The sequence below is a fragment of the Ascaphus truei genome, chromosome 3 (assembly GCF_040206685.1).
Source record: "Ascaphus truei isolate aAscTru1 chromosome 3, aAscTru1.hap1, whole genome shotgun sequence".
In the NCBI taxonomy this organism is placed as follows: domain Eukaryota; kingdom Metazoa; phylum Chordata; class Amphibia; order Anura; family Ascaphidae; genus Ascaphus; species Ascaphus truei.
The window spans coordinates 178715912-178860090 of NC_134485.1; positions in this window are offsets into that span (position 1 = coordinate 178715912).

Sequence of the window (144179 nt, forward strand, 5' to 3'; positions counted from 1 at the left end):
TGTCCCGCTGCTCCGTTGTCCCGCGCGCCCCTCTGATGTCCCACTGCTCCATTTCTTGTGTGTGTGTGTGTGTGACTGACTGACTGTGTGTGTGTGTGTGTGTGTGTGTGTGTGTGTGTGTGTGTGTGTGTGTGTGTGTGTGTGTGTGTGTGTGTGTGTGTGACTGAGTGTGTGTGTGTGTATGACTGACTGTATGTGTGTCTGACTGACTGACTGACTGACTGTGTGTGTGTGTGTGTGTGTGTGTGTGTGTGTGTGTGTTTGTGTGTGTGTATGACTGACTGTGTGTGTGTCTGACTGACTTACTGACTGAGTGTGTGTGTGTGTGTTTGTGTGACTGACTGAGTGTGTGTGGGTGTGGGTGTGTATGTGTGTGTGACTGACTGTGTGTGTGACTGTGTGTGTGTGTGTGTGTGTGTGTGTGTGTGTGTGTGTGTGTGTGTGTGTGTGTGTGTGTGTGTGTGTGTGTGTGTGTGTGTGTGTGTGTGTGTGTGTGTGTGTGTGTGTGTGTGTGTGTGTGTGTGTGACTGAGTGTGTGTGTATGACTGACTGTGTGTGTGTCTGACTGACTGACTGACTGACTGACTGTGTGTGTGTGTGTGTGTGTGTGTGTGTGTGTGTGTGTGTGTGTGTGTGTGTGTGTGTGTGTGTGTGTGTGTGTGTGTGTGTGTGTGTGTGTGACTGACTGTGTGTGTGACTCTGTGACTGAGTGTGTCTGACTGAGCGTGTGTGTGTGTGTGTGTGTGTGTGTGTGTGTGTGTGTGTGTGTGTGTGTGTGTTGTGTGTGTGTGTGTGTGTGTGTGTGTGTGTGTGTGTGTGTGTGTGTGTGTGTGTGTGTGTGTGTGTGTGTGTGTGTGTGTGTGTGTGTGTGTGTGACTGAGTGTGTGTGTGTGTATGACTGACTGTATGTGTGTCTGACTGACTGACTGACTGACTGTGTGTGTGTGTGTGTGTGTGTGTGTGTGTTTGTGTGTGTGTATGACTGACTGTGTGTGTGTCTGACTGACTTACTGACTGAGTGTGTGTGTGTGTGTGTGTTTGTGTGACTGACTGAGTGTGTGTGGGTGTGGGTGTGTATGTGTGTGTGACTGACTGTGTGTGTGACTGTGTGTGTGTGTGTGTGTGTGTGTGTGTGTGTGTGTGTGTGTGTGTGTGTGTGTGTGTGTGTGTGTGTGTGTGTGTGTGTGTGTGTGTGTGTGTGTGACTGAGTGTGTGTGTATGACTGACTGTGTGTGTGTCTGACTGACTGACTGACTGACTGACTGTGTGTGTGTGTGTGTGTGTGTGTGTGTGTGTGTGTGTGTGTGTGTGTGTGTGTGTGTGTGTGTGTGACTGACTGTGTGTGTGACTCTGTGACTGAGTGTGTCTGACTGAGCGTGTGTGTGTGTGTGTGTGTGTGTGTGTGTGTGTGTGTGTGTGTGTGTTTGTGTGTGTGTGTGTGTGTGTGTGTGTGTGTGTGTGTGTGTGTGTGTGTGTGTGTGTGTGTGTGTGTGTGTGTGTGTGTGTGTGTGTGTGTGTGTGTGTGTGTGCGACTCTGTGACTGAGTGTGTGTGTGTGTGTGACTCTGTGACTGAGTGTGTGACTCTGTGACTGAGTGTGTGTGTGCCTCTGTGACTGAGTGTGTGTGTGACTCTGTGACTGAGTGTGTGTGTGACTCTGTGTGTGTGTCTCTGTGACTGAGTGTGTGAGTGACTCTGTGTGTGTGACTCTGTGACTGAGTGTGTGTGTGACTCTGTGTGTGTGACTCTGTGACTGAGTGTGTGAGTGACTCTGTGTGTGTGACTCTGTGACTCTGTGACTGAGTGTGTGACTCTGTGACTCTGTGACTGAGTGTGTGTGTGACTCTGTGACTGAGTGTGTGTGTGACTCTGTGACGGAGTGTGTGTGTGACTCTGTGACTGAGTGTGTGTGTGACTCTGTGACTGAGTGTGTGTGTAACTCTGTGACTGAGTGTGTGTGTACAGACACCCACCCACAGCCACCTGCCCACCCACCTTCACCGTATCCCATACTCCCACATGCCCCTCAAATGTCCCCCACATGCCTCTGAATCCCCCCCTCGTGCCTCTGATGTCCCGCTGTTCCGTTGTCCCGCGCGCCCCTCCGATGTCCCGCTGCTCCGTTGTCCCTCGCGCCCCTCCGATGTCCCGCTGTCCCGTGCGCCCCTCCGATGTCCCACTGTTCCGTTGTCCCGCGCGCCCCTCCGATGTTCCGCTGTTCCGTTGTCCCGCGCGCCCCTCCGATGTCCCGCTGCTCCGCTGTCCCGCTGCTCCGTTGTCCCGCGCGCCCCTCCGATGTCTCGCTGCTCCGTTGTCCCGCGCGCCCCTCCGATGTCCCGCTGTTCCGTTGTCCCGCGCGCCCCTCCGATGTCCCGCTGTTCCGTTGTCCCGCGCGCCCCTCTGATGTACCGCTGCTCCGTTGTCCCGCGCGCCCCTCTGATGTCCCACTGTTCCTTTGAAACTGGACTTCGGTTTCAAAAAAAACCCTTGCAACCTCATAAATGGTAGGAGTATCGGCTAGAAGCTCTATACTGGTTCTGGGGAACCAGGCATTTAACTGGGGAGCACTTTGTTACTGGGGGGACCCCGGTACCATTCTGGGGATACCTTATACACCTATGCCCTGCTTACCTTTCTGGTCTGTGCTGGAGCAGGGAGTCCTAGCGGTGAGTCGTGGAAGCATTTTCAAGGGGAGATTTTGCCAGAGCAATGTGTCTCAATGTATCCGAGAATCCATCCTGATTCCCGGGTAAATTATTGGGGTATCCTGCAACTCTGGAACCCTGCTCCCTAGATACATGCTGACAACAATTTCTCCGTAAACCCCCCCTTGAAACTCATAGCCTAGCAATCTTTTTGCTTGCACCCCTGGAAAGGTAAAACACACATAAATTCTTTATTGTTGCACAATTACATACCTTGCATTTACAATAAACAGGTTCAAGAGCTGAGAGGTAACCAAATATGGCTCAGATGTAAACAGCCGGGCATAATACCTTTATTGATGGCCTGGTTACCCCCTCACTATCCCAGTTACCTCTTTTACCTATGTTTTTATGGGTTAAATATCACAGTCTCCTGGTTGCAAGATCAGCGCAAACCTAGTACAACCCTTTCCATAAATTTGAATCAGGTGCCCTGATGTTGTAGTTGAGAAAAGGGAGATGTACAGATGTAGCAAACCTTACCGCACAGCGCCAAGCCACGGGACCTTGACTTTGATGGCCCCGGTGACAGAAAATTATTGCTATGGGGGGATCTGATCGGGAACCATGAACCCCCCCACCCGCACCCTCAAGACAATAAGTCAGCAACATCCTCATCATAGTCTTCCGACTGCAAAACTACAGAAAAAATTGCACCATACTGTATGTATAAAGAATACAAAATCTATTGCTTTCTATGGGAGTTAAAGTTAAAAAATAAAATAAAAGGGAAATTGATGTATTAGTGATAGAAATTACTCTCCACTTTTATGCAACGAGCTTTAAAAGAAGAAATACCTCTTACTGTTTTTTTTCTTGTCTTTTTCTCTTTCATATAGCAGTTGTGTCAACAATGGATACATTTTTAATACATGCAAGAGGAGGAATCAAAAGAAAGCAAGCAGAGCAAGAAGGAGAAAACTCATCCATGAATGAACCAACAAGCCAGTGAGAAAATGAGAAAATGTGTTTCAAATGGGTTTTCAATAGCACACTGGTTGATGGCAAAGACAAACCCCAATGTGTCATCTGTCTGATATTGTTTGCTGCAGAAAGTATGATACCAAAAACAAAATGAAATGAAAATACATTTGGAAACAAAACATGTCAATTGATTGAACAAGTCTCAAGATATTTTGAGTGAAAATTGTCTGAGCTTCTAAAAGAAAAAACATTTGATTGTGAACTTAACTTCTTTGCCAAAAAAGCACTGCTTCCATCCTATAAAGTTGCATAAATAATTGTGCAAAAAAAAAAAAGCCACATGACATCAGAGCAGTGGACATTGTCCAGACTGTGATTGGTGAAGATTCAGTAGAACAGCTACAAAGCATCTCAGTGTCAAACAATGGCACCTGTAGCAGAATATCGAGGTCAACGTTTACATATATTAACAGTCACAATATTTGCATTGCAGTTGGGTGAAGCTGCTAATTCAGTAAATGATTGCCAATGTAATTGTTTATGTTCACTATTTATGGGAAAGTCAGTTTTCTGAAAACGTGCTATTTTGTCAAACAATAATTATCGACCATTGTATCCAGCTTTTTATTATGGTTGATTATTATCTCAAGGAACACACGCTTTCTTGTAATAACTGTGTTGGGCTTTGTTCAGATGGAGCTCCTGCGATGACTGTACAGTACGAGGGACTGCAAGCCTTAGCAAGGAAAGGTTCCCGAAAAGTGGTTTGTTTTCATATACGATCAAACAAGAAGCATTTGAATCCAAAGAATGTAATTTTGAACTTCATAAAGGGCTGCACAATACTATACAAATGTTGAATTTTGGGAAGAACACCCATGTAAGATAACTATTTACTTAATTTTGTTACGATTTGGGTGCTTATGATGTTGGAAAGGGAGAACACAGGGAAGGAAGGAAGGAAGGGAAGGAAAGGAAAAGGAGGGATAATCATGGACACATGATACATAAAGCTTGGCCCCCTGCGGATGCACTTACTAGAATTCCCTCCTACTCTCTGTACGTTCTCCCTACCTACCAATTAGATTGTAAGCTCCTCGGAGCAGGGACTCCTCTTCCTTAATGTTACTTTTATGTCTGAAGCACTTATTCCCATGATCTGTTATTTATATTATTTGTTATTTATATTATATGTATCACTACTGTGAAGCGCTATGTACATTTATGGCGCTATATAAATAAAGACATACAAAAAAAGAAAAACTAGATAAAATGTGTGAGGTGTCTAAAAGGTAGGAAGGAAGTGAAGTGACTAGAGGTTGAAGAAAGTGATTAACGTATTGTGATAAGTGCTCCCCCAGTGAACCAATACTAGAAATAATTTGTCTACCTGGGGGGGTGGGGGTGGAGAAGGGACTTGTGAACTTTAGGGAGGTGATGGAATATGGGTAGAACCGGATGAGTACTATGTAGATATTCATTTTTTTGTACAGAGAGTACTTGAAGGATCCTGCCAAACTCTAATAGTTCATATAATTCCAGGAATTGGAATTGGACATGGTTCTTCATTATTTGATATTATGTTGTGGACATTGGGTCTCATGGATACAGTCTGTAGATCACCATGGTTAGGTATGGGTATTGAACTGTCTTTGTGCTTGAAAAATCTTTTGAGAGTTATCTTCCTAGTGAACCGGTGAAGATCCACTATAGTGGAGAATAAATCAAAATTTCTATCCGGTGCAAATGTAAGTCCCAAATTCAACACACTCAGTTCAGATTGTGACAGTGTGTATTTAGAGATATTTAGAATGTTTGTGTCTTCTAATCTTCTAATTTCAATGCCTCATCTTTTTTGCAGGGGCCACCCACCAGCTTATTCCTGGATCTTCTTCTCCGTCGGTGTCGTATTTTGACTGCTGGCGTCCAGATGTATTCATGGCATATGTCTGTGTTCTCCCTGGTAGAAGAATTTCTTCATTGGAAGATGCTCCGGATTCAGTACCTGAGAAGAACACACTTGGAGGGATATGTTCAGAGTCTGAAATATCTGATTCTATATTTTTTCCTGTGTGTGCATCTGTGCATGACACTAGATATAGAATTCATACATAGTATTATTTAAGGTATTATACCATTGCAGACTATTGTACTATGATAATGATACCATAGTCTGCATATCAAACTATTTCATTATATTTGTATATATATGTGACTAACGAGTTTAAGTCCAATGTGTTGAAATTTGCATAATTTTCCAATTAGGTGCAACACATTAGTCAATTAGTAGAAGGGAGGTATAAATAACACCCTCCCTTCATGCTTGTTACACTCCTTGAGAAAGGGCAAACTTGCCTGAAACGCGTGGGAGGAGGTCTTCTAGTCATGTCTTGTTAGTATCTGCTTTATGTAGTTTAATACATTGATTTTACCATCCTACCTGGTGAGTCTGCTGGCATCGATCTTCTATCTTCTTGTCTACATCCGAATCATGGCCGCGCAAGTGAAGTACGTCCTTCACCCCTGGAGGGGAAAGTGCAGTCGTGAGCAGAGGGGACGGACCATCGTGAGTATCCACTCCATCCGTTAGCTGTCGCATCTGCAGCCGCTCGCCATAGATTGAGAACGGGACTGCACACAGCCGCAACCCCATACATCCATTAGACTTTTTTCCTTGCCCTACTTATCAACCATATACAGGCTAATAGCCATAAGGTGTTTATCCTGGAGTCGCCAGTCAGTTCTTCTTGGTCTGCATATCCACACCGCCTGGACTTGGATTTACATCTGGATACTTATATCATCTATCTTCACAGACTCACCAGTGTTCCAGCAGGTAATATTAACCCTGGATTTTATTTCATCGATGTGATACTTTTAAGTGTTTCTTTTTTGACTCCTTGTTCTTCTACACTGTTGCTGGACTCAATACTCAATTGACATCACATTATACTTTGAAAATTATTCAGTATGGATATACCTACAGTGTCTCCACAAGATTTAAATTCTCATTTTGCCTTTAATTGTTTTAATTTGGCAGCTAGCACCAAAAAAGCTGAGTCTTTTTTTGATCAGGACTGTAATATTCTATGTGAGGATATACAAGATCTTAAAGCGCAATTTTTTCGTTTAGAAAAATGTATATCGCATGATTTAAAATTATGGTGGGACATTGTTACACTGGAGAATTTTGGAGGTCTCCGAATGACAAAAGCTCCATCATTTGGATTTGAAACACACGAATTTGAGAAACAATGGAACCTAATTTTGGACCAGTGTTCCTTTAAATTAATTGAATTAATTATTCAACACAAATCCAAAAAGAAAATCACTTCACACAAGCATGTTATAGATCTACAATCTCAATTGCAGGCTTTCACCCATATAGACCGGTTCAAAGATATGGACAAATTACTATCACAGAGAATTAAAAATCTAGAAAAAAGTATAATGCTGGCCAAACAAACCAAATATGAAAGGGACAAAATTGATTATCAGAAAAAAACAAATTTATCTTTGGCAGAAACCACATACGAGCAAAACAACCTTTAAGAAAAATCCACAGAATATGAATCACAATAGTAATAAGAAAATTACTTCTAAACCCAAATCAATACTCAGGAAAAATTCAAAATCAGATGCACACACAGGAAAAAATATAGAATCAGATATTTCAGACTCTGAACATATCCCTCCAAGTGTGTCCTTCTCAGGTACTGAATCCGGAGCATCTTCCAATGAAGAAATTCTTCTACCACGGAGAACACAGACATATGCCATGAATACATCTGGACGCCAGCAGTCAAAAAACGACACAGACGGAGAAGAAGATCCAGGAATAAGCTGGTGGGTGGCCCCTGCAAAAAAGATGAGGCACTGAAATTAGAAGACACAAACATTCTAAATATCTCTAAATACACACTGTCACAATCTGAACTGAGTGTGTTGAATTTGGGACTTACATTTGCACCGGATAGAAATTTTGATATATTCTCCACTATAGTGGATCTTCACCGGTTCACTAGGAAGTTAACTCTCAAAAGTTTTTTCAAGCACAAAGACAGTTCAATACCTATACCTAACCATGGTGATCTACAGACAGTATCCATGAGACCCAATGTCCACAACGTAATATCAAATAATGAAGAACCATGTCCAATTCCAATTTTTGATATTAAGAAGCAGTTCACATTTCATGATAATTGTCATATACAGGACTTGCTAGAGCTGTTGAATGATCAACCAGAGACTGGATATGATTCACAAAACTTTCTGGGTAGCCAATCGTCAGGTTTCAAAAACAAATCTAAGTTTCATCCCATGTATTTCACAGGTCATGCAATCAATGTGTTTCAATCAGCCGTGGAACGGGATCTACTACTGCTCTCCCAAGGTATTACCACAACCAAAAATGTTGTTCATAGTTCAAACAATCTGAACTTCACACAAATCCAAGCTATTCAATCTTTAAAAGAAAATAATCTTATTGTGGTTAAGAATGCCGATAAAGGGGGAGCAGTGGTGGTCCTAGACTATGCTTACTATGTAGAAGAGGCCTTACGCCAACTCCATGATGACAAATCCTATACCAAGTTACATACAGTATGGATCCAACTCAGGGTTTCCTATTGGAATTATATGAACTATTAGAGTTTGGCAGGATCCTTCAAGTACTCTCTGTACAAGAATATGAATATCTACATAGTACTCACCCGGTTCTACCCATATTCCATCACCTCCCTAAAGTTCACAAGTCCCTTCTCCACCGCACAGGTAGACCCATTGTTTCTAGTATTGGTTCACTGGGGGAGCACTTTTCACAATACGTTAATCACTTTCTTCAACCTCTAGTCACTTCACTTCCTTCCTACCTTTTAGACACCTCACACGTTTTATCTAGTTTTTCTGATTTTACTTGGTCACCATCACATCTTTGGGTCACGTTAGATGTGTCTTCGCTTTACACTATTATTTCACATGAACATGGTCTACCTGCTGCACGACACTTTTTGGAATCTGATGCCACACTTGCTCCAGCTCAGATCACCTTTTTGCTGAATGCCATCAGATTCCTCCTCACTCACAATTATTTTATGTTGGATGGGGGTTTCTATCTCCAAACATGTGGGACCGCCATGGGATCATCATTTGCGCCTTCCTATGCCAATCTCTTCATGGGGTGGTGGGAAAATACCCATGTGTTTGGAGATAGGAACCCCTATCGACATCATATTATCACATATCACCGTTATATAGATTATCTCATTATAGTTTGGTCTGACACAGTCTCACAACTGTATGCCTTCTTCACTTATCTCAACACCAACACTTATAATCTGTCATTCACATATCACTTTCACCATCACCGCATACAATTCTTGGACTTGTGTCTGTATGTAGGTATGGATAGTCGAGTATATACCAACATATACCGGAAGCCCAACTCTAGGAATACACTTTTGCATGCATCTAGTTGCCATAGCCCAAATCTACTTAAAGGATTACCCTATGGACAGTTCCTTCATTTACGTAGGAACTGTTCTACGATGGAACACTTTGACAATAGTTCCTATGATCTCATTAAAAGATTTTTAGATAGAGGCTATGACCCACTATCAGTGCAATGGGCATATACTAAGGCCAGAAATAAACCTAGGGATGATCTTATCAATACTGATCTCTCCAGCTTTGCTCATACAAAACAGAACAATACATTTAAACAGAATGACATAAATCAATGTGAACCACCATTCTTTATCACTCATATAGCCGTCAAGCTATGAACATCAAATCAATAATTAGGAAACACTGGGCCATTCTCAATACAGATGTTCTCTTAAAGGACATGGTATCTATGGACCCAACATTTGTCTTTCAAAAAGCACACACACTGGGCAGCCTAGTTTCACCAAGTATGATCTCAGACAAGAACAAATACAACAAAAACATGCTATTCCCAGATCTAATAGGGTGTTTTAAATGCGGGAAATGTAAAATATGTCAATATGTCCAAAAATGTAAAAGTTTCACTAACACTGAACAAACTAAAGAATACAGAATCCTTTCATTTGTGACGTGTAACACGGATCATGTAATATACATGATCACCTGCGGATGCAATAAACGATATGTGGGTCTAACAACCCGCTTATTTAAAATAAGGATGTTAGAACATATTAGACATATTAATAATTTGGACATTACACGTCCCATGTCTAATCACTTTATGGAATGCCAGTCAGGTAGTCTCAGAAATGTAAAATGTGTAATTCTTGAACATATTAGACCCCACAAACGAGGTGGAGATCGATCCAGGGCTCTTTACCAACGTGAAACGTTCTAGATCTTCACCATCGACACATAAATACCTAAAGGCCTCAATACAGAATGGGACCTGAAGGTTTTTCTGTGATCTTACACTAGGGTTACTAATGGGTATTACTGTATTCCATGTTCCTTCCTTACAACCCTCACACACTTCCCCCCCTCCCCCACACCCCTCCCTTACCACTCCAACCACCACCTCCCCTGCCCCCCCCTCCCCTGTGCTCCCTTCCTTCCCTGTGTTCTTTCTTTCCAACATCATAAGCATTATACAATATATTAATGGAATTATATATTCATTATACTTCTACTGTTGTATCTGTATTTGTCATTTATGTGGAGCATTTGTAAGGTGATATCCTGTATAGAGAGATATTTATTTATATATACATATATATATATATATATATATATATATATATATATATATATATATATATATATATATGTACATAATGTATGCCTTGCCCTAATCAAGTGGTTTTGATTGGTTAGCATTATATACTTACTTAATAATCAACAATGATGTTTCCACATGTATTTTTCTATGTAATTTGTGGACACTACATATGTAGAATTCATACATATTATGATTTAAGGTATTATACCATTGCAGACTATTGTACTATGATAATTATACCATAGTCTGCATATCAAACTATTTTATTATATTTGTATATATATATGTGACTAACGAGTTTGAGTCCAATGTGTTGAAATTTGCATAATTTTCCAATTAGGTGCAACACATTAGTCAATTAGTAGAAGGGAGGTATAAATAACACCCTCCCTTCATGCTTGTTACACTCCTTGAGAAAGGGCAAACTTGCCTGAAACGCGTGGGAGGAGGTCTTCTAGTCATGTCTTGTTAGTATCTGCTTTATGTAGTTTAATACTGCTGCGGCACAGTTTATTCGAGCATTTGCCCGTTCTGTGCCGCAGCAGTAGCCTGGCGCGCGCCCGAGTGTGACGGGCGCGCGCCGAAGCAGCGGAAGAGCGCCCTCCGATCGGGGCGCTCTCCCTCCCGCTGCCGGGTCCGCCGGGTCCCCCGGAACCCCCTGCCGCTGTCCCGCGATCGCGGGACACCAGGGCTCCCTCGGGGAGCCCCTGGACGCGCGTGCAGGGGGCGCACGCTCCCGAAGACGCGTGACCGCGCGTCTATGACGCGCGGCACGCCGAGGGGCGGCCACTAGCAAGCCGGGAAATCTCCCGGCTTGCGGATCTTGCCGCAGTGCAATTAAATGTGTCGCCAGTGTACATTGATTTTACCATCCTACCTGGTGAGTCTGCTGGCATCGATCTTCTATCTTCTTGTCTACATCCGAATCGTGGCTGCGCAAGTGAAGTACGTCCTTCACCCCTGGAGGGGAAAGTGCAGTCGTGAGCAGAGGGGACGGACCATCGTGAGTATCCACTCCATCCGTTAGCTGTCGCATCTGCAGCCGCTCGCCATAGATTGAGAACGGGACTGCACACAGCCGCAACCCCATACATCCATTAGACTTTTTTCCTTGCCCTACTTATCAACCATATACAGGCTAATAGCCATAAGGTGTTTATCCTGGAGTCGCCAGTCAGTTCTTCTTGGTCTGCATATCCACACCGCCTGGACTTGGATTTACACCTGGATACTTATATCATCTATCTTCACAGACTCACCAGTGTTCCAGCAGGTAATATTAACCCTGGATTTTATTTCATCGATGTGATACTTTTAAGTGTTTCTTTTTTGACTCCTTGTTCTTCTACACTGTTGCTGGACTCAATACTCAATTGACATCACATTATACTTTGAAAATTATTCAGTATGGATATACCTACAGTGTCTCCACAAGATTTAAATTCTCATTTTGCCTTTAATTGTTTTAATTTGGCAGCTAGCACCAAAAAAGCTGAGTCTTTTTTTGATCAGGACTGTAATATTCTATGTGAGGATATACAAGATCTTAAAGCGCAATTTTTTCGTTTAGAAAAATGTATATCGCATGATTTAAAATTATGGTGGGACATTGTTACACTGGAGAATTTTGGAGGTCTCCGAATGACAAAAGCTCCATCATTTGGATTTGAAACACACGAATTTGAGAAACAATGGAACCTAATTTTGGACCAGTGTTCCTTTAAATTAATTGAATTAATTATTCAACACAAATCCAAAAAGAAAATCACTTCACACAAGCATGTTATAGATCTACAATCTCAATTGCAGGCTTTCACCCATATAGACCGGTTCAAAGATATGGACAAATTACTATCACAGAGAATTAAAAATCTAGAAAAAAGTATAATGCTGGCCAAACAAACCAAATATGAAAGGGACAAAATTGATTATCAGAAAAAAACAAATTTATCTTTGGCAGAAACCACATACGAGCAAAACAACCTTTAAGAAAAATCCACAGAATATGAATCACAATAGTAATAAGAAAATTACTTCTAAACCCAAATCAATACTCAGGAAAAATTCAAAATCAGATGCACACACAGGAAAAAATATAGAATCAGATATTTCAGACTCTGAACATATCCCTCCAAGTGTGTCCTTCTCAGGTACTGAATCCGGAGCATCTTCCAATGAAGAAATTCTTCTACCACGGAGAACACAGACATATGCCATGAATACATCTGGACGCCAGCAGTCAAAAAACGACACAGACGGAGAAGAAGATCCAGGAATAAGCTGGTGGGTGGCCCCTGCAAAAAAGATGAGGCACTGAAATTAGAAGACACAAACATTCTAAATATCTCTAAATACACACTGTCACAATCTGAACTGAGTGTGTTGAATTTGGGACTTACATTTGCACCGGATAGAAATTTTGATTTATTCTCCACTATAGTGGATCTTCACCGGTTCACTAGGAAGTTAACTCTCAAAAGTTTTTTCAAGCACAAAGACAGTTCAATACCTATACCTAACCATGGTGATCTACAGACAGTATCCATGAGACCCAATGTCCACAACGTAATATCAAATAATGAAGAACCATGTCCAATTCCAATTTTTGATATTAAGAAGCAGTTCACATTTCGTGATAATTGTCATATACAGGACTTGCTAGAGCTGTTGAATGATCAACCAGAGACTGGATATGATTCACAAAACTTTCTGGGTAGCCAATCGTCAGGTTTCAAAAACAAATCTAAGTTTCATCCCATGTATTTCACAGGTCATGCAATCAATGTGTTTCAATCAGCCGTGGAACGGGATCTACTACTGCTCTCCCAAGGTATTACCACAACCAAAAATGTTGTTCATAGTTCAAACAATCTGAACTTCACACAAAGACAAGCTATTCAATCTTTAAAAGAAAATAATCTTATTGTGGTTAAGAATGCCGATAAAGGGGGAGCAGTGGTGGTCCTAGACTATGCTTACTATGTAGAAGAGGCCTTACGCCAACTCCATGATGACAAATCCTATACCAAGTTACATACAGTATGGATCCAACTCAGGGTTTCCTATTGGAATTATATGAACTATTAGAGTTTGGCAGGATCCTTCAAGTACTCTCTGTACAAGAATATGAATATCTACATAGTACTCACCCGGTTCTACCCATATTCCATCACCTCCCTAAAGTTCACAAGTCCCTTCTCCACCGCACAGGTAGACCCATTGTTTCTAGTATTGGTTCACTGGGGGAGCACTTTTCACAATACGTTAATCACTTTCTTCAACCTCTAGTCACTTCACTTCCTTCCTACCTTTTAGACACCTCACACGTTTTATCTAGTTTTTCTGATTTTACTTGGTCACCATCACATCTTTGGGTCACGTTAGATGTGTCTTCGCTTTACACTATTATTTCACATGAACATGGTCTACCTGCTGCACGACACTTTTTGGAATCTGATGCCACACTTGCTCCAGCTCAAATCACCTTTTTGCTGAATGCCATCAGATTCCTCCTCACTCACAATTATTTTATGTTGGATGGGGGTTTCTATCTCCAAACATGTGGGACCGCCATGGGATCATCATTTGCGCCTTCCTATGCCAATCTCTTCATGGGGTGGTGGGAAAATACCCATGTGTTTGGAGATAGGAACCCCTATCGACATCACATTATCACATATCACCGTTATATAGATTATCTCATTATAGTTTGGTCTGACACAGTCTCACAACTGTATGCCTTCTTCACTTATCTCAACACCAACACTTATAATCTGTCATTCACATATCACTTTCACCATCACCGCATACAATTCTTGGACTTGTGTCTGTATGTAGGTATGGATAGTCGAGTATATACCAACATATACCGGAAGCCCAACTCTAGGAATACACTTTTGCACGCATCTAGTTGCCATAGCCCAAATCTACTTAAAGGATTACCCTATGGACAGTTCCTTCATTTACGTAGGAACTGTTCTACGATGGAACACTTTGACAATAGTTCCTATGATCTCATTAAAAGATTTTTAGATAGAGGCTATGACCCACTATCAGTGCAATGGGCATATACTAAGGCCAGAAATAAACCTAGGGATGATCTTATCAATACTGATCTCTCCAGCTTTGCTCATACAAAACAGAACAATACATTTAAACAGAATGACATAAATCAATGTGAACCACCATTCTTTATCACTCATATAGCCGTCAAGCTATGAACATCAAATCAATAATTAGGAAACACTGGGCCATTCTCAATACAGATGTTCTCTTAAAGGACATGGTATCTATGGACCCAACATTTGTCTTTCAAAAAGCACACACACTGGGCAGCCTAGTTTCACCAAGTATGATCTCAGACAAGAACAAATACAACAAAAACATGCTATTCCCAGATCTAATAGGGTGTTTTAAATGCGGGAAATGTAAAATATGTCAATATGTCCAAAAATGTAAAAGTTTCACTAACACTGAACAAACTAAAGAATACAGAATCCTTTCATTTGTGACGTGTAACACGGATCATGTAATATACATGATCACCTGCGGATGCAATAAACGATATGTGGGTCTAACAACCCGCTTATTTAAAATAAGGATGTTAGAACATATTAGACATATTAATAATTTGGACATTACACGTCCCATGTCTAATCACTTTATGGAATGCCAGTCAGGTAGTCTCAGAAATGTAAAATGTGTAATTCTTGAACATATTAGACCCCACAAACGAGGTGGAGATCGATCCAGGGCTCTTTACCAACGTGAAACGTTCTAGATCTTCACCATCGACACATAAATACCTAAAGGCCTCAATACAGAATGGGACCTGAAGGTTTTTCTGTGATCTTACACTAGGGTTACTAATGGGTATTACTGTATTCCATGTTCCTTCCTTACAACCCTCACACACTCCCCCCCCCTCCCACACACCCCTCCCTTACCACTCCAACCACCACCTCCCCTGCCCCCCCCTCCCCTGTGCTCCCTTCCTTCCCTGTGTTCTTTCTTTCCAACATCATAAGCATTATACAATATATTAATGGAATTATATATTCATTATACTTCTACTGTTGTATCTGTATTTGTCATTTATGTGGAGCATTTGTAAGGTGATATCCTGTATAGAGAGATATTTATATATATATACATATATATATATATATATATATATATATATATATATATATATATATATATGTACATAATGTATGCCTTGCCCTAATCAAGTGGTTTTGATTGGTTAGCATTATATACTTACTTAATAATCAACAATGATGTTTCCACATGTATTTTTCTATGTAATTTGTGGACACTACATATGTAGAATTCATACATATTATGATTTAAGGTATTATACCATTGCAGACTATTGTACTATGATAATTATACCATAGTCTGCATATCAAACTATTTTATTATATTTGTATATATATATGTGACTAACGAGTTTGAGTCCAATGTGTTGAAATTTGCATAATTTTCCAATTAGGTGCAACACATTAGTCAATTAGTAGAAGGGAGGTATAAATAACACCCTCCCTTCATGCTTGTTACACTCCTTGAGAAAGGGCAAACTTGCCTGAAACGCGTGGGAGGAGGTCTTCTAGTCATGTCTTGTTAGTATCTGCTTTATGTAGTTTAATACATTGATTTTACCATCCTACCTGGTGAGTCTGCTGGCATCGATCTTCTATCTTCTTGTCTACATCCGAATCGTGGCTGCGCAAGTGAAGTACGTCCTTCACCCCTGGAGGGGAAAGTGCAGTCGTGAGCAGAGGGGACGGACCATCGTGAGTATCCACTCCATCCGTTAGCTGTCGCATCTGCAGCCGCTCGCCATAGATTGAGAACGGGACTGCACACAGCCGCAACCCCATACATCCATTAGACTTTTTTCCTTGCCCTACTTATCAACCATATACAGGCTAATAGCCATAAGGTGTTTATCCTGGAGTCGCCAGTCAGTTCTTCTTGGTCTGCATATCCACACCGCCTGGACTTGGATTTACACCTGGATACTTATATCATCTATCTTCACAGACTCACCAGTGTTCCAGCAGGTAATATTAACCCTGGATTTTATTTCATCGATGTGATACTTTTAAGTGTTTCTTTTTTGACTCCTTGTTCTTCTACACTGTTGCTGGACTCAATACTCAATTGACATCACATTATACTTTGAAAATTATTCAGTATGGATATACCTACAGTGTCTCCACAAGATTTAAATTCTCATTTTGCCTTTAATTGTTTTAATTTGGCAGCTAGCACCAAAAAAGCTGAGTCTTTTTTTGATCAGGACTGTAATATTCTATGTGAGGATATACAAGATCTTAAAGCGCAATTTTTTCGTTTAGAAAAATGTATATCGCATGATTTAAAATTATGGTGGGACATTGTTACACTGGAGAATTTTGGAGGTCTCCGAATGACAAAAGCTCCATCATTTGGATTTGAAACACACGAATTTGAGAAACAATGGAACCTAATTTTGGACCAGTGTTCCTTTAAATTAATTGAATTAATTATTCAACACAAATCCAAAAAGAAAATCACTTCACACAAGCATGTTATAGATCTACAATCTCAATTGCAGGCTTTCACCCATATAGACCGGTTCAAAGATATGGACAAATTACTATCACAGAGAATTAAAAATCTAGAAAAAAGTATAATGCTGGCCAAACAAACCAAATATGAAAGGGACAAAATTGATTATCAGAAAAAAACAAATTTATCTTTGGCAGAAACCACATACGAGCAAAACAACCTTTAAGAAAAATCCACAGAATATGAATCACAATAGTAATAAGAAAATTACTTCTAAACCCAAATCAATACTCAGGAAAAATTCAAAATCAGATGCACACACAGGAAAAAATATAGAATCAGATATTTCAGACTCTGAACATATCCCTCCAAGTGTGTCCTTCTCAGGTACTGAATCCGGAGCATCTTCCAATGAAGAAATTCTTCTACCACGGAGAACACAGACATATGCCATGAATACATCTGGACGCCAGCAGTCAAAAAACGACACAGACGGAGAAGAAGATCCAGGAATAAGCTGGTGGGTGGCCCCTGCAAAAAAGATGAGGCACTGAAATTAGAAGACACAAACATTCTAAATATCTCTAAATACACACTGTCACAATCTGAACTGAGTGTGTTGAATTTGGGACTTACATTTGCACCGGATAGAAATTTTGATTTATTCTCCACTATAGTGGATCTTCACCGGTTCACTAGGAAGTTAACTCTCAAAAGTTTTTTCAAGCACAAAGACAGTTCAATACCTATACCTAACCATGGTGATCTACAGACAGTATCCATGAGACCCAATGTCCACAACGTAATATCAAATAATGAAGAACCATGTCCAATTCCAATTTTTGATATTAAGAAGCAGTTCACATTTCGTGATAATTGTCATATACAGGACTTGCTAGAGCTGTTGAATGATCAACCAGAGACTGGATATGATTCACAAAACTTTCTGGGTAGCCAATCGTCAGGTTTCAAAAACAAATCTAAGTTTCATCCCATGTATTTCACAGGTCATGCAATCAATGTGTTTCAATCAGCCGTGGAACGGGATCTACTACTGCTCTCCCAAGGTATTACCACAACCAAAAATGTTGTTCATAGTTCAAACAATCTGAACTTCACACAAAGACAAGCTATTCAATCTTTAAAAGAAAATAATCTTATTGTGGTTAAGAATGCCGATAAAGGGGGAGCAGTGGTGGTCCTAGACTATGCTTACTATGTAGAAGAGGCCTTACGCCAACTCCATGATGACAAATCCTATACCAAGTTACATACAGTATGGATCCAACTCAGGGTTTCCTATTGGAATTATATGAACTATTAGAGTTTGGCAGGATCCTTCAAGTACTCTCTGTACAAGAATATGAATATCTACATAGTACTCACCCGGTTCTACCCATATTCCATCACCTCCCTAAAGTTCACAAGTCCCTTCTCCACCGCACAGGTAGACCCATTGTTTCTAGTATTGGTTCACTGGGGGAGCACTTTTCACAATACGTTAATCACTTTCTTCAACCTCTAGTCACTTCACTTCCTTCCTACCTTTTAGGCACCTCACACGTTTTATCTAGTTTTTCTGATTTTACTTGGTCACCATCACATCTTTGGGTCACGTTAGATGTGTCTTCGCTTTACACTATTATTTCACATGAACATGGTCTACCTGCTGCACGACACTTTTTGGAATCTGATGCCACACTTGCTCCAGCTCAAATCACCTTTTTGCTGAATGCCATCAGATTCCTCCTCACTCACAATTATTTTATGTTGGATGGGGGTTTCTATCTCCAAACATGTGGGACCGCCATGGGATCATCATTTGCGCCTTCCTATGCCAATCTCTTCATGGGGTGGTGGGAAAATACCCATGTGTTTGGAGATAGGAACCCCTATCGACATCACATTATCACATATCACCGTTATATAGATTATCTCATTATAGTTTGGTCTGACACAGTCTCACAACTGTATGCCTTCTTCACTTATCTCAACACCAACACTTATAATCTGTCCTTCACATATCACTTTCACCATCACCGCATACAATTCTTGGACTTGTGTCTGTATGTAGGTATGGATAGTCGAGTATATACCAACATATACCGGAAGCCCAACTCTAGGAATACACTTTTGCACGCATCTAGTTGCCATAGCCCAAATCTACTTAAAGGATTACCCTATGGACAGTTCCTTCATTTACGTAGGAACTGTTCTACGATGGAACACTTTGACAATAGTTCCTATGATCTCATTAAAAGATTTTTAGATAGAGGCTATGACCCACTATCAGTGCAATGGGCATATACTAAGGCCAGAAATAAACCTAGGGATGATCTTATCAATACTAATCTCTCCAGCTTTGCTCATACAAAACAGAACAATACATTTAAACAGAATGACATAAATCAATGTGAACCACCATTCTTTATCACTCATATAGCCGTCAAGCTATGAACATCAAATCAATAATTAGGAAACACTGGGCCATTCTCAATACAGATGTTCTCTTAAAGGACATGGTATCTATGGACCCAACATTTGTCTTTCAAAAAGCACACACACTGGGCAGCCTAGTTTCACCAAGTATGATCTCAGACAAGAACAAATACAACAAAAACATGCTATTCCCAGATCTAATAGGGTGTTTTAAATGCGGGAAATGTAAAATATGTCAATATGTCCAAAAATGTAAAAGTTTCACTAACACTGAACAAACTAAAGAATACAGAATCCTTTCATTTGTGACGTGTAACACGGATCATGTAATATACATGATCACCTGCGGATGCAATAAACGATATGTGGGTCTAACAACCCGCTTATTTAAAATAAGGATGTTAGAACATATTAGACATATTAATAATTTGGACATTACACGTCCCATGTCTAATCACTTTATGGAATGCCAGTCAGGTAGTCTCAGAAATGTAAAATGTGTAATTCTTGAACATATTAGACCCCACAAATGAGGTGGAGATCGATCCAGGGCTCTTTACCAACGTGAAACGTTCTAGATCTTCACCATCGACACATAAATACCTAAAGGCCTCAATACAGAATGGGACCTGAAGGTTTTTCTGTGATCTTACACTAGGGTTACTTATGGGTATTACTGTATTCCATGTTCCTTCCTTACAACCCTCACACACTCCCCCCCCCCTCCCACACACCCCTCCCTTACCACTCCAACCACCACCTCCCCTGCCCCCCCCTCCCCTGTGCTCCCTTCCTTCCCTGTGTTCTTTCTTTCCAACATCATAAGCATTATACAATATATTAATGGAATTATATATTCATTATACTTCTACTGTTGTATCTGTATTTGTCATTTATGTGGAGCATTTGTAAGGTGATATCCTGTATAGAGAGATATTTATATATATATACATATATATATATATATATATATATATATATATATATATATATATATATATATATATATATATATATATATGTACATAATGTATGCCTTGCCCTAATCAAGTGGTTTTGATTGGTTAGCATTATATACTTACTTAATAATCAACAATGATGTTTCCACATGTATTTTTCTATGTAATTTGTGGACACTACATATGTAGAATTCATACATATTATGATTTAAGGTATTATACCATTGCAGACTATTGTACTATGATAATTATACCATAGTCTGCATATCAAACTATTTTATTATATTTGTATATATATATATGTGACTAACGAGTTTGAGTCCAATGTGTTGAAATTTGCATAATTTTCCAATTAGGTGCAACACATTAGTCAATTAGTAGAAGGGAGGTATAAATAACACCCTCCCTTCATGCTTGTTACACTCCTTGAGAAAGGGCAAACTTGCCTGAAACGCGTGGGAGGAGGTCTTCTAGTCATGTCTTGTTAGTATCTGCTTTATGTAGTTTAATACATTGATTTTACCATCCTACCTGGTGAGTCTGCTGGCATCGATCTTCTATCTTCTTGTCTACATCCGAATCGTGGCTGCGCAAGTGAAGTACGTCCTTCACCCCTGGAGGGGAAAGTGCAGTCGTGAGCAGAGGGGACGGACCATCGTGAGTATCCACTCCATCCGTTAGCTGTCGCATCTGCAGCCGCTCGCCATAGATTGAGAACGGGACTGCACACAGCCGCAACCCCATACATCCATTAGACTTTTTTCCTTGCCCTACTTATCAACCATATACAGGCTAATAGCCATAAGGTGTTTATCCTGGAGTCGCCAGTCAGTTCTTCTTGGTCTGCATATCCACACCGCCTGGACTTGGATTTACACCTGGATACTTATATCATCTATCTTCACAGACTCACCAGTGTTCCAGCAGGTAATATTAACCCTGGATTTTATTTCATCGATGTGATACTTTTAAGTGTTTCTTTTTTGACTCCTTGTTCTTCTACACTGTTGCTGGACTCAATACTCAATTGACATCACATTATACTTTGAAAATTATTCAGTATGGATATACCTACAGTGTCTCCACAAGATTTAAATTCTCATTTTGCCTTTAATTGTTTTAATTTGGCAGCTAGCACCAAAAAAGCTGAGTCTTTTTTTGATCAGGACTGTAATATTCTATGTGAGGATATACAAGATCTTAAAGCGCAATTTTTTCGTTTAGAAAAATGTATATCGCATGATTTAAAATTATGGTGGGACATTGTTACACTGGAGAATTTTGGAGGTCTCCGAATGACAAAAGCTCCATCATTTGGATTTGAAACACACGAATTTGAGAAACAATGGAACCTAATTTTGGACCAGTGTTCCTTTAAATTAATTGAATTAATTATTCAACACAAATCCAAAAAGAAAATCACTTCACACAAGCATGTTATAGATCTACAATCTCAATTGCAGGCTTTCACCCATATAGACCGGTTCAAAGATATGGACAAATTACTATCACAGAGAATTAAAAATCTAGAAAAAAGTATAATGCTGGCCAAACAAACCAAATATGAAAGGGACAAAATTGATTATCAGAAAAAAACAAATTTATCTTTGGCAGAAACCACATACGAGCAAAACAACCTTTAAGAAAAATCCACAGAATATGAATCACAATAGTAATAAGAAAATTACTTCTAAACCCAAATCAATACTCAGGAAAAATTCAAAATCAGATGCACACACAGGAAAAAATATAGAATCAGATATTTCAGACTCTGAACATATCCCTCCAAGTGTGTCCTTCTCAGGTACTGAATCCGGAGCATCTTCCAATGAAGAAATTCTTCTACCACGGAGAACACAGACATATGCCATGAATACATCTGGACGCCAGCAGTCAAAAAACGACACAGACGGAGAAGAAGATCCAGGAATAAGCTGGTGGGTGGCCCCTGCAAAAAAGATGAGGCACTGAAATTAGAAGACACAAACATTCTAAATATCTCTAAATACACACTGTCACAATCTGAACTGAGTGTGTTGAATTTGGGACTTACATTTGCACCGGATAGAAATTTTGATTTATTCTCCACTATAGTGGATCTTCACCGGTTCACTAGGAAGTTAACTCTCAAAAGTTTTTTCAAGCACAAAGACAGTTCAATACCTATACCTAACCATGGTGATCTACAGACAGTATCCATGAGACCCAATGTCCACAACGTAATATCAAATAATGAAGAACCATGTCCAATTCCAATTTTTGATATTAAGAAGCAGTTCACATTTCGTGATAATTGTCATATACAGGACTTGCTAGAGCTGTTGAATGATCAACCAGAGACTGGATATGATTCACAAAACTTTCTGGGTAGCCAATCGTCAGGTTTCAAAAACAAATCTAAGTTTCATCCCATGTATTTCACAGGTCATGCAATCAATGTGTTTCAATCAGCCGTGGAACGGGATCTACTACTGCTCTCCCAAGGTATTACCACAACCAAAAATGTTGTTCATAGTTCAAACAATCTGAACTTCACACAAAGACAAGCTATTCAATCTTTAAAAGAAAATAATCTTATTGTGGTTAAGAATGCCGATAAAGGGGGAGCAGTGGTGGTCCTAGACTATGCTTACTATGTAGAAGAGGCCTTACGCCAACTCCATGATGACAAATCCTATACCAAGTTACATACAGTATGGATCCAACTCAGGGTTTCCTATTGGAATTATATGAACTATTAGAGTTTGGCAGGATCCTTCAAGTACTCTCTGTACAAGAATATGAATATCTACATAGTACTCACCCGGTTCTACCCATATTCCATCACCTCCCTAAAGTTCACAAGTCCCTTCTCCACCGCACAGGTAGACCCATTGTTTCTAGTATTGGTTCACTGGGGGAGCACTTTTCACAATACGTTAATCACTTTCTTCAACCTCTAGTCACTTCACTTCCTTCCTACCTTTTAGACACCTCACACGTTTTATCTAGTTTTTCTGATTTTACTTGGTCACCATCACATCTTTGGGTCACGTTAGATGTGTCTTCGCTTTACACTATTATTTCACATGAACATGGTCTACCTGCTGCACGACACTTTTTGGAATCTGATGCCACACTTGCTCCAGCTTAAATCACCTTTTTGCTGAATGCCATCAGATTCCTCCTCACTCACAATTATTTTATGTTGGATGGGGGTTTCTATCTCCAAACATGTGGGACCGCCATGGGATCATCATTTGCGCCTTCCTATGCCAATCTCTTCATGGGGTGGTGGGAAAATACCCATGTGTTTGGAGATAGGAACCCCTATCGACATCACATTATCACATATCACCGTTATATAGATTATCTCATTATAGTTTGGTCTGACACAGTCTCACAACTGTATGCCTTCTTCACTTATCTCAACACCAACACTTATAATCTGTCATTCACATATCACTTTCACCATCACCGCATACAATTCTTGGACTTGTGTCTGTATGTAGGTATGGATAGTCGAGTATATACCAACATATACCGGAAGCCCAACTCTAGGAATACACTTTTGCACGCATCTAGTTGCCATAGCCCAAATCTACTTAAAGGATTACCCTATGGACAGTTCCTTCATTTACGTAGGAACTGTTCTACGATGGAACACTTTGACAATAGTTCCTATGATCTCATTAAAAGATTTTTAGATAGAGGCTATGACCCACTATCAGTGCAATGGGCATATACTAAGGCCAGAAATAAACCTAGGGATGATCTTATCAATACTGATCTCTCCAGCTTTGCTCATACAAAACAGAACAATACATTTAAACAGAATGACATAAATCAATGTGAACCACCATTCTTTATCACTCATATAGCCGTCAAGCTATGAACATCAAATCAATAATTAGGAAACACTGGGCCATTCTCAATACAGATGTTCTCTTAAAGGACATGGTATCTATGGACCCAACATTTGTCTTTCAAAAAGCACACACACTGGGCAGCCTAGTTTCACCAAGTATGATCTCAGACAAGAACAAATACAACAAAAACATGCTATTCCCAGATCTAATAGGGTGTTTTAAATGCGGGAAATGTAAAATATGTCAATATGTCCAAAAATGTAAAAGTTTCACTAACACTGAACAAACTAAAGAATACAGAATCCTTTCATTTGTGACGTGTAACACGGATCATGTAATATACATGATCACCTGCGGATGCAATAAACGATATGTGGGTCTAACAACCCGCTTATTTAAAATAAGGATGTTAGAACATATTAGACATATTAATAATTTGGACATTACACGTCCCATGTCTAATCACTTTATGGAATGCCAGTCAGGTAGTCTCAGAAATGTAAAATGTGTAATTCTTGAACATATTAGACCCCACAAACGAGGTGGAGATCGATCCAGGGCTCTTTACCAACGTGAAACGTTCTAGATCTTCACCATCGACACATAAATACCTAAAGGCCTCAATACAGAATGGGACCTGAAGGTTTTTCTGTGATCTTACACTAGGGTTACTAATGGGTATTACTGTATTCCATGTTCCTTCCTTACAACCCTCACACACTCCCCCCCCCTCCCACACACCCCTCCCTTACCACTCCAACCACCACCTCCCCTGCCCCCCCCTCCCCTGTGCTCCCTTCCTTCCCTGTGTTCTTTCTTTCCAACATCATAAGCATTATACAATATATTAATGGAATTATATATTCATTATACTTCTACTGTTGTATCTGTATTTGTCATTTATGTGGAGCATTTGTAAGGTGATATCCTGTATAGAGAGATATTTATATATATATACATATATATATATATATATATATATATATATATATATATATATATATATATATATATATATATGTACATAATGTATGCCTTGCCCTAATCAAGTGGTTTTGATTGGTTAGCATTATATACTTACTTAATAATCAACAATGATGTTTCCACATGTATTTTTCTATGTAATTTGTGGACACTACATATGTAGAATTCATACATATTATGATTTAAGGTATTATACCATTGCAGACTATTGTACTATGATAATTATACCATAGTCTGCATATCAAACTATTTTATTATATTTGTATATATATATGTGACTAACGAGTTTGAGTCCAATGTGTTGAAATTTGCATAATTTTCCAATTAGGTGCAACACATTAGTCAATTAGTAGAAGGGAGGTATAAATAACACCCTCCCTTCATGCTTGTTACACTCCTTGAGAAAGGGCAAACTTGCCTGAAACGCGTGGGAGGAGGTCTTCTAGTCATGTCTTGTTAGTATCTGCTTTATGTAGTTTAATACATTGATTTTACCATCCTACCTGGTGAGTCTGCTGGCATCGATCTTCTATCTTCTTGTCTACATCCGAATCGTGGCTGCGCAAGTGAAGTACGTCCTTCACCCCTGGAGGGGAAAGTGCAGTCGTGAGCAGAGGGGACGGACCATCGTGAGTATCCACTCCATCCGTTAGCTGTCGCATCTGCAGCCGCTCGCCATAGATTGAGAACGGGACTGCACACAGCCGCAACCCCATACATCCATTAGACTTTTTTCCTTGCCCTACTTATCAACCATATACAGGCTAATAGCCATAAGGTGTTTATCCTGGAGTCGCCAGTCAGTTCTTCTTGGTCTGCATATCCACACCGCCTGGACTTGGATTTACACCTGGATACTTATATCATCTATCTTCACAGACTCACCAGTGTTCCAGCAGGTAATATTAACCCTGGATTTTATTTCATCGATGTGATACTTTTAAGTGTTTCTTTTTTGACTCCTTGTTCTTCTACACTGTTGCTGGACTCAATACTCAATTGACATCACATTATACTTTGAAAATTATTCAGTATGGATATACCTACAGTGTCTCCACAAGATTTAAATTCTCATTTTGCCTTTAATTGTTTTAATTTGGCAGCTAGCACCAAAAAAGCTGAGTCTTTTTTTGATCAGGACTGTAATATTCTATGTGAGGATATACAAGATCTTAAAGCGCAATTTTTTCGTTTAGAAAAATGTATATCGCATGATTTAAAATTATGGTGGGACATTGTTACACTGGAGAATTTTGGAGGTCTCCGAATGACAAAAGCTCCATCATTTGGATTTGAAACACACGAATTTGAGAAACAATGGAACCTAATTTTGGACCAGTGTTCCTTTAAATTAATTGAATTAATTATTCAACACAAATCCAAAAAGAAAATCACTTCACACAAGCATGTTATAGATCTACAATCTCAATTGCAGGCTTTCACCCATATAGACCGGTTCAAAGATATGGACAAATTACTATCACAGAGAATTAAAAATCTAGAAAAAAGTATAATGCTGGCTAAACAAACCAAATATGAAAGGGACAAAATTGATTATCAGAAAAAAACAAATTTATCTTTGGCAGAAACCACATACGAGCAAAACAACCTTTAAGAAAAATCCACAGAATATGAATCACAATAGTAATAAGAAAATTACTTCTAAACCCAAATCAATACTCAGGAAAAATTCAAAATCAGATGCACACACAGGAAAAAATATAGAATCAGATATTTCAGACTCTGAACATATCCCTCCAAGTGTGTCCTTCTCAGGTACTGAATCCGGAGCATCTTCCAATGAAGAAATTCTTCTACCACGGAGAACACAGACATATGCCATGAATACATCTGGACGCCAGCAGTCAAAAAACGACACAGACGGAGAAGAAGATCCAGGAATAAGCTGGTGGGTGGCCCCTGCAAAAAAGATGAGGCACTGAAATTAGAAGACACAAACATTCTAAATATCTCTAAATACACACTGTCACAATCTGAACTGAGTGTGTTGAATTTGGGACTTACATTTGCACCGGATAGAAATTTTGATTTATTCTCCACTATAGTGGATCTTCACCGGTTCACTAGGAAGTTAACTCTCAAAAGTTTTTTCAAGCACAAAGACAGTTCAATACCTATACCTAACCATGGTGATCTACAGACAGTATCCATGAGACCCAATGTCCACAACGTAATATCAAATAATGAAGAACCATGTCCAATTCCAATTTTTGATATTAAGAAGCAGTTCACATTTCGTGATAATTGTCATATACAGGACTTGCTAGAGCTGTTGAATGATCAACCAGAGACTGGATATGATTCACAAAACTTTCTGGGTAGCCAATCGTCAGGTTTCAAAAACAAATCTAAGTTTCATCCCATGTATTTCACAGGTCATGCAATCAATGTGTTTCAATCAGCCGTGGAACGGGATCTACTACTGCTCTCCCAAGGTATTACCACAACCAAAAATGTTGTTCATAGTTCAAACAATCTGAACTTCACACAAAGACAAGCTATTCAATCTTTAAAAGAAAATAATCTTATTGTGGTTAAGAATGCCGATAAAGGGGGAGCAGTGGTGGTCCTAGACTATGCTTACTATGTAGAAGAGGCCTTACGCCAACTCCATGATGACAAATCCTATACCAAGTTACATACAGTATGGATCCAACTCAGGGTTTCCTATTGGAATTATATGAACTATTAGAGTTTGGCAGGATCCTTCAAGTACTCTCTGTACAAGAATATGAATATCTACATAGTACTCACCCGGTTCTACCCATATTCCATCACCTCCCTAAAGTTCACAAGTCCCTTCTCCACCGCACAGGTAGACCCATTGTTTCTAGTATTGGTTCACTGGGGGAGCACTTTTCACAATACGTTAATCACTTTCTTCAACCTCTAGTCACTTCACTTCCTTCCTACCTTTTAGACACCTCACACGTTTTATCTAGTTTTTCTGATTTTACTTGGTCACCATCACATCTTTGGGTCACGTTAGATGTGTCTTCGCTTTACACTATTATTTCACATGAACATGGTCTACCTGCTGCACGACACTTTTTGGAATCTGATGCCACACTTGCTCCAGCTCAAATCACCTTTTTGCTGAATGCCATCAGATTCCTCCTCACTCACAATTATTTTATGTTGGATGGGGGTTTCTATCTCCAAACATGTGGGACCGCCATGGGATCATCATTTGCGCCTTCCTATGCCAATCTCTTCATGGGGTGGTGGGAAAATACCCATGTGTTTGGAGATAGGAACCCCTATCGACATCACATTATCACATATCACCGTTATATAGATTATCTCATTATAGTTTGGTCTGACACACTCTCACAACTGTATGCCTTCTTCACTTATCTCAACACCAACACTTATAATCTGTCCTTCACATATCACTTTCACCATCACCGCATACAATTCTTGGACTTGTGTCTGTATGTAGGTATGGATAGTCGAGTATATACCAACATATACCGGAAGCCCAACTCTAGGAATACACTTTTGCACGCATCTAGTTGCCATAGCCCAAATCTACTTAAAGGATTACCCTATGGACAGTTCCTTCATTTACGTAGGAACTGTTCTACGATGGAACACTTTGACAATAGTTCCTATGATCTCATTAAAAGATTTTTAGATAGAGGCTATGACCCACTATCAGTGCAATGGGCATATACTAAGGCCAGAAATAAACCTAGGGATGATCTTATCAATACTGATCTCTCCAGCTTTGCTCATACAAAACAGAACAATACATTTAAACAGAATGACATAAATCAATGTGAACCACCATTCTTTATCACTCATATAGCCGTCAAGCTATGAACATCAAATCAATAATTAGGAAACACTGGGCCATTCTCAATACAGATGTTCTCTTAAAGGACATGGTATCTATGGACCCAACATTTGTCTTTCAAAAAGCACACACACTGGGCAGCCTAGTTTCACCAAGTATGATCTCAGACAAGAACAAATACAACAAAAACATGCTATTCCCAGATCTAATAGGGTGTTTTAAATGCGGGAAATGTAAAATATGTCAATATGTCCAAAAATGTAAAAGTTTCACTAACACTGAACAAACTAAAGAATACAGAATCCTTTCATTTGTGACGTGTAACACGGATCATGTAATATACATGATCACCTGCGGATGCAATAAACGATATGTGGGTCTAACAACCCGCTTATTTAAAATAAGGATGTTAGAACATATTAGACATATTAATAATTTGGACATTACACGTCCCATGTCTAATCACTTTATGGAATGCCAGTCAGGTAGTCTCAGAAATGTAAAATGTGTAATTCTTGAACATATTAGACCCCACAAATGAGGTGGAGATCGATCCAGGGCTCTTTACCAACGTGAAACGTTCTAGATCTTCACCATCGACACATAAATACCTAAAGGCCTCAATACAGAATGGGACCTGAAGGTTTTTCTGTGATCTTACACTAGGGTTACTTATGGGTATTACTGTATTCCATGTTCCTTCCTTACAACCCTCACACACTCCCCCCCCCCTCCCACACACCCCTCCCTTACCACTCCAACCACCACCTCCCCTGCCCCCCCCCTCCCCTGTGCTCCCTTCCTTCCCTGTGTTCTTTCTTTCCAACATCATAAGCATTATACAATATATTAATGGAATTATATATTCATTATACTTCTACTGTTGTATCTGTATTTGTCATTTATGTGGAGCATTTGTAAGGTGATATCCTGTATAGAGAGATATTTATATATATATACATATATATATATATATATATATATATATATATATATATATATATATATATATATATATGTACATAATGTATGCCTTGCCCTAATCAAGTGGTTTTGATTGGTTAGCATTATATACTTACTTAATAATCAACAATGATGTTTCCACATGTATTTTTCTATGTAATTTGTGGACACTACATATGTAGAATTCATACATATTATGATTTAAGGTATTATACCATTGCAGACTATTGTACTATGATAATTATACCATAGTCTGCATATCAAACTATTTTATTATATTTGTATATATATATGTGACTAACGAGTTTGAGTCCAATGTGTTGAAATTTGCATAATTTTCCAATTAGGTGCAACACATTAGTCAATTAGTAGAAGGGAGGTATAAATAACACCCTCCCTTCATGCTTGTTACACTCCTTGAGAAAGGGCAAACTTGCCTGAAACGCGTGGGAGGAGGTCTTCTAGTCATGTCTTGTTAGTATCTGCTTTATGTAGTTTAATACATTGATTTTACCATCCTACCTGGTGAGTCTGCTGGCATCGATCTTCTATCTTCTTGTCTACATCCGAATCGTGGCTGCGCAAGTGAAGTACGTCCTTCACCCCTGGAGGGGAAAGTGCAGTCGTGAGCAGAGGGGACGGACCATCGTGAGTATCCACTCCATCCGTTAGCTGTCGCATCTGCAGCCGCTCGCCATAGATTGAGAACGGGACTGCACACAGCCGCAACCCCATACATCCATTAGACTTTTTTCCTTGCCCTACTTATCAACCATATACAGGCTAATAGCCATAAGGTGTTTATCCTGGAGTCGCCAGTCAGTTCTTCTTGGTCTGCATATCCACACCGCCTGGACTTGGATTTACACCTGGATACTTATATCATCTATCTTCACAGACTCACCAGTGTTCCAGCAGGTAATATTAACCCTGGATTTTATTTCATCGATGTGATACTTTTAAGTGTTTCTTTTTTGACTCCTTGTTCTTCTACACTGTTGCTGGACTCAATACTCAATTGACATCACATTATACTTTGAAAATTATTCAGTATGGATATACCTACAGTGTCTCCACAAGATTTAAATTCTCATTTTGCCTTTAATTGTTTTAATTTGGCAGCTAGCACCAAAAAAGCTGAGTCTTTTTTTGATCAGGACTGTAATATTCTATGTGAGGATATACAAGATCTTAAAGCGCAATTTTTTCGTTTAGAAAAATGTATATCGCATGATTTAAAATTATGGTGGGACATTGTTACACTGGAGAATTTTGGAGGTCTCCGAATGACAAAAGCTCCATCATTTGGATTTGAAACACACGAATTTGAGAAACAATGGAACCTAATTTTGGACCAGTGTTCCTTTAAATTAATTGAATTAATTATTCAACACAAATCCAAAAAGAAAATCACTTCACACAAGCATGTTATAGATCTACAATCTCAATTGCAGGCTTTCACCCATATAGACCGGTTCAAAGATATGGACAAATTACTATCACAGAGAATTAAAAATCTAGAAAAAAGTATAATGCTGGCCAAACAAACCAAATATGAAAGGGACAAAATTGATTATCAGAAAAAAACAAATTTATCTTTGGCAGAAACCACATACGAGCAAAACAACCTTTAAGAAAAATCCACAGAATATGAATCACAATAGTAATAAGAAAATTACTTCTAAACCCAAATCAATACTCAGGAAAAATTCAAAATCAGATGCACACACAGGAAAAAATATAGAATCAGATATTTCAGACTCTGAACATATCCCTCCAAGTGTGTCCTTCTCAGGTACTGAATCCGGAGCATCTTCCAATGAAGAAATTCTTCTACCACGGAGAACACAGACATATGCCATGAATACATCTGGACGCCAGCAGTCAAAAAACGACACAGACGGAGAAGAAGATCCAGGAATAAGCTGGTGGGTGGCCCCTGCAAAAAAGATGAGGCACTGAAATTAGAAGACACAAACATTCTAAATATCTCTAAATACACACTGTCACAATCTGAACTGAGTGTGTTGAATTTGGGACTTACATTTGCACCGGATAGAAATTTTGATTTATTCTCCACTATAGTGGATCTTCACCGGTTCACTAGGAAGTTAACTCTCAAAAGTTTTTTCAAGCACAAAGACAGTTCAATACCTATACCTAACCATGGTGATCTACAGACAGTATCCATGAGACCCAATGTCCACAACGTAATATCAAATAATGAAGAACCATGTCCAATTCCAATTTTTGATATTAAGAAGCAGTTCACATTTCGTGATAATTGTCATATACAGGACTTGCTAGAGCTGTTGAATGATCAACCAGAGACTGGATATGATTCACAAAACTTTCTGGGTAGCCAATCGTCAGGTTTCAAAAACAAATCTAAGTTTCATCCCATGTATTTCACAGGTCATGCAATCAATGTGTTTCAATCAGCCGTGGAACGGGATCTACTACTGCTCTCCCAAGGTATTACCACAACCAAAAATGTTGTTCATAGTTCAAACAATCTGAACTTCACACAAAGACAAGCTATTCAATCTTTAAAAGAAAATAATCTTATTGTGGTTAAGAATGCCGATAAAGGGGGAGCAGTGGTGGTCCTAGACTATGCTTACTATGTAGAAGAGGCCTTACGCCAACTCCATGATGACAAATCCTATACCAAGTTACATACAGTATGGATCCAACTCAGGGTTTCCTATTGGAATTATATGAACTATTAGAGTTTGGCAGGATCCTTCAAGTACTCTCTGTACAAGAATATGAATATCTACATAGTACTCACCCGGTTCTACCCATATTCCATCACCTCCCTAAAGTTCACAAGTCCCTTCTCCACCGCACAGGTAGACCCATTGTTTCTAGTATTGGTTCACTGGGGGAGCACTTTTCACAATACGTTAATCACTTTCTTCAACCTCTAGTCACTTCACTTCCTTCCTACCTTTTAGACACCTCACACGTTTTATCTAGTTTTTCTGATTTTACTTGGTCACCATCACATCTTTGGGTCACGTTAGATGTGTCTTCGCTTTACACTATTATTTCACATGAACATGGTCTACCTGCTGCACGACACTCTTTGGAATCTGATGCCACACTTGCTCCAGCTTAAATCACCTTTTTGCTGAATGCCATCAGATTCCTCCTCACTCACAATTATTTTATGTTGGATGGGGGTTTCTATCTCCAAACATGTGGGACCGCCATGGGATCATCATTTGCGCCTTCCTATGCCAATCTCTTCATGGGGTGGTGGGAAAATACCCATGTGTTTGGAGATAGGAACCCCTATCGACATCACATTATCACATATCACCGTTATATAGATTATCTCATTATAGTTTGGTCTGACACAGTCTCACAACTGTATGCCTTCTTCACTTATCTCAACACCAACACTTATAATCTGTCATTCACATATCACTTTCACCATCACCGCATACAATTCTTGGACTTGTGTCTGTATGTAGGTATGGATAGTCGAGTATATACCAACATATACCGGAAGCCCAACTCTAGGAATACACTTTTGCACGCATCTAGTTGCCATAGCCCAAATCTACTTAAAGGATTACCCTATGGACAGTTCCTTCATTTACGTAGGAACTGTTCTACGATGGAACACTTTGACAATAGTTCCTATGATCTCATTAAAAGATTTTTAGATAGAGGCTATGACCCACTATCAGTGCAATGGGCATATACTAAGGCCAGAAATAAACCTAGGGATGATCTTATCAATACTGATCTCTCCAGCTTTGCTCATACAAAACAGAACAATACATTTAAACAGAATGACATAAATCAATGTGAACCACCATTCTTTATCACTCATATAGCCGTCAAGCTATGAACATCAAATCAATAATTAGGAAACACTGGGCCATTCTCAATACAGATGTTCTCTTAAAGGACATGGTATCTATGGACCCAACATTTGTCTTTCAAAAAGCACACACACTGGGCAGCCTAGTTTCACCAAGTATGATCTCAGACAAGAACAAATACAACAAAAACATGCTATTCCCAGATCTAATAGGGTGTTTTAAATGCGGGAAATGTAAAATATGTCAATATGTCCAAAAATGTAAAAGTTTCACTAACACTGAACAAACTAAAGAATACAGAATCCTTTCATTTGTGACGTGTAACACGGATCATGTAATATACATGATCACCTGCGGATGCAATAAACGATATGTGGGTCTAACAACCCGCTTATTTAAAATAAGGATGTTAGAACATATTAGACATATTAATAATTTGGACATTACACGTCCCATGTCTAATCACTTTATGGAATGCCAGTCAGGTAGTCTCAGAAATGTAAAATGTGTAATTCTTGAACATATTAGACCCCACAAATGAGGTGGAGATCGATCCAGGGCTCTTTACCAACGTGAAACGTTCTAGATCTTCACCATCGACACATAAATACCTAAAGGCCTCAATACAGAATGGGACCTGAAGGTTTTTCTGTGATCTTACACTAGGGTTACTAATGGGTATTACTGTATTCCATGTTCCTTCCTTACAACCCTCACACACTCCCCCCCCCTCCCACACACCCCTCCCTTACCACTCCAACCACCACCTCCCCTGCCCCCCCCTCCCCTGTGCTCCCTTCCTTCCCTGTGTTCTTTCTTTCCAACATCATAAGCATTATACAATATATTAATGGAATTATATATTCATTATACTTCTACTGTTGTATCTGTATTTGTCATTTATGTGGAGCATTTGTAAGGTGATATCCTGTATAGAGAGATATTTATATATATATACATATATATATATATATATATATATATATATATATATATATATATGTACATAATGTATGCCTTGCCCTAATCAAGTGGTTTTGATTGGTTAGCATTATATACTTACTTAATAATCAACAATGATGTTTCCACATGTATTTTTCTATGTAATTTGTGGACACTACATATGTAGAATTCATACATATTATGATTTAAGGTATTATACCATTGCAGACTATTGTACTATGATAATTATACCATAGTCTGCATATCAAACTATTTTATTATATTTGTATATATATATGTGACTAACGAGTTTGAGTCCAATGTGTTGAAATTTGCATAATTTTCCAATTAGGTGCAACACATTAGTCAATTAGTAGAAGGGAGGTATAAATAACACCCTCCCTTCATGCTTGTTACACTCCTTGAGAAAGGGCAAACTTGCCTGAAACGCGTGGGAGGAGGTCTTCTAGTCATGTCTTGTTAGTATCTGCTTTATGTAGTTTAATACATTGATTTTACCATCCTACCTGGTGAGTCTGCTGGCATCGATCTTCTATCTTCTTGTCTACATCCGAATCGTGGCTGCGCAAGTGAAGTACGTCCTTCACCCCTGGAGGGGAAAGTGCAGTCGTGAGCAGAGGGGACGGACCATCGTGAGTATCCACTCCATCCGTTAGCTGTCGCATCTGCAGCCGCTCGCCATAGATTGAGAACGGGACTGCACACAGCCGCAACCCCATACATCCATTAGACTTTTTTCCTTGCCCTACTTATCAACCATATACAGGCTAATAGCCATAAGGTGTTTATCCTGGAGTCGCCAGTCAGTTCTTCTTGGTCTGCATATCCACACCGCCTGGACTTGGATTTACACCTGGATACTTATATCATCTATCTTCACAGACTCACCAGTGTTCCAGCAGGTAATATTAACCCTGGATTTTATTTCATCGATGTGATACTTTTAAGTGTTTCTTTTTTGACTCCTTGTTCTTCTACACTGTTGCTGGACTCAATACTCAATTGACATCACATTATACTTTGAAAATTATTCAGTATGGATATACCTACAGTGTCTCCACAAGATTTAAATTCTCATTTTGCCTTTAATTGTTTTAATTTGGCAGCTAGCACCAAAAAAGCTGAGTCTTTTTTTGATCAGGACTGTAATATTCTATGTGAGGATATACAAGATCTTAAAGCGCAATTTTTTCGTTTAGAAAAATGTATATCGCATGATTTAAAATTATGGTGGGACATTGTTACACTGGAGAATTTTGGAGGTCTCCGAATGACAAAAGCTCCATCATTTGGATTTGAAACACACGAATTTGAGAAACAATGGAACCTAATTTTGGACCAGTGTTCCTTTAAATTAATTGAATTAATTATTCAACACAAATCCAAAAAGAAAATCACTTCACACAAGCATGTTATAGATCTACAATCTCAATTGCAGGCTTTCACCCATATAGACCGGTTCAAAGATATGGACAAATTACTATCACAGAGAATTAAAAATCTAGAAAAAAGTATAATGCTGGCTAAACAAACCAAATATGAAAGGGACAAAATTGATTATCAGAAAAAAACAAATTTATCTTTGGCAGAAACCACATACGAGCAAAACAACCTTTAAGAAAAATCCACAGAATATGAATCACAATAGTAATAAGAAAATTACTTCTAAACCCAAATCAATACTCAGGAAAAATTCAAAATCAGATGCACACACAGGAAAAAATATAGAATCAGATATTTCAGACTCTGAACATATCCCTCCAAGTGTGTCCTTCTCAGGTACTGAATCCGGAGCATCTTCCAATGAAGAAATTCTTCTACCACGGAGAACACAGACATATGCCATGAATACATCTGGACGCCAGCAGTCAAAAAACGACACAGACGGAGAAGAAGATCCAGGAATAAGCTGGTGGGTGGCCCCTGCAAAAAAGATGAGGCACTGAAATTAGAAGACACAAACATTCTAAATATCTCTAAATACACACTGTCACAATCTGAACTGAGTGTGTTGAATTTGGGACTTACATTTGCACCGGATAGAAATTTTGATTTATTCTCCACTATAGTGGATCTTCACCGGTTCACTAGGAAGTTAACTCTCAAAAGTTTTTTCAAGCACAAAGACAGTTCAATACCTATACCTAACCATGGTGATCTACAGACAGTATCCATGAGACCCAATGTCCACAACGTAATATCAAATAATGAAGAACCATGTCCAATTCCAATTTTTGATATTAAGAAGCAGTTCACATTTCGTGATAATTGTCATATACAGGACTTGCTAGAGCTGTTGAATGATCAACCAGAGACTGGATATGATTCACAAAACTTTCTGGGTAGCCAATCGTCAGGTTTCAAAAACAAATCTAAGTTTCATCCCATGTATTTCACAGGTCATGCAATCAATGTGTTTCAATCAGCCGTGGAACGGGATCTACTACTGCTCTCCCAAGGTATTACCACAACCAAAAATGTTGTTCATAGTTCAAACAATCTGAACTTCACACAAAGACAAGCTATTCAATCTTTAAAAGAAAATAATCTTATTGTGGTTAAGAATGCCGATAAAGGGGGAGCAGTGGTGGTCCTAGACTATGCTTACTATGTAGAAGAGGCCTTACGCCAACTCCATGATGACAAATCCTATACCAAGTTACATACAGTATGGATCCAACTCAGGGTTTCCTATTGGAATTATATGAACTATTAGAGTTTGGCAGGATCCTTCAAGTACTCTCTGTACAAGAATATGAATATCTACATAGTACTCACCCGGTTCTACCCATATTCCATCACCTCCCTAAAGTTCACAAGTCCCTTCTCCACCGCACAGGTAGACCCATTGTTTCTAGTATTGGTTCACTGGGGGAGCACTTTTCACAATACGTTAATCACTTTCTTCAACCTCTAGTCACTTCACTTCCTTCCTACCTTTTAGACACCTCACACGTTTTATCTAGTTTTTCTGATTTTACTTGGTCACCATCACATCTTTGGGTCACGTTAGATGTGTCTTCGCTTTACACTATTATTTCACATGAACATGGTCTACCTGCTGCACGACACTTTTTGGAATCTGATGCCACACTTGCTCCAGCTCAAATCACCTTTTTGCTGAATGCCATCAGATTCCTCCTCACTCACAATTATTTTATGTTGGATGGGGGTTTCTATCTCCAAACATGTGGGACCGCCATGGGATCATCATTTGCGCCTTCCTATGCCAATCTCTTCATGGGGTGGTGGGAAAATACCCATGTGTTTGGAGATAGGAACCCCTATCGACATCACATTATCACATATCACCGTTATATAGATTATCTCATTATAGTTTGGTCTGACACACTCTCACAACTGTATGCCTTCTTCACTTATCTCAACACCAACACTTATAATCTGTCCTTCACATATCACTTTCACCATCACCGCATACAATTCTTGGACTTGTGTCTGTATGTAGGTATGGATAGTCGAGTATATACCAACATATACCGGAAGCCCAACTCTAGGAATACACTTTTGCACGCATCTAGTTGCCATAGCCCAAATCTACTTAAAGGATTACCCTATGGACAGTTCCTTCATTTACGTAGGAACTGTTCTACAATGGAACACTTTGACAATAGTTCCTATGATCTCATTAAAAGATTTTTAGATAGAGGCTATGACCCACTATCAGTGCAATGGGCATATACTAAGGCCAGAAATAAACCTAGGGATGATCTTATCAATACTGATCTCTCCAGCTTTTCTCATACAAAACAGAACAATACATTTAAACAGAATGACATAAATCAATGTGAACCACCATTCTTTATCACTCATATAGCCGTCAAGCTATGAACATCAAATCAATAATTAGGAAACACTGGGCCATTCTCAATACAGATGTTCTCTTAAAGGACATGGTATCTATGGACCCAACATTTGTCTTTCAAAAAGCACACACACTGGGCAGCCTAGTTTCACCAAGTATGATCTCAGACAAGAACAAATACAACAAAAACATGCTATTCCCAGATCTAATAGGGTGTTTTAAATGCGGGAAATGTAAAATATGTCAATATGTCCAAAAATGTAAAAGTTTCACTAACACTGAACAAACTAAAGAATACAGAATCCTTTCATTTGTGACGTGTAACACGGATCATGTAATATACATGATCACCTGCGGATGCAATAAACGATATGTGGGTCTAACAACCCGCTTATTTAAAATAAGGATGTTAGAACATATTAGACATATTAATAATTTGGACATTACACGTCCCATGTCTAATCACTTTATGGAATGCCAGTCAGGTAGTCTCAGAAATGTAAAATGTGTAATTCTTGAACATATTAGACCCCACAAACGAGGTGGAGATCGATCCAGGGCTCTTTACCAACGTGAAACGTTCTAGATCTTCACCATCGACACATAAATACCTAAAGGCCTCAATACAGAATGGGACCTGAAGGTTTTTCTGTGATCTTACACTAGGGTTACTAATGGGTATTACTGTATTCCATGTTCCTTCCTTACAACCCTCACACACTCCCCCCCCCTCCCACACACCCCTCCCTTACCACTCCAACCACCACCTCCCCTGCCCCCCCCCTCCCCTGTGCTCCCTTCCTTCCCTGTGTTCTTTCTTTCCAACATCATAAGCATTATACAATATATTAATGGAATTATATATTCATTATACTTCTACTGTTGTATCTGTATTTGTCATTTATGTGGAGCATTTGTAAGGTGATATCCTGTATAGAGAGAGATTTATATATATATATATATATATATATATATATATATATATATATATATATATATATATATATATATATATATATATGTACATAATGTATGCCTTGCCCTAATCAAGTGGTTTTGATTGGTTAGCATTATATACTTACTTAATAATCAACAATGATGTTTCCACATGTATTTTTCTATGTAATTTGTGGACACTACATATGTAGAATTCATACATATTATGATTTAAGGTATTATACCATTGCAGACTATTGTACTATGATAATTATACCATAGTCTGCATATCAAACTATTTTATTATATTTGTATATATATATGTGACTAACGAGTTTGAGTCCAATGTGTTGAAATTTGCATAATTTTCCAATTAGGTGCAACACATTAGTCAATTAGTAGAAGGGAGGTATAAATAACACCCTCCCTTCATGCTTGTTACACTCCTTGAGAAAGGGCAAACTTGCCTGAAACGCGTGGGAGGAGGTCTTCTAGTCATGTCTTGTTAGTATCTGCTTTATGTAGTTTAATACATTGATTTTACCATCCTACCTGGTGAGTCTGCTGGCATCGATCTTCTATCTTCTTGTCTACATCCGAATCGTGGCTGCGCAAGTGAAGTACGTCCTTCACCCCTGGAGGGGAAAGTGCAGTCGTGAGCAGAGGGGACGGACCATCGTGAGTATCCACTCCATCCGTTAGCTGTCGCATCTGCAGCCGCTCGCCATAGATTGAGAACGGGACTGCACACAGCCGCAACCCCATACATCCATTAGACTTTTTTCCTTGCCCTACTTATCAACCATATACAGGCTAATAGCCATAAGGTGTTTATCCTGGAGTCGCCAGTCAGTTCTTCTTGGTCTGCATATCCACACCGCCTGGACTTGGATTTACACCTGGATACTTATATCATCTATCTTCACAGACTCACCAGTGTTCCAGCAGGTAATATTAACCCTGGATTTTATTTCATCGATGTGATACTTTTAAGTGTTTCTTTTTTGACTCCTTGTTCTTCTACACTGTTGCTGGACTCAATACTCAATTGACATCACATTATACTTTGAAAATTATTCAGTATGGATATACCTACAGTGTCTCCACAAGATTTAAATTCTCATTTTGCCTTTAATTGTTTTAATTTGGCAGCTAGCACCAAAAAAGCTGAGTCTTTTTTTGATCAGGACTGTAATATTCTATGTGAGGATATACAAGATCTTAAAGCGCAATTTTTTCGTTTAGAAAAATGTATATCGCATGATTTAAAATTATGGTGGGACATTGTTACACTGGAGAATTTTGGAGGTCTCCGAATGACAAAAGCTCCATCATTTGGATTTGAAACACACGAATTTGAGAAACAATGGAACCTAATTTTGGACCAGTGTTCCTTTAAATTAATTGAATTAATTATTCAACACAAATCCAAAAAGAAAATCACTTCACACAAGCATGTTATAGATCTACAATCTCAATTGCAGGCTTTCACCCATATAGACCGGTTCAAAGATATGGACAAATTACTATCACAGAGAATTAAAAATCTAGAAAAAAGTATAATGCTGGCCAAACAAACCAAATATGAAAGGGACAAAATTGATTATCAGAAAAAAACAAATTTATCTTTGGCAGAAACCACATACGAGCAAAACAACCTTTAAGAAAAATCCACAGAATATGAATCACAATAGTAATAAGAAAATTACTTCTAAACCCAAATCAATACTCAGGAAAAATTCAAAATCAGATGCACACACAGGAAAAAATATAGAATCAGATATTTCAGACTCTGAACATATCCCTCCAAGTGTGTCCTTCTCAGGTACTGAATCCGGAGCATCTTCCAATGAAGAAATTCTTCTACCACGGAGAACACAGACATATGCCATGAATACATCTGGACGCCAGCAGTCAAAAAACGACACAGACGGAGAAGAAGATCCAGGAATAAGCTGGTGGGTGGCCCCTGCAAAAAAGATGAGGCACTGAAATTAGAAGACACAAACATTCTAAATATCTCTAAATACACACTGTCACAATCTGAACTGAGTGTGTTGAATTTGGGACTTACATTTGCACCGGATAGAAATTTTGATTTATTCTCCACTATAGTGGATCTTTACCGGTTCACTAGGAAGTTAACTCTCAAAAGTTTTTTCAAGCACAAAGACAGTTCAATACCTATACCTAACCATGGTGATCTACAGACAGTATCCATGAGACCCAATGTCCACAACGTAATATCAAATAATGAAGAACCATGTCCAATTCCAATTTTTGATATTAAGAAGCAGTTCACATTTCGTGATAATTGTCATATACAGGACTTGCTAGAGCTGTTGAATGATCAACCAGAGACTGGATATGATTCACAAAACTTTCTGGGTAGCCAATCGTCAGGTTTCAAAAACAAATCTAAGTTTCATCCCATGTATTTCACAGGTCATGCAATCAATGTGTTTCAATCAGCCGTGGAACGGGATCTACTACTGCTCTCCCAAGGTATTACCACAACCAAAAATGTTGTTCATAGTTCAAACAATCTGAACTTCACACAAAGACAAGCTATTCAATCTTTAAAAGAAAATAATCTTATTGTGGTTAAGAATGCCGATAAAGGGGGAGCAGTGGTGGTCCTAGACTATGCTTACTATGTAGAAGAGGCCTTACGCCAACTCCATGATGACAAATCCTATACCAAGTTACATACAGTATGGATCCAACTCAGGGTTTCCTATTGGAATTATATGAACTATTAGAGTTTGGCAGGATCCTTCAAGTACTCTCTGTACAAGAATATGAATATCTACATAGTACTCACCCGGTTCTACCCATATTCCATCACCTCCCTAAAGTTCACAAGTCCCTTCTCCACCGCACAGGTAGACCCATTGTTTCTAGTATTGGTTCACTGGGGGAGCACTTTTCACAATACGTTAATCACTTTCTTCAACCTCTAGTCACTTCACTTCCTTCCTACCTTTTAGACACCTCACACGTTTTATCTAGTTTTTCTGATTTTACTTGGTCACCATCACATCTTTGGGTCACGTTAGATGTGTCTTCGCTTTACACTATTATTTCACATGAACATGGTCTACCTGCTGCACGACACTTTTTGGAATCTGATGCCACACTTGCTCCAGCTCAGATCACCTTTTTGCTGAATGCCAACAGATTCCTCCTCACTCACAATTATTTTATGTTGGATGGGGGTTTCTATCTCCAAACATGTGTGACCGCCATGGGATCATCATTTGCGCCTTCCTATGCCAATCTCTTCATGGGGTGGTGGGAAAATACCCATGTGTTTGGAGATAGGAACCCCTATCGACATCACATTATCACATATCACCGTTATATAGATTATCTCATTATAGTTTGGTCTGACACAGTCTCACAACTGTATGCCTTCTTCACTTATCTCAACACCAACACTTATAATCTGTCATTCACATATCACTTTCACCATCACCGCATACAATTCTTGGACTTGTGTCTGTATGTAGGTATGGATAGTCGAGTATATACCAACATATACCGGAAGCCCAACTCTAGGAATACACTTTTGCACGCATCTAGTTGCCATAGCCCAAATCTACTTAAAGGATTACCCTATGGACAGTTCCTTCATTTACGTAGGAACTGTTCTACGATGGAACACTTTGACAATAGTTCCTATGATCTCATTAAAAGATTTTTAGATAGAGGCTATGACCCACTATCAATGCAATGGGCATATACTAAGGCCAGAAATAAACCTAGGGATGATCTTATCAATACTGATCTCTCCAGCTTTGCTCATACAAAACAGAACAATACATTTAAACAGAATGACATAAATCAATGTGAACCACCATTCTTTATCACTCATATAGCCGTCAAGCTATGAACATCAAATCAATAATTAGGAAACACTGGGCCATTCTCAATACAGATGTTCTCTTAAAGGACATGGTATCTATGGACCCAACATTTGTCTTTCAAAAAGCACACACACTGGGCAGCCTAGTTTCACCAAGTATGATCTCAGACAAGAACAAATACAACAAAAACATGCTATTCCCAGATCTAATAGGGTGTTTTAAATGCGGGAAATGTAAAATATGTCAATATGTCCAAAAATGTAAAAGTTTCACTAACACTGAACAAACTAAAGAATACAGAATCCTTTCATTTGTGACGTGTAACACGGATCATGTAATATACATGATCACCTGCGGATGCAATAAACGATATGTGGGTCTAACAACCCGCTTATTTAAAATAAGGATGTTAGAACATATTAGACATATTAATAATTTGGACATTACACGTCCCATGTCTAATCACTTTATGGAATGCCAGTCAGGTAGTCTCAGAAATGTAAAATGTGTAATTCTTGAACATATTAGACCCCACAAATGAGGTGGAGATCGATCCAGGGCTCTTTACCAACGTGAAACGTTCTAGATCTTCACCATCGACACATAAATACCTAAAGGCCTCAATACAGAATGGGACCTGAAGGTTTTTCTGTGATCTTACACTAGGGTTACTAATGGGTATTACTGTATTCCATGTTCCTTCCTTACAACCCTCACACACTCCCCCCCCCCTCCCACACACCCCTCCCTTACCACTCCAACCACCACCTCCCCTGCCCCCCCCTCCCCTGTGCTCCCTTCCTTCCCTGTGTTCTTTCTTTCCAACATCATAAGCATTATACAATATATTAATGGAATTATATATTCATTATACTTCTACTGTTGTATCTGTATTTGTCATTTATGTGGAGCATTTGTAAGGTGATATCCTGTATAGAGAGATATTTATATATATATACATATATATATATATATATATATATATATATATATATATATATATATATGTACATAATGTATGCCTTGCCCTAATCAAGTGGTTTTGATTGGTTAGCATTATATACTTACTTAATAATCAACAATGATGTTTCCACATGTATTTTTCTATGTAATTTGTGGACACTACATATGTAGAATTCATACATATTATGATTTAAGGTATTATACCATTGCAGACTATTGTACTATGATAATTATACCATAGTCTGCATATCAAACTATTTTATTATATTTGTATATATATATGTGACTAACGAGTTTGAGTCCAATGTGTTGAAATTTGCATAATTTTCCAATTAGGTGCAACACATTAGTCAATTAGTAGAAGGGAGGTATAAATAACACCCTCCCTTCATGCTTGTTACACTCCTTGAGAAAGGGCAAACTTGCCTGAAACGCGTGGGAGGAGGTCTTCTAGTCATGTCTTGTTAGTATCTGCTTTATGTAGTTTAATACATTGATTTTACCATCCTACCTGGTGAGTCTGCTGGCATCGATCTTCTATCTTCTTGTCTACATCCGAATCGTGGCTGCGCAAGTGAAGTACGTCCTTCACCCCTGGAGGGGAAAGTGCAGTCGTGAGCAGAGGGGACGGACCATCGTGAGTATCCACTCCATCCGTTAGCTGTCGCATCTGCAGCCGCTCGCCATAGATTGAGAACGGGACTGCACACAGCCGCAACCCCATACATCCATTAGACTTTTTTCCTTGCCCTACTTATCAACCATATACAGGCTAATAGCCATAAGGTGTTTATCCTGGAGTCGCCAGTCAGTTCTTCTTGGTCTGCATATCCACACCGCCTGGACTTGGATTTACACCTGGATACTTATATCATCTATCTTCACAGACTCACCAGTGTTCCAGCAGGTAATATTAACCCTGGATTTTATTTCATCGATGTGATACTTTTAAGTGTTTCTTTTTTGACTCCTTGTTCTTCTACACTGTTGCTGGACTCAATACTCAATTGACATCACATTATACTTTGAAAATTATTCAGTATGGATATACCTACAGTGTCTCCACAAGATTTAAATTCTCATTTTGCCTTTAATTGTTTTAATTTGGCAGCTAGCACCAAAAAAGCTGAGTCTTTTTTTGATCAGGACTGTAATATTCTATGTGAGGATATACAAGATCTTAAAGCGCAATTTTTTCGTTTAGAAAAATGTATATCGCATGATTTAAAATTATGGTGGGACATTGTTACACTGGAGAATTTTGGAGGTCTCCGAATGACAAAAGCTCCATCATTTGGATTTGAAACACACGAATTTGAGAAACAATGGAACCTAATTTTGGACCAGTGTTCCTTTAAATTAATTGAATTAATTATTCAACACAAATCCAAAAAGAAAATCACTTCACACAAGCATGTTATAGATCTACAATCTCAATTGCAGGCTTTCACCCATATAGACCGGTTCAAAGATATGGACAAATTACTATCACAGAGAATTAAAAATCTAGAAAAAAGTATAATGCTGGCCAAACAAACCAAATATGAAAGGGACAAAATTGATTATCAGAAAAAAACAAATTTATCTTTGGCAGAAACCACATACGAGCAAAACAACCTTTAAGAAAAATCCACAGAATATGAATCACAATAGTAATAAGAAAATTACTTCTAAACCCAAATCAATACTCAGGAAAAATTCAAAATCAGATGCACACACAGGAAAAAATATAGAATCAGATATTTCAGACTCTGAACATATCCCTCCAAGTGTGTCCTTCTCAGGTACTGAATCCGGAGCATCTTCCAATGAAGAAATTCTTCTACCACGGAGAACACAGACATATGCCATGAATACATCTGGACGCCAGCAGTCAAAAAACGACACAGACGGAGAAGAAGATCCAGGAATAAGCTGGTGGGTGGCCCCTGCAAAAAAGATGAGGCACTGAAATTAGAAGACACAAACATTCTAAATATCTCTAAATACACACTGTCACAATCTGAACTGAGTGTGTTGAATTTGGGACTTACATTTGCACCGGATAGAAATTTTGATTTATTCTCCACTATAGTGGATCTTCACCGGTTCACTAGGAAGTTAACTCTCAAAAGTTTTTTCAAGCACAAAGACAGTTCAATACCTATACCTAACCATGGTGATCTACAGACAGTATCCATGAGACCCAATGTCCACAACGTAATATCAAATAATGAAGAACCATGTCCAATTCCAATTTTTGATATTAAGAAGCAGTTCACATTTCGTGATAATTGTCATATACAGGACTTGCTAGAGCTGTTGAATGATCAACCAGAGACTGGATATGATTCACAAAACTTTCTGGGTAGCCAATCGTCAGGTTTCAAAAACAAATCTAAGTTTCATCCCATGTATTTCACAGGTCATGCAATCAATGTGTTTCAATCAGCCGTGGAACGGGATCTACTACTGCTCTCCCAAGGTATTACCACAACCAAAAATGTTGTTCATAGTTCAAACAATCTGAACTTCACACAAAGACAAGCTATTCAATCTTTAAAAGAAAATAATCTTATTGTGGTTAAGAATGCCGATAAAGGGGGAGCAGTGGTGGTCCTAGACTATGCTTACTATGTAGAAGAGGCCTTACGCCAACTCCATGATGACAAATCCTATACCAAGTTACATACAGTATGGATCCAACTCAGGGTTTCCTATTGGAATTATATGAACTATTAGAGTTTGGCAGGATCCTTCAAGTACTCTCTGTACAAGAATATGAATATCTACATAGTACTCACCCGGTTCTACCCATATTCCATCACCTCCCTAAAGTTCACAAGTCCCTTCTCCACCGCACAGGTAGACCCATTGTTTCTAGTATTGGTTCACTGGGGGAGCACTTTTCACAATACGTTAATCACTTTCTTCAACCTCTAGTCACTTCACTTCCTTCCTACCTTTTAGACACCTCACACGTTTTATCTAGTTTTTCTGATTTTACTTGGTCACCATCACATCTTTGGGTCACGTTAGATGTGTCTTCGCTTTACACTATTATTTCACATGAACATGGTCTACCTGCTGCACGACACTTTTTGGAATCTGATGCCACACTTGCTCCAGCTCAGATCACCTTTTTGCTGAATGCCAACAGATTCCTCCTCACTCACAATTATTTTATGTTGGATGGGGGTTTCTATCTCCAAACATGTGTGACCGCCATGGGATCATCATTTGCGCCTTCCTATGCCAATCTCTTCATGGGGTGGTGGGAAAATACCCATGTGTTTGGAGATAGGAACCCCTATCGACATCACATTATCACATATCACCGTTATATAGATTATCTCATTATAGTTTGGTCTGACACAGTCTCACAACTGTATGCCTTCTTCACTTATCTCAACACCAACACTTATAATCTGTCATTCACATATCACTTTCACCATCACCGCATACAATTCTTGGACTTGTGTCTGTATGTAGGTATGGATAGTCGAGTATATACCAACATATACCGGAAGCCCAACTCTAGGAATACACTTTTGCACGCATCTAGTTGCCATAGCCCAAATCTACTTAAAGGATTACCCTATGGACAGTTCCTTCATTTACGTAGGAACTGTTCTACGATGGAACACTTTGACAATAGTTCCTATGATCTCATTAAAAGATTTTTAGATAGAGGCTATGACCCACTATCAGTGCAATGGGCATATACTAAGGCCAGAAATAAACCTAGGGATGATCTTATCAATACTGATCTCTCCAGCTTTGCTCATACAAAACAGAACAATACATTTAAACAGAATGACATAAATCAATGTGAACCACCATTCTTTATCACTCATATAGCCGTCAAGCTATGAACATCAAATCAATAATTAGGAAACACTGGGCCATTCTCAATACAGATGTTCTCTTAAAGGACATGGTATCTATGGACCCAACATTTGTCTTTCAAAAAGCACACACACTGGGCAGCCTAGTTTCACCAAGTATGATCTCAGACAAGAACAAATACAACAAAAACATGCTATTCCCAGATCTAATAGGGTGTTTTAAATGCGGGAAATGTAAAATATGTCAATATGTCCAAAAATGTAAAAGTTTCACTAACACTGAACAAACTAAAGAATACAGAATCCTTTCATTTGTGACGTGTAACACGGATCATGTAATATACATGATCACCTGCGGATGCAATAAACGATATGTGGGTCTAACAACCCGCTTATTTAAAATAAGGATGTTAGAACATATTAGACATATTAATAATTTGGACATTACACGTCCCATGTCTAATCACTTTATGGAATGCCAGTCAGGTAGTCTCAGAAATGTAAAATGTGTAATTCTTGAACATATTAGACCCCACAAACGAGGTGGAGATCGATCCAGGGCTCTTTACCAACGTGAAACGTTCTAGATCTTCACCATCGACACATAAATACCTAAAGGCCTCAATACAGAATGGGACCTGAAGGTTTTTCTGTGATCTTACACTAGGGTTACTAATGGGTATTACTGTATTCCATGTTCCTTCCTTACAACCCTCACACACTCCCCCCCCCTCCCACACACCCCTCCCTTACCACTCCAACCACCACCTCCCCTGCCCCCCCCCTCCCCTGTGCTCCCTTCCTTCCCTGTGTTCTTTCTTTCCAACATCATAAGCATTATACAATATATTAATGGAATTATATATTCATTATACTTCTACTGTTGTATCTGTATTTGTCATTTATGTGGAGCATTTGTAAGGTGATATCCTGTATAGAGAGATATTTATATATATATACATATATATATATATATATATATATATATATATATATATATATATATATATATATATGTACATAATGTATGCCTTGCCCTAATCAAGTGGTTTTGATTGGTTAGCATTATATACTTACTTAATAATCAACAATGATGTTTCCACATGTATTTTTCTATGTAATTTGTGGACACTACATATGTAGAATTCATACATATTATGATTTAAGGTATTATACCATTGCAGACTATTGTACTATGATAATTATACCATAGTCTGCATATCAAACTATTTTATTATATTTGTATATATATATGTGACTAACGAGTTTGAGTCCAATGTGTTGAAATTTGCATAATTTTCCAATTAGGTGCAACACATTAGTCAATTAGTAGAAGGGAGGTATAAATAACACCCTCCCTTCATGCTTGTTACACTCCTTGAGAAAGGGCAAACTTGCCTGAAACGCGTGGGAGGAGGTCTTCTAGTCATGTCTTGTTAGTATCTGCTTTATGTAGTTTAATACATTGATTTTACCATCCTACCTGGTGAGTCTGCTGGCATCGATCTTCTATCTTCTTGTTTACATCCGAATCGTGGCTGCGCAAGTGAAGTACGTCCTTCACCCCTGGAGGGGAAAGTGCAGTCGTGAGCAGAGGGGACGGACCATCGTGAGTATCCACTCCATCCGTTAGCTGTCGCATCTGCAGCCGCTCGCCATAGATTGAGAACGGGACTGCACACAGCCGCAACCCCATACATCCATTAGACTTTTTTCCTTGCCCTACTTATCAACCATATACAGGCTAATAGCCATAAGGTGTTTATCCTGGAGTCGCCAGTCAGTTCTTCTTGGTCTGCATATCCACACCGCCTGGACTTGGATTTACACCTGGATACTTATATCATCTATCTTCACAGACTCACCAGTGTTCCAGCAGGTAATATTAACCCTGGATTTTATTTCATCGATGTGATACTTTTAAGTGTTTCTTTTTTGACTCCTTGTTCTTCTACACTGTTGCTGGACTCAATACTCAATTGACATCACATTATACTTTGAAAATTATTCAGTATGGATATACCTACAGTGTCTCCACAAGATTTAAATTCTCATTTTGCCTTTAATTGTTTTAATTTGGCAGCTAGCACCAAAAAAGCTGAGTCTTTTTTTGATCAGGACTGTAATATTCTATGTGAGGATATACAAGATCTTAAAGCGCAATTTTTTCGTTTAGAAAAATGTATATCGCATGATTTAAAATTATGGTGGGACATTGTTACACTGGAGAATTTTGGAGGTCTCCGAATGACAAAAGCTCCATCATTTGGATTTGAAACACACGAATTTGAGAAACAATGGAACCTAATTTTGGACCAGTGTTCCTTTAAATTAATTGAATTAATTATTCAACACAAATCCAAAAAGAAAATCACTTCACACAAGCATGTTATAGATCTACAATCTCAATTGCAGGCTTTCACCCATATAGACCGGTTCAAAGATATGGACAAATTACTATCACAGAGAATTAAAAATCTAGAAAAAAGTATAATGCTGGCCAAACAAACCAAATATGAAAGGGACAAAATTGATTATCAGAAAAAAACAAATTTATCTTTGGCAGAAACCACATACGAGCAAAACAACCTTTAAGAAAAATCCACAGAATATGAATCACAATAGTAATAAGAAAATTACTTCTAAACCCAAATCAATACTCAGGAAAAATTCAAAATCAGATGCACACACAGGAAAAAATATAGAATCAGATATTTCAGACTCTGAACATATCCCTCCAAGTGTGTCCTTCTCAGGTACTGAATCCGGAGCATCTTCCAATGAAGAAATTCTTCTACCACGGAGAACACAGACATATGCCATGAATACATCTGGACGCCAGCAGTCAAAAAACGACACAGACGGAGAAGAAGATCCAGGAATAAGCTGGTGGGTGGCCCCTGCAAAAAAGATGAGGCACTGAAATTAGAAGACACAAACATTCTAAATATCTCTAAATACACACTGTCACAATCTGAACTGAGTGTGTTGAATTTGGGACTTACATTTGCACCGGATAGAAATTTTGATTTATTCTCCACTATAGTGGATCTTTACCGGTTCACTAGGAAGTTAACTCTCAAAAGTTTTTTCAAGCACAAAGACAGTTCAATACCTATACCTAACCATGGTGATCTACAGACAGTATCCATGAGACCCAATGTCCACAACGTAATATCAAATAATGAAGAACCATGTCCAATTCCAATTTTTGATATTAAGAAGCAGTTCACATTTCGTGATAATTGTCATATACAGGACTTGCTAGAGCTGTTGAATGATCAACCAGAGACTGGATATGATTCACAAAACTTTCTGGGTAGCCAATCGTCAGGTTTCAAAAACAAATCTAAGTTTCATCCCATGTATTTCACAGGTCATGCAATCAATGTGTTTCAATCAGCCGTGGAACGGGATCTACTACTGCTCTCCCAAGGTATTACCACAACCAAAAATGTTGTTCATAGTTCAAACAATCTGAACTTCACACAAAGACAAGCTATTCAATCTTTAAAAGAAAATAATCTTATTGTGGTTAAGAATGCCGATAAAGGGGGAGCAGTGGTGGTCCTAGACTATGCTTACTATGTAGAAGAGGCCTTACGCCAACTCCATGATGACAAATCCTATACCAAGTTACATACAGTATGGATCCAACTCAGGGTTTCCTATTGGAATTATATGAACTATTAGAGTTTGGCAGGATCCTTCAAGTACTCTCTGTACAAGAATATGAATATCTACATAGTACTCACCCGGTTCTACCCATATTCCATCACCTCCCTAAAGTTCACAAGTCCCTTCTCCACCGCACAGGTAGACCCATTGTTTCTAGTATTGGTTCACTGGGGGAGCACTTTTCACAATACGTTAATCACTTTCTTCAACCTCTAGTCACTTCACTTCCTTCCTACCTTTTAGACACCTCACACGTTTTATCTAGTTTTTCTGATTTTACTTGGTCACCATCACATCTTTGGGTCACGTTAGATGTGTCTTCGCTTTACACTATTATTTCACATGAACATGGTCTACCTGCTGCACGACACTTTTTGGAATCTGATGCCACACTTGCTCCAGCTCAGATCACCTTTTTGCTGAATGCCATCAGATTCCTCCTCACTCACAATTATTTTATGTTGGATGGGGGTTTCTATCTCCAAACATGTGGGACCGCCATGGGATCATCATTTGCGCCTTCCTATGCCAATCTCTTCATGGGGTGGTGGGAAAATACCCATGTGTTTGGAGATAGGAACCCCTATCGACATCACATTATCACATATCACCGTTATATAGATTATCTCATTATAGTTTGGTCTGACACAGTCTCACAACTGTATGCCTTCTTCACTTATCTCAACACCAACACTTATAATCTGTCATTCACATATCACTTTCACCATCACCGCATACAATTCTTGGACTTGTGTCTGTATGTAGGTATGGATAGTCGAGTATATACCAACATATACCGGAAGCCCAACTCTAGGAATACACTTTTGCACGCATCTAGTTGCCATAGCCCAAATCTACTTAAAGGATTACCCTATGGACAGTTCCTTCATTTACGTAGGAACTGTTCTACGATGGAACACTTTGACAATAGTTCCTATGATCTCATTGAAAGATTTTTAGATAGAGGCTATGACCCACTATCAGTGCAATGGGCATATACTAAGGCCAGAAATAAACCTAGGGATGATCTTATCAATACTGATCTCTCCAGCTTTGCTCATACAAAACAGAACAATACATTTAAACAGAATGACATAAATCAATGTGAACCACCATTCGTTATCACTCATATAGCCGTCAAGCTATGAACATCAAATCAATAATTAGGAAACACTGGGCCATTCTCAATACAGATGTTCTCTTAAAGGACATGGTATCTATGGACCCAACATTTGTCTTTCAAAAAGCACACACACTGGGCAGCCTAGTTTCACCAAGTATGATCTCAGACAAGAACAAATACAACAAAAACATGCTATTCCCAGATCTAATAGGGTGTTTTAAATGCGGGAAATGTAAAATATGTCAATATGTCCAAAAATGTAAAAGTTTCACTAACACTGAACAAACTAAAGAATACAGAATCCTTTCATTTGTGACGTGTAACACGGATCATGTAATATACATGATCACCTGCGGATGCAATAAACGATATGTGGGTCTAACAACCCGCTTATTTAAAATAAGGATGTTAGAACATATTAGACATATTAATAATTTGGACATTACACGTCCCATGTCTAATCACTTTATGGAATGCCAGTCAGGTAGTCTCAGAAATGTAAAATGTGTAATTCTTGAACATATTAGACCCCACAAACGAGGTGGAGATCGATCCAGGGCTCTTTACCAACGTGAAACGTTCTAGATCTTCACCATCGACACATAAATACCTAAAGGCCTCAATACAGAATGGGACCTGAAGGTTTTTCTGTGATCTTACACTAGGGTTACTAATGGGTATTACTGTATTCCATGTTCCTTCCTTACAACCCTCACACACTCCCCCCCCCCTCCCACACACCCCTCCCTTACCACTCCAACCACCACCTCCCCTGCCCCCCCCCTCCCCTGTGCTCCCTTCCTTCCCTGTGTTCTTTCTTTCCAACATCATAAGCATTATACAATATATTAATGGAATTATATATTCATTATACTTCTACTGTTGTATCTGTATTTGTCATTTATGTGGAGCATTTGTAAGGTGATATCCTGTATAGAGAGATATTTATATATATATACATATATATATATATATATATATATATATATATATATATATGTACATAATGTATGCCTTGCCCTAATCAAGTGGTTTTGATTGGTTAGCATTATATACTTACTTAATAATCAACAATGATGTTTCCACATGTATTTTTCTATGTAATTTGTGGACACTACATATGTAGAATTCATACATATTATGATTTAAGGTATTATACCATTGCAGACTATTGTACTATGATAATTATACCATAGTCTGCATATCAAACTATTTTATTATATTTGTATATATATATGTGACTAACGAGTTTGAGTCCAATGTGTTGAAATTTGCATAATTTTCCAATTAGGTGCAACACATTAGTCAATTAGTAGAAGGGAGGTATAAATAACACCCTCCCTTCATGCTTGTTACACTCCTTGAGAAAGGGCAAACTTGCCTGAAACGCGTGGGAGGAGGTCTTCTAGTCATGTCTTGTTAGTATCTGCTTTATGTAGTTTAATACATTGATTTTACCATCCTACCTGGTGAGTCTGCTGGCATCGATCTTCTATCTTCTTGTCTACATCCGAATCGTGGCTGCGCAAGTGAAGTACGTCCTTCACCCCTGGAGGGGAAAGTGCAGTCGTGAGCAGAGGGGACGGACCATCGTGAGTATCCACTCCATCCGTTAGCTGTCGCATCTGCAGCCGCTCGCCATAGATTGAGAACGGGACTGCACACAGCCGCAACCCCATACATCCATTAGACTTTTTTCCTTGCCCTACTTATCAACCATATACAGGCTAATAGCCATAAGGTGTTTATCCTGGAGTCGCCAGTCAGTTCTTCTTGGTCTGCATATCCACACCGCCTGGACTTGGATTTACACCTGGATACTTATATCATCTATCTTCACAGACTCACCAGTGTTCCAGCAGGTAATATTAACCCTGGATTTTATTTCATCGATGTGATACTTTTAAGTGTTTCTTTTTTGACTCCTTGTTCTTCTACACTGTTGCTGGACTCAATACTCAATTGACATCACATTATACTTTGAAAATTATTCAGTATGGATATACCTACAGTGTCTCCACAAGATTTAAATTCTCATTTTGCCTTTAATTGTTTTAATTTGGCAGCTAGCACCAAAAAAGCTGAGTCTTTTTTTGATCAGGACTGTAATATTCTATGTGAGGATATACAAGATCTTAAAGCGCAATTTTTTCGTTTAGAAAAATGTATATCGCATGATTTAAAATTATGGTGGGACATTGTTACACTGGAGAATTTTGGAGGTCTCCGAATGACAAAAGCTCCATCATTTGGATTTGAAACACACGAATTTGAGAAACAATGGAACCTAATTTTGGACCAGTGTTCCTTTAAATTAATTGAATTAATTATTCAACACAAATCCAAAAAGAAAATCACTTCACACAAGCATGTTATAGATCTACAATCTCAATTGCAGGCTTTCACCCATATAGACCGGTTCAAAGATATGGACAAATTACTATCACAGAGAATTAAAAATCTAGAAAAAAGTATAATGCTGGCCAAACAAACCAAATATGAAAGGGACAAAATTGATTATCAGAAAAAAACAAATTTATCTTTGGCAGAAACCACATACGAGCAAAACAACCTTTAAGAAAAATCCACAGAATATGAATCACAATAGTAATAAGAAAATTACTTCTAAACCCAAATCAATACTCAGGAAAAATTCAAAATCAGATGCACACACAGGAAAAAATATAGAATCAGATATTTCAGACTCTGAACATATCCCTCCAAGTGTGTCCTTCTCAGGTACTGAATCCGGAGCATCTTCCAATGAAGAAATTCTTCTACCACGGAGAACACAGACATATGCCATGAATACATCTGGACGCCAGCAGTCAAAAAACGACACAGACGGAGAAGAAGATCCAGGAATAAGCTGGTGGGTGGCCCCTGCAAAAAAGATGAGGCACTGAAATTAGAAGACACAAACATTCTAAATATCTCTAAATACACACTGTCACAATCTGAACTGAGTGTGTTGAATTTGGGACTTACATTTGCACCGGATAGAAATTTTGATTTATTCTCCACTATAGTGGATCTTTACCGGTTCACTAGGAAGTTAACTCTCAAAAGTTTTTTCAAGCACAAAGACAGTTCAATACCTATACCTAACCATGGTGATCTACAGACAGTATCCATGAGACCCAATGTCCACAACGTAATATCAAATAATGAAGAACCATGTCCAATTCCAATTTTTGATATTAAGAAGCAGTTCACATTTCGTGATAATTGTCATATACAGGACTTGCTAGAGCTGTTGAATGATCAACCAGAGACTGGATATGATTCACAAAACTTTCTGGGTAGCCAATCGTCAGGTTTCAAAAACAAATCTAAGTTTCATCCCATGTATTTCACAGGTCATGCAATCAATGTGTTTCAATCAGCCGTGGAACGGGATCTACTACTGCTCTCCCAAGGTATTACCACAACCAAAAATGTTGTTCATAGTTCAAACAATCTGAACTTCACACAAAGACAAGCTATTCAATCTTTAAAAGAAAATAATCTTATTGTGGTTAAGAATGCCGATAAAGGGGGAGCAGTGGTGGTCCTAGACTATGCTTACTATGTAGAAGAGGCCTTACGCCAACTCCATGATGACAAATCCTATACCAAGTTACATACAGTATGGATCCAACTCAGGGTTTCCTATTGGAATTATATGAACTATTAGAGTTTGGCAGGATCCTTCAAGTACTCTCTGTACAAGAATATGAATATCTACATAGTACTCACCCGGTTCTACCCATATTCCATCACCTCCCTAAAGTTCACAAGTCCCTTCTCCACCGCACAGGTAGACCCATTGTTTCTAGTATTGGTTCACTGGGGGAGCACTTTTCACAATACGTTAATCACTTTCTTCAACCTCTAGTCACTTCACTTCCTTCCTACCTTTTAGACACCTCACACGTTTTATCTAGTTTTTCTGATTTTACTTGGTCACCATCACATCTTTGGGTCACGTTAGATGTGTCTTCGCTTTACACTATTATTTCACATGAACATGGTCTACCTGCTGCACGACACTTTTTGGAATCTGATGCCACACTTGCTCCAGCTCAGATCACCTTTTTGCTGAATGCCAACAGATTCCTCCTCACTCACAATTATTTTATGTTGGATGGGGGTTTCTATCTCCAAACATGTGTGACCGCCATGGGATCATCATTTGCGCCTTCCTATGCCAATCTCTTCATGGGGTGGTGGGAAAATACCCATGTGTTTGGAGATAGGAACCCCTATCGACATCACATTATCACATATCACCGTTATATAGATTATCTCATTATAGTTTGGTCTGACACAGTCTCACAACTGTATGCCTTCTTCACTTATCTCAACACCAACACTTATAATCTGTCATTCACATATCACTTTCACCATCACCGCATACAATTCTTGGACTTGTGTCTGTATGTAGGTATGGATAGTCGAGTATATACCAACATATACCGGAAGCCCAACTCTAGGAATACACTTTTGCACGCATCTAGTTGCCATAGCCCAAATCTACTTAAAGGATTACCCTATGGACAGTTCCTTCATTTACGTAGGAACTGTTCTACGATGGAACACTTTGACAATAGTTCCTATGATCTCATTAAAAGATTTTTAGATAGAGGCTATGACCCACTATCAGTGCAATGGGCATATACTAAGGCCAGAAATAAACCTAGGGATGATCTTATCAATACTGATCTCTCCAGCTTTGCTCATACAAAACAGAACAATACATTTAAACAGAATGACATAAATCAATGTGAACCACCATTCTTTATCACTCATATAGCCGTCAAGCTATGAACATCAAATCAATAATTAGGAAACACTGGGCCATTCTCAATACAGATGTTCTCTTAAAGGACATGGTATCTATGGACCCAACATTTGTCTTTCAAAAAGCACACACACTGGGCAGCCTAGTTTCACCAAGTATGATCTCAGACAAGAACAAATACAACAAAAACATGCTATTCCCAGATCTAATAGGGTGTTTTAAATGCGGGAAATGTAAAATATGTCAATATGTCCAAAAATGTAAAAGTTTCACTAACACTGAACAAACTAAAGAATACAGAATCCTTTCATTTGTGACGTGTAACACGGATCATGTAATATACATGATCACCTGCGGATGCAATAAACGATATGTGGGTCTAACAACCCGCTTATTTAAAATAAGGATGTTAGAACATATTAGACATATTAATAATTTGGACATTACACGTCCCATGTCTAATCACTTTATGGAATGCCAGTCAGGTAGTCTCAGAAATGTAAAATGTGTAATTCTTGAACATATTAGACCCCACAAATGAGGTGGAGATCGATCCAGGGCTCTTTACCAACGTGAAACGTTCTAGATCTTCACCATCGACACATAAATACCTAAAGGCCTCAATACAGAATGGGACCTGAAGGTTTTTCTGTGATCTTACACTAGGGTTACTAATGGGTATTACTGTATTCCATGTTCCTTCCTTACAACCCTCACACACTCCCCCCCCCCTCCCACACACCCCTCCCTTACCACTCCAACCACCACCTCCCCTGCCCCCCCCTCCCCTGTGCTCCCTTCCTTCCCTGTGTTCTTTCTTTCCAACATCATAAGCATTATACAATATATTAATGGAATTATATATTCATTATACTTCTACTGTTGTATCTGTATTTGTCATTTATGTGGAGCATTTGTAAGGTGATATCCTGTATAGAGAGATATTTATATATATATACATATATATATATATATATATATATATATATATATATATATATATATATGTACATAATGTATGCCTTGCCCTAATCAAGTGGTTTTGATTGGTTAGCATTATATACTTACTTAATAATCAACAATGATGTTTCCACATGTATTTTTCTATGTAATTTGTGGACACTACATATGTAGAATTCATACATATTATGATTTAAGGTATTATACCATTGCAGACTATTGTACTATGATAATTATACCATAGTCTGCATATCAAACTATTTTATTATATTTGTATATATATATGTGACTAACGAGTTTGAGTCCAATGTGTTGAAATTTGCATAATTTTCCAATTAGGTGCAACACATTAGTCAATTAGTAGAAGGGAGGTATAAATAACACCCTCCCTTCATGCTTGTTACACTCCTTGAGAAAGGGCAAACTTGCCTGAAACGCGTGGGAGGAGGTCTTCTAGTCATGTCTTGTTAGTATCTGCTTTATGTAGTTTAATACATTGATTTTACCATCCTACCTGGTGAGTCTGCTGGCATCGATCTTCTATCTTCTTGTCTACATCCGAATCGTGGCTGCGCAAGTGAAGTACGTCCTTCACCCCTGGAGGGGAAAGTGCAGTCGTGAGCAGAGGGGACGGACCATCGTGAGTATCCACTCCATCCGTTAGCTGTCGCATCTGCAGCCGCTCGCCATAGATTGAGAACGGGACTGCACACAGCCGCAACCCCATACATCCATTAGACTTTTTTCCTTGCCCTACTTATCAACCATATACAGGCTAATAGCCATAAGGTGTTTATCCTGGAGTCGCCAGTCAGTTCTTCTTGGTCTGCATATCCACACCGCCTGGACTTGGATTTACACCTGGATACTTATATCATCTATCTTCACAGACTCACCAGTGTTCCAGCAGGTAATATTAACCCTGGATTTTATTTCATCGATGTGATACTTTTAAGTGTTTCTTTTTTGACTCCTTGTTCTTCTACACTGTTGCTGGACTCAATACTCAATTGACATCACATTATACTTTGAAAATTATTCAGTATGGATATACCTACAGTGTCTCCACAAGATTTAAATTCTCATTTTGCCTTTAATTGTTTTAATTTGGCAGCTAGCACCAAAAAAGCTGAGTCTTTTTTTGATCAGGACTGTAATATTCTATGTGAGGATATACAAGATCTTAAAGCGCAATTTTTTCGTTTAGAAAAATGTATATCGCATGATTTAAAATTATGGTGGGACATTGTTACACTGGAGAATTTTGGAGGTCTCCGAATGACAAAAGCTCCATCATTTGGATTTGAAACACACGAATTTGAGAAACAATGGAACCTAATTTTGGACCAGTGTTCCTTTAAATTAATTGAATTAATTATTCAACACAAATCCAAAAAGAAAATCACTTCACACAAGCATGTTATAGATCTACAATCTCAATTGCAGGCTTTCACCCATATAGACCGGTTCAAAGATATGGACAAATTACTATCACAGAGAATTAAAAATCTAGAAAAAAGTATAATGCTGGCCAAACAAACCAAATATGAAAGGGACAAAATTGATTATCAGAAAAAAACAAATTTATCTTTGGCAGAAACCACATACGAGCAAAACAACCTTTAAGAAAAATCCACAGAATATGAATCACAATAGTAATAAGAAAATTACTTCTAAACCCAAATCAATACTCAGGAAAAATTCAAAATCAGATGCACACACAGGAAAAAATATAGAATCAGATATTTCAGACTCTGAACATATCCCTCCAAGTGTGTCCTTCTCAGGTACTGAATCCGGAGCATCTTCCAATGAAGAAATTCTTCTACCACGGAGAACACAGACATATGCCATGAATACATCTGGACGCCAGCAGTCAAAAAACGACACAGACGGAGAAGAAGATCCAGGAATAAGCTGGTGGGTGGCCCCTGCAAAAAAGATGAGGCACTGAAATTAGAAGACACAAACATTCTAAATATCTCTAAATACACACTGTCACAATCTGAACTGAGTGTGTTGAATTTGGGACTTACATTTGCACCGGATAGAAATTTTGATTTATTCTCCACTATAGTGGATCTTTACCGGTTCACTAGGAAGTTAACTCTCAAAAGTTTTTTCAAGCACAAAGACAGTTCAATACCTATACCTAACCATGGTGATCTACAGACAGTATCCATGAGACCCAATGTCCACAACGTAATATCAAATAATGAAGAACCATGTCCAATTCCAATTTTTGATATTAAGAAGCAGTTCACATTTCGTGATAATTGTCATATACAGGACTTGCTAGAGCTGTTGAATGATCAACCAGAGACTGGATATGATTCACAAAACTTTCTGGGTAGCCAATCGTCAGGTTTCAAAAACAAATCTAAGTTTCATCCCATGTATTTCACAGGTCATGCAATCAATGTGTTTCAATCAGCCGTGGAACGGGATCTACTACTGCTCTCCCAAGGTATTACCACAACCAAAAATGTTGTTCATAGTTCAAACAATCTGAACTTCACACAAAGACAAGCTATTCAATCTTTAAAAGAAAATAATCTTATTGTGGTTAAGAATGCCGATAAAGGGGGAGCAGTGGTGGTCCTAGACTATGCTTACTATGTAGAAGAGGCCTTACGCCAACTCCATGATGACAAATCCTATACCAAGTTACATACAGTATGGATCCAACTCAGGGTTTCCTATTGGAATTATATGAACTATTAGAGTTTGGCAGGATCCTTCAAGTACTCTCTGTACAAGAATATGAATATCTACATAGTACTCACCCGGTTCTACCCATATTCCATCACCTCCCTAAAGTTCACAAGTCCCTTCTCCACCGCACAGGTAGACCCATTGTTTCTAGTATTGGTTCACTGGGGGAGCACTTTTCACAATACGTTAATCACTTTCTTCAACCTCTAGTCACTTCACTTCCTTCCTACCTTTTAGACACCTCACACGTTTTATCTAGTTTTTCTGATTTTACTTGGTCACCATCACATCTTTGGGTCACGTTAGATGTGTCTTCGCTTTACACTATTATTTCACATGAACATGGTCTACCTGCTGCACGACACTTTTTGGAATCTGATGCCACACTTGCTCCAGCTCAGATCACCTTTTTGCTGAATGCCAACAGATTCCTCCTCACTCACAATTATTTTATGTTGGATGGGGGTTTCTATCTCCAAACATGTGGGACCGCCATGGGATCATCATTTGCGCCTTCCTATGCCAATCTCTTCATGGGGTGGTGGGAAAATACCCATGTGTTTGGAGATAGGAACCCCTATCGACATCACATTATCACATATCACCGTTATATAGATTATCTCATTATAGTTTGGTCTGACACAGTCTCACAACTGTATGCCTTCTTCACTTATCTCAACACCAACACTTATAATCTGTCATTCACATATCACTTTCACCATCACCGCATACAATTCTTGGACTTGTGTCTGTATGTAGGTATGGATAGTCGAGTATATACCAACATATACCGGAAGCCCAACTCTAGGAATACACTTTTGCACGCATCTAGTTGCCATAGCCCAAATCTACTTAAAGGATTACCCTATGGACAGTTCCTTCATTTACGTAGGAACTGTTCTACGATGGAACACTTTGACAATAGTTCCTATGATCTCATTAAAAGATTTTTAGATAGAGGCTATGACCCACTATCAGTGCAATGGGCATATACTAAGGCCAGAAATAAACCTAGGGATGATCTTATCAATACTGATCTCTCCAGCTTTGCTCATACAAAACAGAACAATACATTTAAACAGAATGACATAAATCAATGTGAACCACCATTCTTTATCACTCATATAGCCGTCAAGCTATGAACATCAAATCAATAATTAGGAAACACTGGGCCATTCTCAATACAGATGTTCTCTTAAAGGACATGGTATCTATGGACCCAACATTTGTCTTTCAAAAAGCACACACACTGGGCAGCCTAGTTTCACCAAGTATGATCTCAGACAAGAACAAATACAACAAAAACATGCTATTCCCAGATCTAATAGGGTGTTTTAAATGCGGGAAATGTAAAATATGTCAATATGTCCAAAAATGTAAAAGTTTCACTAACACTGAACAAACTAAAGAATACAGAATCCTTTCATTTGTGACGTGTAACACGGATCATGTAATATACATGATCACCTGCGGATGCAATAAACGATATGTGGGTCTAACAACCCGCTTATTTAAAATAAGGATGTTAGAACATATTAGACATATTAATAATTTGGACATTACACGTCCCATGTCTAATCACTTTATGGAATGCCAGTCAGGTAGTCTCAGAAATGTAAAATGTGTAATTCTTGAACATATTAGACCCCACAAATGAGGTGGAGATCGATCCAGGGCTCTTTACCAACGTGAAACGTTCTAGATCTTCACCATCGACACATAAATACCTAAAGGCCTCAATACAGAATGGGACCTGAAGGTTTTTCTGTGATCTTACACTAGGGTTACTAATGGGTATTACTGTATTCCATGTTCCTTCCTTACAACCCTCACACACTCCCCCCCCCCTCCCACACACCCCTCCCTTACCACTCCAACCACCACCTCCCCTGCCCCCCCCTCCCCTGTGCTCCCTTCCTTCCCTGTGTTCTTTCTTTCCAACATCATAAGCATTATACAATATATTAATGGAATTATATATTCATTATACTTCTACTGTTGTATCTGTATTTGTCATTTATGTGGAGCATTTGTAAGGTGATATCCTGTATAGAGAGATATTTATATATATATACATATATATATATATATATATATATATATATATATATATATATATATATATGTACATAATGTATGCCTTGCCCTAATCAAGTGGTTTTGATTGGTTAGCATTATATACTTACTTAATAATCAACAATGATGTTTCCACATGTATTTTTCTATGTAATTTGTGGACACTACATATGTAGAATTCATACATATTATGATTTAAGGTATTATACCATTGCAGACTATTGTACTATGATAATTATACCATAGTCTGCATATCAAACTATTTTATTATATTTGTATATATATATGTGACTAACGAGTTTGAGTCCAATGTGTTGAAATTTGCATAATTTTCCAATTAGGTGCAACACATTAGTCAATTAGTAGAAGGGAGGTATAAATAACACCCTCCCTTCATGCTTGTTACACTCCTTGAGAAAGGGCAAACTTGCCTGAAACGCGTGGGAGGAGGTCTTCTAGTCATGTCTTGTTAGTATCTGCTTTATGTAGTTTAATACATTGATTTTACCATCCTACCTGGTGAGTCTGCTGGCATCGATCTTCTATCTTCTTGTCTACATCCGAATCGTGGCTGCGCAAGTGAAGTACGTCCTTCACCCCTGGAGGGGAAAGTGCAGTCGTGAGCAGAGGGGACGGACCATCGTGAGTATCCACTCCATCCGTTAGCTGTCGCATCTGCAGCCGCTCGCCATAGATTGAGAACGGGACTGCACACAGCCGCAACCCCATACATCCATTAGACTTTTTTCCTTGCCCTACTTATCAACCATATACAGGCTAATAGCCATAAGGTGTTTATCCTGGAGTCGCCAGTCAGTTCTTCTTGGTCTGCATATCCACACCGCCTGGACTTGGATTTACACCTGGATACTTATATCATCTATCTTCACAGACTCACCAGTGTTCCAGCAGGTAATATTAACCCTGGATTTTATTTCATCGATGTGATACTTTTAAGTGTTTCTTTTTTGACTCCTTGTTCTTCTACACTGTTGCTGGACTCAATACTCAATTGACATCACATTATACTTTGAAAATTATTCAGTATGGATATACCTACAGTGTCTCCACAAGATTTAAATTCTCATTTTGCCTTTAATTGTTTTAATTTGGCAGCTAGCACCAAAAAAGCTGAGTCTTTTTTTGATCAGGACTGTAATATTCTATGTGAGGATATACAAGATCTTAAAGCGCAATTTTTTCGTTTAGAAAAATGTATATCGCATGATTTAAAATTATGGTGGGACATTGTTACACTGGAGAATTTTGGAGGTCTCCGAATGACAAAAGCTCCATCATTTGGATTTGAAACACACGAATTTGAGAAACAATGGAACCTAATTTTGGACCAGTGTTCCTTTAAATTAATTGAATTAATTATTCAACACAAATCCAAAAAGAAAATCACTTCACACAAGCATGTTATAGATCTACAATCTCAATTGCAGGCTTTCACCCATATAGACCGGTTCAAAGATATGGACAAATTACTATCACAGAGAATTAAAAATCTAGAAAAAAGTATAATGCTGGCCAAACAAACCAAATATGAAAGGGACAAAATTGATTATCAGAAAAAAACAAATTTATCTTTGGCAGAAACCACATACGAGCAAAACAACCTTTAAGAAAAATCCACAGAATATGAATCACAATAGTAATAAGAAAATTACTTCTAAACCCAAATCAATACTCAGGAAAAATTCAAAATCAGATGCACACACAGGAAAAAATATAGAATCAGATATTTCAGACTCTGAACATATCCCTCCAAGTGTGTCCTTCTCAGGTACTGAATCCGGAGCATCTTCCAATGAAGAAATTCTTCTACCACGGAGAACACAGACATATGCCATGAATACATCTGGACGCCAGCAGTCAAAAAACGACACAGACGGAGAAGAAGATCCAGGAATAAGCTGGTGGGTGGCCCCTGCAAAAAAGATGAGGCACTGAAATTAGAAGACACAAACATTCTAAATATCTCTAAATACACACTGTCACAATCTGAACTGAGTGTGTTGAATTTGGGACTTACATTTGCACCGGATAGAAATTTTGATTTATTCTCCACTATAGTGGATCTTCACCGGTTCACTAGGAAGTTAACTCTCAAAAGTTTTTTCAAGCACAAAGACAGTTCAATACCTATACCTAACCATGGTGATCTACAGACAGTATCCATGAGACCCAATGTCCACAACGTAATATCAAATAATGAAGAACCATGTCCAATTCCAATTTTTGATATTAAGAAGCAGTTCACATTTCGTGATAATTGTCATATACAGGACTTGCTAGAGCTGTTGAATGATCAACCAGAGACTGGATATGATTCACAAAACTTTCTGGGTAGCCAATCGTCAGGTTTCAAAAACAAATCTAAGTTTCATCCCATGTATTTCACAGGTCATGCAATCAATGTGTTTCAATCAGCCGTGGAACGGGATCTACTACTGCTCTCCCAAGGTATTACCACAACCAAAAATGTTGTTCATAGTTCAAACAATCTGAACTTCACACAAAGACAAGCTATTCAATCTTTAAAAGAAAATAATCTTATTGTGGTTAAGAATGCCGATAAAGGGGGAGCAGTGGTGGTCCTAGACTATGCTTACTATGTAGAAGAGGCCTTACGCCAACTCCATGATGACAAATCCTATACCAAGTTACATACAGTATGGATCCAACTCAGGGTTTCCTATTGGAATTATATGAACTATTAGAGTTTGGCAGGATCCTTCAAGTACTCTCTGTACAAGAATATGAATATCTACATAGTACTCACCCGGTTCTACCCATATTCCATCACCTCCCTAAAGTTCACAAGTCCCTTCTCCACCGCACAGGTAGACCCATTGTTTCTAGTATTGGTTCACTGGGGGAGCACTTTTCACAATACGTTAATCACTTTCTTCAACCTCTAGTCACTTCACTTCCTTCCTACCTTTTAGACACCTCACACGTTTTATCTAGTTTTTCTGATTTTACTTGGTCACCATCACATCTTTGGGTCACGTTAGATGTGTCTTCGCTTTACACTATTATTTCACATGAACATGGTCTACCTGCTGCACGACACTTTTTGGAATCTGATGCCACACTTGCTCCAGCTTAAATCACCTTTTTGCTGAATGCCATCAGATTCCTCCTCACTCACAATTATTTTATGTTGGATGGGGGTTTCTATCTCCAAACATGTGGGACCGCCATGGGATCATCATTTGCGCCTTCCTATGCCAATCTCTTCATGGGGTGGTGGGAAAATACCCATGTGTTTGGAGATAGGAACCCCTATCGACATCACATTATCACATATCACCGTTATATAGATTATCTCATTATAGTTTGGTCTGACACAGTCTCACAACTGTATGCCTTCTTCACTTATCTCAACACCAACACTTATAATCTGTCATTCACATATCACTTTCACCATCACCGCATACAATTCTTGGACTTGTGTCTGTATGTAGGTATGGATAGTCGAGTATATACCAACATATACCGGAAGCCCAACTCTAGGAATACACTTTTGCACGCATCTAGTTGCCATAGCCCAAATCTACTTAAAGGATTACCCTATGGACAGTTCCTTCATTTACGTAGGAACTGTTCTACGATGGAACACTTTGACAATAGTTCCTATGATCTCATTAAAAGATTTTTAGATAGAGGCTATGACCCACTATCAGTGCAATGGGCATATACTAAGGCCAGAAATAAACCTAGGGATGATCTTATCAATACTGATCTCTCCAGCTTTGCTCATACAAAACAGAACAATACATTTAAACAGAATGACATAAATCAATGTGAACCACCATTCTTTATCACTCATATAGCCGTCAAGCTATGAACATCAAATCAATAATTAGGAAACACTGGGCCATTCTCAATACAGATGTTCTCTTAAAGGACATGGTATCTATGGACCCAACATTTGTCTTTCAAAAAGCACACACACTGGGCAGCCTAGTTTCACCAAGTATGATCTCAGACAAGAACAAATACAACAAAAACATGCTATTCCCAGATCTAATAGGGTGTTTTAAATGCGGGAAATGTAAAATATGTCAATATGTCCAAAAATGTAAAAGTTTCACTAACACTGAACAAACTAAAGAATACAGAATCCTTTCATTTGTGACGTGTAACACGGATCATGTAATATACATGATCACCTGCGGATGCAATAAACGATATGTGGGTCTAACAACCCGCTTATTTAAAATAAGGATGTTAGAACATATTAGACATATTAATAATTTGGACATTACACGTCCCATGTCTAATCACTTTATGGAATGCCAGTCAGGTAGTCTCAGAAATGTAAAATGTGTAATTCTTGAACATATTAGACCCCACAAACGAGGTGGAGATCGATCCAGGGCTCTTTACCAACGTGAAACGTTCTAGATCTTCACCATCGACACATAAATACCTAAAGGCCTCAATACAGAATGGGACCTGAAGGTTTTTCTGTGATCTTACACTAGGGTTACTAATGGGTATTACTGTATTCCATGTTCCTTCCTTACAACCCTCACACACTCCCCCCCCCTCCCACACACCCCTCCCTTACCACTCCAACCACCACCTCCCCTGCCCCCCCCTCCCCTGTGCTCCCTTCCTTCCCTGTGTTCTTTCTTTCCAACATCATAAGCATTATACAATATATTAATGGAATTATATATTCATTATACTTCTACTGTTGTATCTGTATTTGTCATTTATGTGGAGCATTTGTAAGGTGATATCCTGTATAGAGAGATATTTATATATATATACATATATATATATATATATATATATATATATATATATATATATATATATATATATATATATATATATGTACATAATGTATGCCTTGCCCTAATCAAGTGGTTTTGATTGGTTAGCATTATATACTTACTTAATAATCAACAATGATGTTTCCACATGTATTTTTCTATGTAATTTGTGGACACTACATATGTAGAATTCATACATATTATGATTTAAGGTATTATACCATTGCAGACTATTGTACTATGATAATTATACCATAGTCTGCATATCAAACTATTTTATTATATTTGTATATATATATATGTGACTAACGAGTTTGAGTCCAATGTGTTGAAATTTGCATAATTTTCCAATTAGGTGCAACACATTAGTCAATTAGTAGAAGGGAGGTATAAATAACACCCTCCCTTCATGCTTGTTACACTCCTTGAGAAAGGGCAAACTTGCCTGAAACGCGTGGGAGGAGGTCTTCTAGTCATCTCTTGTTAGTATCTGCTTTATGTAGTTTAATACATTGATTTTACCATCCTACCTGGTGAGTCTGCTGGCATCGATCTTCTATCTTCTTGTCTACATCCGAATCGTGGCTGCGCAAGTGAAGTACGTCCTTCACCCCTGGAGGGGAAAGTGCAGTCGTGAGCAGAGGGGACGGACCATCGTGAGTATCCACTCCATCCGTTAGCTGTCGCATCTGCAGCCGCTCGCCATAGATTGAGAACGGGACTGCACACAGCCGCAACCCCATACATCCATTAGACTTTTTTCCTTGCCCTACTTATCAACCATATACAGGCTAATAGCCATAAGGTGTTTATCCTGGAGTCGCCAGTCAGTTCTTCTTGGTCTGCATATCCACACCGCCTGGACTTGGATTTACACCTGGATACTTATATCATCTATCTTCACAGACTCACCAGTGTTCCAGCAGGTAATATTAACCCTGGATTTTATTTCATCGATGTGATACTTTTAAGTGTTTCTTTTTTGACTCCTTGTTCTTCTACACTGTTGCTGGACTCAATACTCAATTGACATCACATTATACTTTGAAAATTATTCAGTATGGATATACCTACAGTGTCTCCACAAGATTTAAATTCTCATTTTGCCTTTAATTGTTTTAATTTGGCAGCTAGCACCAAAAAAGCTGAGTCTTTTTTTGATCAGGACTGTAATATTCTATGTGAGGATATACAAGATCTTAAAGCGCAATTTTTTCGTTTAGAAAAATGTATATCGCATGATTTAAAATTATGGTGGGACATTGTTACACTGGAGAATTTTGGAGGTCTCCGAATGACAAAAGCTCCATCATTTGGATTTGAAACACACGAATTTGAGAAACAATGGAACCTAATTTTGGACCAGTGTTCCTTTAAATTAATTGAATTAATTATTCAACACAAATCCAAAAAGAAAATCACTTCACACAAGCATGTTATAGATCTACAATCTCAATTGCAGGCTTTCACCCATATAGACCGGTTCAAAGATATGGACAAATTACTATCACAGAGAATTAAAAATCTAGAAAAAAGTATAATGCTGGCCAAACAAACCAAATATGAAAGGGACAAAATTGATTATCAGAAAAAAACAAATTTATCTTTGGCAGAAACCACATACGAGCAAAACAACCTTTAAGAAAAATCCACAGAATATGAATCACAATAGTAATAAGAAAATTACTTCTAAACCCAAATCAATACTCAGGAAAAATTCAAAATCAGATGCACACACAGGAAAAAATATAGAATCAGATATTTCAGACTCTGAACATATCCCTCCAAGTGTGTCCTTCTCAGGTACTGAATCCGGAGCATCTTCCAATGAAGAAATTCTTCTACCACGGAGAACACAGACATATGCCATGAATACATCTGGACGCCAGCAGTCAAAAAACGACACAGACGGAGAAGAAGATCCAGGAATAAGCTGGTGGGTGGCCCCTGCAAAAAAGATGAGGCACTGAAATTAGAAGACACAAACATTCTAAATATCTCTAAATACACACTGTCACAATCTGAACTGAGTGTGTTGAATTTGGGACTTACATTTGCACCGGATAGAAATTTTGATTTATTCTCCACTATAGTGGATCTTCACCGGTTCACTAGGAAGTTAACTCTCAAAAGTTTTTTCAAGCACAAAGACAGTTCAATACCTATACCTAACCATGGTGATCTACAGACAGTATCCATGAGACCCAATGTCCACAACGTAATATCAAATAATGAAGAACCATGTCCAATTCCAATTTTTGATATTAAGAAGCAGTTCACATTTCGTGATAATTGTCATATACAGGACTTGCTAGAGCTGTTGAATGATCAACCAGAGACTGGATATGATTCACAAAACTTTCTGGGTAGCCAATCGTCAGGTTTCAAAAACAAATCTAAGTTTCATCCCATGTATTTCACAGGTCATGCAAACAATGTGTTTCAATCAGCCGTGGAACGGGATCTACTACTGCTCTCCCAAGGTATTACCACAACCAAAAATGTTGTTCATAGTTCAAACAATCTGAACTTCACACAAAGACAAGCTATTCAATCTTTAAAAGAAAATAATCTTATTGTGGTTAAGAATGCCGATAAAGGGGGAGCAGTGGTGGTCCTAGACTATGCTTACTATGTAGAAGAGGCCTTACGCCAACTCCATGATGACAAATCCTATACCAAGTTACATACAGTATGGATCCAACTCAGGGTTTCCTATTGGAATTATATGAACTATTAGAGTTTGGCAGGATCCTTCAAGTACTCTCTGTACAAGAATATGAATATCTACATAGTACTCACCCGGTTCTACCCATATTCCATCACCTCCCTAAAGTTCACAAGTCCCTTCTCCACCGCACAGGTAGACCCATTGTTTCTAGTATTGGTTCACTGGGGGAGCACTTTTCACAATACGTTAATCACTTTCTTCAACCTCTAGTCACTTCACTTCCTTCCTACCTTTTAGACACCTCACACGTTTTATCTAGTTTTTCTGATTTTACTTGGTCACCATCACATCTTTGGGTCACGTTAGATGTGTCTTCGCTTTACACTATTATTTCACATGAACATGGTCTACCTGCTGCACGACACTTTTTGGAATCTGATGCCACACTTGCTCCAGCTCAGATCACCTTTTTGCTGAATGCCATCAGATTCCTCCTCACTCACAATTATTTTATGTTGGATGGGGGTTTCTATCTCCAAACATGTGGGACCGCCATGGGATCATCATTTGCGCCTTCCTATGCCAATCTCTTCATGGGGTGGTGGGAAAATACCCATGTGTTTGGAGATAGGAACCCCTATCGACATCACATTATCACATATCACCGTTATATAGATTATCTCATTATAGTTTGGTCTGACACAGTCTCACAACTGTATGCCTTCTTCACTTATCTCAACACCAACACTTATAATCTGTCATTCACATATCACTTTCACCATCACCGCATACAATTCTTGGACTTGTGTCTGTATGTAGGTATGGATAGTCGAGTATATACCAACATATACCGGAAGCCCAACTCTAGGAATACACTTTTGCACGCATCTAGTTGCCATAGCCCAAATCTACTAAAAGGATTACCCTATGGACAGTTCCTTCATTTACGTAGGAACTGTTCTACGATGGAACACTTTGACAATAGTTCCTATGATCTCATTAAAAGATTTTTAGATAGAGGCTATGACCCACTATCAGTGCAATGGGCATATACTAAGGCCAGAAATAAACCTAGGGATGATCTCTCCAGCTTTGCTCATACAAAACAGAACAATACATTTAAACAGAATGACATAAATCAATGTGAACCACCATTCTTTATCACTCATATAGCCGTCAAGCTATGAACATCAAATCAATAATTAGGAAACACTGGGCCATTCTCAATACAGATGTTCTCTTAAAGGACATGGTATCTATGGACCCAACATTTGTCTTTCAAAAAGCACACACACTGGGCAGCCTAGTTTCACCAAGTATGATCTCAGACAAGAACAAATACAACAAAAACATGCTATTCCCAGATCTAATAGGGTGTTTTAAATGCGGGAAATGTAAAATATGTCAATATGTCCAAAAATGTAAAAGTTTCACTAACACTGAACAAACTAAAGAATACAGAATCCTTTCATTTGTGACGTGTAACACGGATCATGTAATATACATGATCACCTGCGGATGCAATAAACGATATGTGGGTCTAACAACCCGCTTATTTAAAATAAGGATGTTAGAACATATTAGACATATTAATAATTTGGACATTACACGTCCCATGTCTAATCACTTTATGGAATGCCAGTCAGGTAGTCTCAGAAATGTAAAATGTGTAATTCTTGAACATATTAGACCCCACAAACGAGGTGGAGATCGATCCAGGGCTCTTTACCAACGTGAAACGTTCTAGATCTTCACCATCGACACATAAATACCTAAAGGCCTCAATACAGAATGGGACCTGAAGGTTTTTCTGTGATCTTACACTAGGGTTACTAATGGGTATTACTGTATTCCATGTTCCTTCCTTACAACCCTCACACACTCCCCCCCCCTCCCACACACCCCTCCCTTACCACTCCAACCACCACCTCCCCTGCCCCCCCCTCCCCTGTGCTCCCTTCCTTCCCTGTGTTCTTTCTTTCCAACATCATAAGCATTATACAATATATTAATGGAATTATATATTCATTATACTTCTACTGTTGTATCTGTATTTGTCATTTATGTGGAGCATTTGTAAGGTGATATCCTGTATAGAGAGATATTTATATATATATACATATATATATATATATATATATATATATATATATATATATATATATATATATATATATATATATGTACATAATGTATGCCTTGCCCTAATCAAGTGGTTTTGATTGGTTAGCATTATATACTTACTTAATAATCAACAATGATGTTTCCACATGTATTTTTCTATGTAATTTGTGGACACTACATATGTAGAATTCATACATATTATGATTTAAGGTATTATACCATTGCAGACTATTGTACTATGATAATTATACCATAGTCTGCATATCAAACAATTTTATTATATTTGTATATATATATATGTGACTAACGAGTTTGAGTCCAATGTGTTGAAATTTGCATAATTTTCCAATTAGGTGCAACACATTAGTCAATTAGTAGAAGGGAGGTATAAATAACACCCTCCCTTCATGCTTGTTACACTCCTTGAGAAAGGGCAAACTTGCCTGAAACGCGTGGGAGGAGGTCTTCTAGTCATCTCTTGTTAGTATCTGCTTTATGTAGTTTAATACATTGATTTTACCATCCTACCTGGTGAGTCTGCTGGCATCGATCTTCTATCTTCTTGTCTACATCCGAATCGTGGCTGCGCAAGTGAAGTACGTCCTTCACCCCTGGAGGGGAAAGTGCAGTCGTGAGCAGAGGGGACGGACCATCGTGAGTATCCACTCCATCCGTTAGCTGTCGCATCTGCAGCCGCTCGCCATAGATTGAGAACGGGACTGCACACAGCCGCAACCCCATACATCCATTAGACTTTTTTCCTTGCCCTACTTATCAACCATATACAGGCTAATAGCCATAAGGTGTTTATCCTGGAGTCGCCAGTCAGTTCTTCTTGGTCTGCATATCCACACCGCCTGGACTTGGATTTACACCTGGATACTTATATCATCTATCTTCACAGACTCACCAGTGTTCCAGCAGGTAATATTAACCCTGGATTTTATTTCATCGATGTGATACTTTTAAGTGTTTCTTTTTTGACTCCTTGTTCTTCTACACTGTTGCTGGACTCAATACTCAATTGACATCACATTATACTTTGAAAATTATTCAGTATGGATATACCTACAGTGTCTCCACAAGATTTAAATTCTCATTTTGCCTTTAATTGTTTTAATTTGGCAGCTAGCACCAAAAAAGCTGAGTCTTTTTTTGATCAGGACTGTAATATTCTATGTGAGGATATACAAGATCTTAAAGCGCAATTTTTTCGTTTAGAAAAATGTATATCGCATGATTTAAAATTATGGTGGGACATTGTTACACTGGAGAATTTTGGAGGTCTCCGAATGACAAAAGCTCCATCATTTGGATTTGAAACACACGAATTTGAGAAACAATGGAACCTAATTTTGGACCAGTGTTCCTTTAAATTAATTGAATTAATTATTCAACACAAATCCAAAAAGAAAATCACTTCACACAAGCATGTTATAGATCTACAATCTCAATTGCAGGCTTTCACCCATATAGACCGGTTCAAAGATATGGACAAATTACTATCACAGAGAATTAAAAATCTAGAAAAAAGTATAATGCTGGCCAAACAAACCAAATATGAAAGGGACAAAATTGATTATCAGAAAAAAACAAATTTATCTTTGGCAGAAACCACATACGAGCAAAACAACCTTTAAGAAAAATCCACAGAATATGAATCACAATAGTAATAAGAAAATTACTTCTAAACCCAAATCAATACTCAGGAAAAATTCAAAATCAGATGCACACACAGGAAAAAATATAGAATCAGATATTTCAGACTCTGAACATATCCCTCCAAGTGTGTCCTTCTCAGGTACTGAATCCGGAGCATCTTCCAATGAAGAAATTCTTCTACCACGGAGAACACAGACATATGCCATGAATACATCTGGACGCCAGCAGTCAAAAAACGACACAGACGGAGAAGAAGATCCAGGAATAAGCTGGTGGGTGGCCCCTGCAAAAAAGATGAGGCACTGAAATTAGAAGACACAAACATTCTAAATATCTCTAAATACACACTGTCACAATCTGAACTGAGTGTGTTGAATTTGGGACTTACATTTGCACCGGATAGAAATTTTGATTTATTCTCCACTATAGTGGATCTTCACCGGTTCACTAGGAAGTTAACTCTCAAAAGTTTTTTCAAGCACAAAGACAGTTCAATACCTATACCTAACCATGGTGATCTACAGACAGTATCCATGAGACCCAATGTCCACAACGTAATATCAAATAATGAAGAACCATGTCCAATTCCAATTTTTGATATTAAGAAGCAGTTCACATTTCGTGATAATTGTCATATACAGGACTTGCTAGAGCTGTTGAATGATCAACCAGAGACTGGATATGATTCACAAAACTTTCTGGGTAGCCAATCGTCAGGTTTCAAAAACAAATCTAAGTTTCATCCCATGTATTTCACAGGTCATGCAAACAATGTGTTTCAATCAGCCGTGGAACGGGATCTACTACTGCTCTCCCAAGGTATTACCACAACCAAAAATGTTGTTCATAGTTCAAACAATCTGAACTTCACACAAAGACAAGCTATTCAATCTTTAAAAGAAAATAATCTTATTGTGGTTAAGAATGCCGATAAAGGGGGAGCAGTGGTGGTCCTAGACTATGCTTACTATGTAGAAGAGGCCTTACGCCAACTCCATGATGACAAATCCTATACCAAGTTACATACAGTATGGATCCAACTCAGGGTTTCCTATTGGAATTATATGAACTATTAGAGTTTGGCAGGATCCTTCAAGTACTCTCTGTACAAGAATATGAATATCTACATAGTACTCACCCGGTTCTACCCATATTCCATCACCTCCCTAAAGTTCACAAGTCCCTTCTCCACCGCACAGGTAGACCCATTGTTTCTAGTATTGGTTCACTGGGGGAGCACTTTTCACAATACGTTAATCACTTTCTTCAACCTCTAGTCACTTCACTTCCTTCCTACCTTTTAGACACCTCACACGTTTTATCTAGTTTTTCTGATTTTACTTGGTCACCATCACATCTTTGGGTCACGTTAGATGTGTCTTCGCTTTACACTATTATTTCACATGAACATGGTCTACCTGCTGCACGACACTTTTTGGAATCTGATGCCACACTTGCTCCAGCTCAGATCACCTTTTTGCTGAATGCCATCAGATTCCTCCTCACTCACAATTATTTTATGTTGGATGGGGGTTTCTATCTCCAAACATGTGGGACCGCCATGGGATCATCATTTGCGCCTTCCTATGCCAATCTCTTCATGGGGTGGTGGGAAAATACCCATGTGTTTGGAGATAGGAACCCCTATCGACATCACATTATCACATATCACCGTTATATAGATTATCTCATTATAGTTTGGTCTGACACAGTCTCACAACTGTATGCCTTCTTCACTTATCTCAACACCAACACTTATAATCTGTCATTCACATATCACTTTCACCATCACCGCATACAATTCTTGGACTTGTGTCTGTATGTAGGTATGGATAGTCGAGTATATACCAACATATACCGGAAGCCCAACTCTAGGAATACACTTTTGCACGCATCTAGTTGCCATAGCCCAAATCTACTTAAAGGATTACCCTATGGACAGTTCCTTCATTTACGTAGGAACTGTTCTACGATGGAACACTTTGACAATAGTTCCTATGATCTCATTAAAAGATTTTTAGATAGAGGCTATGACCCACTATCAGTGCAATGGGCATATACTAAGGCCAGAAATAAACCTAGGGATGATCTTATCAATACTGATCTCTCCAGCTTTGCTCATACAAAACAGAACAATACATTTAAACAGAATGACATAAATCAATGTGAACCACCATTCGTTATCACTCATATAGCCGTCAAGCTATGAACATCAAATCAATAATTAGGAAACACTGGGCCATTCTCAATACAGATGTTCTCTTAAAGGACATGGTATCTATGGACCCAACATTTGTCTTTCAAAAAGCACACACACTGGGCAGCCTAGTTTCACCAAGTATGATCTCAGACAAGAACAAATACAACAAAAACATGCTATTCCCAGATCTAATAGGGTGTTTTAAATGCGGGAAATGTAAAATATGTCAATATGTCCAAAAATGTAAAAGTTTCACTAACACTGAACAAACTAAAGAATACAGAATCCTTTCATTTGTGACGTGTAACACGGATCATGTAATATACATGATCACCTGCGGATGCAATAAACGATATGTGGGTCTAACAACCCGCTTATTTAAAATAAGGATGTTAGAACATATTAGACATATTAATAATTTGGACATTACACGTCCCATGTCTAATCACTTTATGGAATGCCAGTCAGGTAGTCTCAGAAATGTAAAATGTGTAATTCTTGAACATATTAGACCCCACAAACGAGGTGGAGATCGATCCAGGGCTCTTTACCAACGTGAAACGTTCTAGATCTTCACCATCGACACATAAATACCTAAAGGCCTCAATACAGAATGGGACCTGAAGGTTTTTCTGTGATCTTACACTAGGGTTACTAATGGGTATTACTGTATTCCATGTTCCTTCCTTACAACCCTCACACACTCCCCCCCCCCTCCCACACACCCCTCCCTTACCACTCCAACCACCACCTCCCCTGCCCCCCCCCTCCCCTGTGCTCCCTTCCTTCCCTGTGTTCTTTCTTTCCAACATCATAAGCATTATACAATATATTAATGGAATTATATATTCATTATACTTCTACTGTTGTATCTGTATTTGTCATTTATGTGGAGCATTTGTAAGGTGATATCCTGTATAGAGAGATATTTATATATATATATACATATATATATATATATATATATATATATATATATATATATATATATATATATATGTACATAATGTATGCCTTGCCCTAATCAAGTGGTTTTGATTGGTTAGCATTATATACTTACTTAATAATCAACAATGATGTTTCCACATGTATTTTTCTATGTAATTTGTGGACACTACATATGTAGAATTCATACATATTATGATTTAAGGTATTATACCATTGCAGACTATTGTACTATGATAATTATACCATAGTCTGCATATCAAACTATTTTATTATATTTGTATATATATATGTGACTAACGAGTTTGAGTCCAATGTGTTGAAATTTGCATAATTTTCCAATTAGGTGCAACACATTAGTCAATTAGTAGAAGGGAGGTATAAATAACACCCTCCCTTCATGCTTGTTACACTCCTTGAGAAAGGGCAAACTTGCCTGAAACGCGTGGGAGGAGGTCTTCTAGTCATGTCTTGTTAGTATCTGCTTTATGTAGTTTAATACATTGATTTTACCATCCTACCTGGTGAGTCTGCTGGCATCGATCTTCTATCTTCTTGTCTACATCCGAATCGTGGCTGCGCAAGTGAAGTACGTCCTTCACCCCTGGAGGGGAAAGTGCAGTCGTGAGCAGAGGGGACGGACCATCGTGAGTATCCACTCCATCCGTTAGCTGTCGCATCTGCAGCCGCTCGCCATAGATTGAGAACGGGACTGCACACAGCCGCAACCCCATACATCCATTAGACTTTTTTCCTTGCCCTACTTATCAACCATATACAGGCTAATAGCCATAAGGTGTTTATCCTGGAGTCGCCAGTCAGTTCTTCTTGGTCTGCATATCCACACCGCCTGGACTTGGATTTACACCTGGATACTTATATCATCTATCTTCACAGACTCACCAGTGTTCCAGCAGGTAATATTAACCCTGGATTTTATTTCATCGATGTGATACTTTTAAGTGTTTCTTTTTTGACTCCTTGTTCTTCTACACTGTTGCTGGACTCAATACTCAATTGACATCACATTATACTTTGAAAATTATTCAGTATGGATATACCTACAGTGTCTCCACAAGATTTAAATTCTCATTTTGCCTTTAATTGTTTTAATTTGGCAGCTAGCACCAAAAAAGCTGAGTCTTTTTTTGATCAGGACTGTAATATTCTATGTGAGGATATACAAGATCTTAAAGCGCAATTTTTTCGTTTAGAAAAATGTATATCGCATGATTTAAAATTATGGTGGGACATTGTTACACTGGAGAATTTTGGAGGTCTCCGAATGACAAAAGCTCCATCATTTGGATTTGAAACACACGAATTTGAGAAACAATGGAACCTAATTTTGGACCAGTGTTCCTTTAAATTAATTGAATTAATTATTCAACACAAATCCAAAAAGAAAATCACTTCACACAAGCATGTTATAGATCTACAATCTCAATTGCAGGCTTTCACCCATATAGACCGGTTCAAAGATATGGACAAATTACTATCACAGAGAATTAAAAATCTAGAAAAAAGTATAATGCTGGCCAAACAAACCAAATATGAAAGGGACAAAATTGATTATCAGAAAAAAACAAATTTATCTTTGGCAGAAACCACATACGAGCAAAACAACCTTTAAGAAAAATCCACAGAATATGAATCACAATAGTAATAAGAAAATTACTTCTAAACCCAAATCAATACTCAGGAAAAATTCAAAATCAGATGCACACACAGGAAAAAATATAGAATCAGATATTTCAGACTCTGAACATATCCCTCCAAGTGTGTCCTTCTCAGGTACTGAATCCGGAGCATCTTCCAATGAAGAAATTCTTCTACCACGGAGAACACAGACATATGCCATGAATACATCTGGACGCCAGCAGTCAAAAAACGACACAGACGGAGAAGAAGATCCAGGAATAAGCTGGTGGGTGGCCCCTGCAAAAAAGATGAGGCACTGAAATTAGAAGACACAAACATTCTAAATATCTCTAAATACACACTGTCACAATCTGAACTGAGTGTGTTGAATTTGGGACTTACATTTGCACCGGATAGAAATTTTGATTTATTCTCCACTATAGTGGATCTTTACCGGTTCACTAGGAAGTTAACTCTCAAAAGTTTTTTCAAGCACAAAGACAGTTCAATACCTATACCTAACCATGGTGATCTACAGACAGTATCCATGAGACCCAATGTCCACAACGTAATATCAAATAATGAAGAACCATGTCCAATTCCAATTTTTGATATTAAGAAGCAGTTCACATTTCGTGATAATTGTCATATACAGGACTTGCTAGAGCTGTTGAATGATCAACCAGAGACTGGATATGATTCACAAAACTTTCTGGGTAGCCAATCGTCAGGTTTCAAAAACAAATCTAAGTTTCATCCCATGTATTTCACAGGTCATGCAATCAATGTGTTTCAATCAGCCGTGGAACGGGATCTACTACTGCTCTCCCAAGGTATTACCACAACCAAAAATGTTGTTCATAGTTCAAACAATCTGAACTTCACACAAAGACAAGCTATTCAATCTTTAAAAGAAAATAATCTTATTGTGGTTAAGAATGCCGATAAAGGGGGAGCAGTGGTGGTCCTAGACTATGCTTACTATGTAGAAGAGGCCTTACGCCAACTCCATGATGACAAATCCTATACCAAGTTACATACAGTATGGATCCAACTCAGGGTTTCCTATTGGAATTATATGAACTATTAGAGTTTGGCAGGATCCTTCAAGTACTCTCTGTACAAGAATATGAATATCTACATAGTACTCACCCGGTTCTACCCATATTCCATCACCTCCCTAAAGTTCACAAGTCCCTTCTCCACCGCACAGGTAGACCCATTGTTTCTAGTATTGGTTCACTGGGGGAGCACTTTTCACAATACGTTAATCACTTTCTTCAACCTCTAGTCACTTCACTTCCTTCCTACCTTTTAGACACCTCACACGTTTTATCTAGTTTTTCTGATTTTACTTGGTCACCATCACATCTTTGGGTCACGTTAGATGTGTCTTCGCTTTACACTATTATTTCACATGAACATGGTCTACCTGCTGCATGACACTTTTTGGAATCTGATGCCACACTTGCTCCAGCTCAGATCACCTTTTTGCTGAATGCCAACAGATTCCTCCTCACTCACAATTATTTTATGTTGGATGGGGGTTTCTATCTCCAAACATGTGTGACCGCCATGGGATCATCATTTGCGCCTTCCTATGCCAATCTCTTCATGGGGTGGTGGGAAAATACCCATGTGTTTGGAGATAGGAACCCCTATCGACATCACATTATCACATATCACCGTTATATAGATTATCTCATTATAGTTTGGTCTGACACAGTCTCACAACTGTATGCCTTCTTCACTTATCTCAACACCAACACTTATAATCTGTCATTCACATATCACTTTCACCATCACCGCATACAATTCTTGGACTTGTGTCTGTATGTAGGTATGGATAGTCGAGTATATACCAACATATACCGGAAGCCCAACTCTAGGAATACACTTTTGCACGCATCTAGTTGCCATAGCCCAAATCTACTTAAAGGATTACCCTATGGACAGTTCCTTCATTTACGTAGGAACTGTTCTACGATGGAACACTTTGACAATAGTTCCTATGATCTCATTAAAAGATTTTTAGATAGAGGCTATGACCCACTATCAGTGCAATGGGCATATACTAAGGCCAGAAATAAACCTAGGGATGATCTTATCAATACTGATCTCTCCAGCTTTGCTCATACAAAACAGAACAATACATTTAAACAGAATGACATAAATCAATGTGAACCACCATTCGTTATCACTCATATAGCCGTCAAGCTATGAACATCAAATCAATAATTAGGAAACACTGGGCCATTCTCAATACAGATGTTCTCTTAAAGGACATGGTATCTATGGACCCAACATTTGTCTTTCAAAAAGCACACACACTGGGCAGCCTAGTTTCACCAAGTATGATCTCAGACAAGAACAAATACAACAAAAACATGCTATTCCCAGATCTAATAGGGTGTTTTAAATGCGGGAAATGTAAAATATGTCAATATGTCCAAAAATGTAAAAGTTTCACTAACACTGAACAAACTAAAGAATACAGAATCCTTTCATTTGTGACGTGTAACACGGATCATGTAATATACATGATCACCTGCGGATGCAATAAACGATATGTGGGTCTAACAACCCGCTTATTTAAAATAAGGATGTTAGAACATATTAGACATATTAATAATTTGGACATTACACGTCCCATGTCTAATCACTTTATGGAATGCCAGTCAGGTAGTCTCAGAAATGTAAAATGTGTAATTCTTGAACATATTAGACCCCACAAATGAGGTGGAGATCGATCCAGGGCTCTTTACCAACGTGAAACGTTCTAGATCTTCACCATCGACACATAAATACCTAAAGGCCTCAATACAGAATGGGACCTGAAGGTTTTTCTGTGATCTTACACTAGGGTTACTAATGGGTATTACTGTATTCCATGTTCCTTCCTTACAACCCTCACACACTCCCCCCCCCCTCCCACACACCCCTCCCTTACCACTCCAACCACCACCTCCCCTGCCCCCCCCTCCCCTGTGCTCCCTTCCTTCCCTGTGTTCTTTCTTTCCAACATCATAAGCATTATACAATATATTAATGGAATTATATATTCATTATACTTCTACTGTTGTATCTGTATTTGTCATTTATGTGGAGCATTTGTAAGGTGATATCCTGTATAGAGAGATATTTATATATATATACATATATATATATATATATATATATATATATATATATATATATATATATATATATATATATATATATATATATATATATATATATGTACATAATGTATGCCTTGCCCTAATCAAGTGGTTTTGATTGGTTAGCATTATATACTTACTTAATAATCAACAATGATGTTTCCACATGTATTTTTCTATGTAATTTGTGGACACTACATATGTAGAATTCATACATATTATGATTTAAGGTATTATACCATTGCAGACTATTGTACTATGATAATTATACCATAGTCTGCATATCAAACTATTTTATTATATTTGTATATATATATATGTGACTAACGAGTTTGAGTCCAATGTGTTGAAATTTGCATAATTTTCCAATTAGGTGCAACACATTAGTCAATTAGTAGAAGGGAGGTATAAATAACACCCTCCCTTCATGCTTGTTACACTCCTTGAGAAAGGGCAAACTTGCCTGAAACGCGTGGGAGGAGGTCTTCTAGTCATCTCTTGTTAGTATCTGCTTTATGTAGTTTAATACATTGATTTTACCATCCTACCTGGTGAGTCTGCTGGCATCGATCTTCTATCTTCTTGTCTACATCCGAATCGTGGCTGCGCAAGTGAAGTACGTCCTTCACCCCTGGAGGGGAAAGTGCAGTCGTGAGCAGAGGGGACGGACCATCGTGAGTATCCACTCCATCCGTTAGCTGTCGCATCTGCAGCCGCTCGCCATAGATTGAGAACGGGACTGCACACAGCCGCAACCCCATACATCCATTAGACTTTTTTCCTTGCCCTACTTATCAACCATATACAGGCTAATAGCCATAAGGTGTTTATCCTGGAGTCGCCAGTCAGTTCTTCTTGGTCTGCATATCCACACCGCCTGGACTTGGATTTACACCTGGATACTTATATCATCTATCTTCACAGACTCACCAGTGTTCCAGCAGGTAATATTAACCCTGGATTTTATTTCATCGATGTGATACTTTTAAGTGTTTCTTTTTTGACTCCTTGTTCTTCTACACTGTTGCTGGACTCAATACTCAATTGACATCACATTATACTTTGAAAATTATTCAGTATGGATATACCTACAGTGTCTCCACAAGATTTAAATTCTCATTTTGCCTTTAATTGTTTTAATTTGGCAGCTAGCACCAAAAAAGCTGAGTCTTTTTTTGATCAGGACTGTAATATTCTATGTGAGGATATACAAGATCTTAAAGCGCAATTTTTTCGTTTAGAAAAATGTATATCGCATGATTTAAAATTATGGTGGGACATTGTTACACTGGAGAATTTTGGAGGTCTCCGAATGACAAAAGCTCCATCATTTGGATTTGAAACACACGAATTTGAGAAACAATGGAACCTAATTTTGGACCAGTGTTCCTTTAAATTAATTGAATTAATTATTCAACACAAATCCAAAAAGAAAATCACTTCACACAAGCATGTTATAGATCTACAATCTCAATTGCAGGCTTTCACCCATATAGACCGGTTCAAAGATATGGACAAATTACTATCACAGAGAATTAAAAATCTAGAAAAAAGTATAATGCTGGCCAAACAAACCAAATATGAAAGGGACAAAATTGATTATCAGAAAAAAACAAATTTATCTTTGGCAGAAACCACATACGAGCAAAACAACCTTTAAGAAAAATCCACAGAATATGAATCACAATAGTAATAAGAAAATTACTTCTAAACCCAAATCAATACTCAGGAAAAATTCAAAATCAGATGCACACACAGGAAAAAATATAGAATCAGATATTTCAGACTCTGAACATATCCCTCCAAGTGTGTCCTTCTCAGGTACTGAATCCGGAGCATCTTCCAATGAAGAAATTCTTCTACCACGGAGAACACAGACATATGCCATGAATACATCTGGACGCCAGCAGTCAAAAAACGACACAGACGGAGAAGAAGATCCAGGAATAAGCTGGTGGGTGGCCCCTGCAAAAAAGATGAGGCACTGAAATTAGAAGACACAAACATTCTAAATATCTCTAAATACACACTGTCACAATCTGAACTGAGTGTGTTGAATTTGGGACTTACATTTGCACCGGATAGAAATTTTGATTTATTCTCCACTATAGTGGATCTTCACCGGTTCACTAGGAAGTTAACTCTCAAAAGTTTTTTCAAGCACAAAGACAGTTCAATACCTATACCTAACCATGGTGATCTACAGACAGTATCCATGAGACCCAATGTCCACAACGTAATATCAAATAATGAAGAACCATGTCCAATTCCAATTTTTGATATTAAGAAGCAGTTCACATTTCGTGATAATTGTCATATACAGGACTTGCTAGAGCTGTTGAATGATCAACCAGAGACTGGATATGATTCACAAAACTTTCTGGGTAGCCAATCGTCAGGTTTCAAAAACAAATCTAAGTTTCATCCCATGTATTTCACAGGTCATGCAATCAATGTGTTTCAATCAGCCGTGGAACGGGATCTACTACTGCTCTCCCAAGGTATTACCACAACCAAAAATGTTGTTCATAGTTCAAACAATCTGAACTTCACACAAAGACAAGCTATTCAATCTTTAAAAGAAAATAATCTTATTGTGGTTAAGAATGCCGATAAAGGGGGAGCAGTGGTGGTCCTAGACTATGCTTACTATGTAGAAGAGGCCTTACGCCAACTCCATGATGACAAATCCTATACCAAGTTACATACAGTATGGATCCAACTCAGGGTTTCCTATTGGAATTATATGAACTATTAGAGTTTGGCAGGATCCTTCAAGTACTCTCTGTACAAGAATATGAATATCTACATAGTACTCACCCGGTTCTACCCATATTCCATCACCTCCCTAAAGTTCACAAGTCCCTTCTCCACCGCACAGGTAGACCCATTGTTTCTAGTATTGGTTCACTGGGGGAGCACTTTTCACAATACGTTAATCACTTTCTTCAACCTCTAGTCACTTCACTTCCTTCCTACCTTTTAGACACCTCACACGTTTTATCTAGTTTTTCTGATTTTACTTGGTCACCATCACATCTTTGGGTCACGTTAGATGTGTCTTCGCTTTACACTATTATTTCACATGAACATGGTCTACCTGCTGCACGACACTTTTTGGAATCTGATGCCACACTTGCTCCAGCTCAGATCACCTTTTTGCTGAATGCCATCAGATTCCTCCTCACTCACAATTATTTTATGTTGGATGGGGGTTTCTATCTCCAAACATGTGGGACCGCCATGGGATCATCATTTGCGCCTTCCTATGCCAATCTCTTCATGGGGTGGTGGGAAAATACCCATGTGTTTGGAGATAGGAACCCCTATCGACATCACATTATCACATATCACCGTTATATAGATTATCTCATTATAGTTTGGTCTGACACAGTCTCACAACTGTATGCCTTCTTCACTTATCTCAACACCAACACTTATAATCTGTCATTCACATATCACTTTCACCATCACCGCATACAATTCTTGGACTTGTGTCTGTATGTAGGTATGGATAGTCGAGTATATACCAACATATACCGGAAGCCCAACTCTAGGAATACACTTTTGCACGCATCTAGTTGCCATAGCCCAAATCTACTTAAAGGATTACCCTATGGACAGTTCCTTCATTTACGTAGGAACTGTTCTACGATGGAACACTTTGACAATAGTTCCTATGATCTCATTAAAAGATTTTTAGATAGAGGCTATGACCCACTATCAGTGCAATGGGCATATACTAAGGCCAGAAATAAACCTAGGGATGATCTTATCAATACTGATCTCTCCAGCTTTGCTCATACAAAACAGAACAATACATTTAAACAGAATGACATAAATCAATGTGAACCACCATTCGTTATCACTCATATAGCCGTCAAGCTATGAACATCAAATCAATAATTAGGAAACACTGGGCCATTCTCAATACAGATGTTCTCTTAAAGGACATGGTATCTATGGACCCAACATTTGTCTTTCAAAAAGCACACACACTGGGCAGCCTAGTTTCACCAAGTATGATCTCAGACAAGAACAAATACAACAAAAACATGCTATTCCCAGATCTAATAGGGTGTTTTAAATGCGGGAAATGTAAAATATGTCAATATGTCCAAAAATGTAAAAGTTTCACTAACACTGAACAAACTAAAGAATACAGAATCCTTTCATTTGTGACGTGTAACACGGATCATGTAATATACATGATCACCTGCGGATGCAATAAACGATATGTGGGTCTAACAACCCGCTTATTTAAAATAAGGATGTTAGAACATATTAGACATATTAATAATTTGGACATTACACGTCCCATGTCTAATCACTTTATGGAATGCCAGTCAGGTAGTCTCAGAAATGTAAAATGTGTAATTCTTGAACATATTAGACCCCACAAACGAGGTGGAGATCGATCCAGGGCTCTTTACCAACGTGAAACGTTCTAGATCTTCACCATCGACACATAAATACCTAAAGGCCTCAATACAGAATGGGACCTGAAGGTTTTTCTGTGATCTTACACTAGGGTTACTAATGGGTATTACTGTATTCCATGTTCCTTCCTTACAACCCTCACACACTCCCCCCCCCCTCCCACACACCCCTCCCTTACCACTCCAACCACCACCTCCCCTGCCCCCCCCCTCCCCTGTGCTCCCTTCCTTCCCTGTGTTCTTTCTTTCCAACATCATAAGCATTATACAATATATTAATGGAATTATATATTCATTATACTTCTACTGTTGTATCTGTATTTGTCATTTATGTGGAGCATTTGTAAGGTGATATCCTGTATAGAGAGATATTTATATATATATACATATATATATATATATATATATATATATATATATATATATATATATATATATATATGTACATAATGTATGCCTTGCCCTAATCAAGTGGTTTTGATTGGTTAGCATTATATACTTACTTAATAATCAACAATGATGTTTCCACATGTATTTTTCTATGTAATTTGTGGACACTACATATGTAGAATTCATACATATTATGATTTAAGGTATTATACCATTGCAGACTATTGTACTATGATAATTATACCATAGTCTGCATATCAAACTATTTTATTATATTTGTATATATATATGTGACTAACGAGTTTGAGTCCAATGTGTTGAAATTTGCATAATTTTCCAATTAGGTGCAACACATTAGTCAATTAGTAGAAGGGAGGTATAAATAACACCCTCCCTTCATGCTTGTTACACTCCTTGAGAAAGGGCAAACTTGCCTGAAACGCGTGGGAGGAGGTCTTCTAGTCATGTCTTGTTAGTATCTGCTTTATGTAGTTTAATACATTGATTTTACCATCCTACCTGGTGAGTCTGCTGGCATCGATCTTCTATCTTCTTGTCTACATCCGAATCGTGGCTGCGCAAGTGAAGTACGTCCTTCACCCCTGGAGGGGAAAGTGCAGTCGTGAGCAGAGGGGACGGACCATCGTGAGTATCCACTCCATCCGTTAGCTGTCGCATCTGCAGCCGCTCGCCATAGATTGAGAACGGGACTGCACACAGCCGCAACCCCATACATCCATTAGACTTTTTTCCTTGCCCTACTTATCAACCATATACAGGCTAATAGCCATAAGGTGTTTATCCTGGAGTCGCCAGTCAGTTCTTCTTGGTCTGCATATCCACACCGCCTGGACTTGGATTTACACCTGGATACTTATATCATCTATCTTCACAGACTCACCAGTGTTCCAGCAGGTAATATTAACCCTGGATTTTATTTCATCGATGTGATACTTTTAAGTGTTTCTTTTTTGACTCCTTGTTCTTCTACACTGTTGCTGGACTCAATACTCAATTGACATCACATTATACTTTGAAAATTATTCAGTATGGATATACCTACAGTGTCTCCACAAGATTTAAATTCTCATTTTGCCTTTAATTGTTTTAATTTGGCAGCTAGCACCAAAAAAGCTGAGTCTTTTTTTGATCAGGACTGTAATATTCTATGTGAGGATATACAAGATCTTAAAGCGCAATTTTTTCGTTTAGAAAAATGTATATCGCATGATTTAAAATTATGGTGGGACATTGTTACACTGGAGAATTTTGGAGGTCTCCGAATGACAAAAGCTCCATCATTTGGATTTGAAACACACGAATTTGAGAAACAATGGAACCTAATTTTGGACCAGTGTTCCTTTAAATTAATTGAATTAATTATTCAACACAAATCCAAAAAGAAAATCACTTCACACAAGCATGTTATAGATCTACAATCTCAATTGCAGGCTTTCACCCATATAGACCGGTTCAAAGATATGGACAAATTACTATCACAGAGAATTAAAAATCTAGAAAAAAGTATAATGCTGGCCAAACAAACCAAATATGAAAGGGACAAAATTGATTATCAGAAAAAAACAAATTTATCTTTGGCAGAAACCACATACGAGCAAAACAACCTTTAAGAAAAATCCACAGAATATGAATCACAATAGTAATAAGAAAATTACTTCTAAACCCAAATCAATACTCAGGAAAAATTCAAAATCAGATGCACACACAGGAAAAAATATAGAATCAGATATTTCAGACTCTGAACATATCCCTCCAAGTGTGTCCTTCTCAGGTACTGAATCCGGAGCATCTTCCAATGAAGAAATTCTTCTACCACGGAGAACACAGACATATGCCATGAATACATCTGGACGCCAGCAGTCAAAAAACGACACAGACGGAGAAGAAGATCCAGGAATAAGCTGGTGGGTGGCCCCTGCAAAAAAGATGAGGCACTGAAATTAGAAGACACAAACATTCTAAATATCTCTAAATACACACTGTCACAATCTGAACTGAGTGTGTTGAATTTGGGACTTACATTTGCACCGGATAGAAATTTTGATTTATTCTCCACTATAGTGGATCTTTACCGGTTCACTAGGAAGTTAACTCTCAAAAGTTTTTTCAAGCACAAAGACAGTTCAATACCTATACCTAACCATGGTGATCTACAGACAGTATCCATGAGACCCAATGTCCACAACGTAATATCAAATAATGAAGAACCATGTCCAATTCCAATTTTTGATATTAAGAAGCAGTTCACATTTCGTGATAATTGTCATATACAGGACTTGCTAGAGCTGTTGAATGATCAACCAGAGACTGGATATGATTCACAAAACTTTCTGGGTAGCCAATCGTCAGGTTTCAAAAACAAATCTAAGTTTCATCCCATGTATTTCACAGGTCATGCAATCAATGTGTTTCAATCAGCCGTGGAACGGGATCTACTACTGCTCTCCCAAGGTATTACCACAACCAAAAATGTTGTTCATAGTTCAAACAATCTGAACTTCACACAAAGACAAGCTATTCAATCTTTAAAAGAAAATAATCTTATTGTGGTTAAGAATGCCGATAAAGGGGGAGCAGTGGTGGTCCTAGACTATGCTTACTATGTAGAAGAGGCCTTACGCCAACTCCATGATGACAAATCCTATACCAAGTTACATACAGTATGGATCCAACTCAGGGTTTCCTATTGGAATTATATGAACTATTAGAGTTTGGCAGGATCCTTCAAGTACTCTCTGTACAAGAATATGAATATCTACATAGTACTCACCCGGTTCTACCCATATTCCATCACCTCCCTAAAGTTCACAAGTCCCTTCTCCACCGCACAGGTAGACCCATTGTTTCTAGTATTGGTTCACTGGGGGAGCACTTTTCACAATACGTTAATCACTTTCTTCAACCTCTAGTCACTTCACTTCCTTCCTACCTTTTAGACACCTCACACGTTTTATCTAGTTTTTCTGATTTTACTTGGTCACCATCACATCTTTGGGTCACGTTAGATGTGTCTTCGCTTTACACTATTATTTCACATGAACATGGTCTACCTGCTGCACGACACTTTTTGGAATCTGATGCCACACTTGCTCCAGCTCAGATCACCTTTTTGCTGAATGCCAACAGATTCCTCCTCACTCACAATTATTTTATGTTGGATGGGGGTTTCTATCTCCAAACATGTGTGACCGCCATGGGATCATCATTTGCGCCTTCCTATGCCAATCTCTTCATGGGGTGGTGGGAAAATACCCATGTGTTTGGAGATAGGAACCCCTATCGACATCACATTATCACATATCACCGTTATATAGATTATCTCATTATAGTTTGGTCTGACACAGTCTCACAACTGTATGCCTTCTTCACTTATCTCAACACCAACACTTATAATCTGTCATTCACATATCACTTTCACCATCACCGCATACAATTCTTGGACTTGTGTCTGTATGTAGGTATGGATAGTCGAGTATATACCAACATATACCGGAAGCCCAACTCTAGGAATACACTTTTGCACGCATCTAGTTGCCATAGCCCAAATCTACTTAAAGGATTACCCTATGGACAGTTCCTTCATTTACGTAGGAACTGTTCTACGATGGAACACTTTGACAATAGTTCCTATGATCTCATTAAAAGATTTTTAGATAGAGGCTATGACCCACTATCAGTGCAATGGGCATATACTAAGGCCAGAAATAAACCTAGGGATGATCTTATCAATACTGATCTCTCCAGCTTTGCTCATACAAAACAGAACAATACATTTAAACAGAATGACATAAATCAATGTGAACCACCATTCTTTATCACTCATATAGCCGTCAAGCTATGAACATCAAATCAATAATTAGGAAACACTGGGCCATTCTCAATACAGATGTTCTCTTAAAGGACATGGTATCTATGGACCCAACATTTGTCTTTCAAAAAGCACACACACTGGGCAGCCTAGTTTCACCAAGTATGATCTCAGACAAGAACAAATACAACAAAAACATGCTATTCCCAGATCTAATAGGGTGTTTTAAATGCGGGAAATGTAAAATATGTCAATATGTCCAAAAATGTAAAAGTTTCACTAACACTGAACAAACTAAAGAATACAGAATCCTTTCATTTGTGACGTGTAACACGGATCATGTAATATACATGATCACCTGCGGATGCAATAAACGATATGTGGGTCTAACAACCCGCTTATTTAAAATAAGGATGTTAGAACATATTAGACATATTAATAATTTGGACATTACACGTCCCATGTCTAATCACTTTATGGAATGCCAGTCAGGTAGTCTCAGAAATGTAAAATGTGTAATTCTTGAACATATTAGACCCCACAAATGAGGTGGAGATCGATCCAGGGCTCTTTACCAACGTGAAACGTTCTAGATCTTCACCATCGACACATAAATACCTAAAGGCCTCAATACAGAATGGGACCTGAAGGTTTTTCTGTGATCTTACACTAGGGTTACTAATGGGTATTACTGTATTCCATGTTCCTTCCTTACAACCCTCACACACTCCCCCCCCCCTCCCACACACCCCTCCCTTACCACTCCAACCACCACCTCCCCTGCCCCCCCCTCCCCTGTGCTCCCTTCCTTCCCTGTGTTCTTTCTTTCCAACATCATAAGCATTATACAATATATTAATGGAATTATATATTCATTATACTTCTACTGTTGTATCTGTATTTGTCATTTATGTGGAGCATTTGTAAGGTGATATCCTGTATAGAGAGATATTTATATATATATACATATATATATATATATATATATATATATATATATATATATATATATGTACATAATGTATGCCTTGCCCTAATCAAGTGGTTTTGATTGGTTAGCATTATATACTTACTTAATAATCAACAATGATGTTTCCACATGTATTTTTCTATGTAATTTGTGGACACTACATATGTAGAATTCATACATATTATGATTTAAGGTATTATACCATTGCAGACTATTGTACTATGATAATTATACCATAGTCTGCATATCAAACTATTTTATTATATTTGTATATATATATGTGACTAACGAGTTTGAGTCCAATGTGTTGAAATTTGCATAATTTTCCAATTAGGTGCAACACATTAGTCAATTAGTAGAAGGGAGGTATAAATAACACCCTCCCTTCATGCTTGTTACACTCCTTGAGAAAGGGCAAACTTGCCTGAAACGCGTGGGAGGAGGTCTTCTAGTCATCTCTTGTTAGTATCTGCTTTATGTAGTTTAATACATTGATTTTACCATCCTACCTGGTGAGTCTGCTGGCATCGATCTTCTATCTTCTTGTCTACATCCGAATCGTGGCTGCGCAAGTGAAGTACGTCCTTCACCCCTGGAGGGGAAAGTGCAGTCGTGAGCAGAGGGGACGGACCATCGTGAGTATCCACTCCATCCGTTAGCTGTCGCATCTGCAGCCGCTCGCCATAGATTGAGAACGGGACTGCACACAGCCGCAACCCCATACATCCATTAGACTTTTTTCCTTGCCCTACTTATCAACCATATACAGGCTAATAGCCATAAGGTGTTTATCCTGGAGTCGCCAGTCAGTTCTTCTTGGTCTGCATATCCACACCGCCTGGACTTGGATTTACACCTGGATACTTATATCATCTATCTTCACAGACTCACCAGTGTTCCAGCAGGTAATATTAACCCTGGATTTTATTTCATCGATGTGATACTTTTAAGTGTTTCTTTTTTGACTCCTTGTTCTTCTACACTGTTGCTGGACTCAATACTCAATTGACATCACATTATACTTTGAAAATTATTCAGTATGGATATACCTACAGTGTCTCCACAAGATTTAAATTCTCATTTTGCCTTTAATTGTTTTAATTTGGCAGCTAGCACCAAAAAAGCTGAGTCTTTTTTTGATCAGGACTGTAATATTCTATGTGAGGATATACAAGATCTTAAAGCGCAATTTTTTCGTTTAGAAAAATGTATATCGCATGATTTAAAATTATGGTGGGACATTGTTACACTGGAGAATTTTGGAGGTCTCCGAATGACAAAAGCTCCATCATTTGGATTTGAAACACACGAATTTGAGAAACAATGGAACCTAATTTTGGACCAGTGTTCCTTTAAATTAATTGAATTAATTATTCAACACAAATCCAAAAAGAAAATCACTTCACACAAGCATGTTATAGATCTACAATCTCAATTGCAGGCTTTCACCCATATAGACCGGTTCAAAGATATGGACAAATTACTATCACAGAGAATTAAAAATCTAGAAAAAAGTATAATGCTGGCCAAACAAACCAAATATGAAAGGGACAAAATTGATTATCAGAAAAAAACAAATTTATCTTTGGCAGAAACCACATACGAGCAAAACAACCTTTAAGAAAAATCCACAGAATATGAATCACAATAGTAATAAGAAAATTACTTCTAAACCCAAATCAATACTCAGGAAAAATTCAAAATCAGATGCACACACAGGAAAAAATATAGAATCAGATATTTCAGACTCTGAACATATCCCTCCAAGTGTGTCCTTCTCAGGTACTGAATCCGGAGCATCTTCCAATGAAGAAATTCTTCTACCACGGAGAACACAGACATATGCCATGAATACATCTGGCCGCCAGCAGTCAAAAAACGACACAGACGGAGAAGAAGATCCAGGAATAAGCTGGTGGGTGGCCCCTGCAAAAAAGATGAGGCACTGAAATTAGAAGACACAAACATTCTAAATATCTCTAAATACACACTGTCACAATCTGAACTGAGTGTGTTGAATTTGGGACTTACATTTGCACCGGATAGAAATTTTGATTTATTCTCCACTATAGTGGATCTTCACCGGTTCACTAGGAAGTTAACTCTCAAAAGTTTTTTCAAGCACAAAGACAGTTCAATACCTATACCTAACCATGGTGATCTACAGACAGTATCCATGAGACCCAATGTCCACAACGTAATATCAAATAATGAAGAACCATGTCCAATTCCAATTTTTGATATTAAGAAGCAGTTCACATTTCGTGATAATTGTCATATACAGGACTTGCTAGAGCTGTTGAATGATCAACCAGAGACTGGATATGATTCACAAAACTTTCTGGGTAGCCAATCGTCAGGTTTCAAAAACAAATCTAAGTTTCATCCCATGTATTTCACAGGTCATGCAATCAATGTGTTTCAATCAGCCGTGGAACGGGATCTACTACTGCTCTCCCAAGGTATTACCACAACCAAAAATGTTGTTCATAGTTCAAACAATCTGAACTTCACACAAAGACAAGCTATTCAATCTTTAAAAGAAAATAATCTTATTGTGGTTAAGAATGCCGATAAAGGGGGAGCAGTGGTGGTCCTAGACTATGCTTACTATGTAGAAGAGGCCTTACGCCAACTCCATGATGACAAATCCTATACCAAGTTACATACAGTATGGATCCAACTCAGGGTTTCCTATTGGAATTATATGAACTATTAGAGTTTGGCAGGATCCTTCAAGTACTCTCTGTACAAGAATATGAATATCTACATAGTACTCACCCGGTTCTACCCATATTCCATCACCTCCCTAAAGTTCACAAGTCCCTTCTCCACCGCACAGGTAGACCCATTGTTTCTAGTATTGGTTCACTGGGGGAGCACTTTTCACAATACGTTAATCACTTTCTTCAACCTCTAGTCACTTCACTTCCTTCCTACCTTTTAGACACCTCACACGTTTTATCTAGTTTTTCTGATTTTACTTGGTCACCATCACATCTTTGGGTCACGTTAGATGTGTCTTCGCTTTACACTATTATTTCACATGAACATGGTCTACCTGCTGCACGACACTTTTTGGAATCTGATGCCACACTTGCTCCAGCTCAGATCACCTTTTTGCTGAATGCCAACAGATTCCTCCTCACTCACAATTATTTTATGTTGGATGGGGGTTTCTATCTCCAAACATGTGTGACCGCCATGGGATCATCATTTGCGCCTTCCTATGCCAATCTCTTCATGGGGTGGTGGGAAAATACCCATGTGTTTGGAGATAGGAACCCCTATCGACATCACATTATCACATATCACCGTTATATAGATTATCTCATTATAGTTTGGTCTGACACAGTCTCACAACTGTATGCCTTCTTCACTTATCTCAACACCAACACTTATAATCTGTCATTCACATATCACTTTCACCATCACCGCATACAATTCTTGGACTTGTGTCTGTATGTAGGTATGGATAGTCGAGTATATACCAACATATACCGGAAGCCCAACTCTAGGAATACACTTTTGCACGCATCTAGTTGCCATAGCCCAAATCTACTTAAAGGATTACCCTATGGACAGTTCCTTCATTTACGTAGGAACTGTTCTACGATGGAACACTTTGACAATAGTTCCTATGATCTCATTAAAAGATTTTTAGATAGAGGCTATGACCCACTATCAGTGCAATGGGCATATACTAAGGCCAGAAATAAACCTAGGGATGATCTTATCAATACTGATCTCTCCAGCTTTGCTCATACAAAACAGAACAATACATTTAAACAGAATGACATAAATCAATGTGAACCACCATTCGTTATCACTCATATAGCCGTCAAGCTATGAACATCAAATCAATAATTAGGAAACACTGGGCCATTCTCAATACAGATGTTCTCTTAAAGGACATGGTATCTATGGACCCAACATTTGTCTTTCAAAAAGCACACACACTGGGCAGCCTAGTTTCACCAAGTATGATCTCAGACAAGAACAAATACAACAAAAACATGCTATTCCCAGATCTAATAGGGTGTTTTAAATGCGGGAAATGTAAAATATGTCAATATGTCCAAAAATGTAAAAGTTTCACTAACACTGAACAAACTAAAGAATACAGAATCCTTTCATTTGTGACGTGTAACACGGATCATGTAATATACATGATCACCTGCGGATGCAATAAACGATATGTGGGTCTAACAACCCGCTTATTTAAAATAAGGATGTTAGAACATATTAGACATATTAATAATTTGGACATTACACGTCCCATGTCTAATCACTTTATGGAATGCCAGTCAGGTAGTCTCAGAAATGTAAAATGTGTAATTCTTGAACATATTAGACCCCACAAACGAGGTGGAGATCGATCCAGGGCTCTTTACCAACGTGAAACGTTCTAGATCTTCACCATCGACACATAAATACCTAAAGGCCTCAATACAGAATGGGACCTGAAGGTTTTTCTGTGATCTTACACTAGGGTTACTAATGGGTATTACTGTATTCCATGTTCCTTCCTTACAACCCTCACACACTCCCCCCCCCCTCCCACACACCCCTCCCTTACCACTCCAACCACCACCTCCCCTGCCCCCCCCCTCCCCTGTGCTCCCTTCCTTCCCTGTGTTCTTTCTTTCCAACATCATAAGCATTATACAATATATTAATGGAATTATATATTCATTATACTTCTACTGTTGTATCTGTATTTGTCATTTATGTGGAGCATTTGTAAGGTGATATCCTGTATAGAGAGATATTTATATATATATACATATATATATATATATATATATATATATATATATATATATATATATATATGTACATAATGTATGCCTTGCCCTAATCAAGTGGTTTTGATTGGTTAGCATTATATACTTACTTAATAATCAACAATGATGTTTCCACATGTATTTTTCTATGTAATTTGTGGACACTACATATGTAGAATTCATACATATTATGATTTAAGGTATTATACCATTGCAGACTATTGTACGTTGAAATTTGCATAATTTTCCAATTAGGTGCAACACATTAGTCAATTAGTAGAAGGGAGGTATAAATAACACCCTCCCTTCATGCTTGTTACACTCCTTGAGAAAGGGCAAACTTGCCTGAAACGCGTGGGAGGAGGTCTTCTAGTCATGTCTTGTTAGTATCTGCTTTATGTAGTTTAATACATTGATTTTACCATCCTACCTGGTGAGTCTGCTGGCATCGATCTTCTATCTTCTTGTCTACATCCGAATCGTGGCTGCGCAAGTGAAGTACGTCCTTCACCCCTGGAGGGGAAAGTGCAGTCGTGAGCAGAGGGGACGGACCATCGTGAGTATCCACTCCATCCGTTAGCTGTCGCATCTGCAGCCGCTCGCCATAGATTGAGAACGGGACTGCACACAGCCGCAACCCCATACATCCATTAGACTTTTTTCCTTGCCCTACTTATCAACCATATACAGGCTAATAGCCATAAGGTGTTTATCCTGGAGTCGCCAGTCAGTTCTTCTTGGTCTGCATATCCACACCGCCTGGACTTGGATTTACACCTGGATACTTATATCATCTATCTTCACAGACTCACCAGTGTTCCAGCAGGTAATATTAACCCTGGATTTTATTTCATCGATGTGATACTTTTAAGTGTTTCTTTTTTGACTCCTTGTTCTTCTACACTGTTGCTGGACTCAATACTCAATTGACATCACATTATACTTTGAAAATTATTCAGTATGGATATACCTACAGTGTCTCCACAAGATTTAAATTCTCATTTTGCCTTTAATTGTTTTAATTTGGCAGCTAGCACCAAAAAAGCTGAGTCTTTTTTTGATCAGGACTGTAATATTCTATGTGAGGATATACAAGATCTTAAAGCGCAATTTTTTCGTTTAGAAAAATGTATATCGCATGATTTAAAATTATGGTGGGACATTGTTACACTGGAGAATTTTGGAGGTCTCCGAATGACAAAAGCTCCATCATTTGGATTTGAAACACACGAATTTGAGAAACAATGGAACCTAATTTTGGACCAGTGTTCCTTTAAATTAATTGAATTAATTATTCAACACAAATCCAAAAAGAAAATCACTTCACACAAGCATGTTATAGATCTACAATCTCAATTGCAGGCTTTCACCCATATAGACCGGTTCAAAGATATGGACAAATTACTATCACAGAGAATTAAAAATCTAGAAAAAAGTATAATGCTGGCCAAACAAACCAAATATGAAAGGGACAAAATTGATTATCAGAAAAAAACAAATTTATCTTTGGCAGAAACCACATACGAGCAAAACAACCTTTAAGAAAAATCCACAGAATATGAATCACAATAGTAATAAGAAAATTACTTCTAAACCCAAATCAATACTCAGGAAAAATTCAAAATCAGATGCACACACAGGAAAAAATATAGAATCAGATATTTCAGACTCTGAACATATCCCTCCAAGTGTGTCCTTCTCAGGTACTGAATCCGGAGCATCTTCCAATGAAGAAATTCTTCTACCACGGAGAACACAGACATATGCCATGAATACATCTGGACGCCAGCAGTCAAAAAACGACACAGACGGAGAAGAAGATCCAGGAATAAGCTGGTGGGTGGCCCCTGCAAAAAAGATGAGGCACTGAAATTAGAAGACACAAACATTCTAAATATCTCTAAATACACACTGTCACAATCTGAACTGAGTGTGTTGAATTTGGGACTTACATTTGCACCGGATAGAAATTTTGATTTATTCTCCACTATAGTGGATCTTTACCGGTTCACTAGGAAGTTAACTCTCAAAAGTTTTTTCAAGCACAAAGACAGTTCAATACCTATACCTAACCATGGTGATCTACAGACAGTATCCATGAGACCCAATGTCCACAACGTAATATCAAATAATGAAGAACCATGTCCAATTCCAATTTTTGATATTAAGAAGCAGTTCACATTTCGTGATAATTGTCATATACAGGACTTGCTAGAGCTGTTGAATGATCAACCAGAGACTGGATATGATTCACAAAACTTTCTGGGTAGCCAATCGTCAGGTTTCAAAAACAAATCTAAGTTTCATCCCATGTATTTCACAGGTCATGCAATCAATGTGTTTCAATCAGCCGTGGAACGGGATCTACTACTGCTCTCCCAAGGTATTACCACAACCAAAAATGTTGTTCATAGTTCAAACAATCTGAACTTCACACAAAGACAAGCTATTCAATCTTTAAAAGAAAATAATCTTATTGTGGTTAAGAATGCCGATAAAGGGGGAGCAGTGGTGGTCCTAGACTATGCTTACTATGTAGAAGAGGCCTTACGCCAACTCCATGATGACAAATCCTATACCAAGTTACATACAGTATGGATCCAACTCAGGGTTTCCTATTGGAATTATATGAACTATTAGAGTTTGGCAGGATCCTTCAAGTACTCTCTGTACAAGAATATGAATATCTACATAGTACTCACCCGGTTCTACCCATATTCCATCACCTCCCTAAAGTTCACAAGTCCCTTCTCCACCGCACAGGTAGACCCATTGTTTCTAGTATTGGTTCACTGGGGGAGCACTTTTCACAATACGTTAATCACTTTCTTCAACCTCTAGTCACTTCACTTCCTTCCTACCTTTTAGACACCTCACACGTTTTATCTAGTTTTTCTGATTTTACTTGGTCACCATCACATCTTTGGGTCACGTTAGATGTGTCTTCGCTTTACACTATTATTTCACATGAACATGGTCTACCTGCTGCACGACACTTTTTGGAATCTGATGCCACACTTGCTCCAGCTCAGATCACCTTTTTGCTGAATGCCAACAGATTCCTCCTCACTCACAATTATTTTATGTTGGATGGGGGTTTCTATCTCCAAACATGTGTGACCGCCATGGGATCATCATTTGCGCCTTCCTATGCCAATCTCTTCATGGGGTGGTGGGAAAATACCCATGTGTTTGGAGATAGGAACCCCTATCGACATCACATTATCACATATCACCGTTATATAGATTATCTCATTATAGTTTGGTCTGACACAGTCTCACAACTGTATGCCTTCTTCACTTATCTCAACACCAACACTTATAATCTGTCATTCACATATCACTTTCACCATCACCGCATACAATTCTTGGACTTGTGTCTGTATGTAGGTATGGATAGTCGAGTATATACCAACATATACCGGAAGCCCAACTCTAGGAATACACTTTTGCACGCATCTAGTTGCCATAGCCCAAATCTACTTAAAGGATTACCCTATGGACAGTTCCTTCATTTACGTAGGAACTGTTCTACGATGGAACACTTTGACAATAGTTCCTATGATCTCATTAAAAGATTTTTAGATAGAGGCTATGACCCACTATCAGTGCAATGGGCATATACTAAGGCCAGAAATAAACCTAGGGATGATCTTATCAATACTGATCTCTCCAGCTTTGCTCATACAAAACAGAACAATACATTTAAACAGAATGACATAAATCAATGTGAACCACCATTCTTTATCACTCATATAGCCGTCAAGCTATGAACATCAAATCAATAATTAGGAAACACTGGGCCATTCTCAATACAGATGTTCTCTTAAAGGACATGGTATCTATGGACCCAACATTTGTCTTTCAAAAAGCACACACACTGGGCAGCCTAGTTTCACCAAGTATGATCTCAGACAAGAACAAATACAACAAAAACATGCTATTCCCAGATCTAATAGGGTGTTTTAAATGCGGGAAATGTAAAATATGTCAATATGTCCAAAAATGTAAAAGTTTCACTAACACTGAACAAACTAAAGAATACAGAATCCTTTCATTTGTGACGTGTAACACGGATCATGTAATATACATGATCACCTGCGGATGCAATAAACGATATGTGGGTCTAACAACCCGCTTATTTAAAATAAGGATGTTAGAACATATTAGACATATTAATAATTTGGACATTACACGTCCCATGTCTAATCACTTTATGGAATGCCAGTCAGGTAGTCTCAGAAATGTAAAATGTGTAATTCTTGAACATATTAGACCCCACAAATGAGGTGGAGATCGATCCAGGGCTCTTTACCAACGTGAAACGTTCTAGATCTTCACCATCGACACATAAATACCTAAAGGCCTCAATACAGAATGGGACCTGAAGGTTTTTCTGTGATCTTACACTAGGGTTACTAATGGGTATTACTGTATTCCATGTTCCTTCCTTACAACCCTCACACACTCCCCCCCCCCTCCCACACACCCCTCCCTTACCACTCCAACCACCACCTCCCCTGCCCCCCCCTCCCCTGTGCTCCCTTCCTTCCCTGTGTTCTTTCTTTCCAACATCATAAGCATTATACAATATATTAATGGAATTATATATTCATTATACTTCTACTGTTGTATCTGTATTTGTCATTTATGTGGAGCATTTGTAAGGTGATATCCTGTATAGAGAGATATTTATATATATATACATATATATATATATATATATATATATATATATATATATATATATATGTACATAATGTATGCCTTGCCCTAATCAAGTGGTTTTGATTGGTTAGCATTATATACTTACTTAATAATCAACAATGATGTTTCCACATGTATTTTTCTATGTAATTTGTGGACACTACATATGTAGAATTCATACATATTATGATTTAAGGTATTATACCATTGCAGACTATTGTACTATGATAATTATACCATAGTCTGCATATCAAACTATTTTATTATATTTGTATATATATATGTGACTAACGAGTTTGAGTCCAATGTGTTGAAATTTGCATAATTTTCCAATTAGGTGCAACACATTAGTCAATTAGTAGAAGGGAGGTATAAATAACACCCTCCCTTCATGCTTGTTACACTCCTTGAGAAAGGGCAAACTTGCCTGAAACGCGTGGGAGGAGGTCTTCTAGTCATGTCTTGTTAGTATCTGCTTTATGTAGTTTAATACATTGATTTTACCATCCTACCTGGTGAGTCTGCTGGCATCGATCTTCTATCTTCTTGTCTACATCCGAATCGTGGCTGCGCAAGTGAAGTACGTCCTTCACCCCTGGAGGGGAAAGTGCAGTCGTGAGCAGAGGGGACGGACCATCGTGAGTATCCACTCCATCCGTTAGCTGTCGCATCTGCAGCCGCTCGCCATAGATTGAGAACGGGACTGCACACAGCCGCAACCCCATACATCCATTAGACTTTTTTCCTTGCCCTACTTATCAACCATATACAGGCTAATAGCCATAAGGTGTTTATCCTGGAGTCGCCAGTCAGTTCTTCTTGGTCTGCATATCCACACCGCCTGGACTTGGATTTACACCTGGATACTTATATCATCTATCTTCACAGACTCACCAGTGTTCCAGCAGGTAATATTAACCCTGGATTTTATTTCATCGATGTGATACTTTTAAGTGTTTCTTTTTTGACTCCTTGTTCTTCTACACTGTTGCTGGACTCAATACTCAATTGACATCACATTATACTTTGAAAATTATTCAGTATGGATATACCTACAGTGTCTCCACAAGATTTAAATTCTCATTTTGCCTTTAATTGTTTTAATTTGGCAGCTAGCACCAAAAAAGCTGAGTCTTTTTTTGATCAGGACTGTAATATTCTATGTGAGGATATACAAGATCTTAAAGCGCAATTTTTTCGTTTAGAAAAATGTATATCGCATGATTTAAAATTATGGTGGGACATTGTTACACTGGAGAATTTTGGAGGTCTCCGAATGACAAAAGCTCCATCATTTGGATTTGAAACACACGAATTTGAGAAACAATGGAACCTAATTTTGGACCAGTGTTCCTTTAAATTAATTGAATTAATTATTCAACACAAATCCAAAAAGAAAATCACTTCACACAAGCATGTTATAGATCTACAATCTCAATTGCAGGCTTTCACCCATATAGACCGGTTCAAAGATATGGACAAATTACTATCACAGAGAATTAAAAATCTAGAAAAAAGTATAATGCTGGCCAAACAAACCAAATATGAAAGGGACAAAATTGATTATCAGAAAAAAACAAATTTATCTTTGGCAGAAACCACATACGAGCAAAACAACCTTTAAGAAAAATCCACAGAATATGAATCACAATAGTAATAAGAAAATTACTTCTAAACCCAAATCAATACTCAGGAAAAATTCAAAATCAGATGCACACACAGGAAAAAATATAGAATCAGATATTTCAGACTCTGAACATATCCCTCCAAGTGTGTCCTTCTCAGGTACTGAATCCGGAGCATCTTCCAATGAAGAAATTCTTCTACCACGGAGAACACAGACATATGCCATGAATACATCTGGACGCCAGCAGTCAAAAAACGACACAGACGGAGAAGAAGATCCAGGAATAAGCTGGTGGGTGGCCCCTGCAAAAAAGATGAGGCACTGAAATTAGAAGACACAAACATTCTAAATATCTCTAAATACACACTGTCACAATCTGAACTGAGTGTGTTGAATTTGGGACTTACATTTGCACCGGATAGAAATTTTGATTTATTCTCCACTATAGTGGATCTTCACCGGTTCACTAGGAAGTTAACTCTCAAAAGTTTTTTCAAGCACAAAGACAGTTCAATACCTATACCTAACCATGGTGATCTACAGACAGTATCCATGAGACCCAATGTCCACAACGTAATATCAAATAATGAAGAACCATGTCCAATTCCAATTTTTGATATTAAGAAGCAGTTCACATTTCGTGATAATTGTCATATACAGGACTTGCTAGAGCTGTTGAATGATCAACCAGAGACTGGATATGATTCACAAAACTTTCTGGGTAGCCAATCGTCAGGTTTCAAAAACAAATCTAAGTTTCATCCCATGTATTTCACAGGTCATGCAATCAATGTGTTTCAATCAGCCGTGGAACGGGATCTACTACTGCTCTCCCAAGGTATTACCACAACCAAAAATGTTGTTCATAGTTCAAACAATCTGAACTTCACACAAAGACAAGCTATTCAATCTTTAAAAGAAAATAATCTTATTGTGGTTAAGAATGCCGATAAAGGGGGAGCAGTGGTGGTCCTAGACTATGCTTACTATGTAGAAGAGGCCTTACGCCAACTCCATGATGACAAATCCTATACCAAGTTACATACAGTATGGATCCAACTCAGGGTTTCCTATTGGAATTATATGAACTATTAGAGTTTGGCAGGATCCTTCAAGTACTCTCTGTACAAGAATATGAATATCTACATAGTACTCACCCGGTTCTACCCATATTCCATCACCTCCCTAAAGTTCACAAGTCCCTTCTCCACCGCACAGGTAGACCCATTGTTTCTAGTATTGGTTCACTGGGGGAGCACTTTTCACAATACGTTAATCACTTTCTTCAACCTCTAGTCACTTCACTTCCTTCCTACCTTTTAGACACCTCACACGTTTTATCTAGTTTTTCTGATTTTACTTGGTCACCATCACATCTTTGGGTCACGTTAGATGTGTCTTCGCTTTACACTATTATTTCACATGAACATGGTCTACCTGCTGCACGACACTTTTTGGAATCTGATGCCACACTTGCTCCAGCTTAAATCACCTTTTTGCTGAATGCCATCAGATTCCTCCTCACTCACAATTATTTTATGTTGGATGGGGGTTTCTATCTCCAAACATGTGGGACCGCCATGGGATCATCATTTGCGCCTTCCTATGCCAATCTCTTCATGGGGTGGTGGGAAAATACCCATGTGTTTGGAGATAGGAACCCCTATCGACATCACATTATCACATATCACCGTTATATAGATTATCTCATTATAGTTTGGTCTGACACAGTCTCACAACTGTATGCCTTCTTCACTTATCTCAACACCAACACTTATAATCTGTCATTCACATATCACTTTCACCATCACCGCATACAATTCTTGGACTTGTGTCTGTATGTAGGTATGGATAGTCGAGTATATACCAACATATACCGGAAGCCCAACTCTAGGAATACACTTTTGCACGCATCTAGTTGCCATAGCCCAAATCTACTTAAAGGATTACCCTATGGACAGTTCCTTCATTTACGTAGGAACTGTTCTACGATGGAACACTTTGACAATAGTTCCTATGATCTCATTAAAAGATTTTTAGATAGAGGCTATGACCCACTATCAGTGCAATGGGCATATACTAAGGCCAGAAATAAACCTAGGGATGATCTTATCAATACTGATCTCTCCAGCTTTGCTCATACAAAACAGAACAATACATTTAAACAGAATGACATAAATCAATGTGAACCACCATTCTTTATCACTCATATAGCCGTCAAGCTATGAACATCAAATCAATAATTAGGAAACACTGGGCCATTCTCAATACAGATGTTCTCTTAAAGGACATGGTATCTATGGACCCAACATTTGTCTTTCAAAAAGCACACACACTGGGCAGCCTAGTTTCACCAAGTATGATCTCAGACAAGAACAAATACAACAAAAACATGCTATTCCCAGATCTAATAGGGTGTTTTAAATGCGGGAAATGTAAAATATGTCAATATGTCCAAAAATGTAAAAGTTTCACTAACACTGAACAAACTAAAGAATACAGAATCCTTTCATTTGTGACGTGTAACACGGATCATGTAATATACATGATCACCTGCGGATGCAATAAACGATATGTGGGTCTAACAACCCGCTTATTTAAAATAAGGATGTTAGAACATATTAGACATATTAATAATTTGGACATTACACGTCCCATGTCTAATCACTTTATGGAATGCCAGTCAGGTAGTCTCAGAAATGTAAAATGTGTAATTCTTGAACATATTAGACCCCACAAACGAGGTGGAGATCGATCCAGGGCTCTTTACCAACGTGAAACGTTCTAGATCTTCACCATCGACACATAAATACCTAAAGGCCTCAATACAGAATGGGACCTGAAGGTTTTTCTGTGATCTTACACTAGGGTTACTAATGGGTATTACTGTATTCCATGTTCCTTCCTTACAACCCTCACACACTCCCCCCCCCTCCCACACACCCCTCCCTTACCACTCCAACCACCACCTCCCCTGCCCCCCCCTCCCCTGTGCTCCCTTCCTTCCCTGTGTTCTTTCTTTCCAACATCATAAGCATTATACAATATATTAATGGAATTATATATTCATTATACTTCTACTGTTGTATCTGTATTTGTCATTTATGTGGAGCATTTGTAAGGTGATATCCTGTATAGAGAGATATTTATATATATATACATATATATATATATATATATATATATATATATATATATATATATATATATATATATATATATGTACATAATGTATGCCTTGCCCTAATCAAGTGGTTTTGATTGGTTAGCATTATATACTTACTTAATAATCAACAATGATGTTTCCACATGTATTTTTCTATGTAATTTGTGGACACTACATATGTAGAATTCATACATATTATGATTTAAGGTATTATACCATTGCAGACTATTGTACTATGATAATTATACCATAGTCTGCATATCAAACTATTTTATTATATTTGTATATATATATATGTGACTAACGAGTTTGAGTCCAATGTGTTGAAATTTGCATAATTTTCCAATTAGGTGCAACACATTAGTCAATTAGTAGAAGGGAGGTATAAATAACACCCTCCCTTCATGCTTGTTACACTCCTTGAGAAAGGGCAAACTTGCCTGAAACGCGTGGGAGGAGGTCTTCTAGTCATCTCTTGTTAGTATCTGCTTTATGTAGTTTAATACATTGATTTTACCATCCTACCTGGTGAGTCTGCTGGCATCGATCTTCTATCTTCTTGTCTACATCCGAATCGTGGCTGCGCAAGTGAAGTACGTCCTTCACCCCTGGAGGGGAAAGTGCAGTCGTGAGCAGAGGGGACGGACCATCGTGAGTATCCACTCCATCCGTTAGCTGTCGCATCTGCAGCCGCTCGCCATAGATTGAGAACGGGACTGCACACAGCCGCAACCCCATACATCCATTAGACTTTTTTCCTTGCCCTACTTATCAACCATATACAGGCTAATAGCCATAAGGTGTTTATCCTGGAGTCGCCAGTCAGTTCTTCTTGGTCTGCATATCCACACCGCCTGGACTTGGATTTACACCTGGATACTTATATCATCTATCTTCACAGACTCACCAGTGTTCCAGCAGGTAATATTAACCCTGGATTTTATTTCATCGATGTGATACTTTTAAGTGTTTCTTTTTTGACTCCTTGTTCTTCTACACTGTTGCTGGACTCAATACTCAATTGACATCACATTATACTTTGAAAATTATTCAGTATGGATATACCTACAGTGTCTCCACAAGATTTAAATTCTCATTTTGCCTTTAATTGTTTTAATTTGGCAGCTAGCACCAAAAAAGCTGAGTCTTTTTTTGATCAGGACTGTAATATTCTATGTGAGGATATACAAGATCTTAAAGCGCAATTTTTTCGTTTAGAAAAATGTATATCGCATGATTTAAAATTATGGTGGGACATTGTTACACTGGAGAATTTTGGAGGTCTCCGAATGACAAAAGCTCCATCATTTGGATTTGAAACACACGAATTTGAGAAACAATGGAACCTAATTTTGGACCAGTGTTCCTTTAAATTAATTGAATTAATTATTCAACACAAATCCAAAAAGAAAATCACTTCACACAAGCATGTTATAGATCTACAATCTCAATTGCAGGCTTTCACCCATATAGACCGGTTCAAAGATATGGACAAATTACTATCACAGAGAATTAAAAATCTAGAAAAAAGTATAATGCTGGCCAAACAAACCAAATATGAAAGGGACAAAATTGATTATCAGAAAAAAACAAATTTATCTTTGGCAGAAACCACATACGAGCAAAACAACCTTTAAGAAAAATCCACAGAATATGAATCACAATAGTAATAAGAAAATTACTTCTAAACCCAAATCAATACTCAGGAAAAATTCAAAATCAGATGCACACACAGGAAAAAATATAGAATCAGATATTTCAGACTCTGAACATATCCCTCCAAGTGTGTCCTTCTCAGGTACTGAATCCGGAGCATCTTCCAATGAAGAAATTCTTCTACCACGGAGAACACAGACATATGCCATGAATACATCTGGACGCCAGCAGTCAAAAAACGACACAGACGGAGAAGAAGATCCAGGAATAAGCTGGTGGGTGGCCCCTGCAAAAAAGATGAGGCACTGAAATTAGAAGACACAAACATTCTAAATATCTCTAAATACACACTGTCACAATCTGAACTGAGTGTGTTGAATTTGGGACTTACATTTGCACCGGATAGAAATTTTGATTTATTCTCCACTATAGTGGATCTTCACCGGTTCACTAGGAAGTTAACTCTCAAAAGTTTTTTCAAGCACAAAGACAGTTCAATACCTATACCTAACCATGGTGATCTACAGACAGTATCCATGAGACCCAATGTCCACAACGTAATATCAAATAATGAAGAACCATGTCCAATTCCAATTTTTGATATTAAGAAGCAGTTCACATTTCGTGATAATTGTCATATACAGGACTTGCTAGAGCTGTTGAATGATCAACCAGAGACTGGATATGATTCACAAAACTTTCTGGGTAGCCAATCGTCAGGTTTCAAAAACAAATCTAAGTTTCATCCCATGTATTTCACAGGTCATGCAATCAATGTGTTTCAATCAGCCGTGGAACGGGATCTACTACTGCTCTCCCAAGGTATTACCACAACCAAAAATGTTGTTCATAGTTCAAACAATCTGAACTTCACACAAAGACAAGCTATTCAATCTTTAAAAGAAAATAATCTTATTGTGGTTAAGAATGCCGATAAAGGGGGAGCAGTGGTGGTCCTAGACTATGCTTACTATGTAGAAGAGGCCTTACGCCAACTCCATGATGACAAATCCTATACCAAGTTACATACAGTATGGATCCAACTCAGGGTTTCCTATTGGAATTATATGAACTATTAGAGTTTGGCAGGATCCTTCAAGTACTCTCTGTACAAGAATATGAATATCTACATAGTACTCACCCGGTTCTACCCATATTCCATCACCTCCCTAAAGTTCACAAGTCCCTTCTCCACCGCACAGGTAGACCCATTGTTTCTAGTATTGGTTCACTGGGGGAGCACTTTTCACAATACGTTAATCACTTTCTTCAACCTCTAGTCACTTCACTTCCTTCCTACCTTTTAGACACCTCACACGTTTTATCTAGTTTTTCTGATTTTACTTGGTCACCATCACATCTTTGGGTCACGTTAGATGTGTCTTCGCTTTACACTATTATTTCACATGAACATGGTCTACCTGCTGCACGACACTTTTTGGAATCTGATGCCACACTTGCTCCAGCTCAGATCACCTTTTTGCTGAATGCCATCAGATTCCTCCTCACTCACAATTATTTTATGTTGGATGGGGGTTTCTATCTCCAAACATGTGGGACCGCCATGGGATCATCATTTGCGCCTTCCTATGCCAATCTCTTCATGGGGTGGTGGGAAAATACCCATGTGTTTGGAGATAGGAACCCCTATCGACATCACATTATCACATATCACCGTTATATAGATTATCTCATTATAGTTTGGTCTGACACAGTCTCACAACTGTATGCCTTCTTCACTTATCTCAACACCAACACTTATAATCTGTCATTCACATATCACTTTCACCATCACCGCATACAATTCTTGGACTTGTGTCTGTATGAAGGTATGGATAGTCGAGTATATACCAACATATACCGGAAGCCCAACTCTAGGAATACACTTTTGCACGCATCTAGTTGCCATAGCCCAAATCTACTTAAAGGATTACCCTATGGACAGTTCCTTCATTTACGTAGGAACTGTTCTACGATGGAACACTTTGACAATAGTTCCTATGATCTCATTAAAAGATTTTTAGATAGAGGCTATGACCCACTATCAGTGCAATGGGCATATACTAAGGCCAGAAATAAACCTAGGGATGATCTTATCAATACTGATCTCTCCAGCTTTGCTCATACAAAACAGAACAATACATTTAAACAGAATGACATAAATCAATGTGAACCACCATTCGTTATCACTCATATAGCCGTCAAGCTATGAACATCAAATCAATAATTAGGAAACACTGGGCCATTCTCAATACAGATGTTCTCTTAAAGGACATGGTATCTATGGACCCAACATTTGTCTTTCAAAAAGCACACACACTGGGCAGCCTAGTTTCACCAAGTATGATCTCAGACAAGAACAAATACAACAAAAACATGCTATTCCCAGATCTAATAGGGTGTTTTAAATGCGGGAAATGTAAAATATGTCAATATGTCCAAAAATGTAAAAGTTTCACTAACACTGAACAAACTAAAGAATACAGAATCCTTTCATTTGTGACGTGTAACACGGATCATGTAATATACATGATCACCTGCGGATGCAATAAACGATATGTGGGTCTAACAACCCGCTTATTTAAAATAAGGATGTTAGAACATATTAGACATATTAATAATTTGGACATTACACGTCCCATGTCTAATCACTTTATGGAATGCCAGTCAGGTAGTCTCAGAAATGTAAAATGTGTAATTCTTGAACATATTAGACCCCACAAACGAGGTGGAGATCGATCCAGGGCTCTTTACCAACGTGAAACGTTCTAGATCTTCACCATCGACACATAAATACCTAAAGGCCTCAATACAGAATGGGACCTGAAGGTTTTTCTGTGATCTTACACTAGGGTTACTAATGGGTATTACTGTATTCCATGTTCCTTCCTTACAACCCTCACACACTCCCCCCCCCCTCCCACACACCCCTCCCTTACCACTCCAACCACCACCTCCCCTGCCCCCCCCCCTCCCCTGTGCTCCCTTCCTTCCCTGTGTTCTTTCTTTCCAACATCATAAGCATTATACAATATATTAATGGAATTATATATTCATTATACTTCTACTGTTGTATCTGTATTTGTCATTTATGTGGAGCATTTGTAAGGTGATATCCTGTATAGAGAGATATTTATATATATATACATATATATATATATATATATATATATATATATATATATATATATATATGTACATAATGTATGCCTTGCCCTAATCAAGTGGTTTTGATTGGTTAGCATTATATACTTACTTAATAATCAACAATGATGTTTCCACATGTATTTTTCTATGTAATTTGTGGACACTACATATGTAGAATTCATACATATTATGATTTAAGGTATTATACCATTGCAGACTATTGTACTATGATAATTATACCATAGTCTGCATATCAAACTATTTTATTATATTTGTATATATATATGTGACTAACGAGTTTGAGTCCAATGTGTTGAAATTTGCATAATTTTCCAATTAGGTGCAACACATTAGTCAATTAGTAGAAGGGAGGTATAAATAACACCCTCCCTTCATGCTTGTTACACTCCTTGAGAAAGGGCAAACTTGCCTGAAACGCGTGGGAGGAGGTCTTCTAGTCATGTCTTGTTAGTATCTGCTTTATGTAGTTTAATACATTGATTTTACCATCCTACCTGGTGAGTCTGCTGGCATCGATCTTCTATCTTCTTGTCTACATCCGAATCGTGGCTGCGCAAGTGAAGTACGTCCTTCACCCCTGGAGGGGAAAGTGCAGTCGTGAGCAGAGGGGACGGACCATCGTGAGTATCCACTCCATCCGTTAGCTGTCGCATCTGCAGCCGCTCGCCATAGATTGAGAACGGGACTGCACACAGCCGCAACCCCATACATCCATTAGACTTTTTTCCTTGCCCTACTTATCAACCATATACAGGCTAATAGCCATAAGGTGTTTATCCTGGAGTCGCCAGTCAGTTCTTCTTGGTCTGCATATCCACACCGCCTGGACTTGGATTTACACCTGGATACTTATATCATCTATCTTCACAGACTCACCAGTGTTCCAGCAGGTAATATTAACCCTGGATTTTATTTCATCGATGTGATACTTTTAAGTGTTTCTTTTTTGACTCCTTGTTCTTCTACACTGTTGCTGGACTCAATACTCAATTGACATCACATTATACTTTGAAAATTATTCAGTATGGATATACCTACAGTGTCTCCACAAGATTTAAATTCTCATTTTGCCTTTAATTGTTTTAATTTGGCAGCTAGCACCAAAAAAGCTGAGTCTTTTTTTGATCAGGACTGTAATATTCTATGTGAGGATATACAAGATCTTAAAGCGCAATTTTTTCGTTTAGAAAAATGTATATCGCATGATTTAAAATTATGGTGGGACATTGTTACACTGGAGAATTTTGGAGGTCTCCGAATGACAAAAGCTCCATCATTTGGATTTGAAACACACGAATTTGAGAAACAATGGAACCTAATTTTGGACCAGTGTTCCTTTAAATTAATTGAATTAATTATTCAACACAAATCCAAAAAGAAAATCACTTCACACAAGCATGTTATAGATCTACAATCTCAATTGCAGGCTTTCACCCATATAGACCGGTTCAAAGATATGGACAAATTACTATCACAGAGAATTAAAAATCTAGAAAAAAGTATAATGCTGGCCAAACAAACCAAATATGAAAGGGACAAAATTGATTATCAGAAAAAAACAAATTTATCTTTGGCAGAAACCACATACGAGCAAAACAACCTTTAAGAAAAATCCACAGAATATGAATCACAATAGTAATAAGAAAATTACTTCTAAACCCAAATCAATACTCAGGAAAAATTCAAAATCAGATGCACACACAGGAAAAAATATAGAATCAGATATTTCAGACTCTGAACATATCCCTCCAAGTGTGTCCTTCTCAGGTACTGAATCCGGAGCATCTTCCAATGAAGAAATTCTTCTACCACGGAGAACACAGACATATGCCATGAATACATCTGGACGCCAGCAGTCAAAAAACGACACAGACGGAGAAGAAGATCCAGGAATAAGCTGGTGGGTGGCCCCTGCAAAAAAGATGAGGCACTGAAATTAGAAGACACAAACATTCTAAATATCTCTAAATACACACTGTCACAATCTGAACTGAGTGTGTTGAATTTGGGACTTACATTTGCACCGGATAGAAATTTTGATTTATTCTCCACTATAGTGGATCTTCACCGGTTCACTAGGAAGTTAACTCTCAAAAGTTTTTTCAAGCACAAAGACAGTTCAATACCTATACCTAACCATGGTGATCTACAGACAGTATCCATGAGACCCAATGTCCACAACGTAATATCAAATAATGAAGAACCATGTCCAATTCCAATTTTTGATATTAAGAAGCAGTTCACATTTCGTGATAATTGTCATATACAGGACTTGCTAGAGCTGTTGAATGATCAACCAGAGACTGGATATGATTCACAAAACTTTCTGGGTAGCCAATCGTCAGGTTTCAAAAACAAATCTAAGTTTCATCCCATGTATTTCACAGGTCATGCAATCAATGTGTTTCAATCAGCCGTGGAACGGGATCTACTACTGCTCTCCCAAGGTATTACCACAACCAAAAATGTTGTTCATAGTTCAAACAATCTGAACTTCACACAAAGACAAGCTATTCAATCTTTAAAAGAAAATAATCTTATTGTGGTTAAGAATGCCGATAAAGGGGGAGCAGTGGTGGTCCTAGACTATGCTTACTATGTAGAAGAGGCCTTACGCCAACTCCATGATGACAAATCCTATACCAAGTTACATACAGTATGGATCCAACTCAGGGTTTCCTATTGGAATTATATGAACTATTAGAGTTTGGCAGGATCCTTCAAGTACTCTCTGTACAAGAATATGAATATCTACATAGTACTCACCCGGTTCTACCCATATTCCATCACCTCCCTAAAGTTCACAAGTCCCTTCTCCACCGCACAGGTAGACCCATTGTTTCTAGTATTGGTTCACTGGGGGAGCACTTTTCACAATACGTTAATCACTTTCTTCAACCTCTAGTCACTTCACTTCCTTCCTACCTTTTAGACACCTCACACGTTTTATCTAGTTTTTCTGATTTTACTTGGTCACCATCACATCTTTGGGTCACGTTAGATGTGTCTTCGCTTTACACTATTATTTCACATGAACATGGTCTACCTGCTGCACGACACTTTTTGGAATCTGATGCCACACTTGCTCCAGCTTAAATCACCTTTTTGCTGAATGCCATCAGATTCCTCCTCACTCACAATTATTTTATGTTGGATGGGGGTTTCTATCTCCAAACATGTGGGACCGCCATGGGATCATCATTTGCGCCTTCCTATGCCAATCTCTTCATGGGGTGGTGGGAAAATACCCATGTGTTTGGAGATAGGAACCCCTATCGACATCACATTATCACATATCACCGTTATATAGATTATCTCATTATAGTTTGGTCTGACACAGTCTCACAACTGTATGCCTTCTTCACTTATCTCAACACCAACACTTATAATCTGTCATTCACATATCACTTTCACCATCACCGCATACAATTCTTGGACTTGTGTCTGTATGTAGGTATGGATAGTCGAGTATATACCAACATATACCGGAAGCCCAACTCTAGGAATACACTTTTGCACGCATCTAGTTGCCATAGCCCAAATCTACTTAAAGGATTACCCTATGGACAGTTCCTTCATTTACGTAGGAACTGTTCTACGATGGAACACTTTGACAATAGTTCCTATGATCTCATTAAAAGATTTTTAGATAGAGGCTATGACCCACTATCAGTGCAATGGGCATATACTAAGGCCAGAAATAAACCTAGGGATGATCTTATCAATACTGATCTCTCCAGCTTTGCTCATACAAAACAGAACAATACATTTAAACAGAATGACATAAATCAATGTGAACCACCATTCTTTATCACTCATATAGCCGTCAAGCTATGAACATCAAATCAATAATTAGGAAACACTGGGCCATTCTCAATACAGATGTTCTCTTAAAGGACATGGTATCTATGGACCCAACATTTGTCTTTCAAAAAGCACACACACTGGGCAGCCTAGTTTCACCAAGTATGATCTCAGACAAGAACAAATACAACAAAAACATGCTATTCCCAGATCTAATAGGGTGTTTTAAATGCGGGAAATGTAAAATATGTCAATATGTCCAAAAATGTAAAAGTTTCACTAACACTGAACAAACTAAAGAATACAGAATCCTTTCATTTGTGACGTGTAACACGGATCATGTAATATACATGATCACCTGCGGATGCAATAAACGATATGTGGGTCTAACAACCCGCTTATTTAAAATAAGGATGTTAGAACATATTAGACATATTAATAATTTGGACATTACACGTCCCATGTCTAATCACTTTATGGAATGCCAGTCAGGTAGTCTCAGAAATGTAAAATGTGTAATTCTTGAACATATTAGACCCCACAAACGAGGTGGAGATCGATCCAGGGCTCTTTACCAACGTGAAACGTTCTAGATCTTCACCATCGACACATAAATACCTAAAGGCCTCAATACAGAATGGGACCTGAAGGTTTTTCTGTGATCTTACACTAGGGTTACTAATGGGTATTACTGTATTCCATGTTCCTTCCTTACAACCCTCACACACTCCCCCCCCCTCCCACACACCCCTCCCTTACCACTCCAACCACCACCTCCCCTGCCCCCCCCTCCCCTGTGCTCCCTTCCTTCCCTGTGTTCTTTCTTTCCAACATCATAAGCATTATACAATATATTAATGGAATTATATATTCATTATACTTCTACTGTTGTATCTGTATTTGTCATTTATGTGGAGCATTTGTAAGGTGATATCCTGTATAGAGAGATATTTATATATATATACATATACATATATATATATATATATATATATATATATATATATATATATATATATATATATATATATATATGTACATAATGTATGCCTTGCCCTAATCAAGTGGTTTTGATTGGTTAGCATTATATACTTACTTAATAATCAACAATGATGTTTCCACATGTATTTTTCTATGTAATTTGTGGACACTACATATGTAGAATTCATACATATTATGATTTAAGGTATTATACCATTGCAGACTATTGTACTATGATAATTATACCATAGTCTGCATATCAAACTATTTTATTATATTTGTATATATATATATGTGACTAACGAGTTTGAGTCCAATGTGTTGAAATTTGCATAATTTTCCAATTAGGTGCAACACATTAGTCAATTAGTAGAAGGGAGGTATAAATAACACCCTCCCTTCATGCTTGTTACACTCCTTGAGAAAGGGCAAACTTGCCTGAAACGCGTGGGAGGAGGTCTTCTAGTCATCTCTTGTTAGTATCTGCTTTATGTAGTTTAATACATTGATTTTACCATCCTACCTGGTGAGTCTGCTGGCATCGATCTTCTATCTTCTTGTCTACATCCGAATCGTGGCTGCGCAAGTGAAGTACGTCCTTCACCCCTGGAGGGGAAAGTGCAGTCGTGAGCAGAGGGGACGGACCATCGTGAGTATCCACTCCATCCGTTAGCTGTCGCATCTGCAGCCGCTCGCCATAGATTGAGAACGGGACTGCACACAGCCGCAACCCCATACATCCATTAGACTTTTTTCCTTGCCCTACTTATCAACCATATACAGGCTAATAGCCATAAGGTGTTTATCCTGGAGTCGCCAGTCAGTTCTTCTTGGTCTGCATATCCACACCGCCTGGACTTGGATTTACACCTGGATACTTATATCATCTATCTTCACAGACTCACCAGTGTTCCAGCAGGTAATATTAACCCTGGATTTTATTTCATCGATGTGATACTTTTAAGTGTTTCTTTTTTGACTCCTTGTTCTTCTACACTGTTGCTGGACTCAATACTCAATTGACATCACATTATACTTTGAAAATTATTCAGTATGGATATACCTACAGTGTCTCCACAAGATTTAAATTCTCATTTTGCCTTTAATTGTTTTAATTTGGCAGCTAGCACCAAAAAAGCTGAGTCTTTTTTTGATCAGGACTGTAATATTCTATGTGAGGATATACAAGATCTTAAAGCGCAATTTTTTCGTTTAGAAAAATGTATATCGCATGATTTAAAATTATGGTGGGACATTGTTACACTGGAGAATTTTGGAGGTCTCCGAATGACAAAAGCTCCATCATTTGGATTTGAAACACACGAATTTGAGAAACAATGGAACCTAATTTTGGACCAGTGTTCCTTTAAATTAATTGAATTAATTATTCAACACAAATCCAAAAAGAAAATCACTTCACACAAGCATGTTATAGATCTACAATCTCAATTGCAGGCTTTCACCCATATAGACCGGTTCAAAGATATGGACAAATTACTATCACAGAGAATTAAAAATCTAGAAAAAAGTATAATGCTGGCCAAACAAACCAAATATGAAAGGGACAAAATTGATTATCAGAAAAAAACAAATTTATCTTTGGCAGAAACCACATACGAGCAAAACAACCTTTAAGAAAAATCCACAGAATATGAATCACAATAGTAATAAGAAAATTACTTCTAAACCCAAATCAATACTCAGGAAAAATTCAAAATCAGATGCACACACAGGAAAAAATATAGAATCAGATATTTCAGACTCTGAACATATCCCTCCAAGTGTGTCCTTCTCAGGTACTGAATCCGGAGCATCTTCCAATGAAGAAATTCTTCTACCACGGAGAACACAGACATATGCCATGAATACATCTGGACGCCAGCAGTCAAAAAACGACACAGACGGAGAAGAAGATCCAGGAATAAGCTGGTGGGTGGCCCCTGCAAAAAAGATGAGGCACTGAAATTAGAAGACACAAACATTCTAAATATCTCTAAATACACACTGTCACAATCTGAACTGAGTGTGTTGAATTTGGGACTTACATTTGCACCGGATAGAAATTTTGATTTATTCTCCACTATAGTGGATCTTCACCGGTTCACTAGGAAGTTAACTCTCAAAAGTTTTTTCAAGCACAAAGACAGTTCAATACCTATACCTAACCATGGTGATCTACAGACAGTATCCATGAGACCCAATGTCCACAACGTAATATCAAATAATGAAGAACCATGTCCAATTCCAATTTTTGATATTAAGAAGCAGTTCACATTTCGTGATAATTGTCATATACAGGACTTGCTAGAGCTGTTGAATGATCAACCAGAGACTGGATATGATTCACAAAACTTTCTGGGTAGCCAATCGTCAGGTTTCAAAAACAAATCTAAGTTTCATCCCATGTATTTCACAGGTCATGCAATCAATGTGTTTCAATCAGCCGTGGAACGGGATCTACTACTGCTCTCCCAAGGTATTACCACAACCAAAAATGTTGTTCATAGTTCAAACAATCTGAACTTCACACAAAGACAAGCTATTCAATCTTTAAAAGAAAATAATCTTATTGTGGTTAAGAATGCCGATAAAGGGGGAGCAGTGGTGGTCCTAGACTATGCTTACTATGTAGAAGAGGCCTTACGCCAACTCCATGATGACAAATCCTATACCAAGTTACATACAGTATGGATCCAACTCAGGGTTTCCTATTGGAATTATATGAACTATTAGAGTTTGGCAGGATCCTTCAAGTACTCTCTGTACAAGAATATGAATATCTACATAGTACTCACCCGGTTCTACCCATATTCCATCACCTCCCTAAAGTTCACAAGTCCCTTCTCCACCGCACAGGTAGACCCATTGTTTCTAGTATTGGTTCACTGGGGGAGCACTTTTCACAATACGTTAATCACTTTCTTCAACCTCTAGTCACTTCACTTCCTTCCTACCTTTTAGACACCTCACACGTTTTATCTAGTTTTTCTGATTTTACTTGGTCACCATCACATCTTTGGGTCACGTTAGATGTGTCTTCGCTTTACACTATTATTTCACATGAACATGGTCTACCTGCTGCACGACACTTTTTGGAATCTGATGCCACACTTGCTCCAGCTCAGATCACCTTTTTGCTGAATGCCATCAGATTCCTCCTCACTCACAATTATTTTATGTTGGATGGGGGTTTCTATCTCCAAACATGTGGGACCGCCATGGGATCATCATTTGCGCCTTCCTATGCCAATCTCTTCATGGGGTGGTGGGAAAATACCCATGTGTTTGGAGATAGGAACCCCTATCGACATCACATTATCACATATCACCGTTATATAGATTATCTCATTATAGTTTGGTCTGACACAGTCTCACAACTGTATGCCTTCTTCACTTATCTCAACACCAACACTTATAATCTGTCATTCACATATCACTTTCACCATCACCGCATACAATTCTTGGACTTGTGTCTGTATGTAGGTATGGATAGTCGAGTATATACCAACATATACCGGAAGCCCAACTCTAGCAATACACTTTTGCACGCATCTAGTTGCCATAGCCCAAATCTACTTAAAGGATTACCCTATGGACAGTTCCTTCATTTACGTAGGAACTGTTCTACGATGGAACACTTTGACAATAGTTCCTATGATCTCATTAAAAGATTTTTAGATAGAGGCTATGACCCACTATCAGTGCAATGGGCATATACTAAGGCCAGAAATAAACCTAGGGATGATCTTATCAATACTGATCTCTCCAGCTTTGCTCATACAAAACAGAACAATACATTTAAACAGAATGACATAAATCAATGTGAACCACCATTCGTTATCACTCATATAGCCGTCAAGCTATGAACATCAAATCAATAATTAGGAAACACTGGGCCATTCTCAATACAGATGTTCTCTTAAAGGACATGGTATCTATGGACCCAACATTTGTCTTTCAAAAAGCACACACACTGGGCAGCCTAGTTTCACCAAGTATGATCTCAGACAAGAACAAATACAACAAAAACATGCTATTCCCAGATCTAATAGGGTGTTTTAAATGCGGGAAATGTAAAATATGTCAATATGTCCAAAAATGTAAAAGTTTCACTAACACTGAACAAACTAAAGAATACAGAATCCTTTCATTTGTGACGTGTAACACGGATCATGTAATATACATGATCACCTGCGGATGCAATAAACGATATGTGGGTCTAACAACCCGCTTATTTAAAATAAGGATGTTAGAACATATTAGACATATTAATAATTTGGACATTACACGTCCCATGTCTAATCACTTTATGGAATGCCAGTCAGGTAGTCTCAGAAATGTAAAATGTGTAATTCTTGAACATATTAGACCCCACAAACGAGGTGGAGATCGATCCAGGGCTCTTTACCAACGTGAAACGTTCTAGATCTTCACCATCGACACATAAATACCTAAAGGCCTCAATACAGAATGGGACCTGAAGGTTTTTCTGTGATCTTACACTAGGGTTACTAATGGGTATTACTGTATTCCATGTTCCTTCCTTACAACCCTCACACACTCCCCCCCCCCTCCCACACACCCCTCCCTTACCACTCCAACCACCACCTCCCCTGCCCCCCCCCCTCCCCTGTGCTCCCTTCCTACCCTGTGTTCTTTCTTTCCAACATCATAAGCATTATACAATATATTAATGGAATTATATATTCATTATACTTCTACTGTTGTATCTGTATTTGTCATTTATGTGGAGCATTTGTAAGGTGATATCCTGTATAGAGAGATATTTATATATATATACATATATATATATATATATATATATATATATATATATATATATATATGTACATAATGTATGCCTTGCCCTAATCAAGTGGTTTTGATTGGTTAGCATTATATACTTACTTAATAATCAACAATGATGTTTCCACATGTATTTTTCTATGTAATTTGTGGACACTACATATGTAGAATTCATACATATTATGATTTAAGGTATTATACCATTGCAGACTATTGTACTATGATAATTATACCATAGTCTGCATATCAAACTATTTTATTATATTTGTATATATATATGTGACTAACGAGTTTGAGTCCAATGTGTTGAAATTTGCATAATTTTCCAATTAGGTGCAACACATTAGTCAATTAGTAGAAGGGAGGTATAAATAACACCCTCCCTTCATGCTTGTTACACTCCTTGAGAAAGGGCAAACTTGCCTGAAACGCGTGGGAGGAGGTCTTCTAGTCATGTCTTGTTAGTATCTGCTTTATGTAGTTTAATACATTGATTTTACCATCCTACCTGGTGAGTCTGCTGGCATCGATCTTCTATCTTCTTGTCTACATCCGAATCGTGGCTGCGCAAGTGAAGTACGTCCTTCACCCCTGGAGGGGAAAGTGCAGTCGTGAGCAGAGGGGACGGACCATCGTGAGTATCCACTCCATCCGTTAGCTGTCGCATCTGCAGCCGCTCGCCATAGATTGAGAACGGGACTGCACACAGCCGCAACCCCATACATCCATTAGACTTTTTTCCTTGCCCTACTTATCAACCATATACAGGCTAATAGCCATAAGGTGTTTATCCTGGAGTCGCCAGTCAGTTCTTCTTGGTCTGCATATCCACACCGCCTGGACTTGGATTTACACCTGGATACTTATATCATCTATCTTCACAGACTCACCAGTGTTCCAGCAGGTAATATTAACCCTGGATTTTATTTCATCGATGTGATACTTTTAAGTGTTTCTTTTTTGACTCCTTGTTCTTCTACACTGTTGCTGGACTCAATACTCAATTGACATCACATTATACTTTGAAAATTATTCAGTATGGATATACCTACAGTGTCTCCACAAGATTTAAATTCTCATTTTGCCTTTAATTGTTTTAATTTGGCAGCTAGCACCAAAAAAGCTGAGTCTTTTTTTGATCAGGACTGTAATATTCTATGTGAGGATATACAAGATCTTAAAGCGCAATTTTTTCGTTTAGAAAAATGTATATCGCATGATTTAAAATTATGGTGGGACATTGTTACACTGGAGAATTTTGGAGGTCTCCGAATGACAAAAGCTCCATCATTTGGATTTGAAACACACGAATTTGAGAAACAATGGAACCTAATTTTGGACCAGTGTTCCTTTAAATTAATTGAATTAATTATTCAACACAAATCCAAAAAGAAAATCACTTCACACAAGCATGTTATAGATCTACAATCTCAATTGCAGGCTTTCACCCATATAGACCGGTTCAAAGATATGGACAAATTACTATCACAGAGAATTAAAAATCTAGAAAAAAGTATAATGCTGGCCAAACAAACCAAATATGAAAGGGACAAAATTGATTATCAGAAAAAAACAAATTTATCTTTGGCAGAAACCACATACGAGCAAAACAACCTTTAAGAAAAATCCACAGAATATGAATCACAATAGTAATAAGAAAATTACTTCTAAACCCAAATCAATACTCAGGAAAAATTCAAAATCAGATGCACACACAGGAAAAAATATAGAATCAGATATTTCAGACTCTGAACATATCCCTCCAAGTGTGTCCTTCTCAGGTACTGAATCCGGAGCATCTTCCAATGAAGAAATTCTTCTACCACGGAGAACACAGACATATGCCATGAATACATCTGGACGCCAGCAGTCAAAAAACGACACAGACGGAGAAGAAGATCCAGGAATAAGCTGGTGGGTGGCCCCTGCAAAAAAGATGAGGCACTGAAATTAGAAGACACAAACATTCTAAATATCTCTAAATACACACTGTCACAATCTGAACTGAGTGTGTTGAATTTGGGACTTACATTTGCACCGGATAGAAATTTTGATTTATTCTCCACTATAGTGGATCTTTACCGGTTCACTAGGAAGTTAACTCTCAAAAGTTTTTTCAAGCACAAAGACAGTTCAATACCTATACCTAACCATGGTGATCTACAGACAGTATCCATGAGACCCAATGTCCACAACGTAATATCAAATAATGAAGAACCATGTCCAATTCCAATTTTTGATATTAAGAAGCAGTTCACATTTCGTGATAATTGTCATATACAGGACTTGCTAGAGCTGTTGAATGATCAACCAGAGACTGGATATGATTCACAAAACTTTCTGGGTAGCCAATCGTCAGGTTTCAAAAACAAATCTAAGTTTCATCCCATGTATTTCACAGGTCATGCAATCAATGTGTTTCAATCAGCCGTGGAACGGGATCTACTACTGCTCTCCCAAGGTATTACCACAACCAAAAATGTTGTTCATAGTTCAAACAATCTGAACTTCACACAAAGACAAGCTATTCAATCTTTAAAAGAAAATAATCTTATTGTGGTTAAGAATGCCGATAAAGGGGGAGCAGTGGTGGTCCTAGACTATGCTTACTATGTAGAAGAGGCCTTACGCCAACTCCATGATGACAAATCCTATACCAAGTTACATACAGTATGGATCCAACTCAGGGTTTCCTATTGGAATTATATGAACTATTAGAGTTTGGCAGGATCCTTCAAGTACTCTCTGTACAAGAATATGAATATCTACATAGTACTCACCCGGTTCTACCCATATTCCATCACCTCCCTAAAGTTCACAAGTCCCTTCTCCACCGCACAGGTAGACCCATTGTTTCTAGTATTGGTTCACTGGGGGAGCACTTTTCACAATACGTTAATCACTTTCTTCAACCTCTAGTCACTTCACTTCCTTCCTACCTTTTAGACACCTCACACGTTTTATCTAGTTTTTCTGATTTTACTTGGTCACCATCACATCTTTGGGTCACGTTAGATGTGTCTTCGCTTTACACTATTATTTCACATGAACATGGTCTACCTGCTGCACGACACTTTTTGGAATCTGATGCCACACTTGCTCCAGCTCAGATCACCTTTTTGCTGAATGCCATCAGATTCCTCCTCACTCACAATTATTTTATGTTGGATGGGGGTTTCTATCTCCAAACATGTGGGACCGCCATGGGATCATCATTTGCGCCTTCCTATGCCAATCTCTTCATGGGGTGGTGGGAAAATACCCATGTGTTTGGAGATAGGAACCCCTATCGACATCACATTATCACATATCACCGTTATATAGATTATCTCATTATAGTTTGGTCTGACACAGTCTCACAACTGTATGCCTTCTTCACTTATCTCAACACCAACACTTATAATCTGTCATTCACATATCACTTTCACCATCACCGCATACAATTCTTGGACTTGTGTCTGTATGTAGGTATGGATAGTCGAGTATATACCAACATATACCGGAAGCCCAACTCTAGGAATACACTTTTGCACGCATCTACTTTTGCACGCATCTAGTTGCCATAGCCCAAATCTACTTAAAGGATTACCCTATGGACAGTTCCTTCATTTACGTAGGAACTGTTCTACGATGGAACACTTTGACAATAGTTCCTATGATCTCATTAAAAGATTTTTAGATAGAGGCTATGACCCACTATCAGTGCAATGGGCATATACTAAGGCCAGAAATAAACCTAGGGATGATCTTATCAATACTGATCTCTCCAGCTTTGCTCATACAAAACAGAACAATACATTTAAACAGAATGACATAAATCAATGTGAACCACCATTCGTTATCACTCATATAGCCGTCAAGCTATGAACATCAAATCAATAATTAGGAAACACTGGGCCATTCTCAATACAGATGTTCTCTTAAAGGACATGGTATCTATGGACCCAACATTTGTCTTTCAAAAAGCACACACACTGGGCAGCCTAGTTTCACCAAGTATGATCTCAGACAAGAACAAATACAACAAAAACATGCTATTCCCAGATCTAATAGGGTGTTTTAAATGCGGGAAATGTAAAATATGTCAATATGTCCAAAAATGTAAAAGTTTCACTAACACTGAACAAACTAAAGAATACAGAATCCTTTCATTTGTGACGTGTAACACGGATCATGTAATATACATGATCACCTGCGGATGCAATAAACGATATGTGGGTCTAACAACCCGCTTATTTAAAATAAGGATGTTAGAACATATTAGACATATTAATAATTTGGACATTACACGTCCCATGTCTAATCACTTTATGGAATGCCAGTCAGGTAGTCTCAGAAATGTAAAATGTGTAATTCTTGAACATATTAGACCCCACAAACGAGGTGGAGATCGATCCAGGGCTCTTTACCAACGTGAAACGTTCTAGATCTTCACCATCGACACATAAATACCTAAAGGCCTCAATACAGAATGGGACCTGAAGGTTTTTCTGTGATCTTACACTAGGGTTACTAATGGGTATTACTGTATTCCATGTTCCTTCCTTACAACCCTCACACACTCCCCCCCCCCTCCCACACACCCCTCCCTTACCACTCCAACCACCACCTCCCCTGCCCCCCCCCTCCCCTGTGCTCCCTTCCTTCCCTGTGTTCTTTCTTTCCAACATCATAAGCATTATACAATATATTAATGGAATTATATATTCATTATACTTCTACTGTTGTATCTGTATTTGTCATTTATGTGGAGCATTTGTAAGGTGATATCCTGTATAGAGAGATATTTATATATATATACATATATATATATATATATATATATATATATATATATATATATATATATATATATATATGTACATAATGTATGCCTTGCCCTAATCAAGTGGTTTTGATTGGTTAGCATTATATACTTACTTAATAATCAACAATGATGTTTCCACATGTATTTTTCTATGTAATTTGTGGACACTACATATGTAGAATTCATACATATTATGATTTAAGGTATTATACCATTGCAGACTATTGTACTATGATAATTATACCATAGTCTGCATATCAAACTATTTTATTATATTTGTATATATATATGTGACTAACGAGTTTGAGTCCAATGTGTTGAAATTTGCATAATTTTCCAATTAGGTGCAACACATTAGTCAATTAGTAGAAGGGAGGTATAAATAACACCCTCCCTTCATGCTTGTTACACTCCTTGAGAAAGGGCAAACTTGCCTGAAACGCGTGGGAGGAGGTCTTCTAGTCATGTCTTGTTAGTATCTGCTTTATGTAGTTTAATACATTGATTTTACCATCCTACCTGGTGAGTCTGCTGGCATCGATCTTCTATCTTCTTGTCTACATCCGAATCGTGGCTGCGCAAGTGAAGTACGTCCTTCACCCCTGGAGGGGAAAGTGCAGTCGTGAGCAGAGGGGACGGACCATCGTGAGTATCCACTCCATCCGTTAGCTGTCGCATCTGCAGCCGCTCGCCATAGATTGAGAACGGGACTGCACACAGCCGCAACCCCATACATCCATTAGACTTTTTTCCTTGCCCTACTTATCAACCATATACAGGCTAATAGCCATAAGGTGTTTATCCTGGAGTCGCCAGTCAGTTCTTCTTGGTCTGCATATCCACACCGCCTGGACTTGGATTTACACCTGGATACTTATATCATCTATCTTCACAGACTCACCAGTGTTCCAGCAGGTAATATTAACCCTGGATTTTATTTCATCGATGTGATACTTTTAAGTGTTTCTTTTTTGACTCCTTGTTCTTCTACACTGTTGCTGGACTCAATACTCAATTGACATCACATTATACTTTGAAAATTATTCAGTATGGATATACCTACAGTGTCTCCACAAGATTTAAATTCTCATTTTGCCTTTAATTGTTTTAATTTGGCAGCTAGCACCAAAAAAGCTGAGTCTTTTTTTGATCAGGACTGTAATATTCTATGTGAGGATATACAAGATCTTAAAGCGCAATTTTTTCGTTTAGAAAAATGTATATCGCATGATTTAAAATTATGGTGGGACATTGTTACACTGGAGAATTTTGGAGGTCTCCGAATGACAAAAGCTCCATCATTTGGATTTGAAACACACGAATTTGAGAAACAATGGAACCTAATTTTGGACCAGTGTTCCTTTAAATTAATTGAATTAATTATTCAACACAAATCCAAAAAGAAAATCACTTCACACAAGCATGTTATAGATCTACAATCTCAATTGCAGGCTTTCACCCATATAGACCGGTTCAAAGATATGGACAAATTACTATCACAGAGAATTAAAAATCTAGAAAAAAGTATAATGCTGGCCAAACAAACCAAATATGAAAGGGACAAAATTGATTATCAGAAAAAAACAAATTTATCTTTGGCAGAAACCACATACGAGCAAAACAACCTTTAAGAAAAATCCACAGAATATGAATCACAATAGTAATAAGAAAATTACTTCTAAACCCAAATCAATACTCAGGAAAAATTCAAAATCAGATGCACACACAGGAAAAAATATAGAATCAGATATTTCAGACTCTGAACATATCCCTCCAAGTGTGTCCTTCTCAGGTACTGAATCCGGAGCATCTTCCAATGAAGAAATTCTTCTACCACGGAGAACACAGACATATGCCATGAATACATCTGGACGCCAGCAGTCAAAAAACGACACAGACGGAGAAGAAGATCCAGGAATAAGCTGGTGGGTGGCCCCTGCAAAAAAGATGAGGCACTGAAATTAGAAGACACAAACATTCTAAATATCTCTAAATACACACTGTCACAATCTGAACTGAGTGTGTTGAATTTGGGACTTACATTTGCACCGGATAGAAATTTTGATTTATTCTCCACTATAGTGGATCTTTACCGGTTCACTAGGAAGTTAACTCTCAAAAGTTTTTTCAAGCACAAAGACAGTTCAATACCTATACCTAACCATGGTGATCTACAGACAGTATCCATGAGACCCAATGTCCACAACGTAATATCAAATAATGAAGAACCATGTCCAATTCCAATTTTTGATATTAAGAAGCAGTTCACATTTCGTGATAATTGTCATATACAGGACTTGCTAGAGCTGTTGAATGATCAACCAGAGACTGGATATGATTCACAAAACTTTCTGGGTAGCCAATCGTCAGGTTTCAAAAACAAATCTAAGTTTCATCCCATGTATTTCACAGGTCATGCAATCAATGTGTTTCAATCAGCCGTGGAACGGGATCTACTACTGCTCTCCCAAGGTATTACCACAACCAAAAATGTTGTTCATAGTTCAAACAATCTGAACTTCACACAAAGACAAGCTATTCAATCTTTAAAAGAAAATAATCTTATTGTGGTTAAGAATGCCGATAAAGGGGGAGCAGTGGTGGTCCTAGACTATGCTTACTATGTAGAAGAGGCCTTACGCCAACTCCATGATGACAAATCCTATACCAAGTTACATACAGTATGGATCCAACTCAGGGTTTCCTATTGGAATTATATGAACTATTAGAGTTTGGCAGGATCCTTCAAGTACTCTCTGTACAAGAATATGAATATCTACATAGTACTCACCCGGTTCTACCCATATTCCATCACCTCCCTAAAGTTCACAAGTCCCTTCTCCACCGCACAGGTAGACCCATTGTTTCTAGTATTGGTTCACTGGGGGAGCACTTTTCACAATACGTTAATCACTTTCTTCAACCTCTAGTCACTTCACTTCCTTCCTACCTTTTAGACACCTCACACGTTTTATCTAGTTTTTCTGATTTTACTTGGTCACCATCACATCTTTGGGTCACGTTAGATGTGTCTTCGCTTTACACTATTATTTCACATGAACATGGTCTACCTGCTGCACGACACTTTTTGGAATCTGATGCCACACTTGCTCCAGCTCAGATCACCTTTTTGCTGAATGCCAACAGATTCCTCCTCACTCACAATTATTTTATGTTGGATGGGGGTTTCTATCTCCAAACATGTGTGACCGCCATGGGATCATCATTTGCGCCTTCCTATGCCAATCTCTTCATGGGGTGGTGGGAAAATACCCATGTGTTTGGAGATAGGAACCCCTATCGACATCACATTATCACATATCACCGTTATATAGATTATCTCATTATAGTTTGGTCTGACACAGTCTCACAACTGTATGCCTTCTTCACTTATCTCAACACCAACACTTATAATCTGTCATTCACATATCACTTTCACCATCACCGCATACAATTCTTGGACTTGTGTCTGTATGTAGGTATGGATAGTCGAGTATATACCAACATATACCGGAAGCCCAACTCTAGGAATACACTTTTGCACGCATCTAGTTGCCATAGCCCAAATCTACTTAAAGGATTACCCTATGGACAGTTCCTTCATTTACGTAGGAACTGTTCTACGATAGAACACTTTGACAATAGTTCCTATGATCTCATTAAAAGATTTTTAGATAGAGGCTATGACCCACTATCAGTGCAATGGGCATATACTAAGGCCAGAAATAAACCTAGGGATGATCTTATCAATACTGATCTCTCCAGCTTTGCTCATACAAAACAGAACAATACATTTAAACAGAATGACATAAATCAATGTGAACCACCATTCTTTATCACTCATATAGCCGTCAAGCTATGAACATCAAATCAATAATTAGGAAACACTGGGCCATTCTCAATACAGATGTTCTCTTAAAGGACATGGTATCTATGGACCCAACATTTGTCTTTCAAAAAGCACACACACTGGGCAGCCTAGTTTCACCAAGTATGATCTCAGACAAGAACAAATACAACAAAAACATGCTATTCCCAGATCTAATAGGGTGTTTTAAATGCGGGAAATGTAAAATATGTCAATATGTCCAAAAATGTAAAAGTTTCACTAACACTGAACAAACTAAAGAATACAGAATCCTTTCATTTGTGACGTGTAACACGGATCATGTAATATACATGATCACCTGCGGATGCAATAAACGATATGTGGGTCTAACAACCCGCTTATTTAAAATAAGGATGTTAGAACATATTAGACATATTAATAATTTGGACATTACACGTCCCATGTCTAATCACTTTATGGAATGCCAGTCAGGTAGTCTCAGAAATGTAAAATGTGTAATTCTTGAACATATTAGACCCCACAAATGAGGTGGAGATCGATCCAGGGCTCTTTACCAACGTGAAACGTTCTAGATCTTCACCATCGACACATAAATACCTAAAGGCCTCAATACAGAATGGGACCTGAAGGTTTTTCTGTGATCTTACACTAGGGTTACTAATGGGTATTACTGTATTCCATGTTCCTTCCTTACAACCCTCACACACTCCCCCCCCCCTCCCACACACCCCTCCCTTACCACTCCAACCACCACCTCCCCTGCCCCCCCCTCCCCTGTGCTCCCTTCCTTCCCTGTGTTCTTTCTTTCCAACATCATAAGCATTATACAATATATTAATGGAATTATATATTCATTATACTTCTACTGTTGTATCTGTATTTGTCATTTATGTGGAGCATTTGTAAGGTGATATCCTGTATAGAGAGATATTTATATATATATACATATATATATATATATATATATATATATATATATATATATATATATATATGTACATAATGTATGCCTTGCCCTAATCAAGTGGTTTTGATTGGTTAGCATTATATACTTACTTAATAATCAACAATGATGTTTCCACATGTATTTTTCTATGTAATTTGTGGACACTACATATGTAGAATTCATACATATTATGATTTAAGGTATTATACCATTGCAGACTATTGTACTATGATAATTATACCATAGTCTGCATATCAAACTATTTTATTATATTTGTATATATATATGTGACTAACGAGTTTGAGTCCAATGTGTTGAAATTTGCATAATTTTCCAATTAGGTGCAACACATTAGTCAATTAGTAGAAGGGAGGTATAAATAACACCCTCCCTTCATGCTTGTTACACTCCTTGAGAAAGGGCAAACTTGCCTGAAACGCGTGGGAGGAGGTCTTCTAGTCATGTCTTGTTAGTATCTGCTTTATGTAGTTTAATACATTGATTTTACCATCCTACCTGGTGAGTCTGCTGGCATCGATCTTCTATCTTCTTGTCTACATCCGAATCGTGGCTGCGCAAGTGAAGTACGTCCTTCACCCCTGGAGGGGAAAGTGCAGTCGTGAGCAGAGGGGACGGACCATCGTGAGTATCCACTCCATCCGTTAGCTGTCGCATCTGCAGCCGCTCGCCATAGATTGAGAACGGGACTGCACACAGCCGCAACCCCATACATCCATTAGACTTTTTTCCTTGCCCTACTTATCAACCATATACAGGCTAATAGCCATAAGGTGTTTATCCTGGAGTCGCCAGTCAGTTCTTCTTGGTCTGCATATCCACACCGCCTGGACTTGGATTTACACCTGGATACTTATATCATCTATCTTCACAGACTCACCAGTGTTCCAGCAGGTAATATTAACCCTGGATTTTATTTCATCGATGTGATACTTTTAAGTGTTTCTTTTTTGACTCCTTGTTCTTCTACACTGTTGCTGGACTCAATACTCAATTGACATCACATTATACTTTGAAAATTATTCAGTATGGATATACCTACAGTGTCTCCACAAGATTTAAATTCTCATTTTGCCTTTAATTGTTTTAATTTGGCAGCTAGCACCAAAAAAGCTGAGTCTTTTTTTGATCAGGACTGTAATATTCTATGTGAGGATATACAAGATCTTAAAGCGCAATTTTTTCGTTTAGAAAAATGTATATCGCATGATTTAAAATTATGGTGGGACATTGTTACACTGGAGAATTTTGGAGGTCTCCGAATGACAAAAGCTCCATCATTTGGATTTGAAACACACGAATTTGAGAAACAATGGAACCTAATTTTGGACCAGTGTTCCTTTAAATTAATTGAATTAATTATTCAACACAAATCCAAAAAGAAAATCACTTCACACAAGCATGTTATAGATCTACAATCTCAATTGCAGGCTTTCACCCATATAGACCGGTTCAAAGATATGGACAAATTACTATCACAGAGAATTAAAAATCTAGAAAAAAGTATAATGCTGGCCAAACAAACCAAATATGAAAGGGACAAAATTGATTATCAGAAAAAAACAAATTTATCTTTGGCAGAAACCACATACGAGCAAAACAACCTTTAAGAAAAATCCACAGAATATGAATCACAATAGTAATAAGAAAATTACTTCTAAACCCAAATCAATACTCAGGAAAAATTCAAAATCAGATGCACACACAGGAAAAAATATAGAATCAGATATTTCAGACTCTGAACATATCCCTCCAAGTGTGTCCTTCTCAGGTACTGAATCCGGAGCATCTTCCAATGAAGAAATTCTTCTACCACGGAGAACACAGACATATGCCATGAATACATCTGGACGCCAGCAGTCAAAAAACGACACAGACGGAGAAGAAGATCCAGGAATAAGCTGGTGGGTGGCCCCTGCAAAAAAGATGAGGCACTGAAATTAGAAGACACAAACATTCTAAATATCTCTAAATACACACTGTCACAATCTGAACTGAGTGTGTTGAATTTGGGACTTACATTTGCACCGGATAGAAATTTTGATTTATTCTCCACTATAGTGGATCTTCACCGGTTCACTAGGAAGTTAACTCTCAAAAGTTTTTTCAAGCACAAAGACAGTTCAATACCTATACCTAACCATGGTGATCTACAGACAGTATCCATGAGACCCAATGTCCACAACGTAATATCAAATAATGAAGAACCATGTCCAATTCCAATTTTTGATATTAAGAAGCAGTTCACATTTCGTGATAATTGTCATATACAGGACTTGCTAGAGCTGTTGAATGATCAACCAGAGACTGGATATGATTCACAAAACTTTCTGGGTAGCCAATCGTCAGGTTTCAAAAACAAATCTAAGTTTCATCCCATGTATTTCACAGGTCATGCAATCAATGTGTTTCAATCAGCCGTGGAACGGGATCTACTACTGCTCTCCCAAGGTATTACCACAACCAAAAATGTTGTTCATAGTTCAAACAATCTGAACTTCACACAAAGACAAGCTATTCAATCTTTAAAAGAAAATAATCTTATTGTGGTTAAGAATGCCGATAAAGGGGGAGCAGTGGTGGTCCTAGACTATGCTTACTATGTAGAAGAGGCCTTACGCCAACTCCATGATGACAAATCCTATACCAAGTTACATACAGTATGGATCCAACTCAGGGTTTCCTATTGGAATTATATGAACTATTAGAGTTTGGCAGGATCCTTCAAGTACTCTCTGTACAAGAATATGAATATCTACATAGTACTCACCCGGTTCTACCCATATTCCATCACCTCCCTAAAGTTCACAAGTCCCTTCTCCACCGCACAGGTAGACCCATTGTTTCTAGTATTGGTTCACTGGGGGAGCACTTTTCACAATACGTTAATCACTTTCTTCAACCTCTAGTCACTTCACTTCCTTCCTACCTTTTAGACACCTCACACGTTTTATCTAGTTTTTCTGATTTTACTTGGTCACCATCACATCTTTGGGTCACGTTAGATGTGTCTTCGCTTTACACTATTATTTCACATGAACATGGTCTACCTGCTGCACGACACTTTTTGGAATCTGATGCCACACTTGCTCCAGCTTAAATCACCTTTTTGCTGAATGCCATCAGATTCCTCCTCACTCACAATTATTTTATGTTGGATGGGGGTTTCTATCTCCAAACATGTGGGACCGCCATGGGATCATCATTTGCGCCTTCCTATGCCAATCTCTTCATGGGGTGGTGGGAAAATACCCATGTGTTTGGAGATAGGAACCCCTATCGACATCACATTATCACATATCACCGTTATATAGATTATCTCATTATAGTTTGGTCTGACACAGTCTCACAACTGTATGCCTTCTTCACTTATCTCAACACCAACACTTATAATCTGTCATTCACATATCACTTTCACCATCACCGCATACAATTCTTGGACTTGTGTCTGTATGTAGGTATGGATAGTCGAGTATATACCAACATATACCGGAAGCCCAACTCTAGGAATACACTTTTGCACGCATCTAGTTGCCATAGCCCAAATCTACTTAAAGGATTACCCTATGGACAGTTCCTTCATTTACGTAGGAACTGTTCTACGATGGAACACTTTGACAATAGTTCCTATGATCTCATTAAAAGATTTTTAGATAGAGGCTATGACCCACTATCAGTGCAATGGGCATATACTAAGGCCAGAAATAAACCTAGGGATGATCTTATCAATACTGATCTCTCCAGCTTTGCTCATACAAAACAGAACAATACATTTAAACAGAATGACATAAATCAATGTGAACCACCATTCTTTATCACTCATATAGCCGTCAAGCTATGAACATCAAATCAATAATTAGGAAACACTGGGCCATTCTCAATACAGATGTTCTCTTAAAGGACATGGTATCTATGGACCCAACATTTGTCTTTCAAAAAGCACACACACTGGGCAGCCTAGTTTCACCAAGTATGATCTCAGACAAGAACAAATACAACAAAAACATGCTATTCCCAGATCTAATAGGGTGTTTTAAATGCGGGAAATGTAAAATATGTCAATATGTCCAAAAATGTAAAAGTTTCACTAACACTGAACAAACTAAAGAATACAGAATCCTTTCATTTGTGACGTGTAACACGGATCATGTAATATACATGATCACCTGCGGATGCAATAAACGATATGTGGGTCTAACAACCCGCTTATTTAAAATAAGGATGTTAGAACATATTAGACATATTAATAATTTGGACATTACACGTCCCATGTCTAATCACTTTATGGAATGCCAGTCAGGTAGTCTCAGAAATGTAAAATGTGTAATTCTTGAACATATTAGACCCCACAAACGAGGTGGAGATCGATCCAGGGCTCTTTACCAACGTGAAACGTTCTAGATCTTCACCATCGACACATAAATACCTAAAGGCCTCAATACAGAATGGGACCTGAAGGTTTTTCTGTGATCTTACACTAGGGTTACTAATGGGTATTACTGTATTCCATGTTCCTTCCTTACAACCCTCACACACTCCCCCCCCCTCCCACACACCCCTCCCTTACCACTCCAACCACCACCTCCCCTGCCCCCCCCTCCCCTGTGCTCCCTTCCTTCCCTGTGTTCTTTCTTTCCAACATCATAAGCATTATACAATATATTAATGGAATTATATATTCATTATACTTCTACTGTTGTATCTGTATTTGTCATTTATGTGGAGCATTTGTAAGGTGATATCCTGTATAGAGAGATATTTATATATATATACATATATATATATATATATATATATATATATATATATATATATATATATATATATATGTACATAATGTATGCCTTGCCCTAATCAAGTGGTTTTGATTGGTTAGCATTATATACTTACTTAATAATCAACAATGATGTTTCCACATGTATTTTTCTATGTAATTTGTGGACACTACATATGTAGAATTCATACATATTATGATTTAAGGTATTATACCATTGCAGACTATTGTACTATGATAATTATACCATAGTCTGCATATCAAACTATTTTATTATATTTGTATATATATATATGTGACTAACGAGTTTGAGTCCAATGTGTTGAAATTTGCATAATTTTCCAATTAGGTGCAACACATTAGTCAATTAGTAGAAGGGAGGTATAAATAACACCCTCCCTTCATGCTTGTTACACTCCTTGAGAAAGGGCAAACTTGCCTGAAACGCGTGGGAGGAGGTCTTCTAGTCATCTCTTGTTAGTATCTGCTTTATGTAGTTTAATACATTGATTTTACCATCCTACCTGGTGAGTCTGCTGGCATCGATCTTCTATCTTCTTGTCTACATCCGAATCGTGGCTGCGCAAGTGAAGTACGTCCTTCACCCCTGGAGGGGAAAGTGCAGTCGTGAGCAGAGGGGACGGACCATCGTGAGTATCCACTCCATCCGTTAGCTGTCGCATCTGCAGCCGCTCGCCATAGATTGAGAACGGGACTGCACACAGCCGCAACCCCATACATCCATTAGACTTTTTTCCTTGCCCTACTTATCAACCATATACAGGCTAATAGCCATAAGGTGTTTATCCTGGAGTCGCCAGTCAGTTCTTCTTGGTCTGCATATCCACACCGCCTGGACTTGGATTTACACCTGGATACTTATATCATCTATCTTCACAGACTCACCAGTGTTCCAGCAGGTAATATTAACCCTGGATTTTATTTCATCGATGTGATACTTTTAAGTGTTTCTTTTTTGACTCCTTGTTCTTCTACACTGTTGCTGGACTCAATACTCAATTGACATCACATTATACTTTGAAAATTATTCAGTATGGATATACCTACAGTGTCTCCACAAGATTTAAATTCTCATTTTGCCTTTAATTGTTTTAATTTGGCAGCTAGCACCAAAAAAGCTGAGTCTTTTTTTGATCAGGACTGTAATATTCTATGTGAGGATATACAAGATCTTAAAGCGCAATTTTTTCGTTTAGAAAAATGTATATCGCATGATTTAAAATTATGGTGGGACATTGTTACACTGGAGAATTTTGGAGGTCTCCGAATGACAAAAGCTCCATCATTTGGATTTGAAACACACGAATTTGAGAAACAATGGAACCTAATTTTGGACCAGTGTTCCTTTAAATTAATTGAATTAATTATTCAACACAAATCCAAAAAGAAAATCACTTCACACAAGCATGTTATAGATCTACAATCTCAATTGCAGGCTTTCACCCATATAGACCGGTTCAAAGATATGGACAAATTACTATCACAGAGAATTAAAAATCTAGAAAAAAGTATAATGCTGGCCAAACAAACCAAATATGAAAGGGACAAAATTGATTATCAGAAAAAAACAAATTTATCTTTGGCAGAAACCACATACGAGCAAAACAACCTTTAAGAAAAATCCACAGAATATGAATCACAATAGTAATAAGAAAATTACTTCTAAACCCAAATCAATACTCAGGAAAAATTCAAAATCAGATGCACACACAGGAAAAAATATAGAATCAGATATTTCAGACTCTGAACATATCCCTCCAAGTGTGTCCTTCTCAGGTACTGAATCCGGAGCATCTTCCAATGAAGAAATTCTTCTACCACGGAGAACACAGACATATGCCATGAATACATCTGGACGCCAGCAGTCAAAAAACGACACAGACGGAGAAGAAGATCCAGGAATAAGCTGGTGGGTGGCCCCTGCAAAAAAGATGAGGCACTGAAATTAGAAGACACAAACATTCTAAATATCTCTAAATACACACTGTCACAATCTGAACTGAGTGTGTTGAATTTGGGACTTACATTTGCACCGGATAGAAATTTTGATTTATTCTCCACTATAGTGGATCTTCACCGGTTCACTAGGAAGTTAACTCTCAAAAGTTTTTTCAAGCACAAAGACAGTTCAATACCTATACCTAACCATGGTGATCTACAGACAGTATCCATGAGACCCAATGTCCACAACGTAATATCAAATAATGAAGAACCATGTCCAATTCCAATTTTTGATATTAAGAAGCAGTTCACATTTCGTGATAATTGTCATATACAGGACTTGCTAGAGCTGTTGAATGATCAACCAGAGACTGGATATGATTCACAAAACTTTCTGGGTAGCCAATCGTCAGGTTTCAAAAACAAATCTAAGTTTCATCCCATGTATTTCACAGGTCATGCAAACAATGTGTTTCAATCAGCCGTGGAACGGGATCTACTACTGCTCTCCCAAGGTATTACCACAACCAAAAATGTTGTTCATAGTTCAAACAATCTGAACTTCACACAAAGACAAGCTATTCAATCTTTAAAAGAAAATAATCTTATTGTGGTTAAGAATGCCGATAAAGGGGGAGCAGTGGTGGTCCTAGACTATGCTTACTATGTAGAAGAGGCCTTACGCCAACTCCATGATGACAAATCCTATACCAAGTTACATACAGTATGGATCCAACTCAGGGTTTCCTATTGGAATTATATGAACTATTAGAGTTTGGCAGGATCCTTCAAGTACTCTCTGTACAAGAATATGAATATCTACATAGTACTCACCCGGTTCTACCCATATTCCATCACCTCCCTAAAGTTCACAAGTCCCTTCTCCACCGCACAGGTAGACCCATTGTTTCTAGTATTGGTTCACTGGGGGAGCACTTTTCACAATACGTTAATCACTTTCTTCAACCTCTAGTCACTTCACTTCCTTCCTACCTTTTAGACACCTCACACGTTTTATCTAGTTTTTCTGATTTTACTTGGTCACCATCACATCTTTGGGTCACGTTAGATGTGTCTTCGCTTTACACTATTATTTCACATGAACATGGTCTACCTGCTGCACGACACTTTTTGGAATCTGATGCCACACTTGCTCCAGCTCAGATCACCTTTTTGCTGAATGCCATCAGATTCCTCCTCACTCACAATTATTTTATGTTGGATGGGGGTTTCTATCTCCAAACATGTGGGACCGCCATGGGATCATCATTTGCGCCTTCCTATGCCAATCTCTTCATGGGGTGGTGGGAAAATACCCATGTGTTTGGAGATAGGAACCCCTATCGACATCACATTATCACATATCACCGTTATATAGATTATCTCATTATAGTTTGGTCTGACACAGTCTCACAACTGTATGCCTTCTTCACTTATCTCAACACCAACACTTATAATCTGTCATTCACATATCACTTTCACCATCACCGCATACAATTCTTGGACTTGTGTCTGTATGTAGGTATGGATAGTCGAGTATATACCAACATATACCGGAAGCCCAACTCTAGGAATACACTTTTGCACGCATCTAGTTGCCATAGCCCAAATCTACTAAAAGGATTACCCTATGGACAGTTCCTTCATTTACGTAGGAACTGTTCTACGATGGAACACTTTGACAATAGTTCCTATGATCTCATTAAAAGATTTTTAGATAGAGGCTATGACCCACTATCAGTGCAATGGGCATATACTAAGGCCAGAAATAAACCTAGGGATGATCTCTCCAGCTTTGCTCATACAAAACAGAACAATACATTTAAACAGAATGACATAAATCAATGTGAACCACCATTCTTTATCACTCATATAGCCGTCAAGCTATGAACATCAAATCAATAATTAGGAAACACTGGGCCATTCTCAATACAGATGTTCTCTTAAAGGACATGGTATCTATGGACCCAACATTTGTCTTTCAAAAAGCACACACACTGGGCAGCCTAGTTTCACCAAGTATGATCTCAGACAAGAACAAATACAACAAAAACATGCTATTCCCAGATCTAATAGGGTGTTTTAAATGCGGGAAATGTAAAATATGTCAATATGTCCAAAAATGTAAAAGTTTCACTAACACTGAACAAACTAAAGAATACAGAATCCTTTCATTTGTGACGTGTAACACGGATCATGTAATATACATGATCACCTGCGGATGCAATAAACGATATGTGGGTCTAACAACCCGCTTATTTAAAATAAGGATGTTAGAACATATTAGACATATTAATAATTTGGACATTACACGTCCCATGTCTAATCACTTTATGGAATGCCAGTCAGGTAGTCTCAGAAATGTAAAATGTGTAATTCTTGAACATATTAGACCCCACAAACGAGGTGGAGATCGATCCAGGGCTCTTTACCAACGTGAAACGTTCTAGATCTTCACCATCGACACATAAATACCTAAAGGCCTCAATACAGAATGGGACCTGAAGGTTTTTCTGTGATCTTACACTAGGGTTACTAATGGGTATTACTGTATTCCATGTTCCTTCCTTACAACCCTCACACACTCCCCCCCCCTCCCACACACCCCTCCCTTACCACTCCAACCACCACCTCCCCTGCCCCCCCCTCCCCTGTGCTCCCTTCCTTCCCTGTGTTCTTTCTTTCCAACATCATAAGCATTATACAATATATTAATGGAATTATATATTCATTATACTTCTACTGTTGTATCTGTATTTGTCATTTATGTGGAGCATTTGTAAGGTGATATCCTGTATAGAGAGATATTTATATATATATACATATATATATATATATATATATATATATATATATATATATATATATGTACATAATGTATGCCTTGCCCTAATCAAGTGGTTTTGATTGGTTAGCATTATATACTTACTTAATAATCAACAATGATGTTTCCACATGTATTTTTCTATGTAATTTGTGGACACTACATATGTAGAATTCATACATATTATGATTTAAGGTATTATACCATTGCAGACTATTGTACTATGATAATTATACCATAGTCTGCATATCAAACTATTTTATTATATTTGTATATATATATATGTGACTAACGAGTTTGAGTCCAATGTGTTGAAATTTGCATAATTTTCCAATTAGGTGCAACACATTAGTCAATTAGTAGAAGGGAGGTATAAATAACACCCTCCCTTCATGCTTGTTACACTCCTTGAGAAAGGGCAAACTTGCCTGAAACGCGTGGGAGGAGGTCTTCTAGTCATCTCTTGTTAGTATCTGCTTTATGTAGTTTAATACATTGATTTTACCATCCTACCTGGTGAGTCTGCTGGCATCGATCTTCTATCTTCTTGTCTACATCCGAATCGTGGCTGCGCAAGTGAAGTACGTCCTTCACCCCTGGAGGGGAAAGTGCAGTCGTGAGCAGAGGGGACGGACCATCGTGAGTATCCACTCCATCCGTTAGCTGTCGCATCTGCAGCCGCTCGCCATAGATTGAGAACGGGACTGCACACAGCCGCAACCCCATACATCCATTAGACTTTTTTCCTTGCCCTACTTATCAACCATATACAGGCTAATAGCCATAAGGTGTTTATCCTGGAGTCGCCAGTCAGTTCTTCTTGGTCTGCATATCCACACCGCCTGGACTTGGATTTACACCTGGATACTTATATCATCTATCTTCACAGACTCACCAGTGTTCCAGCAGGTAATATTAACCCTGGATTTTATTTCATCGATGTGATACTTTTAAGTGTTTCTTTTTTGACTCCTTGTTCTTCTACACTGTTGCTGGACTCAATACTCAATTGACATCACATTATACTTTGAAAATTATTCAGTATGGATATACCTACAGTGTCTCCACAAGATTTAAATTCTCATTTTGCCTTTAATTGTTTTAATTTGGCAGCTAGCACCAAAAAAGCTGAGTCTTTTTTTGATCAGGACTGTAATATTCTATGTGAGGATATACAAGATCTTAAAGCGCAATTTTTTCGTTTAGAAAAATGTATATCGCATGATTTAAAATTATGGTGGGACATTGTTACACTGGAGAATTTTGGAGGTCTCCGAATGACAAAAGCTCCATCATTTGGATTTGAAACACACGAATTTGAGAAACAATGGAACCTAATTTTGGACCAGTGTTCCTTTAAATTAATTGAATTAATTATTCAACACAAATCCAAAAAGAAAATCACTTCACACAAGCATGTTATAGATCTACAATCTCAATTGCAGGCTTTCACCCATATAGACCGGTTCAAAGATATGGACAAATTACTATCACAGAGAATTAAAAATCTAGAAAAAAGTATAATGCTGGCCAAACAAACCAAATATGAAAGGGACAAAATTGATTATCAGAAAAAAACAAATTTATCTTTGGCAGAAACCACATACGAGCAAAACAACCTTTAAGAAAAATCCACAGAATATGAATCACAATAGTAATAAGAAAATTACTTCTAAACCCAAATCAATACTCAGGAAAAATTCAAAATCAGATGCACACACAGGAAAAAATATAGAATCAGATATTTCAGACTCTGAACATATCCCTCCAAGTGTGTCCTTCTCAGGTACTGAATCCGGAGCATCTTCCAATGAAGAAATTCTTCTACCACGGAGAACACAGACATATGCCATGAATACATCTGGACGCCAGCAGTCAAAAAACGACACAGACGGAGAAGAAGATCCAGGAATAAGCTGGTGGGTGGCCCCTGCAAAAAAGATGAGGCACTGAAATTAGAAGACACAAACATTCTAAATATCTCTAAATACACACTGTCACAATCTGAACTGAGTGTGTTGAATTTGGGACTTACATTTGCACCGGATAGAAATTTTGATTTATTCTCCACTATAGTGGATCTTCACCGGTTCACTAGGAAGTTAACTCTCAAAAGTTTTTTCAAGCACAAAGACAGTTCAATACCTATACCTAACCATGGTGATCTACAGACAGTATCCATGAGACCCAATGTCCACAACGTAATATCAAATAATGAAGAACCATGTCCAATTCCAATTTTTGATATTAAGAAGCAGTTCACATTTCGTGATAATTGTCATATACAGGACTTGCTAGAGCTGTTGAATGATCAACCAGAGACTGGATATGATTCACAAAACTTTCTGGGTAGCCAATCGTCAGGTTTCAAAAACAAATCTAAGTTTCATCCCATGTATTTCACAGGTCATGCAAACAATGTGTTTCAATCAGCCGTGGAACGGGATCTACTACTGCTCTCCCAAGGTATTACCACAACCAAAAATGTTGTTCATAGTTCAAACAATCTGAACTTCACACAAAGACAAGCTATTCAATCTTTAAAAGAAAATAATCTTATTGTGGTTAAGAATGCCGATAAAGGGGGAGCAGTGGTGGTCCTAGACTATGCTTACTATGTAGAAGAGGCCTTACGCCAACTCCATGATGACAAATCCTATACCAAGTTACATACAGTATGGATCCAACTCAGGGTTTCCTATTGGAATTATATGAACTATTAGAGTTTGGCAGGATCCTTCAAGTACTCTCTGTACAAGAATATGAATATCTACATAGTACTCACCCGGTTCTACCCATATTCCATCACCTCCCTAAAGTTCACAAGTCCCTTCTCCACCGCACAGGTAGACCCATTGTTTCTAGTATTGGTTCACTGGGGGAGCACTTTTCACAATACGTTAATCACTTTCTTCAACCTCTAGTCACTTCACTTCCTTCCTACCTTTTAGACACCTCACACGTTTTATCTAGTTTTTCTGATTTTACTTGGTCACCATCACATCTTTGGGTCACGTTAGATGTGTCTTCGCTTTACACTATTATTTCACATGAACATGGTCTACCTGCTGCACGACACTTTTTGGAATCTGATGCCACACTTGCTCCAGCTCAGATCACCTTTTTGCTGAATGCCATCAGATTCCTCCTCACTCACAATTATTTTATGTTGGATGGGGGTTTCTATCTCCAAACATGTGGGACCGCCATGGGATCATCATTTGCGCCTTCCTATGCCAATCTCTTCATGGGGTGGTGGGAAAATACCCATGTGTTTGGAGATAGGAACCCCTATCGACATCACATTATCACATATCACCGTTATATAGATTATCTCATTATAGTTTGGTCTGACACAGTCTCACAACTGTATGCCTTCTTCACTTATCTCAACACCAACACTTATAATCTGTCATTCACATATCACTTTCACCATCACCGCATACAATTCTTGGACTTGTGTCTGTATGTAGGTATGGATAGTCGAGTATATACCAACATATACCGGAAGCCCAACTCTAGGAATACACTTTTGCACGCATCTAGTTGCCATAGCCCAAATCTACTAAAAGGATTACCCTATGGACAGTTCCTTCATTTACGTAGGAACTGTTCTACGATGGAACACTTTGACAATAGTTCCTATGATCTCATTAAAAGATTTTTAGATAGAGGCTATGACCCACTATCAGTGCAATGGGCATATACTAAGGCCAGAAATAAACCTAGGGATGATCTCTCCAGCTTTGCTCATACAAAACAGAACAATACATTTAAACAGAATGACATAAATCAATGTGAACCACCATTCTTTATCACTCATATAGCCGTCAAGCTATGAACATCAAATCAATAATTAGGAAACACTGGGCCATTCTCAATACAGATGTTCTCTTAAAGGACATGGTATCTATGGACCCAACATTTGTCTTTCAAAAAGCACACACACTGGGCAGCCTAGTTTCACCAAGTATGATCTCAGACAAGAACAAA